At 40.5% G+C, this 118,482-nt stretch overlaps 3 protein-coding genes and 1 pseudogene across 5 annotated transcripts; 1 reads left to right on the top strand and 3 right to left on the bottom strand.

The window, feature by feature from the left end:
- Window positions 1–2,030: 2,030 nt before the first annotated feature.
- Window positions 2,031–45,953, bottom strand: RARS2 (arginyl-tRNA synthetase 2, mitochondrial). Its single transcript, XM_080938768.1, has 20 exons — window positions 45,899–45,953; window positions 40,313–40,386; window positions 36,133–36,235; window positions 34,207–34,290; window positions 29,051–29,148; window positions 26,918–26,973; window positions 25,783–25,866; window positions 22,162–22,238; window positions 16,652–16,810; window positions 15,931–16,037; window positions 14,660–14,755; window positions 12,278–12,338; window positions 10,458–10,534; window positions 7,520–7,644; window positions 6,479–6,546; window positions 6,293–6,402; window positions 5,857–5,952; window positions 5,474–5,548; window positions 3,344–3,407; window positions 2,031–2,905 (listed from the first exon to the last, which is right to left on the bottom strand). The coding sequence occupies exons 1-20, from the start codon at window positions 45,932–45,934 to the stop codon at window positions 2,819–2,821; spliced, it is 1,737 nt and encodes a 578-aa protein (XP_080794894.1). The 5' UTR covers window positions 45,935–45,953; the 3' UTR covers window positions 2,031–2,818.
- Window positions 45,954–46,016: 63 nt separating this feature from the next.
- ORC3 (origin recognition complex subunit 3) lies at window positions 46,017–97,445 on the top strand. Of its 2 annotated transcripts, none has more exons than XM_080938755.1 (20): window positions 46,017–46,060; window positions 48,029–48,083; window positions 58,169–58,266; window positions 60,356–60,500; window positions 65,925–66,029; window positions 66,953–67,101; window positions 67,802–67,932; window positions 69,618–69,777; window positions 71,292–71,405; window positions 75,142–75,275; window positions 75,714–75,777; window positions 79,932–80,048; window positions 81,026–81,105; window positions 88,079–88,212; window positions 88,871–88,947; window positions 90,404–90,504; window positions 92,514–92,655; window positions 95,085–95,201; window positions 95,865–95,944; window positions 96,603–97,445. In XM_080938755.1, exons 1-20 carry the CDS (start codon window positions 46,037–46,039, stop codon window positions 96,706–96,708), a joined length of 2,133 nt encoding a protein of 710 aa, XP_080794881.1. In that variant the 5' UTR covers window positions 46,017–46,036; the 3' UTR covers window positions 96,709–97,445. The 2 variants fall into 2 exon arrangements, with proteins under 2 accessions (XP_080794881.1, XP_080794880.1); XM_080938754.1 differs by having other exon boundaries at window positions 88,868–88,947.
- LOC308437381 (4-hydroxybenzoate polyprenyltransferase, mitochondrial-like) lies at window positions 57,073–58,104 on the bottom strand (annotated as a pseudogene). Its single transcript has 2 exons — window positions 58,083–58,104; window positions 57,073–57,838 (listed from the first exon to the last, which is right to left on the bottom strand). The product of its transcript is annotated as a 4-hydroxybenzoate polyprenyltransferase, mitochondrial-like (transcript).
- Window positions 97,446–100,284: 2,839 nt separating the features above from the next.
- AKIRIN2 (akirin 2) lies at window positions 100,285–114,378 on the bottom strand. Its single transcript, XM_080938590.1, has 5 exons — window positions 114,017–114,378; window positions 104,523–104,666; window positions 101,944–102,093; window positions 101,191–101,262; window positions 100,285–101,028 (listed from the first exon to the last, which is right to left on the bottom strand). The coding sequence occupies exons 1-5, from the start codon at window positions 114,243–114,245 to the stop codon at window positions 101,018–101,020; spliced, it is 606 nt and encodes a 201-aa protein (XP_080794716.1). The 5' UTR covers window positions 114,246–114,378; the 3' UTR covers window positions 100,285–101,017.
- Window positions 114,379–118,482: the final 4,104 nt, after the last annotated feature.

Here is a 118,482-nt window from a genome sequence, read left to right as displayed (position 1 = left end):
GCTTAAATCCCAGGATAATTCTACTCAAAGCTGAAGCATTCACTGGTCTAGGAGAGAGTTTCTCGGAGGAAATGCAGAGGAATAGACAGAGAACATGTCCCAACTGTACATGTTCATTCCATGGTTAGTCTGCTATCGGACATTTAATGGCACTGTAGGCAGAAAATTAGCAGATCACTTAGAGGTGTGACTATGTGGATGAATACTTTCTACTCTAAGAAGGTAGACTACATCTGTCAGTTTAAAACTGTTCCAACTGCAGATCTGGCTCATTCTAACTTCATTAGAATTGAATTACTAACATGCGGTTTAAATGTAGCAGGCCAAGTAGAAATGCTGGTAGAAGATGGTTATTAAACATGACACATGCTTAATCAAGCTCACATTATTGAATCAAGTCAGGAAAACTACCCTGTCTATGTGCAGATTTACACAGGAGCAAAACTCCATCTCAAATTATGGTTAATGCTGACACTTCACAAAAAATCCAAATAGATGTCTACAAGTAATTGTTCTCCCTTCCACACTGGTGGAGTTTAAGCACTAGGAGCCTTCAAAGCTCACCTACACAAAGATCCTCCGAGACCACACCTCCTAATTGTGCTACTTCCCACAGGCCAAGCACATTCAAACCACAAGGGCCTTGGTCCTGACCCGTACAGCACAGCAGAGCTGACTGGCAGGTGACCCAGCCCCAGGGCTAAAGTGTGGGAGGAGCTGCCTCCACCACGTGTCTGCTATGAGCTTGTGTGGGTGCAGGTGACTTGGCCCTTGCCACCTGCAGCAGCTGGGAAAGCTGGCCCTGCAACTCTCAGGAAACACAGGAGCTGGTAGAAGGGGCACAGGTGAGCCTCGCCTGAAGGCAAAGTGATTAGAACACTGATTAGTCCCACTGGGTGTGATGCCCCTCTCTCTCCCTTTGCCACCCACCTGTGGTGGTTGGTAAAGCTGACCCTGCCCCCTCCCTGGCTATAGCACTCGGGAGAGCACCCCTGCACATCACCTGGGTAAACCCTCACTGGCTGCAGCACTCGGGAGAGCACCTTGCACATCACCTGGGTAAACCAGGAATCGGTCCTGATGGCAAGGGGAAGGGTGAGAGCAGGAGAGCAGGCCCAGCCCCTTATAGGCTGCAGCACTCGGGAGACTGGGCCCCGGGCCTCAATGGACAGTGGAGCTGGCTGTGGGAGAGCTGACCGTGGCATTGGATGGTCTAGCTAGAGCAGCACTGGAGAGCATGCCCTGGTGGTGTGGATAAGGAAGAGCCAGCACACTGAGTATTACCACTCAGGCCCAGATCCAGGGCTCTGAAATGGCCCACTCCAAAAATCTAAACCATCTATAAACAGCTGGGACACATGAAAGGGCAGATCTTGCTGATCCAAAGCTGCAGGATGACTGTGACACAGGGCAACAAAAGGATAATAGTGAGAATGTGGGTCCATGTCTTGCCCCTCTGCTGGGCAGGCTGAAGGTATAGCACTAGACTGTTTACCCTGCACGGTTGTTGGATGTTGGACTCACACGAAGCAATACATGGCTCAGGGGGTGGGAAAACATAGCCTAAGATATGGGAGGCAGAGGCTGGGGCTCCTTGGCTCCTGGGAATCCAGTTGCCACTGGAAAAACCACACAGCAGAGTCGGGAAGAAGGGTTGGGGGTCCCTGTGATTAGGAGTTCAGGGCCCGAGGTTCCATTGGGTCTAGGGGAGTTGGGAATGGAGTTGGGAGCCTGAGGGTTGAGGACAAGGATGAGCCCAGGGCCAGGGCAAGAACTCTGGCTCAGTTCATTTGCAACTGTCCTTAGCTTAGCCACGGTTGTCCGGGAGCTCAGAGGGCCTTCTGTAGGGTACTTAGGCTGTGGGCTTTATAGGTGAAGGCCTTCTCCATGATCCCCCACAGTGGTTCTTGATGGAAGAGACAGTCCTTGGTTCCAAACTGTTTATTGATTATTCATCATGGAAAATGGGTACATACCACCTTCTCAGGGTGGACCAGAGATTAAATACCTTTTGATGAGGGAATGTCCAGGCACGGAAGCTTATTGGCTAAACTCTCGGGGCCTTTAGCTATCTCATTAGCATGGAGAACTGTTCTGGGCTAGGTCACCCACGTAGACGTGGGGTGTATGGCCATGTGTTCCGGGCCAGGAATCTAGTAGGGAGTAAGGAAGATACCCACTGCCTCAGGTGTGTCATCACTACTCAACCCTACCAAGGTTTCTGTCATGGTCCACTGTCCCACAGGAGAAGACCCACTGAGGATCCAACATCGATGGCCTCAAACTAGACCAATGACCCACTGCAACAGACGTGTGCAAGTGAAACTGTGTGGACAGAGGATACACTGTGGGACACACTGACACACTACAGCTTCCATGATTAGATGTTCTATGTGCTTTCTGTTGTGGTTGTTGTTTGTGTATTTTTATGTTGGAGAGGAGGCTGCAAGGGGATGGGGAGATGAAGGAGATTGGGGTGCATGATGTGAAACCCACAAAGAATAAAAAAATATAAAAAACATATTCTGGTCAGGTGATGACAACACCCTTTTAATCCCAGCACTCAGGTGGCAGAGGCAAGTGGGTCTCTGAGGGTCAGCTTGGTCTACAGTCAAGGTTGTCCTTGTGAAACTCTGTCTCAAAACATCCCCTCCCACCAAAACAACAACAACAACAACAACAAAAACCAAACAAAAACCCCAAATAAACACACTCTACTACATATATTCTGGGACAGAACAATAGTTTAAATTATATTCTAAATAGCAAGGCATCTGATAACTAACTCATTTGCATAAAAACATACTTTATCTAGAAATTACATTCTACATACAGGTGTAATTCCCAGAAGTTTCATTCCATTGGCTAAGACAGACCGGACAGCTTTGAAAAGGTGAAGTCTGGCCTGCAAAATAAAGAATGAGTAAAAGCTTAATAATATGACAGTGAAAGCAAAAAAGGAATTGTTTTAGAGGTAGTTCTGTCTTAACGGAGTGCTGTTGGACGGTCCCGTGCATACTCTAGGCAGGGGAGGTCCGTCTAGCATCTCTTCCTCAGAGATGAAGAATTCCCGGTGGGCGGGACAGAACTCCTCACTTGAGCAGCTGGGGGAAGATGTATTTGGTAGTCTACTGTTCTGGGAAATACTGATAAGAATTCTGATATTACATAATAATAACACTGATATTACAACCCCATTCTACTCATTACATAAGTCAGAAAGTATACTGTTGTAGTTAAACAGAAGATATGCCAGAAAAATCCCTGAGGCTTAGTACTAACATTTGATAATATCAGTTTCAGTTGCCAAGTGGTTACATAGAGGACATTCAATTTAACATACCGCAGCCACATCAGGAGGACTGTCTTTTACTTGGAGTGTTTTATGTGCCACAGCTGCAAGGTGACTGAAATAAGCAAGAGAGAACTCACAATGAGGACCAACCCTAATTCCTGTCCCATGAGTCATTCCCAATCTAACACTTAACTTTAAAGCCCAGAGTCACTAAAGCAATCTGAAGTTTGAATCAAACGATTTGCTTGTCTGTAATACAGCAAGATGCTAGAGCTTTAGACTTGAGTTCTGAATCTACCAAATGGCAAGTCTTTTAAATTGTGATTTCACTGTTTTATAGAAATAGAGAATGCTTTTCTAATAAGTAGTACTTCCTTATGTAGACAACTTGTAAAAGTATACGTGGTGGGATAGAAACTAGTTATCAATGCAGTGCACACACTGGATGCTCCTTGAAGCAATTTCTCTGTGAAGGCCTGGTAGCAATAGGGCAGGAAATGCACATGACTATCATTTAGTTATCAAGTGACATTTCACTAGACTTCTTGGCTTTGCCTTTATATGTAAGGAGAAAATAAACAAAATCAAACCTATTTAAATCTAAGGGAATAGCGGTAGGGCTGTAGTATTTAGGGAACAAAAGTAGGAAGATTAAATGCATCCCAGGTTAGCCTGGGCCATAGAGTGAGACCCGTTTTCAAGCAAAACAAAAACGTGGGAGGGAAGGTAAAAAGTATAATTATAAACACCGCAGTATTCACTCATTTCAGTAAACAGTGAGTAAAGGCAAAATGTCTCTTCTTTAGAAATGTTTCTTCAAGAAAAAGCATTCAAATCACCCTCAAATTTCAACCAGTGGCATTGATTGGCTCCCTAATTCATTCACTCCCTAAGCTCTGTGAGATCTGTTGTCTCTGCTTAGAACAATAATGTCGACCAATCACCCTGAAACTGTCTAAGGCCAAGGCTTGCACTCATCGTCTCCTTCCTTTCAGCCACTAGTTGTACGTTTTGCAACTCTGGACCTTCCCCTACTTCCCAGGCATTTGCTTCTCCTGATCGACACCTGCGCTTCCTCCCCAGAAGCCCAGATTCCCTCACAGTGGGCTGGGTATCTAGTGTTCATTTCTGAGAACACACGGCCCTTTGTTATAATGACCTATGACACTCTGAACTCCAATACCACCTATATCACTGCATACGTACCAGTTTCTATAACTTAAAGCAAGCAATTTTTAGGGCAGGGGATTTCCTGCATGCAGGAAGTCTTTCGATGAAACACAGAAAATAGAGGGGCTGGAGAGAGGGCTCAGCAGTTAGGAGCACATGCTGTCTCCCAGAGGAACCCAGGTCAGGCAGAACACAACTACCTGTATATCCGGTTTCATAGGATCTGATGGCCACCCAAGGACCCACACATATGTAGTGATACTATTCGTATGACAATATCTCCTATGCCCAAAGAGATTAGAACTCTGGCCAAGTTAAAACACCTGGAGGTCACTTAAAGCCTAGACAGATATCCAGTTGTGTATTTAGCCTGTTTATTTAACCCGCCTTTAAGAGAACAATTTCACAACCAACCTTATTTGTCTATGACTTCCCATGTAATTATTTTTTACCAATCTAAGCTAAACTTAAGTTATACATTCATCTTAAATTATGCATTCTTCCATGTCCCTGGCCCAGAGAGCAATGCAGGTTGGAGACAGCAGACAGGACAAAGGAGACCTTATAAAATAAACAATCACAGGAAACGCTGAAAAGAACGTATGGGCACTGTCGATAGCTATGTTCGCAGTGGTGCTTGCTATTCTGAGTGCCTCTGGAACACTCGGCTCAAGACTTCTGTTCAACAGAGAGCAAAGCCCTTTGCTAGGGATAGACAAGCCAGCCTTCCGACGGGCTCAGACAGACTCATGCAGGGGAAAAGTTTCTAGGTGGGCTGAGCTTACAGTAGCTCAGAAGCTCCAGAGGAGGCATGGTGAGAAAAGCTCTGGCTCACGCCTGGGAAAACCCTCCGAGGGGAAGGAAGGGCTTTGATTTCTTTCCTCACTGGAGCATGCATAGCTATGAGTGAGCATGTGCGCACACACACACACACACACACACACACACACACAAATAAAAGTAAGCCTTAAATATTTTAGAAAGAAAGCAGGGAGATTAAGACGTCACCTTAGAGTTAACAGGTAACTAACGATGTGCTTTGGCTGTAGGTCCTGAGATGACAGATAAAGTACCTCATCAAACCTAAAAGACGAAGGACACAGGCGGTCATTTGTTATGACAGGCTAACACGTTAGGATGTTCCATACCTTGGCTGTTAAGCCTGTGAAAAAGACAAGGGGAAAATGTGCATTTTCTCTCATATTGTGGCAATAGACTTTGTAATATTTTTAAGACAAAGATTAACCTTGAACATAGACATAATCTGGGCCCCCAATCTGTTCCCAAAGGCAGATTCCTTTTGAGCTTACCTAGTGGCAGGAGGTAGCCTGTGAACCGAGGACTGTCGGTTTAGTCAGGAGTTAAGACTGGGTAATAACAGGCCCTCCTACCTGAGAAGATGCTGGAGAATTGAGACAGACTGCGGCTCTTGCAAGCAAGCGACATTGAAGTCATTGAGATACCCACATCCGAAAGTCTCTTCCAAACTGTCACCAGAGTTTAAACAGACGGGAAAGGATCAGTTAGTTACCCAGGGGCTCATGGCTACATGTTCCTAGCTCTGGGAAATGTCGGGGAAGCCCTCTTATTTTTAGTGTCTCTTAAAATGTAGGCAACAGGATATTCTTTGGCAGAAGTACTGAGGATGAAGAAAGGCAATGTGAAATCATGTTTCTTACAATGGGTGTTTACACTATAAATGAATGAACAATCAGGGGGCTGCTGTGTTCTGCCCAGTTTTGAGTAAAGAGCTGCTGGACAAATCCAGAAAAGAGGACCAACTACCGGTCTTAGAACCACACCAGGCTCCCCACAGCCCTGTCTCACCTACAGAGGCGGGCATGGGTATACTGCAGGAAGACGCCAGTGTCCCCACGACTCTGGAAAACACGATCCCAACTGAACTGGTAGTCGGATAAGAGCAAGCCTCTGAAATCCTAGAATGAGAGTACACTGTTACCCTGGGTTTGCTACTCACTACCAAAGGTCTCAGAGGAAGGAGTCCTATCCCACCTGGATGATGAGAGCTGCAAGCCCCACCCTCTCTGCAGTCTCCTGAGGGTTTGCCATTGTTTTTGTTGCTGAAACAGATAAAGGCAGATATTTTAGACCTGCAACATACTGTTCAAGAATAATTCATCAATTCGAGGAAAAAAATCTGAAACATACAACCAAAAACTAAAGATAATAATGGTTGCTTTGCCTTCCTAATTTGGGCTGATTTACCTAAGTCAGTTCTCTAGCCAACAGCAAAGCGAAAAAACATGAACATATCTGTTTTTAAAAAAATCCCTCCTAAGGTGTGAGATACGGCACACAGGTATTTTTCCAATGAGGAAGATTAAACAGTTATATGAAGTTTAGTTACATGGATCCAATTTGCAAGGACTTGCCCAATACAGTGCTCTGATTGAGCATGGCCCCATTGGCTCATATTTGAATGTTTGGTCTCCAGTTGGTGGTACTACTTGGAGAGGATTAGGAGGTGTGGCCTTCTTGAAGGAATTGAGTCACTGAGGGGTGGACTCCGAGGCTTCAAGAGCCCAAGTCATTCTCAGCTAGCTTGCTCTCTGCTTTTGCTTGTGGATCTCAAGTTACTGTTCCATTGTCATGTGTGCCTGTCTGCTGCCATGTTCCCCACATGATGGTCATAAACTCTAACTGTCCGGAACCATTGTGAACCAGAACCTACGTGTAAACAGACCGAGTGCAGTGGAACATGCGTGTAACCCGAGCTAGGGAGGCTCAATGGCCTGCCAGCCAAGCCAATGAGAGGTCCTGTTTGTGCTTTATAAAAAGTGGACAGCATCTGAGAACTCCTCTTGCCTCCACATGAATGTATGTACAGGTACACTTGTATACATGCAGACATACAAAAATAATGCAAACAGTTCAAGGATGACCCTGACAGGAGATGACAGTGCTCAAGCTGTCCATGGGAAGAAGACTAAAGTTATATCAACAAACAACGGGCTACATCAAAGTCGTCAAAGGTAGTTCTGATCAGGTTTGGTGGAAGTCCGTGAAAGCATGCAACTGCTGAAGAGGATTTACTCTTAATGGAAGCCATGTTCTGTAGCATCCTTGATTGAACTTCATTTAAGACATCTTCCAGAAAAGTGACATCTCCTCTTCGAGTCTTCATTCCCTTTACTATCCCGAAGGGCACATGCTGGCACCTGAGAAGGACAGGCATTTATTAACCAGAAGCTAAAAACTTGCTAGTGATGTGACTATACCTTAGCACTTTTTCAGAAAATAATTCAGACTTTTAACCCTCATAGTCCAGGTTTAAAAACTTACCAAATAAGTAGGATATAACCAGAAATGGCAAACATGGTGGTAACTCAAGCATTTGGAAGACAGAAGCAGGAGGATTAGGAGTTCAAGGCTAGCCTCTGCAGGGGACCCCGTTTCAAACCAACATTTTATATGGATTTCAGGTACATTTTCATGGACAGCTAGACTGAATTCATTTCCTTGCTATTGTGAAAGAGCATCCACCAACATAGAAATGCAGGTCTTCACAGTAGGATATGGAGCCCTTGGTACATATCCACAGGCCAGTTTGGTAACTACCAGTCTGACTGCAGTGACAGAGTCTCAATACAGTTTAAATTTGCATGTTGTGATGGTTAGTGATGCTGAATACTTTAAAAATGATTTATTGGCGCACACAGAGCTTTGTTGCTGCTGTTTTGTTTTTTTTGGAGACAGGGTCTCACTATACAAGCTCTGGCTGTTCTGGAACTCACTCTATAGACCAGGTTGGCCTCAAATTCAGAGTTCCTCCTGAATCTGCCTCCTGAGTGCTGTGCCAGCACTTACTAACTTTTAGAGACTTCTCTGTTCAGTTTCACAATCATTTTTTGCTTTGGCTGTTTTCCTGATTATTTGTAAGGTCTTATACATACCTGACATTACTAGAGCTCTTCTATCATGTATGGCTTGCAAAATGTCCTCCCACTCTGCATGCTTTCTTTCATTTGACTGTTTCCTTTAACACACACATGCTTAATTTTACGAGGTTTCATTTGTTAAATGTTATCCTTATTTCCTGAGTGAAGTGCTTTTTAGGAAGTCCTTATATTTGCCTTAAGTTTAAATTTTAAATCTTAAATACTTTTCCCTAATTTTTCTTCTAACAATGTAAAATCTTACTTAAAGGCCTATGATCCATTTAGAATCGACTTCTGTGCACTCTGTGAGACATAACTACTTTCATTATCCTACCTGTGGAGACCCACAATATGTGAGGTAACCCAGGCTCAGAAAAACACTCGCTGCTATGTTGTCTCCTAACGTGTACTGTGGGCACTTATGTAGAAGTCAGTTATGTGTAGCGGTGTCCTGGGAAGGTGGGGCGGGGTAGTAAACACACCTGCTATGAAAGTGGAAAGAGTAACAGTAGGTTGGGGAATTTAAGTGGGGAGATGTATGAGAAAAATGATATGTAAGACAATTACTTTGTAAGCTAATTAAAAATAAAATCAGTTTTAAAAGTCTGAATGGCAGTACTCTAAGTGGATGCATAAAACTGTTCCCAGAGCCATAAGTTCACTAAAAACTCCCAGTGGCAGGATGATGCCGCCTTATGACTCCCTAGGCCCCCAGACCACAAGTTCCTCAGTTGCCCACCAGACTTATGTAAGATATGATATGCATCAGTTATAGGACACTGAGAAATCAAGCTGGCACTGGGCTGGAAGTTCCCGCCCTGCTAGCTAGCTTTCATAATGCCAGCTGATAGGACAGGCTGGAGGAGAGTAATCAATAATCTTACTCACCTGTGGACCTGGCCTGCCAGGCAAGATGTGCCCATTGGTGTACACTGGCATGACTGTTACCGGGGTACTGGGGTAACTAACTGCTTCCTGATTTGACTTGAGTCCTACTCCACAGAAGGGAATTTATACCTGCCAATGTACACATACCTAGAGCTAACAGCATGGGCGGGTTAAGCCTTAATGAAAAAACTACTAGTGTTGTTTTGATAAGTGGACCACTCATGAAAGTACCTTCTAAGTGTTGTCAGCTTTGGTCAGAGAAACTTCTTTATCCGGTGGGCAACAGTGAATTCAGAGTAACTACAGAGTGACTGCTGAGTACTGAGTCCTAAATGTGCATCTAAATCACCCTCCAAGGTTCAGTGAACATTTTGGAATGCGAGTGGGTGCTGTGAGTGGGCAGAAGAAATATGAATCAAAGGAAGTAGAGATGTGTGGAACATGTCTTTAGGTATGGCAGGGACGATATATTAATGAACTCATAGTAGCTGTGAACCCGCCCAAGTCTGCCTCCCCAATTAAAACACTCCCACTTGGAATAGAGATGGGCTTATGATGCCCCACGCCTTCCTGAGGACATATAGATAGTTGTGAGTTGGTGAAGGGAGAGTCATTTTTGTCAGTACTATTGCCCCAAAAAAGTCATCCATGCGTTGATCAATAACACCTCACCCATGAACTTTAAGCAACTCTAACAAACCATTGGCAATGAAATAAAAATAAATAAATAAATAAATAGAAAGACTCATTGGGAAGGTGGCCAATAGAAGTGAAGAAGAGGAGACCAGTGTGAATATGAAAAAATGCAATCTATCTTAATGTGTGTGTGTGTATGCCTATATATATGTATACACACATTAAGATATCATTATATATAATCACAAATTGTAAATTAAAAAACAAAAGACAAGATGTAGGTTTTTGTAGTATACCAAAGTTTTACTTTACTGAGATAACTGTTTGTGATTAGATTACAACTTGCCTTTATAAGGAAGATGAAATGGATATTAATAACTGAAAACCAACACTCACAGCAGACATCATATATAAAATGATTAAATACAGTTATCAGGATGTAAATTAATACAGACTCAATTTGTCTTTCTATACAACATCTTACATAAATCACTGTAGTTGTGCCCTGAGGTTTGGCTGACATACGGTGCTAGTGACCCTGATCAGATGAGAAAGAACAGGGATCCTACCTTTCTGCCCATTCATATCCCATGAGCCTCAGCATTTGGAACACTTGCTGAAAATGCCTTTTTTGCCCTTTGTCTGCCTTAGAAAAAAAATTCAATGTAAACAAAACAAAGACAAATTTATAAATAAAAATAGGCTGGCCCTAAATAAAGTTAACATTAGAGTTTTATTAGACTAAACTCATTGTCAATATGTTTTTAATAAACACACTAGGTGCTGGAGAAATGGCTTAGTGCTTGCTAGCTGCTCTTCCCAATTTTGGTTCCCAGCATCCACACTGGGCAGGTCACAACTCCAGCTAAAGAGGATGTGATACTCTTTTCTACCCTGGGGGTACACACATGCACCATGCACACCCATGCACACACATACAAGCACAAACTCTCATTCATTCCCTCTCTCACATGCATAAATAAAAACTAAAATAAGTCTTTAATAAGGGCGGCAACACCTTAAAACAGGAGGGCACACGGACTCTGACTTTCAGAGTGTTCTATTTCATTTTTTTTCTTCCTCACGTGTTGTGATTTCTATTTCTAGAAGACCAAAGCTAGGCTGGAACAAGATGGTGGTAACTTCTTAGTCCTCTAACTTAGGGAGGCAGCACACGCAAAGGAAGAAGATACTAGAACCCAGTCATCAAGGAACCAACTCGAGATACAATGGCTTGGTTGGATGTCAAGGGTAGTCAGTGTGCTACGTGAGACAACCTCAGACACTTACACACTGCACAGTTCCATTTACACATCACCCTCAAAGTGACAGTTTTTGTAGTGAAGATCAAAGTGAGGGTCGAGAGAAAGGTGATTAACTGGTGGGTCATCAGCGAGTCTGATGTGGTGGGGACAGAGATCTGTGCATGTTACACAGTTCCATAAACACAGCCTATACAGCAATGCATAGAAAACCTCATGAGACTTGCATGTTTCTACATATAACCATCTGATTTGATATGGCACTTCATGTGTGTAGTAGGGTGCTAGTGAAGGACACACACAAATACTGCTGGTCTGAAATTTCTTGTCTTTAAGGTATTACAAAATTTTTAATGTTCTTTTAAAAACCTAATTCTAACACTATGCTTTATTTTATATATACCAGTAAGGTTTACATGTTAAATAACACTATAATACAATGGACTGATACAGTGTTTGCATCTCATTTAAAAATTTGAGAAGATTTATTTACAGGATGAGTGTTTTGCCTGCATATATGTCTGTATACCACAGGAGTGCAGTGCCTGACCTAACACTGTGTTGAGCTGTTTTTCTATTCCCTGATGCAATTTTAAACAGAAGAGGAAATTTTCTGGGTTACAAACTCTTCCCCACAAAACAAATTAAAATAATAATTTTTCCAAGTGCATCAGCAGGGCAAGCACAATGGTCTTGCAATAACTCATATATTTGATCATTTTCTTGAGTTTGGTAAATCTTTTCACTATGAAGCAATGTAAACTTGATTTCAAGTCTTTTTAAGAATAAGTTTAGAAAGAAGGCACTGTCTTAATCAACTTAGTATTTAATTATTTTATGTAGTTAGACAAAACAGCTCTTTGTAATTTTTCAACATATTTTCCTTTTTTTCTGATTTATGTGTGGGCACACATGCGAGCGGGCATTATGCCAAAATTCACATGTAGGAGTCAGAGAAGTGGGTAATCCATTCTTTCTCTCATTACCTGGGTTTTAGGAATTGAACTGACATCATCAGGTGGACAAGGCAAACAAGCACCTTACCCACTAGGCTGTCTCCCTGACCCTGGTTTTCTGTCTATCTCTCTCTAGTTTCATGAGGTAGGTTTTGTATTGTGATTACTTACAACATAAATCATTGTGTCAAAATTGTACTTGTCCATGCGATGTATAGCAGCTGCAAGGTCCCTGGGGACAAGAGAGGATGGGGTTATAATTATTTACCTGAGATGATTCTACTTAAAGTCTGTATAATTCTATAGCCTGGAGCATAAAAATTATCCTTTAGAGTCCAAGTATACTTTGGTAAGAAATAATGACAAAATTAGGTTTGAAAAATAAATCCAATGCCTTGAAAGATGTAATTTAAAAATCAACTAAAAATATCAAAGGCTGTAGAACAAATAATCATTAAATCATATTCACAAAAAGAAAACTAAAATCGTATCTTACAGGTGTAAGCATTTAATTGTTACTTTTCTGCAACATACTCTCTCGAATAACAGTAATCATGTAGACGACAAAAAGCCAAAGAGGACCTGCTTTCTAGTTGGTATTATTAAAATTTTCAATCTCTCAAAAGTGGTGACTTCTGCACTGAGAAGGCTCTTCAGTTGGACGGCTCGTGGTAGAGACTGCACATTCTATTCTCCTAGAGGACCAAGGCCAGCTCTCAGCACAAGAAAGGCAGCTCACAGCTGATGGAACTACAGCTCCAACAAACTCTTCTAGAACCAGGACTCACCTATACATACCCAGATACAGATGTATACAGAACACAAACGTATTTCATATTCTTACTTTTAATTACATAAAATACTTAGTTTGTAATACTTAAAATAATGAAAAATCAAAGATTATTCAAGTACTGAATGAAAATACTGACAAGAAGAAAACGCTTTTATATCCTTTGCAGTGTTGTAAATGATCAAAATCACCTTCCTGTCTAACTCATGATCCAGGCACCCCATGAAGTATGTATTCACACCCAAGCAAAACAATCTGTCTGTCTGTCTGTCTGTCTTTGGCAGGCTCTCACTAAGTAGCACTGGCTGAACTGGGCTCTGTGTAAGCCAGGCAGTCCTTAAACTCAAGAACTGCCTGCTTCTGACTCCAAAGTGATGATATTAAAGGCATTTGCCACCATACCTTCCTGACAGGAACTTCTGTCCTGAATAGAAATGTCTGCACACTTGTACAGGGCTTGAATTCTTTAATTTGCCTAGCAATAATTAGTTTCCATAATGAAGTTATATGTGTGTGTGTGTGTGTGTGTGTGTGTGTGTGTGTATACACATCTTAGACATTCCAGTGTTTCTCATTAACCCAGCTAAAAAGAGATGAACTCTTTAGCTGGGGACCCCTGTGGTTGAATTAGGAAAAGGCTGGAAGAAGCTGAGGAGGAGGGTGACCTCACAGAAAGACCAGCAGTCTCAAGTAACCTAGACCCCTTAGATCTCTCAGACACTGAGTCACCAACCAGGCAGCATACGCCAGCTGGTATGAGGCTCCCGACACATATACAGCAGAGGACTGCCTGGTCTGGCCTCAGAGAGAGAGACTCACCTCACCCCCAAGAGACTTGAGGCTCCAGGGAGTGGGGAGGTAGGGTGGGGTGGGGGTGGGTAGGCACATCATCCTCTTGGAGACCTGGGTGGAGGAAAGGGATAAGGAACTGTCAGAAGGTAGACCAGGAAGGGGATACCAACTGGACTGTAAAAAAAAAGATTAAAGAATAATGTTTTTAAAAAGATGAATTCTTTAAGGATCACTAAGAAAATTCATTGGTTGCCTGAAGTTATTTATAATAATGATGGTATTCAATAGCAAAAATACCATTACATTATAAAAGTGCTTGTGTAAGGCTGTTGGCATAGGTCAGTGGTATAGTGCTTGCCTAACATACATATAATTTGGGTTTATTCTTAGTACCACAATGACAGCAAACAAAAGAAATGTATAGTGGTTTATGAACTGCTTGAAACTTGGGCCTGGAGACAGTGGATGGACAGCTACTTCACTGTCCTGCCTTCTCTCCCATGTGTGAGTAGAAAGTGCACCCCTTATATATGAGTAATGAGTGCTCACTCCTACAGTGTCAGGTGGAGCCTACCTCTGCCTCAGCCTATTTGTCCACAATACAATGAGGCCTGACATTTACATGCATGTAAAATGGTCTTTCATGTGTGAGATCACCTGACAATGTGCACTTACTGAAAACATATGATTATGAAGAAACATAGAATGATGTGCTCTGCTATAAACAGATCGTGATATTGACTAGAATTTAAATATAGAATCCCACTCTTCTGATACTGAATCTTTCTGGAAATTGCAGTTGTCAATAGCTAGAAACCCGGTAAATATTCTTAAAATATTCAAGTAATAGGTCTACATTTTGCAACTGGGATTTTTTATGGCTGTAAGGATAGGCTGATACCCTGCAGTGATCGTAGGACAGAGACTACGGAGTCACACAGGCAGTGCCCTCCTTCCCAGATGCTACGAACCTGGTTGCGTAGAGGGACGTCCCGTCACTTCGCATCACGGTGCACACAGAAGAGAGGTCGCCAGTCCCAGAGAGATCTACTACAACACTTCCCTTTCTAGAAAATGACAGAGAGAAACAAATCAACACACTAGTTCTACTTTGGAGGTAAAATATCTCTAACATTTTTGGTAAAGCAGAAGCTATTTTTATTGGTCACAGAATAGTAGGTAGTGTCAGTTCAAGCTATAAGCAACAATGGTGAAAACCACCAAGTTAGCTGGAGGTGGTGAAAATTAATCCTCCAGCGATAGTTTCTCGCGTGTGTTAGGATGCTCCCCTCATGGCTGAGAATGTGAGCTGAAATGCACACAGTTCATTCTCGACACAGCTATGTGCACATTTCACAACACACAAATGCACGAAACATCAAGATACAATATAAAAACACAAAATTGTCAAGTTTCTCAAAAAGGAAAAAATTCTACTATGTGCAAGGCAACAATGCCAACAAGGATATACTACCATTGTCTGACTTTGTACCATTTTCCCTGCTACTCCCTGATTTCTCTGCCTCGCTCACTGAAAGCCTGTTATAGCATACCTATTTTTATAAGTTGTCTTAAATACTTTTGAAAATGGTAGTTTTAAAAAAGGTAACATTAAGCCACAAAAGCTTTCTATTTCCTGTCTTCACATGATTAACAGATTTACGAACCCAAGGCAGGCGGCATCATTTTAAAACTTTATACTTATAATAGGTGCCTCCCTTCCTCTTATAAATCTGAGATTTGGCTATGAAGGTGCTATGTTCAGCATATGAGAAGGCATCTTATTACTTCATGTATGATTCAGACAAGCCTTGAATGAATCCCAAGCCTCCCGTCTCAGCCTCCTGCATACAGATTACAGGCATGTTTCCCCATGCACAGCCTGGAAAAGTGCTTTTTTGTCTACAGAGTCTCACCATGTGGCCCTGACTATCATGGCTCGCAGAGAGCCTCCTGATTCTGCTTCCCAAGTGCTGACATTAAACGTTTGTACCACCACAGCTGGCAAAGGAAAGGACAAATGGCAAAAAAAGCTGAGAGACAATATCACTGTTACTTTCAAACCCGACTAAAGGCAGTGTATACCGCACAGGGGGCTGAGAGTGGTGTCGCACGCCTTCAGTCTGAGCACTTGAGAGGCAGGAACAGGAAGATCTGAGTCTGAGGCCAGCTTGGTCACCAGGGCAGCTAGTGAGTCCTAGTCGTAAAGAAAAAGGAGGAAAGAGTAGTAACTTGATCATACTCTGTTTTCTGTAGAAGTCCTTTGCTATCAAGCAACTTTAAGACATCTTGAGATTTTTCACGATAAAATGATTCTCCTGAGTATTCATGAAAGTATATTCCAAGACGCTAAGATTTAGAAATACAAGAAAAAGTGTTAGTTAAATTGTTTCACACAAAGACAAAGTTGAAGATGTCTTAGCAACTGTCACAAAGATGGGAAAAATAAAATGTAAACTCTCTAATGATCCACACACAATGACCCTGCTGCAGTCACAGGCACGTACGGCTTCTAAGCGGAATGACAGCATCGGGCATTTGCTCTGCAGTTCCTTAGTCACACTAAAGGACTCATGCAGCCAGGGGCACCTGCGGGGGCCCGTGCAGGTGCGGAAGGCGACAAGACCAGAAGTCTGCACCACACAGTAGAGCCCTGAGAAGGGCGTCCGTCAAACTGCAGACAGCCCTCCTCGCTGTCCTTCCACACAGCCACTCACTGTGGCCCGTGCTCCAGAGCCTCCTTTCCACCATCTAGTGCTATCTCATAACTCAACCCCTTGACAGAGGAAGGGCTGGAGCAGGGCTAACCCAGCTCTGCTAGGTTGTTTGGTATTTTGGCTCTCTATCCTAAGAATTTTCAACTAACCTAGGATCCACTCGTGAGGAAGAGCTTGCGCAGCAGGCTGTAAGCAGCAGCACTAGCCAAGCGACCCAGGAAATGAAGGGAGCAGGGAGGCAGGTACCTTGTAAATCTGGGTGTACTCTTCAATGCTCAAGTCCCGGAACCTCTGCCACAGCGACAGTGCCTTTGTGTCACCCAGTTCCAGTCGGTGGAAGAACTCGTGTGCCAACTTTGTTACATTTTTATCATCCATTGCTTCTTTATTAACTTGTACATAAACCTAAAAGTCCAGCAAACACATTATTATAATATGCTGTTATCTCCACAGAAGCCAAACACAATCCTGAGTCCCCGTGGAAAGTTAACCAAGAGGCCACATGGCAAAGAGCCCTTTCCCTCTTTCATTAAGCTGACAGTTTGGGGTCTTTTTTTTGTTTGTTAAAGTCAACTTACCATTCTTGAAAGTTCACAAGAAAGGCTAATCAAAGTAGTATGGCTTAACCCGTAAATAAAAGACAAAGGGAAGATTTCACAGCTACGTAAAACGGGTTCTTTATTGCTTGCTCTTCTGTATATGTCAACTGCAGATTCCTCTCCCTCCCTCGTCCATCTGTCTCACCACTACCAGCCTCCATTTCTCTCTACATGTCCCAGATTTCATGACTCCAGCTTCAGTTTCGTGACTCATTTCAGCTAACCAAGGCCATCTGTGTGTCTGCTGGATTGGAACCATACTAAGCTCTGGTGGTCAGCAAGGACTCCCTGGGCCCTGAACTATCAGCTTCAGATGGCTGAGCAGTGGAGGGCAGGGTCCCAGATCCCACACTCCACCACCCCATAAGCCCCAGCCTATTCCTGTGCACATGGTGTTCAGGTGCTAGTAAAAGACCAGCAAAACAGGTAATGATGGCCAAAAGAAGTACTTCTTAGAAAGCTTATCTACACTCCAATTTCAACTCTTAAGCATTATGTGGAACAGCATTTTTAAAGGTTTTTGGCACACACATCTCATGCATACACACAATGTACAAACAAATATACATGAACTGTTGCTAATTTTTCAGACTATATTCATTTCAGGTCTGGCTTAATATAGCGATCTCCAGTTCCATTCTATTTTCTGCAAATGATGTAATTCATTATTTAGGACTGAATAATGTTCTATTGGGGATAAACACACACACACACACACACACACACACCCCTTTATTTATACATTAAATGATTGATCTACTAGGCATATCTGGTTAAATATAATACTATAAAGAAGTGGGATTATCTATGAGCAGAAAGGGATCTACTGAGAGGAGGGAACAAGAAGCGCCAGGAAAACAGGACAAATGGGTGCAGAATGGAAGCTGGGAAGCAGAAAGGGAGTCATGTTGGAGACAAAAGGATATGAGTGAGAAGCAATCACAGAACATGACGGGGGTGTGAGTGAAGTACATGCCCCCAAATGTCAATAAAAACTTTTATGTTAACATTTTAATAAAATAAGACATGTAATCTATTATACAGTTAATCTATTGATGTGAATGTTTCTAGAAAAAAATACTAGAAATATTTTCCTAAAAAATAAAAATCAAAATGAAACAAAAACTATTCCTATATTTTAAAGTATCTAGTAAGTGGTGATAATCAAATTACCATTTGTATAATATATACAAATACTTTATAAAAGCATTTAATATAGAAATATTAGTAAGTATTTTAAATTTGCCTATAAATAACTATAAAACTATGACTGTCAACAGTTTAGAATTAGTTTCCTTCCATACACACATGTAATTCTGAAATTATATCCACAATTTAAAATTACAATTAATATAAATCCTTTATTTTAGGAAGTATGAATTTTGGAGACAACCAGAGAATAAAAAGGGAAATTTAAACTGTGGCTGCTAGTAAGACACACAGCATGGCATAGTATCGTGTTTCTGTGAATGAAAGCACACTTTATTTCCATCATCGGAATGTAAAAACCAGTTGTTTATCTAGGAACGAACAAACTAAGCATATCCAGCTTCCTTAAGAGGGTATTAATCTTCCCCTTTTAAGAGCTGTGATGCTGGAATTGCCAAACACCCTATGACTTTTGTTTGAAATGTCACTATGATCATATTGCCTGCTCTTGGGATGACATGCTTTACTATAAAGTAGTACAAAATGAAGGGCAGTGGAAACACTTTTTCATCCCCATCCTTTAAAATATGTGGCTGGAACCATTAGTCAGTTGGGCACAGTTAACTTTTTGGTGTACAGTTTTCAATGCCACCCTCTGATCATTCTTAGTAGTACTGAATTGTCAAGTTGACAAATGCCACACATGATTAGCATAACAGTGGCACCACAGACCCATTAATCCATTGTGTCTTCTGTCCTTGAATGCACTTAAATTTTACCTCATTAGAAACTCAGGTATAGGGCTAGAGAGATGGCTCAGCAGTTAAGAGCACTCACTGGCTGCACTTCTAGAGGTTCTGAGTTCAAATCCCAGCAACCACATGGTGGCTCACAACCATCTGTAATGGGATCTGACGCCTTCTCCTAGTGTGTGTGAAGAAAGTCACAGTGTACTCATCATATATGTATGTATACACATATAAAGTAAAAATTTAAAAAAGAAACTCAGTTGTAATATGAACAAACAAGCTCACTGTTCAGTGGTGTGCCATGCCTCAGGATGATGTTGTTCTTTTAAATAGACGACAAGAAAACGTACACATCCAACTTGATGCTTCTGAGATGGGCCATGAGAAATCTGTGAGCTAACTCTGGGCACACTGGGCACCCTTGGCGTGTAGGGACTCTAGGTGAAGTGGTGGTGGAGAGGACGCAGCCCGCAGTAATGAATGAGCAGGTGGGCTCCGAGGGCTAGGGGAACATGTCCATAGGAACAGAACCGGCCATGCCGTGGGCTCCGAGGGCTAGGGGGACATGTCCGTTGGAACAGAACCGGCCATGCCGTGGGCTCTGAGGGCTAGGGGGACATGTCCGTTGGAACAGAACCGGCCATGCCGTGCGTCTCTTAGTTACCCTGTGGGCTGTGATAAAATGCCCTGACACAGCAGCGGAGGGAAGGAGGAGCTTGCTGTGGTCCATGGCAACAGGAGCTGCTCACATTGCCTCCACAGTCATGAAGCAGAAAGAGACTGACGGCTTGTGCTTAGGAAGAGCTCACCTTTTTCTGCAGACCCAATCCCACAGAGTAATGCTACATCCTTATAAGGTGGAAGTTCACACACTTAAATCTCTCACAGGAATGCCAGAGACTTTCCCTCGCAGGTGTGCCAGGAGGCCCCTCTCTTAGGTGATTCCAAATCCTGTCAAGCTGACAATCGGCATTAACCATCTTACCACACATGCAGAGGACACATATAAAGACAAGTGTCATGGCACATGTTTAGGGTGTTGGAGCAGGCAGATCTCTTGCTGGTTAGCCAGCCTATCCTAACTTGTGAGCTCTGAAATAAGGCTACCAGCTTGAGATGGCTTACTAGTGTGAAAATCTGCATTTCTCCTCTGTTAAAAAATTCAGATACATTATCATTTGAAAGTCGGATTAACCAGGCAGTGGTGGTGCACACCTTTAATCCCAGCACTCAAGAAGCAGAGGTAGAGGCAGGTGGATCTCTGTGAGTTATAACTCTAGCAACATTATGACAGGTTGCTGCTATATTCCACAAGAATTTTTCTATGAGTTTGAATAAGCAGTATGCAATGAAGTAAGTTTAAAATCTGTATCAAGCAAGATGGACTAGCTGGTAAACGCACTTGATATCCAAGGTTGATCACATGAGTTCAGTTGCCTGGACCTAAATAAGGGTGAGAGGGGAGTTAACTTCCAAAGGTTGTTCTGCAACTTCCATCCTCTCCACATGGCAAATATACAGCCAGATACACATCACACATGCCAGTGAAACAGCTTAATATCTGCAGAATAAAGATCAGATGCCATTGTGTATTCTTAAAGATGTCCTAGTGATGAGAACGGGTGACAGAAACAAACGAGGACAAGCGACTGACGCACTGTACTAGATGGTCTTTCGGAACTTAACAGAAGCCATGCTCGCTCACCCGAGAAGAGGACATCTCACTGGAGATACTCCGCTCATCACAGTAGCCCACAGGCAAGCCTGATGACTGACATGAGCAGGAAGCCCTCGGTATGTAAGAAAGCAGGTGAGCAAGCAAGCCATGAGGGGCACGCCAGGAAGCAGCATTCCTCTATAGACTCTGCATTCCTTCTTGCCTTGGCTTCCATCAATCATGAACCAGTTAAACAGCATTGAGTGGAAGAGTAAAACAAGAATGATTCAACTGGATGATTCCAGTCTCTTAATCCCAGCTGATTCCTCAAATCCACCGAGCAGAAACACAGACTGATAACTGAAAATATTACAATAAACAGTCCTCCTGATAGTCTTTGAGGAATTTCCAAACTTCCTTCTGCAGCTTCACATGCAGACCTCCATCAACAACACTTTTCTCAGCTTTACCTCCAAGTTTCCACAATAGCTGATTGGGCTCCAAGTAGTCAATGGCTTTTCTAGCTCAAATTTTCAAACACTTCCATGATCCTTCAGAGCACAGTCAGGTCTGTCACAGCAATACCCCACAGACATGCTACGTGGTGTGCACCTACTAATCTATCAATTTTTTTAAAATTATGCCTTCACATTACTAGTTGATGCAGAGATATTACTTTTATAGCAAAGAGAAAGTTGTTCCATGTGGCCCTTCCTACTGCTGAGAGACATACAATGTTTTTAATCGACCTATTCAGAGTCTGGAGGCAACCATTCCTCACTTGGGTATGGCACTCTGGCTCACATACCGAGTAACTTGGAAAGCTGTTAGCTTTGAGTGGAACCCGGATGGAGCAGGAGGCTCCTTAACAGCCCCAGACCGCTGTGCACACTGCTTTACCACAAGGACCATATGATCAAGTAGAGCTGCTAGCATCTGAAATGTCAGTGGCAGCTCCTGGTACCAATTTCTGTTCTAGTTAGGGTTCTGTGAATGTAATAAAACACCTTGACCAAAAACAACTTGGGAAGCAAAGGGTTTATTTGGTTTACTCATTCCAATCACAGCCCAGCACTAAGGGGAAGTCAGGGAAGGAACCTGAGACAGGAACTAAAGCAGAAACAATGGAGGAAGACTGCTTACTGGTTAGCTCCTTTTGGCCTGCTCACTTTGCTTTCTTATACATCCCAGAACCACTTGCCCAGGGTGGCCCTACCCATATGGACCATTAATCAGGAGAATACCCCACATACTTGCCTACAGACAATTTGGTAGAGGTATTTTCTTAGTTGAGATCTCTTTTCAGATGACTCTAGCTTGTGTCAAACTGACAAAAATCCAGAATCATAGTTTTACGTACACACTTCTCACTCAAAACAATGTAGCTTAGCCTCTCCTCTTCTCCCAACCTGAACTGGCTTTCACATTCACCTCTCTTGAAACAACGGTCTAAGCTTCCCTGCCCCTGACAACAGTCAAACAGTATATCCAAAAATGAAGAACAGAAAGGCTCATGTACCCTACGCTGGTTTAGGGTACAAGTGTAATGAGGGGAATTGTGGGGTGGGGGGAATCCCTACTGTGGTTATCTTACCAACTTACATCAAAAAGATGCTGCAAAGGATTGGTCTGCAGTTTCTCTTCATAGCCAAACAGCTGGAAACCAGTTCCCAGCAGACCTATCAAGACAATGAGTGAATAAAAAAATACAAGACAAAATAGTAGAGAATAGTCATGGTGAGAAACAAGTATAATTCTATAAAAAGATGAACTTCTCAACTATATATTCTGAACTATTGCAAATATATCACTGAGTTTAAAAGACTATGAGTTCATACAGCAAAATTCTAGGACACTTGTCTTTTCACTAATGGTTCCCAGTGACTCCTTGGCAGACAATATGAAAACAAACCTTGTGAGGTACTAGAAATTCAAAATTGTACTGATACACTAAAAACAACAACAACAACAAACCACTGATGAGAAGTGACTTTAAACGTTAAAAAAATAACTAAAAAACAACAAACGAAAGGCAAAAATCTGAAAGGTGCAATCACCGCTCCTATCCAAGGGAACAAGTGTGGCGCTGTGGGTCTTTGCCTTGTGGAGGTAGCCTTGCTAGAGGAAGGGGCTCCCGGGGATACAGGCCTTGCAGTTTGCTAGCCTGGCTCCCCTTCCTGTCTGCACTGTGCATCCCGACTGCAAACACCATGACCAGCCACCACCCCGTCCCTGTCCCTGCTTTAACACCCCCACCACTGACTATGTGCCTTCTTAAATCAGAAGCCAAAATTAACATCTCTTTACTTATGTTTCTTTTGCCGGATATGTATGAAAAGGATTGTTCCTACCCAAAGTAGTCAGCCCCAGGCTCATGCTGCCCCTTTATGCCAATTAGCTAATTATATTGGATTGTGAAACTGAACTCCCACCGGTGGGATAAGACACAGTAAGGGATGAAAGAGGACATCTGGGCAATGTGGTCGCTAGTCTAGTTTGGGTTCTGGTGCACCCTTTTTTCAAAATACTGTCTTCCTAGGTAGCTTTTGCTTTCAATGTGTGCTTTGTTGGGGAAACCAAGATTATTCTGTTTCTAACAAGGTGTTGGGTTCTAATAAAGGAAAACTAATATGACAGCCACCTAGTTTATCAGTCTGTGATGTTCAGACATAGTAGTAGTTTGAACTAAGTTTGGAAAAATTCCTAATTGAAGTTTTAAACTTTGAAGGATTGTGAATATTTATATTCTTAATATTAACACTGCTAAACGACGACTAAAAGGGCAAATACAATCTGACTAATGTTTATATAATGTCAATTAGAATTTCATATCAAAAACTTATCTAAAGTAGCTTACTGATGGCTGCTTCTCTTCTTTTGCTTTTTGATACAGAGTTTTGCGTGTGTGTGGGGGGGGCGGGGCTTGGCTGTCCTGGAACTAGATGGGTAGACCAGCTGGCCTCAAATTCAGAGATCTGCCTGTCTCTGCCTCCTAAGTGCTAGGACTACAGGTGTGCACCATACCCAGTCATTTTTATCAAAGATTTAAACATTTTTTGCTTTATTTACATGTGTTTGCCTGCAAGTGTGTGTAGCACATGTCTCCCCAATGCCGCAAAGGAGATCCTCTGAGACTAGTTAACAAGTGGCTATAAGCTGCCATGTAAATGCTGGGAACCTAACGTAGATCCTCTACGAGAGCTACAGTGTTTCAACTGCTTAGCCATCTCTTCAGCCCCAGTGCTCATTTTTCTAAGTGAGACTCAGCACAGAGCAGAATGCTATTGCACGCAGGGGTACGCAATATTCTAGATCCCAGAGAGCAGTGAGAAAGATGACAAACATTCTGTGTATTTTAAAAGAAAAACCAAAGTGTTTATGGCTCAGGGTAACAAGCAGAATGTGGGAAGATGCGAAGTGTGTCTAAAAAGATGGGAAGAGTAAAGACTGCTCCATTTAACATTCAGTCTGGTATATATGCTGAAAGCTAGGTCTGTGCACAGCAATCATGTGCCAACTCTTAAATGGGAGAGTTGAAAGAATGTTAACTCTTTTCATTGATTAGAGAATTCCTTTCAAGGAAATAGTACTGAAACCCTGCAGCCAGAATCTGATGATTACTCATCACACACCGATGTTGCTCTGACTCGTTTAGCCCAGTCAAAGGGATTCATAGTGATGTTACCTAGGAAGTCTTCACTGCTGTACCTTCAAGACTGTTTAAACCTTCACTACCCGCTGCTGTGAACTGACACTTTTTTTTTTTTTAATGGAGGGTGTGTTCTCTGTGTCTTCACTAGTGAGCAGACTATCAACAGGTTTAAGCTCTATTTCTATGATCTGGAGACATTTTTTAATAGCAGAAATAATACTACTCAGAAGAGAAGGTTATGATAAATCTCTTATGAAGAAGCTTCTTTGGAAATGTTACGTTTGGAGAAGGCCAACATCACATCTTCTTACTATTACTATCGTACTGAGCAGAGTGGATACAAGAACAGCTAAGGCACAGCCTATGCCCTCGGAAATTAGCAGCGTGTAGGGAAAACAGCACACAAGGCACTAAACAAAAATCCTAGTTGGGGAGTGTAGCGAGAATCTCTTAAGCATCGCCTTAGTAAAAGCTTATGGCCAATGAGCTGAGACAGAAGATGGGAGGTGGGACAGCTGGCAGGGATAGAGAGAAGAAGCGCAGGGATTCGCACAGGAACACAGGACAGAGGCATGGGGGCTGGGTAACCAGCCATGCGGCAGAATCAGAATAGAGGAATGCGATGATCAATATAGGAGCCAGACGGAGAACAGCCAAAGCTTATAGCCGAGGTATTTGAAAGCATAACTGCAATCTCTGAGTCCTTATTCTTGGAGCTCGAGCTCACGAGGGAAACCCACTTTTACAAAGAGCAGCCTTCTGGGAATGTGGTGATGTGCAAAGACCACATGTCTCTGTCACAGAATATGGCACTACAGTTCCACCTTAAAAACACTGTATTCAGTGTGCAAGCAGTCCCTCACAATGACAACTCCATCGGCCTTGCCCTCCTCATACCTACATGACTGGGTTAGATGAACCGCAGTGTTTCTGAATAAACAGCGAGTGACCTTAGACGTGATATGGCATGCAACTCTTTAGGTCTCTCCCTTTTTCTTTGTTTCCTTTTAACTATCTATTCCAATAGAGAGTTCAAGGGAAAGCTAAAGAATCACACTTTGTTTCACCTCTGGGCCACTCACTAATATAGTAACAGATCCTAAATTTCATAGGATGGTCTGGGTGTGGGGCTAGAGGGTTGAAATGAAGAGTGGGGAGGTGCTGGAACTAACATGAGATCTAAGAATGGCAGGCTGTGGACAAGACTGGAATACATAGTTAGAAACTTATTTCTTCTCTGTGTATTCATTTCTACATTTAATCAATAAAGATAAGTTACTCTTCTTTATTAACGGCTTAATATGTTAAGTATACTAATTTATTAGGTATATGCCAATGAATTATATGGTGAGTTTTATATAGAATATGTAAGTCGATAGGCAGGTATAGCTCAGTGGTAGGACATGTACCAGGTATACCCGAGACCCCGGGTTCAATTCCTAGCATAGCAGGTTCATTATATTGGTTAATCCAATAGGGACCGTCTACACGCCATAAAGATGACCAAGGGGCATGATACTTGAAACAATTACGCCATATAATAAAATGAAAAGCATGCCAAACATACTTACCAAACTGCATGCCCCAATCTCCAATGTAATTTATTCTTGTTACTTGATGTCCTAAAGCTTCATTTAGATTTGCTATAAAATTTCCTAGTCATAAATAAAATATAATCTTGTATTTATTTATTATTGGCTTTAAAACTTAGTACTTCTCTATTACCAAGTTATAAGACAGAAAAACCCTTTTAATAAAACTTTTATTTTAAATAGAATTTTAATATTTAATAAAACTCAGTTATTAAAGCATTCATAATATGTTTACTTGTATATGGATATGAAGTAAGGAATTACTTAGAGATGTTATTCCAAAGGTTCCTGTAATTCTCACAAGAAGAGAATTTTCTTCAGTATCACTATTGGCACTTGGAAACATGTTAATTACTATTCTTAGCTATTTCCAAGGACAAAAGAGAACAGAATCTTAGTAATGAAAGAATATGCCATCTAGGGGGCTAGAGAAACAGCCTAGCAGTTAAGATTATTTGGTTCTGAGCTCCCACATGAGGATGCTCACAGCTACCTGCAACTCTTAACTCCAAGGCATTTGATGCTTTGCATTCATGTACACCTGTCCTCTCTCTCTCTGTCTCTCTCTCTCTCTCACTCTCTCTCACTCTCACTCTCTCTTTCTCACTCTCTCTCTCTCTCTCTCTCTCTCTCTCTCTCTCTCTCTCACACACACACACACACACACACACATACTGAAGCTTTACAACTTGAAGTAGTTTTGGTATTCCTAATTCTAATATTCCTAAGGTTTCTTACAGAAATTTTTAGTCTTGAAAATTGTAATTAAGTGCTGAGAGTGAATTTATTTAAAATTATTTGAAGAAAAGAATCTGTAATATTTCTGCCAATCCCATAGAAATAACTTGTGACTTTTTAATTTTTTGCCTCTTTCGTGACTCTCTATGCATAACAATTAAAAATCACAACACACATACCATTGAAAACTGATTTCTATGTCTTTTTCTGTTGAAATAAACTTTGGTTTTTGAGCTGTAAACCTATTTTCCAATCTAGTCAAATTTACTTAGCTCTTCTTCGTTCATACCTTCCTTTTCATTTAAACCCGACCACTGCACTCATTCTAACCCATGTCACCAGGCTGTCTGGTGTTTTCTGTGGAAGGGACACTTACCTATGATGGTGGAGCGCAAATGTCCAACATGAAATTTTTTGGCAATATTAGGTGAGCTGCAAAAATTGCAAGAGTATTTTCTTATTCCAATAGAAACATTGGGAATAAACTAGATAATGTCCACAGGCTGGCATAATTAGGGAGCACGGCTTTGACAGTTCAAGAGCAGTGAGATAAATTAGAATTGAAAAGATTAACCTTATTATTGACCAACAATTATTGATCCTGTGATTCATAATGTAGTCTGATATTCAGAAATGGCGCACGTATGAAACAAATTATTTTAAGATTAGTGCTGGAGAGAAACTCTATGTTCTATAGTATCAAACAGTAAGCTAAGGTTTAATTCTTCATATAAAAATAATTTTTCATATAAATATATTAAAATGTCGAATTAGTATGCAAATTAGCAAATGGTAAACGTTTTTATGGGAATTATTGTTTTAAAATAAATTATGATGTTATCACTAAATGTTTAATTTATATTCCTGTTTTATATTTTATATACCTATATACCCAAGGTTTTATAAGAATTCTTAGGCACGGCCAGTAGGATGGCTGACAAGCCCGGTCACCTGAGCTCTCACATGTTCAGAGGAGAGAAGTGACTCCTCCGGGCTGTCCTCTGACCTCCATGCAGGTACCACAGCATACAAATACTCACACATACTAACACATATATGTACGTTAAAAAATTAAATTTCATGGGCAAACATAAGTTGGCGTAGAGGTTTAAGAAGGCCTCTTCGGGCTCACACACATGGGTCTGCGACGTTTGTGGCAATGCTCGCCTGCGCTGCACGGCGGACTTCCCACAGCCTTGGTTCTGTCCACGTGTGAACTCTGCGCACACAGCATGCCCACCGTGATGATGACTGCTCCTTAGTGTCCTTGTCCTGTTGAAGTCCTCTTTCTCTTTGTCAGACAAACACATCTTTAACCTCAGTCTTAACCGCTATGGTTACACTGCACAGACTGAACAAAGATCCTGTCCCATAGGCAGAGCACTGTCTCAGCAGTCAGCCTCAGTTACACACTGCTGTGAGTTTTCCAGAGTCTGCCTTTAGAATCTAAGCGCAGAGTACTTGTGCAATTTGGAAAAACCCTTCCTCCGACTGTCCAACTTGTAATCATAACTAAATTTTAAAAATTACCTAAGGAACAGAAACGAGGTGGCAGACACAAGACATTTCCCACAATACATATATTTTAATGTAGGAGAGACCTGGGGAGATAGCTCTGTCAGTACACCTGCTGGCTCAAAAGCATGTGGCCCTGAGCTTTATCTCCAGAACCCACGTACAAAGGTCAGGCCTGGTGGCACGCCGCTGTAATGTCAGTTATTTTTCTTTTAATAAAAAAATCTAATTACAATTACAAGGCTTTGTTCTTTAGTTATTCAGTTATGCTAACACCCTTGATAGAGTAGTGAACTATATTGTTCTGCCTTAAAAATTAACTAAAGTGAAAAACTAGTTTTTAAGAAAAAAAAATCAAACAAACCATAGTAATTGGGCTGGCAAGATAGTAAAATGGCTTGGCAAGCAAGCCTGAGATCTGGGTTCAATTCTCAGCACCCAAATAAAAGCCAAGGGAGAGAACAGACTCCACAGCGTATTCCCCTAACATATGTGCTGTAGCACACACACACAAAATAATGAATAAAAACATGAAAGCACTGAGTCTTTAATTTAGAAAAAAAAGCCATAATGTGAGTTGGAGAAATGTAGCTGAGTTGGTAAGAGTACTTCTCTTGCATGAAAGAGTTTCTGCGTTCCAGCCCTAGCTCTGCATAAAGGTACTCAGGGTACGAGCCCAGAAGTTCAAGGTCACATCTCTAGTTCAAGGCCAGCCTGGAACACAGAAGATCCCGTCACAAAATAAATAAATAAATAAATAAATAAATAAATAAATAAATAAATAAAATAAAATAAAATAAAAAGAAAAAAGGCAAAACCATCTTGGATTCATAAAATATTGATTTTTGTCATTTCTTTATTCATGGTTTAGTGATTGATCCACTGCAATCCTAACGAGATAATAATGTCGCTCACTGTTATTCAGTGAAAACTCAATCAGGGTATAATCTCCATGTTATCACTGGGCTCAGCACACAGATCAACAGTCACTTACCTGAATTCAACCACAATCCTCTTCTGGGGAAGACCCGAGAAAAGTTCACTTCTTAACCCGTATTTTGAGCCATCTTCGGTTACTTGTTGCAACACTGCCTGAAAAACAGTGTGATTTAGAGACAGCAACTAAGTAACTGTTTCTAACTGCTGTGTTACTGAGAAGGAAATGCTGCCAACCTGTCTCAGCACTGTACAGACCTGTGAGCAGCAGTAGGCTACTGTGAGCATCACTGGCTGCTCACTCCTCTGAGCACTTACAGTGTGAAATAAGGGTGATGGGCTATTCCTCACAGTAGGGCAGTCGATGGCCCTTAAACATCAGGAACTTGAAGCTTTGCGAGGTTAGGCTAACTGCCAAAAGTTCCACAGAAGAGCCAAAAAGCAGGATCAGATCAGTTACTGAGTGAAGACTGTTACGAAGACAAAGGAGGGCTTTATTTTGTTAACTCAACCCTCTCAGCGCTTCAGAGGTGAGCACTATGCTCACTACCGAGGGAAGAGCACAGGTTAATTTTCCTAAGGTCATAAAAGCCCGGCTGATAAGTTCTTAAGTGTAGGCCCATAAACCTAGCTCCCAGGGTGTGAAAGATCAGAAATTCAAGATCACCACTGGCCTCACCTCCAGTTCAAGGCCAGCCTGCCATATAGGAGATGAGAACTGAAAAGCAGAAATTCTCCCAGTCAAGAGAATGTGTTAATTAGTTACCGCATGCCAGCTACTGTTGCTTCTGTGCTAATTCAAGATACCAAGCAGAGCCAGTGAACACATAGGAATATGTAATTAACTGCCTGTTGGCTCTACAAATGATAGATAAAACCTGACAGAACACTGGTAACTGGATACTAACCCCAGAAAGCTCTGAATACCCAAGAAACAACTCACAGACCTTATGAAGCTCAAAAAGAAGGAAGGCCAAAATATGCAAGCCTCAGTCCTTCTTAGAAAAAAAAAGGAAAAAAAATGTGTACTCATCATATATTATTATGTAACAAATTTTGTGAGCTATAATATTTCATAAAATAACTTAATAAAAAAACCTGACAGAAACCCCCATAACATATTCTAAGTTAACTTCTATTTAGTAACATGGAGCTATAGTATAGGTCAGAGTTCATGTGTTGCTTTTGTGCAGGTTAGAACACATGGCTTTATGCAGGTTTTTATAAGATCTTCTTAGTCATGTGTAATTTTAGTTTTTCTTATGTGTATGAGTGTTTATGTATACTAGAGGACCACATGGTGCCTGCAGCGGCTGAAAGAGTAGGCAGAGCCCCTGGGAGCCAGTGCTGCAGACGGTGCTGGGAGCTGAATCTGGATCCTCTCAAAGAGCAAGTGCTCTTAGCCTTGGTGCCATCTCTCCAGGTCCCCAGTTGTTTGATTTGGAACTACTGCTAGAAAGTATTGCTTTTACTCTTGTTGGGTTTGCATTGCTAACTTTATCTGGGGCCTTAAAAATGTAGTGTATGGCAAGAACTGTATTAATTATCAAGAACTAGTTAATATAGTCAAGAAGTGAGATAAAGCATATGGTGCATGCTTGTAACCCCAGCAACTCAGAAGGTCAAGCCAGGAGGAACCTGAGTTATTGGCTAGGCTAGGCTACACGGTAAGGCCCTGACTCTGTTTTGTTTTTTGACCCACTGAGTCTAATTAATGCTGCCCGTACATTCTCTGGTACGTGGGCATCCAGTACAGCATGTTCAATCTACTAGGGGCCACACCTTTGAAGAAAACCAATTTACTCTTTTATAGAAGCTATCAAATATAAATGAACAGTTTTCAACTTTAAAATGTCTAGGAGGGGGGCTGGAGAGATGGCTCAGTGGTTAAGAGTATTGACTGCTCTTCCAGAGGTTCTGAGTTCAAATCCCAGCAACCACATGGTGGCTCACAACCATCTGTAATGGGATCCAATACCCTCTTCTGGTGTGTCTGAAGACAGATACAGTGTACATATATATAATAAATACATTAATAAAATTATAAAAAATGTCTAGGAGGCACTATTGTTCCGTCATGTTCTAATAGCTGAAAGCACTAGAATCTAACACATTTGCTGATATGCATGTGTGAATATAAGCTGTACTCATGTAAATATTCAGGCATAAAAGGTTTTAATCAGAAGTGAAGTCTTTGACATTTTCATTTTTGGAGCTTAAGGAACTCAATGGATACCCCAACTGGCTGTTACTCTGTCTAACATTGTCCTTCCTATGGAAGACTCCTATCCCCTTGCTTTTCTCATTCCAGGCTGACTGTTCCCTTTTGCCTGTCAGCAGGACTCTAAGTCATTCACCACTACTAACTTGTCTGGTCAATTCTTTAGTATTAAAATCATTATTTCTATGAGATCATAAAATAAATGTGGCTTGAATGTATTCACTACCTATCGGCAAAACTTATGTAGTGATATCACAAAACAGTTCCTCCTTTTGGTAGAGCATGCAAAGTTGGATTTGAAAAAAAATTGTGATTTTATTCACTGTGGATTTTTCAGATATACCTAAGAAAATAGGTTTTGTAAATTATCTTTTTCTTTTCTCCCCCTTAATTGAATTAAGCACCAGTAGATGTTATGGATTTTCCTACAAATGCCTTCAAGTTATTGGCAAGTGTTAAGTGTGGTACTCAAATAAGAGTTCTTTCTGCCATCACGGATATTCCACATCACTTAGCCATGGAAATATTTGTAACCAATACAGCTGGACATCTCTAATTTAGGAAAAAATCTACAGTTTCTTAATTGAAATAAAGTATAAAGTTCATGGCCATTGAAAATTTAAATTATTACATAAACATGAATTTTCCCTGGACATATATACCTTATCTCTTTTAGCTAAAGTAGCTTTAAAGGTAAAAGCCTACCCTCCCCACTCTAACATAAGGAAAAACAGAAGAAGAACAATATTGCTATTAAGGGCCAAAAGTATGGAAGGCATATTTGGCAAGATTTATTTCCACTTCCATAAATCAGAAAATAACAATAAAAGTATCATTTAAAAGTCATGAATAATAAACTCAGTGAACTGCCATGGAATGCTTTCAAAAGAATTCTGCGCTTGCGGCTGGCCATGGCTATACATTGAGACCCTGTAGGAAGTGGAGCCGGCCCTGGAAGATAAGCACACTAACAGGTTGGAAGCACTGCTTCAACAAACTCAAAATAAATGTCCTTATCTGCTGGGTGGATTTTTACTAGCTGACTTACTTCAGAATGAAAGATGACTGAAAAAATAAAATCCCAATGATCTAAGAAAACCCACTAACTCTGTTCAGAAGCATGAAGAGCTGAGGAGCAAAGGCATGAGATTAAAAGAAATCCTTAAGGGCTGTAGAGATGGCTCAGTGGTTAAGAACACAGAGTGCTCTTCCAGAGGTCCTGAGTTCAATTCCCAGCAACTACATGGTGGCTCATGACCATCTGTAATAGGATCTGATGCCCTCTTCTGAATAATAATCCTCGAAAGAGTCCACATGCAGAGATGCAGCAGAATTAAGTAAGCAGTGATTGTTACTGGAGATTATTCCTTGGAAATTTCAGAGCCTTTGTATGACTTTGATATTCTCGGAAAACTTGGAATTCTTCAGTAGTTGCTTAAGACAGCTCGTAGGGGATAAGAGGCTTTGGTGTGGAGCTTGTGTAGAGCTGCTCTCAGTCAGTCCAGCAGAGTCCTGCAGACCCCCTGCTGCTTTGCTAAGTCTGTTACATCCTGCAGTCTCTTCTCCAACTGTCCCTTGTAACTTACAACAGTGACTTCAGCTTAAGACTGCCACATTTACTAAGCCTCACCGACCTAACAGTGGGCTTTATTTCTTTTAAAACACAATAGGCTGAAGTATGCATAAAGGTTTCATGTAATCCGGGATCACATGTTCTCTGATGTATAATATTTAATTCCTTTTAGAGATTTCCCCAAACTTCCAGGTCATCCGGACTTTGGCATCTCTGATTATTTTTTTTTCTCACTGTGTTAACAACCTTTTTACTTTAATATTCACTGTTTTAGTAAAAGAAAAACCTACCTCATGGTTTCTCCAATTGATGCCTTATGCTTCCAATAAATTATAGACTACGAGGGAGTAGAAACCAAAGTACTTCTCTTAATACAGAGCACATTCACTCATTCAGCAGTTATTCATCGAGCATCTATGACGCATCAGCCACTATGTAAAAGCATGGAGACAGACTGACAAACAGTGGAGAGACAGACAGACAGACAGACAATGGAGAGACAGACAGACAGACAGAGGAGAGACAGACAGACAGTTAGACAGTGGAGAGACAGACAGACAGACAGTGGAGAGACAGACAGACAGTGGAGAGACAACAGACAGTGGAGAGACAGACAGACAGATAGACAGTGGAGAGACAGACAGACAGACAGTGGAGAGACAGATAGTGGAGAGACAACAGACAGTGGAGAGACAGACAGACAGACAGTGGAGAGACAGACAGACAGTGGAGAGACAGACAGATAGTGGAGAGACAGACAGATAGACAGTGGGGAGACAACAGATAGACAGCAGAGAGACAGACAGACAGACAGTGGAGAGGCAGACAGACAGACAGTGGAGAGACAGACAGACAGTGGAGAGACAACAGACAGTGGAGAGACAGACAGACAGATAGTGGAGAGACAGACAGACAGTGGGGAGACAACAGACAGACAGCGGAGAGACAGACAGACAGCGGAGAGACAGACAGACAGACAGTGGAGAGACAGACAGATGGTGGAGAGGCAGACAGACAGACAGTGGAGAGACAGACAGACAGTGGAGAGACAGACACTAGAGCCCCACAGTGAATCAGAGTTGAAAGGACTGTAAGACAGCAAAGGTCATTCCTGTAAGGAAGAGCCTAAGAGAGCTGCAGCATCACAAAGGTGAGCAGGTGACCGCTAGGGGCTAAGGAAGTGACCCACTTAAGCATATCAAAGGCTGTGGATTTGACCTTTGGCAGTTTAAAAACAAACCAATAACAAAAACCCACCGAGAACAGAATATAAAACTTGAAGCAGATTAACCTAAGGCTGCAGCCCAGACTAAGGAGTCAACTGCACGTAGTTTTGAGGAGTAGGAACTAGTTCCAGGGCTGGAAGACCAGTGTGGCTGACACAGCGAGAAAGCACAGACTAGACTATGTACCGTCTTACCTTTGTTAACACTGCTCTGTTTATTTTGAAATTTAGAGTCCTTGGACCAGCACTGATGGCCGTCACCACTGCATCACACGTAAGCTGAGGAATAAGAATCACGGAAAACCAGCGATTAGAGCCGATGTACAGTTGGCTCACGAGACAGCAGGTGAGTCAGTTCTCAGGCACTGGAGCCGAACCAGCGGCTTAGCCAATGCTTTCTGTCCACCATTCTGCTTATACAAACACATTCTTCTTTATTCCTCACTGCAACACTGCTCAGTCTCTCCCTCCCCTTTGCTGTTCCTCCACCTCAAATTTCATCCAGTAAACACTTTATATCTTTTTCACCTCTCATGAAAGCCACAAATAAGATGGTGTCAGGACCAACAGCTAAAGCACGTGCCCCAACACATACAATGAAGCTTTAGAGCCATTCAAACCCTCTTACAGTCTGTCACTGAAGAGCAACCAACCTTTATTTCTGAGAACTTAAAAGACACGGAGTGTTAAGTGTTGTGATTAGATTAATTTACTCCTGATAATACATCCTGACTTAAAACAAATCAAAACACAACAAAACAAAAAACCTCCGAACAGGTGATCTCATAATGAAATCCCTATTTACTCTGTTACCAAAGCTTCGTTAGCAGTTATTTTAAAATACACATATTTTTTCCAATAGTGATTTCACTGTTTCATTTTTTTAGAGTTGTTATAACCTTATTAATAAAAATTAAAAACAAACAAAAACCTTTTCCAACATGCTTTATGTCAGGGTCTGAAGCAAACAATTTAGATTTGGTCATTCACTCAATCTACTTGACCTGAGATAGAATGTAGAAATGCAGAAAGTTTACTAAATCATACAACTACATCTTCTCTGTGATCCTTCCACATACATCATTATTTCTCTCATAGTTTTAATGCTCTTCTCAAAAACTTATTTTACAAAACTGCAACCCACTGTTCTAATATATCATGCTTGTTTTCCAAATTCAAACCTTTCTTCAGGGATTTGGGGAGATGGTTCAGCTCTTAAGAGCATTCACTGGCTGATCTTCCAGAGGACCTGGGCTCTACTGCTAGTGTTCAAACTGTCTGTAACTCCAGCTGCAGGGGAGTAAGTAAATCTGTCTCTAAAAACTTATATGGTTGTGCCAGGTGATAGTCTTGTACGCCTTCAACTCCAGCAGTCAGGAGGCAGAGGGGGTGGATCTCTGAGTTCAAGGCCAGCCTGGTCTATAGGACAACAGTCCAGGCTACACAGAGAAACCTTGTCTTGGAAAAACAAAACAAAACCAACCAACCAAGCAAACAAAAAAAATTTTTTTAGTTTCAATCTATAAAATGTAATTAACATTTCAGTCCTGTGGCTAATAAAAAACAAAACACCAGCTAAACAATGTTAGTACATGAAGTGTGCTAATTATTTTTTATTGTATACCTGACATAAATCTAGTCACCTAGGAAAGGAACCTCACTGTCCAGACTGTCCCACGACACTGTGTGTGAGAAGCTTTCTTGATTGATGTGGGAGGGCCCAGCCCACTGTAGGTGCCACCATCCCTAGGTAAACAGGCAAGCTAAGCGAGGGCCTGCGGGCCGAGAGCAAGCATCCTTCAGGGTGTCTGCTTCAGTTACTGCTGAAGCTGTCTGGACGTCCTTCCCTGGTGAACTGTGACCTCAGCAAGTAAGCCCTTTCCCCTCTAAGGCATTTTTGGTCACATTTACCACAGCAACGGAAAGTAGAGTAAAACAAAAGGAATCCTTTACAACTACTCTGAAAGCCATTAACCCTCAGAGCATATAGTTAAAATTAACTGAAACATTTTCAAGATGTCTTGAACAAGAAACTGTATTTAGTTCATTATAACTGGGGTTGCCTGTAGAGCTCTGGTCTTCTTTAAATGCTAAGCTTATTATAATTTGGAGATGAAATACCTTCTCTGCCAGTCTCTTGGCTTGATCTTCAGTGTCTAGTTGTGACTTGTGATTGCTGTCTTCTAGTAAGGAGTCCACAGAAAGCTGGAAATCTGCCACTTCTCTAAAGACAAACATTAAAATGGAAAAGAGGTGTTAATAGAAGCATTGCCTGTGTATTCTTCATGAATACCTTTGAAATTAAAAGCTAGGAAATATAAACTTTTTATTTACTTATAACTTTTAAGTTTTTGGTTATTTTATAAAATTATTGTGTATTACCTAAGTGTAGATGTCTATCTTTGAAACAGACAAAGATATCTGACAAGTTAAATGCAACCACATGGTGGCTCACAACCATCTGTAATGGGATCTGATGCCCTCTTCTGGTGTGTCTGAGGACAGCTACAGTGTACTTATATATAATAGATAAAATTTTTTAAAAAAGTATTATATGCGGTCCCAACAAATACTTCTACAAAACTCTTCTACATGAAAGGCTCAGGGAACGTTGCAGAAGATGGGGTAAAAAGAGTGCAGGAGCTAGAGGGTCAGAGAGTTTGCTGTGAAATTGTCTCCAAATAATGTCAGAAGCTACACACATAAAGCATCACTGACATGGCTGACCAAACAGGAACTGAATAAGGATGACACTAACGGACATGACAAAGTAGACAGAGAAAAGCCTACAAGGTCTCAACCCTATTCAAAGGACTGCAGCCAACTAAGAAAAGCTGGGAACAGGAAAGGCGGCCTTTCAGAGGGAGATCCAACGGCACTAAACATGTAAAAACATCTATGTGTACATACATACTAGCATCATACGACCGAACAGGTCATATTTAGGAATAAATATGTTTTTTCCTGTACTTGTTTGTATGCTATGCAGTCACTAAAAAGTGTGACATGAGATGGAAGGAGAACAAGGAGAGAAAAAAGGCAAGATTTGGAAGGAGGAAAGAGAAGGATACGTATAATCAAATTACAAGAAATAAAAATGCATTATATAAAAAATTAAAAACCTAATAAAATTTTCTAGGTCTTTTTTTTTTTGGTTTTGTTTTGAGGGACAAGACTTTCCTATGTAGCCCTGGCTACTCTGGAACTCCCTCTGTAGACCAGGCTGGCCTTGAACTCAGAGATCTGCCTCCCTCTGTCCCTGGAGTGCTGAATTAAAGATATGCACTGCCATGCCTGACAATTTTCTGGGTCTTAATTCACCTGGCAATTTAGTACAACATCTACTTACCAATCCAAGATGATGTTTGAGTTATAACCACAAACCCAAGTTTACCTACCAAGTAATGTCTGCAATGCTGGACACTGCTCAATCTTTTGGTATCTCAGTAAAATGATGATAACAATGGCATCTACTTTATAGGGCTATTGAGAAACAACATCTCAGTTATATATTGTTAGTCACAGATCGGATGCTAAATAAAATATCAAATATGATCAATACTAGCGTCTTGAGTGAGGTTTTCTCTTTGTCCTTTATATGCTAAAATGGTTGGCAACTGTGCTCTTGTTATTTTCTAAGATTATTCCCTGCAGGGTCTGTGATGACTCACTGCATGTTCTGAAAACAACTCATTAATTGTAGAAATTCATTTAAGGCTTCGAAATTTAGTCAACTATTTGAACCAATCTATGGGCAACTAAAGAAATTTGTTTAGCAAAAAGAGGAATAAAGCATAAAGTAGTATAGAAGCAAAAAAATGGAGATTTTTTTAAAAAGTCAGAGAAAATAAAGAAAAAGTAAAAGTAATGTGCCGTAATGTTACTGTGATGACAGGGATCTGAGTGTATCAAGGACTGATTACACTTTCCTGACATAGAGCTCGGCTTCTTAATAAAACGTGTAATGTGACTTCAGTCTTACAAGCATGGCTCTCAAACATCCAGGAAGACTCAGGTTAAACCATAAGCTGTCAAAAAGCTTTTCTTTAATTATTAATAGAGAGGGGAGTGGTGGAGCATGCCTTTAATCCCAGTGCTATGAAGGCAGAGGCAGGAGGATCTCTGTATTTGACACTGAGTCCCAGGACAGTAAAGGCAGCAGAGAAACCCTGCTTTAAACAATTGAAATGACTAAGGTAAAGCCATCCTGTCCTGATGGTATTTTGTGTCTGCCTGGTCACTTCTCAGCCTTCCACCCCCAACAGCCACATTCATCTTACTACTGCTTCTGGGACTGTCCTTGACACTGGCTAAGCTCTAAGCATATTATACAATGCCTGGAAGGTACTGCTGGGTCTTGCAAAGAAATCAGGCATGGCTAGTACAACCCCCCCCCCCCCCTTGAACACTGATGGTTTTGTTTTGGAAAATGATGCACCCTGAGCTTAAGCACCAAGAATCCTTGCAGACCCACAAGCCATTCTTGGTTTGGCCATCAATAAGAAAGACTTAAATCTTTCAGTTGGGTTAACCAGAATGGTTGTCAATAACTACCTTGTGTGGATCATTTCAACACTAAGGGGAAAGTGTTCTGAATTGGTTTTAAAACAGTAAGTTAGTGGAAAAACAAGCCTTTTAAAGATGTGATAGCTATGCTTTGAAATCCAGAAGCTGTGAACATAATTCAATGCTGAGTATTGGCCCTATGCACACAGTGGTTGTGGTTACTCATTGACATACAGATTTCTTTTTCTCTTTTAAAGGAAGTCTCTATTTTACTTAATGTATATGAATGAGTACACTGTAGCTGTCTTCAGACACAGCAGCAGAGAGCATCAGATTCTATTACAGATGGTTGTGAGCCACCATGTAGTTGCTGGGAACTGAACTCAGGACCTCTGGAAGAGCAAGCAGTCAGTGCTCTTAAGTGCTGCCATTTCTCCATCCCGACATACAGCCCAGCATCCTAAAGGATGTAGGTCTATTTCTTTTTCTTTTCGAGACAGGTCTTGCACAGCCCTGGAATACACTGTATAGGCCAGGCTGGTACTGAACTCACAGAGACCAGTCTGCCTCTGACTGCTAAGTGCTGAGTTTAAAGGCATCTACCACAACACACTCAGCCCCATTTTCACTATAAAAACTAAAAATAGTAAGATTGTCAGTGGTCTCTAGTGTGTGCCTTTCCTTTCTATTTCTTTCTTTTCTTTATCATGAAAAGAGGAATACTCACCCCTCCCTATCACCCAAAAGTTCTAATAATATTCAGGGAACAAAGGATACTGATACTGAGAATTTCATACTCCATTGTTAAAACTGTAGAGCTAAGACTCTACTATGTAGCAAGCTTCTTATTAACAATGGATAGAGGACTCCTGCAGGACATCTTGGAAATCTACAGTCTGCAGAAGCTCAAGGACTCTTGCATATGTTTGGGTGCTATGCCTATTCATCCTCCATGCACCCCCAATACTGTAAATTATCTCTATATTGCTGTAATTCCGGTTACAATGCACATGCTTTATAAGTAGTTATCACTGGGGCTGGAGAGCTGGCTCAGTGGTTAAAGCACTGACTGCTCTTCCAGAGACCCTGAGTTTAAATCCCAGCAACCGCATGGTGGCTCACAACCATCTGTAATGAGTTCTGATGCCCTCTTCTGGTATGTCTGAGGACAGCGACAGTGTGCTCATATACATTCATAAATAAATCTTTAAAAAAATAAGTAGTTGTCATTAGTGTATTGTTTCAGAGATAATATGAAAATAGCTTTATTTATGTTTAGTGTAGATGCAATTTCTTTTCTTCGAACGTTTTGACCCTGTGGCCTGAGGTAATACATCCATGGGTAGACTATATTTTGTCCAAGCACTAATAATTTGCCAAAATGATAAATTAAATTAGGATGATGAGACTAATATAGAAGAAGATATTTTCCCCTGTACCTAAGAAGCCAATAAGGACTCTATATAGCCCTAAACAAAAATTCTCTATCACTTGGGAGTCTTCAAATGAAAAGTCAATCAAAACAACACAACCAAGTGGTGAAGTAAGTATAGTACAACAGTACTCAAGCTTCAGATATCACACCGTCTCCAGTGTTCCAGCCTAGGACACCCTTCCTACAGACTGACATGACCATTGCTAGCACAAACACGGGCATAATTAATAAAAGGACGTTACATTCACTACAGAACACTTAAAATAGAACTAGAATGTTAAGGACTACTCTGTAAACTGAAAAATAAAATTGGACTGCCCACAAATTCAATGATTTGAGATCACTGCGAGCATACTTAACTCTTTTTTTGAAACTGGAACAGCAGATATTGACTTAATCAAGCTTTCTGGTGGAAGAGCCAATACTCTGGAAAGCTGAAAGCAAAATAAATAAATAAATAAATAAATAAAATGGAATTAAATTGTTGCTACATCTATTCCAGAGTGAATGGAAAACTACTACCAATAAAGGAATGCCATCAATACACTTAATAAGAATGAACCTCACGTACATCATCATAAGTAAAACCTATATTAAAGAAGGAATTCAACACATCTGATATTCTAGAAAACACAAAACTATCAGACGAAAGTAAGGATTTGTGACTGCCAGGGTTTGAATATGACATGTTTTGGTGCCCGAGATCAGCTCAGGCAAACAACATGGGTCCCCCAGGGCTGGAGCGAGGATTGAAAGAAGAAAGACAAGTTAGTTAAAGTTGCAGCATGACTTCGGCCAGACATGAGGCCTAAGTCTCGTGGCCGAAGCAAAGCTTGGTTTAATCCGTCCTCTTTTTAAATAATTTTATCCCAAAATCCGCCCTGTCCTGAGCTGCATTCCTAAGGATGCCACCTGGAGCTTCAAATACCAATGTACTTCCCTTTGCCACATTCTTAAAAGCCCAGCCCGGAACTTCAGATGTGGATGTACTTCCTTATAGCCTTGTCCCAGGGGCTCTGCCTAGAGCTACAGATGCCAATGTGCTTAATGCAATGTCCTTACCGGGCATTGCACAGAAGCCAGATTCCTGCCTATGGTCAGCTTCAGTGTTCTGGTAAAATTAATATTATTACCCCGCCACCAACTGTCTGGAGGTGCCAAAAATGCTCTTCACATTTTGGTAATAAAGCAGCAAGCAGGACTGCTTGTCCTCCAATGGATTTTATATTTGTCAATTTAAACACATACATAAAAAAAAAAAAAAAAAGATACGAATCACTGAGAATCCAGAAATGATTTTCATTAAAAGAATATTTATCCAGTGTCTAGTCTGTACCAGGTAGTATTCTAGGCATTGTGGCTATAACAACAGACAAACAGATACAAAAATTATGGCATTTAATAGAAACAAGTAAATATTATGGAAAAAAACTAATCCCCAGGCTCAAACCCTGTTAAAGGTTTGCTTATCAGAAAAGCAGTAAAGAAACAAAACAAAATTAAGTAAAAAACCAAGCAAAGGCCACCAGATAACTAGTGGCAAAGTACTAGCCTCTTGCCCTGGTTTTGGTCCTTAGCACACAAATAAGGAAGCAGAAATGGGTACATGTCTACTTTCAGGAAGCTCCTTTCACGACTGTGTTAAATTTAGCAGTAGAGACATTTCCATGTTTTGAGTAATGTTTTGTTACAGGTACACATTTTAGGCTTTAGTTATTCCTTGGACACGTGACACATGAAAGAAAGAGAAAGAACTCTGTTAAGCGACCAGAGATCATTACAGAAAACCACAACTAGTTGAAATGTAGAGTTGTGAAGCCCAGTTTCAGAACTTTGGTTCAAGCTGGGACATGGCTCGATGGGTAAAGTGTTTGCCATGACTGAAGGAGGGTTCAGAACCTGGCACTCCTGCAAGAGAGAAATATGGTGACACATGGTTGTGACTTTCCAGTGCTGGTGCTCAGAGAGATGGAGTATTAGGGACGAGAAATTAAAAATGGCCCGAATCTGGGTATTCGAGGACTAGATAAGGAGGAGGAGGACAGGGTTGAACCAGCTTCAGCAGGCCATGGCTTCCTTGAAGAACATACATAAGACAATGCTGCCCAGTTAGACGGGACCAGAAAAGAAATTCTTCCTGTCACATGATAGTCAAAGCACCAAGTGCACACAACAAAGAAAGAATATTAAAAGCAGTAAGGGCAAAGATCAAATAACATACAAAGGCAGACCTATCAGAATTATACTAGACAGATGTCATTCAGATCCTAAGAGAACACAAATGCCAGCCCAGGTTACTATTCCATGACAAAAATAAATATACACACTATCTTTCTAAAAACCCAGCACTATAAAAGATAAATAGATGGAAATCCCCAACACAAGGAGAAAAACTACACCCTAGGAAAAGCAAGAAAAATCTTCTTGCAACAAACCCAAAAGAAGACAGACACAGAAACATAATTCCACCTCTAACAACAAAAATAACAAGAAACAATTATTATTCCTTAAATATTGCTTAACATCAATGGACTCAATTCCCCAATAAAAAGACATATACTATCAGACTGGATACATAAATAGGATCCAGGAGGATATATACTTCAGTGACAAAGACAGACACTATCTCAGAGTAAAAGGCTACAAAAATTTTTTTTCCAAGCAAACAGTCCCAAGAAACAACATGGAGTAGGCATTCTAATATTGAATAAAATTGACTTTAAACCAAAAGTTATCAAAAAGATTAGGAAGGGCACTTCATACTCATCAAAGGAGAAATCTACCAAGATGAAGTCTCAATTCTGCACATTTATGCTCCAAATGTAAGAGCATCACATTCATAAAAGAAACTTTACTAAAGCCCAAAGCATACATTGCACCTCACACAATAGTAGTGGAAGACTTCAACACCCCACTCTATTCAATGAACAGATCATGAAAACAGAACCCGAACAGGAATACAGTGAAACCAACAGAAGTTATGAACCAAATGGATTTAACAGACATCTATAGGACATTTCATCCTAAAACAAAAGAATATACCTTCTTCTCAGCACCTCATGGAACCTTCTCCAAATTTGACCATATAATAGGTCACAAAACAGGTCTCAAAGATACAAGAAGATTGAAATAATCTCATGTATCCAATCGAATCACCATGGACTATGGCTGGTCATCAATAACAACAAAAACAACAGGAAGGCCATATACGCACAGAAGCTAAACAATGCTCTACTCAATAACTTGGTCAATGAAGAAATAAAGAAAGACATTAAAGATGTTTTAGAATTTCATGAAAATAAAGGCACAACATACCCAAATTTATGGGATACAATAAAAACAGTGCTAAGAGGAAAACTCAAAGCTCTGAGTACCTCCAAATAGAAACTGGAGAGAGCATACGCTAGCAGCTTGACAGCACGCCTGAAATCTCTAGAACAAAAAGAATCAAGAGGAGTAGACGGTAGGAAATAAACTCAGAGCTGAAATCAACAAAGTAGAAACAAAAAGAACTATACAAAGAATTAACAAAACCAGAAACTGGTTCTTTGAAAAAAATCAACAAGATAGTCTGCCTAGCCAGACTAACCAGAAGGCATAGGGACAGTATGCAAATTAACAAAATCAGAAATGAAAGGGGAGACAAAACAGAAACAGAGGAAATTTTTAAAAAATCTTCAGATCCTACTACAAAAGCCTATACTCAACGAAACTGAAAAACCTGGATGAAATGGACAATTTTCTAGACAGATGTCAGGTACCAAAGTTAAATCAGGACCAGATAAACCACCTAAACAGTCCCATAACTCCTAAAGAAATAGAAGCAGTCATTAAAAGTCTTCCAATCAAAAAAAGCCAAGGACCAGATGGATTTAGTGTAGAATTCTATCAGACCTTCACAGAACTAAATTGTAAACAAAGAAGGGTTGTTTCTATTCTAGGAAGGAGACCACTCCGGATTGTCCCACAGATGTGGAATTCTGGTACAGGAAGCCAAGAAAAACGACAGCTGCGCCTTGGTAATGAGTGAGGGCCAAAACGAAGCTGTGTCTGTAGTTAACTGACTAAATCTTCAGTGACTGTGGAGAAGATGGATGTTGCAGATCTGGAGCCTAATTAATTTCATCTTGGGCACCTCCCACGTTTACCTAATATCCTGACAAACAGGTAAGAATCTTTCAGGAGTGTATTAACAACAAAACCTAGTGTTTCCCCAAGCAGAGGTTTCAGAGTGTTATCAGACAGCAGCTGGGGTGTATAGAAGAGTTACCTCCATCTTGCCGAAACCAACCTCTCTGATGGTTCCATAAATCTAATTTTTAAATGCTTTGATTTATTACTGTCTTTGTTCTGTTACTGTAAAACCTCCAAGGAACTGTTTCCATACTGGAACTACGGAAATTGGGGAAACATAAATCCACGTTGCTGGCCTAGTCAGCCATATCCGCTCCAGCAAATGCTATCCTCTTTGTTGTAGATCAGTATGGACAGTAGTTGTGGCAGGTGTTAATTTCCTGCCATGGTAAAACTAAAAGCTAGTCACATAAACACAAGAATAAAGGAAGCATAGGGTAATTAATGGTTTACAGATCGGCCAAGATCTTAAGAACAGCAACACCTGCAAGGTCTAAGGACGGACCTTGCCTTCATGGGATAAAGGTCAGCAGTGGGTGGAGGTTTATGGCTAGAAAGGCAAGTAAACATAGAAAAGGGTCTTCAAAGCATGAGCACTTCCTTAATTGAGCAAACAGTGCCCGTGCTCATCTCCCTGGGGTGCCAATGGGGCATGCACAGCCTATGAAGAAAATCTGAGGCACCTGCCCCCTTCTCATCCCCAACTAGCCACAAACTCCCCAAATGGAATTTCCTTCCCTTTCATTTCTGCAGATAAGCCTGCCTCTATAAAAATATTGCTTCATTCTCTTTGCCTCTCTGTCTTCTACACTTCTTGTATTTTGGTATGTTGTCTTGCCCAGACAGTCAATTGATTTTTGCTTGTCCTATGCAATAAACGCAGCTAATACCAGACTCACCATTACACCTGGAGTTCCCTGGCTAGCCAACCTAGCTAAACCGGCCAACAGGTTCAGAGAGATAATCTGTTTTAGAAAAAGTGGTGGGGGGGTGTGGGAGTGTGGAGAGAAGGCTCCACGATTAAGAGCACTGACTGCTCTTCCCAACAACCATCTGTAATGGGATCTGATGTCCTCTTCTGGGTGTGTCTGAAGACAGTAACAGTGTACTCGTAAAATAAATTAAAAAAAAAAAAAGGGGGGGGGTGTGACTGGGGGAAACACAGGCTGGCGGCGTCTTCTCATGGAGGAACTACAAACACAGACACACAGGTTATACATTAAAGTCATTGCTGGAGCCCGGGCTACCCTTTATAGTCTGTGCCAGCACTAGCAAACTCCAGGCAGGATGGGCTGCGGTGAACATGTAAAGAGTATAGTCAAGTGTCTTTCTCCATTTTATTGAAACCCCGAGGCAGGAGTTGGATCCGCCTGTTTCTGTTACCACCTCCCACAAGTGTGCTTTCAGACTTCCTCAGCCATCCGAGCACTCCGCAGCAGCCTTTAGCATGAACTTTTAAATCATCTGTTTTATCCAATGGTCTCCAAGACTGGATTTAGAGCTTTAATCAGCAGAACATGGTCTACAGGTTTTACTAAGCCACAAAGTTTCTTATTCGAGATATATACTACCAGGTTATTCGTGACAGCAAATAAAGAGTATAAACGAACGAGAAACATTAATTTCTACAGGGTCTAATCATGGCCCATGCACAGTCCTCCCAGGTTAAAGCATGAAGAACGGGAAATGAGAAGGCAGGGAGCACCCAGTGCTCTCGAGTCTTCCCACTCCGCAGCTCAGGGAGGAGGCAGAGCCGGCCTACGCTGCACCCTCCGGCCCCAGCTCCCGCCGGCTCGCCGCTCCGGACAGTACCTGACAGGCGATCGACCTACGAAAGCCGCACGCCATGCCTCCCTTTCCCGCACGCCCCGCCTCCGCGCCGGAAGTCGCCTCCGCTTCCGCAAGGGCGCGCGGAAGTGTGTAGTGCGCAGGCACACGGCGCCGCGGACCATGGCCACCTCCTCCGTGTCCAAGGTACGTGGGGGTGGCGCTCGCCGCGGATTCGCGGTGCCTGTTTAGCAAGTCCGGCGAGGTTTCATGGGCTCTGGCTCCGGGAAGAACAGGACTCAGGCGGCTTTGCCCAGGTCCGGGTTCGAGGCCAGCTTTGTTTTGGGCTACTAGGCCGTGTCGCCAAGGCTAGGAGACCGGTTGCACCGAGAATGTGCTGCGTTTTGCCTGCGGCTTTTTCCACTCTTTCCTCCGTATAAGTACACACTGTCCGTTAAGTTACCGAAATACAGACGTAAACAAAATAACTTTCTGCACTCAGAAATATTAGTAAGCAGTTGATCTTGAGTTGGCGTATTAGCAAGGGAGAAAGTTGCTAGGAGACCAGGGAAGCTCTTGGAGAAAGTGACAGTTTGACTAAGATTTGAAGAATAAGGATCTTGGAGGGAATAGAAAGCCTTAGTTTGGGAGAGCAGATAAGATGCTCATTGACTTGCAATGTAGAAAATAAAATAGCATATTAGGTAGTGAGTGGAGAAGGAGCATTAGGAAAAACTAGAACAAAAATGTAATTCAGGAGAGTGTTTTGGGGGATTGCGGACTGGATGGCACCGGAGTTCTAGTCAAAATGTCGTTTGTAAGAGGAGAAATCCTAGGTTTGTATTGCCCCCTAGCAGCCTGTGGCTACATTTGAATTAAGAGAACTTAAAATTGATTTGGAGAGATGGCTCAGCAGTTAAGAGCACTGGCTGCTCTTCCAGAGGTCCTGAGTTCAATTCCCAGCAACCACATGGTGGCTCACGACCATCTGTAATGAGATCTGATGCCCTCTTCTGGTGCGTCTGAGGAGAGCGACAGTGTACTCATATACTTTAAATAAATAAATAAATAAATAAATAAATAAATAAATAAAATCTTTTAAAAAAGATAACTTAAAATTAAGTTTACCATTGGCCTCAACTATATTTCAAGGACACCAAACAGTGCAGCTATTTGGCATTTAAGTTAACGGAAGTTCTACTGGATTGTGCTTCTGTTTCATGTAAAGTCTGTCTTATATCTGTTACAGGTAGTATTAACATCTGAGGCAGGCAGGCAGCAGAAGGGCAGAGCTAATGATGAGAGTTCTGGCCCACAGGGCAGAGTGAGCTCTTTCAGCACTTTTAACAGGATGAAAACTCTGGAGAGCATTGAAATTTTCTCCATGTTTGGCCCACAGTCCATGAGTTTACCAGGGAGAGAAAGCAGAGATGTTTGAATACTGAGATCTCAGGAGAAGCATTTGTGGCAAGCCCAGGAGGGTCTTCTGAGATGAGGGCTTGATTTATTTGACTTGGTTTGGTTGCATAGCTAGACTAGCCACAAACGTATGTACAGGATTTTCTGTCTCCCTGGGCACCGAGATTCCAAGTATCTAAACTGTGCAAGGTTTTCCTCTTGGATTTTGAACTATATCAACCAGGCTGCCCTCAATCATAACAGCTCTCTTGTCTCAACTGACTACAGATGCTAGCCACGAGTTTGGAGTCAAACTGTAATGGATAAATGGAAAGGAGCTTATTAACTGAGAAAAGATGTCAGATGAAACAAGAGCCAAAATTATCTACTTACATCTGGTTGTAGATACTTAGAGTTAATTAAGTTAAAAAAAATCCTCTTGAAATTAGTGTTTTTACCTTAATCTATTTTAATGTGCATCATTAATGTTGAATCCCTTCCAAGTTTTATGAAACTTGGTCTGTCTCTTAGAACAGGTCCTACAAGTGTGAGAACTTATTGGATTGAGGAGAAAGAAATGGATAAAATTTTCAAGACTTTTCCCCTTTTATATTCAAAGAAAAGTGATATGATTTCTTAGGAACTGAAAGATATACTCTCACCCCAATTCCTTTAAAGAACTTGCTTGTTGATAAAGTATTTGGGTAATTAGACTTGCCTGTTCTGTGCCTAATTTGACTTTATGCTTTATTCCTCCTTCCTTTCTCTTTTAAACAGGGCTGTTTTGTGTTTAAACCAGACTTCAAAAAAAGAAAGATCTCTGTGCCAATAGGTAAAGTATTGTAACTCCAATTTGTTTTGTTCCCCTAGATCTTCTAAAGCTTAAGTGATTATAAGCAAATTTCCTTAATTTGGAAATGATTCACTGTACCAGAAATAGTTTAAAGAAAATTAAAGACTTATCCATTCATTGTATACGAAAGACATATACAATACAGTGGCATCTGAAACCACTAGTGATATAATTATAAGAAATAAATTTGGTAGCATATTAAAGCATTTATTATGTGCTGGATTATTCTTAGCATTTTAGCTTGTTTAATCTGAGGAGTGTAATATTATCTCCATTAACATCTATGAGAATTTCTGACAATAGAAAGAACTCTGTCTTACAGGGCTGTAAACATCATAGAGCTGGGGTTTGAACCCATCCTCTGTGACTTTAGACCCCATGCTCTAACCATTGCCTTTTTTTTTTTGTTCTGAAGAGTTCTTATATAGTATTATTTATAATGCATCTTAGTCTTTAAGCTATCTTTTTTTAACTTTATTTTTAAAAAAACAAAGATAAAAGAACAAATTTTAAGCATTTTTGCATAAATGTATACGAATACATTTTTGTCAGTACTTGGCTTTTTTTTTTTTTTTTAAGGTTTGATACTCTGCATTAAGGTCTTACTAGTTACAGTGAGCAAAAAGTACATGTAAAATGGGATGTAACCTAGAAGTAGTCAAAGTATTCTTGGTGTGTAAAGATTGAGTATAATTTTTTTTCCTTGAACTTCACACAGTCTGTGAGTTGTTTCTGGGGTAGTCCGAGCTTTCTGTGGTCAGTATCCCATTATCAGTGATTGCATATTATGTCTGTTCTTATGTGACTGGGTTATCTCACTCAGGATGATATTCTCTGGATGCAACCATTTTCTTAAGAATTTTGTTAAGTCATTGTTTCTGATAGCTGAGTAGTACTCCATTGTGTAAATGTACCACAATTTTTGTATCCATTCATCTACTGAAGGACATCTGGGTTCTTTCCAGCTTCTGGCTATTATAAATAGAGCTGCTATGAACATTGTGGTGCATGCATCTTTGTTGTATATTGGAGTGTCTCTGGGATATATGCCCAGAAGTGGAATAGCTGGATCTTCAGGTAGTACTATGTCCAATTTTCTGAGGAATCGCCAGACTGATTTCCAGAGTGGTTGTATCAGTTTACAACCCCCACCAACAGTGGAGAAGTGTTCCTCTTTCTCCACAACCTGCCAGCATCTGCTGTCATCTGAGTTTTAGATCTTGGCCAATCTGACTGGTGTAAGGTGGAATCTCAGGGTTGTTTTGATTTGAATTTCTCTGATGGCTAAGGATGTCAAGCACTTCCTTAGATGTTTCTCAGCCATTCGATATTCCTCAATTGAAAACGTTTATTTTAGCTCTGTACCCCATTTTTAAATAGGGTTGTTTGATTCTCTGGTGTCTAGCTTTTTGAGTTCTTTGTATACCTTGGATATTAGGCCTCTATCTGATGTGGAGTTGGTAAAGATCTTTTCCCATTCTGTTGGCTGCTGTTTTGTTTTCTTGACAGTGTCCTTAGCCTTACAGAAACTTTGCAATCTCATTAAGTCCCATTTGTTAATCTTTGACCTTAGAGCTTGAGCCATTGGTGTTTTGTTCAGAAAATTTTCTCCTGTGCCTATGTGTTCTAAGGTTTTCCCTACTTTCTCATCTAATAGTTTCAGTGTATCTGATTTAATCTGGAGATCTTTGATCCACTTACACTTGAGCTTTGTACAAAGAGATAAGAAAGGGTCTATTTTCATTCTTCTGCATGCTGAGTGCCAGTTGGACCAACACCATTTGTTGAATAGGCTGTCCTTTTTCCATTGATGTTTACAGTTCCTTTGTCAAAAATCAGGTGACGATATACAAGGGCTCATTTCTGCTTCTTCTATTCTATTGCATTGATCCACGTGCCTATTTCTGTACCAGTACCATGCAGTTTTCAGCACAATTGCCTTGTAATATAGCTTGAGGTCAGGGATAGTGATTCCCGCAGATGTTTTCTTGTTGTTGAGGATGGATTTCGCTATTCTAGGTCTTTTGTTATTCCAGATGAAATCGCACATTGCTCTTTCCAACTCAATGAAGAACTGGGTTGGAATTTTGATGGAGATTGCATTGAATCTGTAGATTGCTTTTGGTAAGATGGCCATTTTTAAAATGTTGATCCTTCCAATCCATGAGCATGGGAGATCTTTCCATTTTCTGAGATCTTCCTCGATTTCCTTCTCTAGAGGTTTGAAGTTCTTGTCATACAGGTCCTTCACTTGCTTAGTTAGAGTCACACCAAGATATTTCATCGTTTTTGTGACTATTGTGAGTGGTATCTTTTCCCTAATCTCTTTCTCCACATGTTTGTCCTTTGAATATAGGAAGTCTACTGATTTGTTTGAGTTAATTTTATATCCAGCCACTTTGCTGAACTTGTAGGAGTTCTCTGGTGGAATTTGTGGGGTTACTTAAGTACACTATCATGTCATCTGCAAAGAGTGATGTTTTTACTTCTTCCTTTCCGATTTGTATCCCCTTGATCTCCTTTTGCTGTCTAATTGCTCCAGCCAGGACTTCCAGTACTATGTTGAATAGGTAGGGGGAGAGTGGGCAGCCTTGTCAAGTCCCTGATTTTAGTGGGATTGCTTCAAGTTTCCCACCGTTAAGTTTGATGTTGCTGTTGGTTTTATTTATATTGCTTTTATTATGTTTAAGTATGGACCTTGGATTCCTGTTCTTTCCAAGATTTTTAACATGAAGGGGTGTTGAATTTTGTCAAATGCTTTCTCAGCATCTAGTGAGATGACCATGTGATTTTGTTCCTTGAGTTTGTTTATATGGTGGATTACGTTGATGGATTTCTTTATATTAAACCATCCCTGCATTCCGGGGATGAAGCCTACTTGGTCATGGTGAATGATCGTTTTGATGTGTTCTTGGATTCGGTTTGCAAGGATTTTGTTGAGTATTTTTGCATCAATGTTAATAAGTGAGATTGGTCTGAAGTTCTCTTTCCTTGTAGGGTCTTTGTGTGGTTTAGGTACAAGGGTTATTGTAGCCTCAAAAAATGAGTTAGGTAGTATTCCATCTGATTCTATCTTGTGGAATAGTGTGGAGAGTATTGGTATTATTTCGGCAATAAATGTCTGATAAAATTCTACACTGAACCCATCTGGACCTGGGCTTTTTTTTTGTTTTGGAGGCTTTTGATGACTGCCTCTATTTCTTTAGGTGTTATGGGATTATTTAGATGGTTTACCTGGTCCTGGTTTAACTTTAGGATCTTGTATCTGCCTAGGAATTCATCCATTTTCTCCAGATTTTCCAGCTTTGTTGAGTATAGGCTTTTGTAGTAGGATCTGATGATTTCTTGAATTTCCTCAGTTTCAGTTGTTATGTTTCCACTTTCCTTTCTGATTTTGTTAATTTGGATACTCTCTCTTTGCCCTCTAGTTAGTCTGGCTAGGGTTTTATCAATCCTGTTAATTTTCTCAAAGAACCAACTCTTGGTTTTGTTGATTCTTTCAATGGTTCTTTTTGTTTCTATTTGGTCTGTTTCTGCCCTAAGTTTGATTATTTCTTGCCATCTACTCCTCTTGGGTGTATCTGCTTCCTTTTGTTTAGAGCTTTCAATTGTGCTGTCAGGTTGCTAGTGTATGCTCTCTCCAGTTTCTTTTTTGAAGCACTCAGAGCTATGAGTTTTCTTCTCAGTACTGCTTTCATTGCATCCCATAGGTTTGGGTATGTCATGTTTTCGTTTTCATTGAATTCTAGAAAATCCTTAATTTCTTTCTTTATTTCTTCTTTGACCCTGGTATCGTTTAATAGAGCATTGTTTAGTTTCCGTGTGTATATGGGCTTTTTGTTGTCTTTGTTGTTATGAAAGATCAGCCTTAGCCCATGGTGATCTGAAAGGATGCATGGGAGTCTTTCAATCTTCTTATATCGATTGAGGCTTGCTCTGTTTCCAATTATGTGGTCAATTTTCGAGACGGTGCCTTGAGGTGCTGAGAAGAAGGTGTACTCTTTTGTTTTAGGATGATATGTTCTGTAGATATCTATTAATTCCAGTTGGTGCATAGTCTCTGCTAGTTTTACAGTGTCTTTGTTCAGTTTCTGTTTCCATGATCTGTCCATTGGTGAGAGTGGGGTGTTAAAGTCTCCCACTATTATTGTGTGGGGTGAGATGTAGTTTTTAAGCTTCAGTAGGGTTTCTTTTATGAATGTGGTGCTTTTGTATTTGGTGCATATATGTTAAAGATTGAGAGTTCCTCCTGTCAGATTTCCCCTGTAATGAGTAAAAAGTGTCCTTCCTTATCTTTTTTGATAACTTTTGGTTGGAAATTCACTTTATTCAATATTAGAATCGCCACTCCAGCTTGCTTCTTGGGGCTGTTTGCTTGGAAGTTTTTTTCCCACCCTTTTACTCTGAGATAGTGTCTGTCTTTGTCTCTGAGATGAGTTTCCTGTATGCAGCAAAATGCTGGATTTTGCTTATGTATCCAGTCTGATAGCCTATGTCTTTTTTTGGGGGGAGTTGAGTCCATTTATGTTAATAGATATCAAGGAATAGTGGTTGCTGTTTCCTGCTATTATTGCTTTTGTAGGTTCAATTGTGTCTGTGTCTCTTTCTTCTTTTGGTTTTCTTGCTTAGGAGTTTTCTTGTTTTTACTAGGACGTAGTACCCCTCATTGTATTGGGTTTTCCACCTATAATTCGTTGTAGTGCTGGGTTTGTGGTCAGATATTGTGTAAATTTAGATTTGTCTTGGAGTAACTTCATCTCTCCATCTATGGTAATTGATAGTTTTGCTGGGTATAGCAGCTTGGGCTGGCACTTGTGCTCTCTTAGGGTGTGCATGATGTCTGTCCAGGCTCTTCTAGCTTTCATAGTCTCTGTTGAGAAATCGGGTGTGATTCTGATTGGTCTGCCTTTATATGTTACCTGACCTTTTTCCCTTACTGCTTTTAGTATTCTTTCTTTACTTTGGGCACTTGGTGTTTTGACTATTATGTGTTGGGAGGAATTTCTTTTCTGGTCCAACCTATTTGGAGTTCTGAAGGCTTCTTTTATGTTCGTGGTCATCTCATTCTTAAGGGTTGGAAAGTTTTCTTCTACGATTTTGTTGAAGATATTTACTGTGCCTCTTAGTTGATATTCTTCTCCTTCTCCTATTCCTATTATCCTTAGGTTTGGTCTTCTCATTGTGTCCTGGATCTCCTGGACATTTTGGGTTAGGAGCTTTTTGGTTTTTGCATCTGCTCTGACTGTTTTGTCTATGTTTTCATTGTTGTCTTCGGCTCCCGAGATTCTCTCTTCCATCTCTTGTAGTCTGTTGGAAATGCTTGCATCTGTAACTCCTGATTTCTTTTTTAAGATTTCTACTTCTAGGATTGTCTCTTTTAATGTTTTCTTTATTTTGTCCATTTCTGTTTTCAATTCCTTCTTCCATTCCTTCATCTCTTTGGTTCTCTTTTCTTCTTGTTCTTTGAGTGTTTTTCTTGTTTCTTCTTTAAAAGCTTCTAATTCTTTATTTTTTTCCTCCTGTACTTGTTTAAGGATCTCTATCATCATCTTGAGGCAGGATTTCATGTCTGAGTCTTCTTTTTCTGGAGTGTTTGGCGGGAGAACTGGGTTCTAGTGTTGCCAGGTTGTCTTGGTTTCCCTGGGGTATGCTCTTTCGCTTTCCTCTTGCCATCTTGTTGTCAGTGATATGTTCTTGCCTTTCCCTTGTACCTGGTCTGTGTCCCTGGATCTCCGCTGGTCCAGGTGGTGGTTGGTCTGAGCCCTGTTCTGCGCCCCAAAGCTGCCGGGTGGGAACAGAGGTCCCAATGCTGGGTTCCTGGTCCCTGGATCAGGCAGGGCAGGGGCGTGCTTTCCATGCACGCTCAGCAGAGATCTCTCTGCCCCCTGACTAGTCTGATCCCCTTCTCACCAGGCCTTTATTTCTGGGGCTCCGCTGGTCCAGGTGGCAGTTGGGCCGAGCCCTGTTCTGTGCCTAACCATTGCTTTACATGTGAGGCAAATAGAACTTTATGTTGGATATCAGTTATACCATAAGATTTATTTATAGTTTATAATATTAACATGTCATGTGTACAGCAGTATAATTTGAGCATTGTTTTAGAATTACTAATTTTCATTGTGGTAGCTTAAGACTAATGTTTTGATACAGTACAAAACTGTTTAAGGAATTGAGTGATTGTAGAGTTTTTTAGCAGTTACCTTCATTGGCTTCCATATTTGAAGCAGATTGATTGGAAAAGGGGTGTAGTTTATATTTTGCTCACCACATATCCCCTGACCTGAAGATATCTCCCTAAGCAAACAATGGTAAAGTCTTCCACTTGACAGTGTATTATGGGAGGCTGCACATGTAAGAAATAGTTGGTAGAACTAGGCAAAGGACCGAGACGGGAGACTGGCAGCCACATGGCAGGTCTGCTCACACACTGACGTGGAAGCTGAGGTGAGGGAAGCCTTGATAGCATCCGTCCGCACTTGTCCCAATGTTGCTCACTGTGGCCTGACTTGAGGGACTGAGGAGTGTTCTTCATAGACTGGTGTCCTGTGCTGCTCTTCCCGCTTCTGAGATCATCTTCACCATGTGCTTAGGCAGTAACTCAGCAAGCTCTGTAGCATTTTATCACCATCTACCCACCAATAGAACACAAAGAGTTTTTCTTTTCTGTTTAAGGCTACCTTTTGCTTATTTCTTAATAGACTGCTGTACCATCTCTTTGTTTTTCACATCTTAATACAATAACTTTGCCATCTTGATATTTTAAATACTTTATTGTAATGTAAAATGTTTGGCAAAAGACACTTGTAGAAAGTTAAGTCAGCTATTACAGCTATTACATATGTTCTACACTACCAACACAATGCTAGAGTGAAAGCTTCCCCTTCCGAGAGACGTGCTGGAGTCAGACAGAAAGCTAAAGACATGAAATGCTGATTGAAGGGAAGTAGCAAATTGTAAGGAACATAAGGTGTTTGAGTAAAGGAATAAGCCACTACTGCTTTAAAATGTGATTTTAAAATAAATATATCTAGTTATTTAGGGCCTAAGCTATCTTCAGACTTGAAATATTTTTGCTGAGTACTACTGGGCTTTATCTTTGGACTGGATATGAATTTTTATAACCAATTTTTTCCTTCATATAGCTCAGTGTATAAGTTTGACTTTATCCAGTTAGTATACAGTGTTGATTATTTTAGAGAAGTGCCAAGATCACTACTATTTCATAACACTTGTTTGGTTTCGGGATTATTGAATTTTTGTTTGTACTTTTGTTGTACATCCACTATGTGCATGTGCCTGGTGCATGCTGCAGAGGCTTTGGAAGTATCACTGCGGATGGTTGTTGAGGCACTGTGTGGGTGCTGGACCCAACCTAGATCCTCTGTCAGAGAAGCAAGGGTTTTAATTGTTGTCCCCTTTGCCCCATGCTTCTGTTTGAATCAAAGAGTAAAACTGTCTGGTGGCTGCAGGATGAGTGGTTTGGAGGTAGAAGTGCGTAATAGGACAAAGGTCACACACTGACGTTAAACTAAAAGAGCATCCTAGGGCAACAGGAGGAGGGCAGTCACCGTATAAGCAAATTTCTGCTGTGGCCAAATTGGAGGTCTCAACCCATTGCAAGTTATGAAATCACTTTAGTGAACTGTGAAATAGAGCACATTTGCTGTTACAGGATAAGAGTAATAGTTGTTTTATGGGACTTTTGTTTTTGTGGCTCCTGGAAATATATTAGTTAAATTTTCAAAATAATATATTCATTGATATACATTTTTCAAAGATATTGCAATAAAAATATTTTGACAAAAAGGCTGCCTGGAGAGAACAGTTTTAAAAGTATAAAATAATATACATTAGGGAAGAGATAATACTCAAATGTTAGAGGAGCATTCACTGCTCTTCTAGAGGAACTGGGGTTGATTCCCAGCCCCCATCTATTGTTAGCTCCAGTCAGGGGACTCAACACTCTTCTCTTTCTTGTCAGTGCATACACCTTTTAATAGAATTGAATTATAGAAAAGAAAAGAAGGGGCTGGTGAGATGGCTCAGCAATTAAGAGTACTGGCTTATCTTCTGGAGGTTCTGAGTTCAATTCCCAGCATCCACATGGTGCCTCATGACCTTCTATAAAGGACCCTGATGCCCTCTTCTGGCATTCAGGTGTTCATGCAGACAGAGCACTCATACATACAAAAATTAGATGGACAAAAAATAAAATAAAAAAATAAGGTGGATGGTGGTGGCTCATAACTTTAATCCCAATATTTGGGAGACAGAGGAAGACAGATCCCTGAGTTCAAGGCCAACCTCTACAAGGTCAGTTCCAGGATAGCCAGGATTACCTATGCAGAGAAACCTTGTCTTGAAAAGCTAGGGGGTGTGAGAGGGGAGAGGAGGGGAGGAAAGGGGAAAGAAGGAAAGAAAAGAAAGTAATGCTTATTAAATTAAAGGCTGGACTAAACTATGTGAATAGAGCAAAAAACAGTATGGAAAATTATTTAATAGAGAAAGTCAAAGAAGATGTGGATGAAAACATTAATCTGTATGTATACCTTGAACTGAAAATCAGTAATTAAAAGCTTAGAGATTCTTATTATTTTGGATGTAACAACTATATTTGCTACATTCTTGTAAGACAGGTAGGAGTAGGATCCAGTGGCCTCTTGACTTAGAGGTGAAAAAGACCACAGCAACGTCTCACAGGAGATTCTCATGAGAAATAAAGTAAAGCACATGCTGTTTGCATGAAACCGTTCGTTCAGATGACTTACACAGGTCTGTCTGAAGTCCCTGAAACTCCAGGTGAGAAGGAACAAGGACAGAAGGCTGCACAGTGTACCCAAGCCCAGGTCCCTGGGAAGGCTGGGACAGGGAGGCGGTGGAAACAGCCGCAGTGAGGTCTCCAGCACACTCGCTTCCGAGTGCTTCTTACTTCTGTACAAATTGCTCATCCAGATCTAACAGTGTGGTCTCAAGCCCTGAGAGTTTTACAGATGAGTCTGTTTGCTAGGAGAGAACCAGAGCATTGGGCATAGTGCATGGTGGCCACACACTCTTCCCACCAGCTACAACTCTGACCACTGTTGGCCCCCTCCTGGCTCAGGGCTCCCACCATGGCGACCCCAAAGCCACCGGGCCACTGCTTGGTGCTCTCCCTGGACAGCAATGCTCTGGATTCAGGTCGATCACAGTGTCATCCTTTTTGTCCTGGTGGCCATAAATAGTATCATCTATTAGTGTCCACATAACTCCAGGAAAATAAAGAGGCAGGCATACAGCTGGATCACAGGAGCCCCCAACAGCAGACCATCTGAGAAATGAACCCTAATTAAAAGTCAACCCCAAGGCTAACTGAGGCCAAAGCCTAATTCTTTTCAGAAGTGAGGGCACTGCTCCCATTGCTATGCTGTAGTAGCTCACACACAGGAGAACGCACATAGAACCTTGGGGTCAGCTGTCCCCCACTCAGGACTGGAAGGCTGAAATGTCTCCAGCAGCAGTTGGGTGATTTGCTGTCCCCATAACCTTTTTATTGAAGTCGGTCCCACGCGTCATTAATAGTATAGTCTGCTCCACGTATCAGAATAGCTTCAGTGCCAAAAAGTACATGTACCAGTCTGGAAAACAGCCTGGATCAGTGGCCAGACCAGTGCTCCAAGTGCATGGCAAATCCAGCAGCCAGGTTCCAGTGGGCTTGTGTGAGCTCCCGAGGTGCAGGTAGACAGCGGCCCGCAGTGCTGCTCCATGCGGGTCTCAGCCACACAAGCCCTGGCTAGCCCTGCGCTTCCCAAGCACAGCATGGCGCCAGGCTGGACGCCGAGATTCTGTAGTAAGGAATGGAACTTTAAAAATTTAAATGTCCTTTTTAATATGGCAGAAATTGAGCTGTAAAATTAAATACAAATGATAGAGTATATTGCTTTTCTCCAAATGTGACAGAGACAAATGTGTGTAGATACATGGTGTTTGGTTGCATAGAACATGTTTTGATCCCCTCCCCCATGCTGTGTGTCTGTGTATGATCTTTTGATTTTATTGAGTTAAAAAATTGACTTTCCTTTTTTTAGAGGACTATTTTAATAATGAAGAAATTAACTCTGAGGACAGTGAACTTCGATTTGAAACGTATCGCCTGCTGTGGCAACGGATAAAATCTGAAACAGAGGTGAACAATTTTCTGTTTTACGTTTCTGTAATAGAATCGTGTAAGTCTTGTATTTATTCTCTTATCTAACAATGTATGAGAGTATGTACAGAAAACGAGTAAAATAGGTGTCATGTTCTCCATTACTGCAACATTATTGTTTCTAAAAAACAGAGAACTTAAAAGTCACACAAGTCTGAAATGAAGCTATCTCAAAACTTGTGTTTTTGCTGTGTTCTGTTTTGGTTTCTTCTTGAGACATAGTCTCTGGTTGTGAATATCTTCGGTATAGCAAAGGGCAGTGGCTCCAGGGCCAAGGGCTCATTATTCTGTTGCTACAGTGTTTGGTTTTGAGTGAGATGTACACACGGCTTTCATGTGGGTGCTGGGAATCCAGCCTAGGTCCCTCTGCTTGCACAGCATCCACATTCACCCACTGAAGCGTTTTCCAGGGCACCCACTCCAGTCTCTTACTGTCTCCCATCTGCCTTTACTACTCTAACCTTCACAGGCGGCATTGGACTCACTGGAGTTGAGGCTGACAAGGTAGGAAGTCAGCTGTTGGGAACTGAGCTCCAGTCCTCTGCCAGAGACTTGTGTCTGCTGAAACACTACACAAGGGCTTGTCTGAACTTCTCAACCCTGATGACCATGACACTCCCTGAGCTGCATTCCTGACATCCTGACTTCCAACCTGCCACTAGCTTTGTTGGTTCAGGCAAACGCAGCTCTCTCTCAGACTTTGGGGTGGGATTCATAGAGCCCCTTACCAGCACCACGTCCTTTACCCGTGCCTTCACCGTGGTGCAGAGGCAGCCTGTTATGTCATCCCGTACAGCTCCCTGGGTGTCCTCTACGGTTCCAGTCCTTTCGTCTCATGCTGTTTCAGGGGAGAGCTTTACCTCTGATCGCACACGCGCCTCATGCTTCGCTGTGTCAGGGTCCTCCAAGTGCTTTCCTCTCATCTTCAGTGTGTTCCTGACACTTAAGTTTGCCTCCTGTCACCCCTGTATCAACAGACTGTGCCTTGGTTCAAATGAGTACAGTGGACAGTTCCACTTTTATCTCTTCACCTTCTCGGGGCAGAGACTGTCTTTGATAGCCACAAAATAATCAGTGCATGCTATGGAATGACTAATTAAGAGGTTTTTAAATGAAGTAGTTCAAAGCACTAATCTCTAGAAATTTAAAGAAAACCCTTTTTGAGTTTAATGAAGCTGTTATTCATCTTATATACAATCTGTAATACTTTTCTTTCTAAAACACCACAAAATATATTTCTCTTTAGAATTATTTTTGAATTTTTAATTATGTGTATGTGTTCCTGTGAGGGAGTATGCATACTTGTGTAGGTGTATTGAAGAGGCCAGAGGTGTCAGACCCCTGGAACTGGGGTCAAAGATGGTTACCAGCTACCATGTGGATGCGGAGGACTTAATGCAGGTCCTCTGCAAGAGCAGTACCTGATCTTAATGGCCAGGCCATGTCTTCAGACCATATATTTCAGTATATTTCCAAATGTAATGAGGAGTTGGAGTTGCAGTTGCAGAAATGGCTCCGAGAAGCTATCATTTGAAAAACGAGATTTAAGTTTATCCACATTAAAAAACAGTAGGTTCAAGAAGAGACTTTTTTATTCAGTATCCTTTATCTAAGGAGAAATAATTTCTTAGGAAGAGAAGCTGGATGTCTGCTTCCTAGCCCTGTCAGAGAGAACGTTGGCGGTCTAATGATGGTTGTCTGGGAGACGGTCCTTCACTCTCACAGTTCTGTAACTTGACTTCCTTATCCCTCCCACCTTACTCCCCAAACCTCAACCTTTTTCTGCATATCAAAATGCAGTTTCAGATTCAGCCATCTTGTTTCTGTTTATTGTGTGTTATATTTTCTCTATATATCTGTATATTCTATAGGCTCCCCCTTTTCCCCTCTCAGTATTTTGTGTAGCCCATTGGGTGCTGATATCTGTGGGATTCTTTTACCCTGTTGATCTATTGTCGTTTTATCTCATCAACTAAAATTACTGAACATTCAAAGGGAAAATTGAAACTCTCCTACACCAGGACAGAAAGGAAATACAATAACTCATGAAATTTTGTTTTCTTTGCAGCAATTACAGGAGAAATTAAATGAAAATCTGTTTGGTAACCTAGTTGACTTTCTGCAGAAGTCCCATTCTGAATTTCAGAAAACTTCAAGAAACTGGGGCTCTCAAATGAAACTCAGAGAAATCCCCACAGCTGCTCTGATTCTGGGTATGTACACATATCTGTGCATAACTTAAACTGGTTTGTTATTGATGCTCGTGGGAAAAACTTTGCTCAGATAAAACTCATGCAAATTAAAACAGCTATGATTTAACTTCATACTTTGGAAAGGTTGATTATATATTCAGATATCTGAAGAAGAAAGTAATCTAGCCCCTGCACTAGTAGGAGAACTGAGAAGAACTATTTTTGTTTTATTCTTCTTTCTGTGTTTTTAGAGTAATGACATTTGAATTCAATAAAATACCAGTTTTGTTAGTGGATTTAATTATTTCTACCTTTTTAAAAAATATCTTCAATGAAATTTGTTTCTGATATTTTATTTTTTACACTTGAAATCTTAATTCAGATTCTTTTAATATTAATTGCATAGAGAAGAATTTGGGTAAATTGTATATAAATTGTTTCCAGATTATAAGTTAAATTTTTTTAAAATACTCATCAATAATATCTAATTTAGAGCAAACATTTATATTTCAGGATAATACAAAAATATCTGATTTATTAACAATAGTTTTTTCAGATTAGCAACAAACCAGAATAAATAAGACAAAGAAAAAGCATACCACCTAGACACAAGTGTCAAAGCAGAACTCATAAACACAAAATCAAAAGCCAAAATATACACTCAAAAGACCAATAAAACCAGAAAATGCCCAAGCACAGCAATATGAGACAGAACATCTCAGAAATCCCCATTGAATTCATTTTGAGGAGGCCACTTACTTCTGAGTGTGGGGCCTGTCCTAAAGGGTGGTTAATATCCCCAATGAGATGCCACTGGAGAAGTCTAACCTTTGCTTTGTACTACTTGCCCATAGCTTCTTAGTTAGAGTTGGAAGCTTATGGCTCATGTCCACCTCCACCTCTCAGCACTGGGGTTCTGCCTGGTTTGAACCTGTGCAGGCCCTGTGTCTACTCCCACAGTCTCTGTCTTGTGTTAGAAAGGCATCTTTTCCTTGGTATCATTTATCCCTTCTGGCTCTCACAGTCCCTCTGCCTCCTCTTCTGCATACTCCCTGAGCCATTTAGTATTGAGTGTTCCCAAATCTCTCACAGTGCACATTGTCTACTTGTGGGTCTGGGTCTCTATTGTAGATCCCCTTTACGGAAGAAGAAGCTTCTTTGATGCAAGTGAGCAGGGCACTGATCTGTATATAAAGCAAGATGTCATTAGGAATTAATTTATTATTGCATTTAGCAGAACAGCAGTATTTGGTTTTCCTTTTGGTCTAAAGGCCTGTTTTCATGATGTTGGCCACTGAAGCAATGTCCAGCACAAGTCCCATCTCACAGAGTGGGCCTTAAATCCAGTTAGGTAGTAGTGAGTTACTCTCCTTTTTTGAGCCACCATTGGAACAACGTGTCTTGTAGGTAAGGCAACATGTAGATAGCAGGGTTTATAGCAGGACGTTTCTCTGGTAGCATATGGAGTGCCTTCCAGTACCGTGAACACTAATTGGGCAGGAGGAAGTCTCTGGTGAGATATCAGCTTGACGTCTCTGTGTTCAGTATGGTATGTAAGTATTCAGTAACAGAGCCTTACTGTCAGTCTGTAGAGAGCAGCCAGGAAATGGCCTTGGCCTGAGATGTTTGGGAGTCTCTGTCTTAGTTGCTGTTTCATTGTGACTAGAGAGCATTAGTTGAGAGCGTCCTCACAGTTTCGGAGAGTTAGTCCACACTCATGGCAGCGAGCATAGTGGCAGGCAGACATCTTGCTGGAACAGTAGCTAGCTGAGAGCTTAAATTCTGACTCAAGGAAGCGGCAGAGCGAGAGAGTCTGGGTCTGGTGTTAGATTTTGAAATGTCACAGCACACCCCATGACCAGTGACACATCTACTCCCCAAGGCCATACCCCCAAATCCTTCCTAAACAATCCACTAGTAGGGAATCAAACATCGAAACATATGCGTCTTTGAAGGCCATTTTTATTTAAGCCGTTACAGTTTCCATGGGGCCTCTTTGGCCAATGAGTCAAGTAGATTTAACCTATTCCTGGCACTGGAGGTCACTTGGTAGCAAGAGACATGTAGTTGGGCCTCTGGTCTTTCTCACTGTTTGGTAATTCCATTTAGACTTCTTTCAGATATGTATATATTATAAGAAGCTTCTACAGTAGTCGGTTTTCAGATGATTTCTCAACTGACACGTAATGTTGTCTGTCCCTCCCAATGTCCCCTTCTTCCTCCTTCTTCCCTTCACTCCACATCAGTTCCTCTCCATCAGTCACTCCTTAAGTATTTATCCTGTCTCTCCTTGGAGACTGACAAAAGAATGGGTGGGATGGGCTAGAAGGACGAGAAGTGGCCCAGGCATCAGAGTTTGGTGGAGTCCCTCCCTAGGAGGTAGCATGAAGAGAGGCATTGCAAGGAGGCTGCTACAGGGCTGGGCTGAGACTGGAGAGGATCTCATTAATTAAGGTCAGAAAGGAGAGTCTTTTCTTCTTTAAAGAGAAATGGTTTTTTAAAAAATGTTTGGTGTTGGAAATGAAACCAGGATCTTTATGCATACTCAGCATCTATTCTTCCATTTAAATATGCCTGTTTTAAAATTTTCTCATTCTGAAAATAAAATAGAATTTATTAGGGTTCCAAACATGTTTCATTAATTTTGCTTCCAATGTGTTATTTCTTTTTTGTTTGTATTTTTGTTTTTGTTTTAGACAAGGTCTCACTGTGTAGCCTTGACTGGCCCAGAATCCTCAGTGTAGACCATAATGGCCTTAAATTCATAGAGATCTGCCCTGCTCTGCCTCCTGAGTGCTGAGATGAAAGTACGCTGTCACACTTGGCCCTCAGCTTGTTACTTCTGTAGAGCTTTATAGCACTGTGCTCTGGTATTTCAATTTGTAATGCCATTTTATTATTTTTTAAAGATTTATTTTTCATTTATATGAGCACACTGTAGCTGTCTTCAGCAACACGAGAAGAGGGCATCAGATCCCATCACAGATGGTTGTGAGCCACCATGTGGTTGCTGGGAATTGAACTCAGGACCTCTGGAAGAGCAGCCAGTGCTCTTAACCACTGAGCCATCTTTCCAGCCCTTTAATGCCATTTTAATACTATTTTAATACTCTAATCCTATTACTGATATTTAGGACATATTTCAAAGTTTACTTGACAGTAGTGTATGTTTTGGGGTAGGGATGTATAGGACTCCACTGTCCAACAACTCAAAAAGCAGTTAATTCATGCCTACCACTTCATCTAGTGACTTAGAGTACCATTGTCATCTCCCCCATTCCATTATAAGATAACTCCATTGAAGCTCTTTTTATATCTGAATATAAGTACGTTTTAGGAATTTTCTGCAGTAGTAGAAACCATGGCCTTTCTCCATTGTCCTTATTTCCCTATCCCCACCCTCTTTCCTTCCTATTCCCACACCTTTTAACCCTTCTTCCGTTATTCCCCTCCCCCTTCATATCATCTCTGTCTGTCCCCTCTCTGAACCACTCCTTCCCATGTCCTCTTAACTAGTTTTCTGCCGTCTGTGGTCACTGCAGTTTAAATGTACATATCTAAGGGTTCAGAGCCAGCATCACATTTGGGAGAGAATACCAAACACTTGTCTGTCAGGGTCTGCGTGACCTCACTCAAAGTTATTACCTCCAGCTTCATTCACGTACCTGTGGATTTCATATATTAATTTTTAAGTACCTGGATAGTACTACATTGTGTATATGGACCTCGCTGTCATCACTCATTCATCAATAATGTGGACACCCAGGTTCTTTTCCTTTTGTTGTTTTGTGAGTGGAAAAACAGTGAACATGGATGAACAGGTTTCTCTGTAGTGTGATCCGTACAGAGTCCTTTAGGAGGAATATTGCTGAGTCATATGCTAACTCTGTTTCTAGGCTGTTGAGGACCCTCCACCACTGATTCACATTGGGGCTCCAGTGTGCTCTTCCACCAACAGAGCATAGCTGCTTCTCTGTCCCACACCCATTTGTGTTTCTGCTCTTAGTGACCCCATGACTGGGGACTTCAAAATCATTTTAATTTCATTTCTCCAATAGCTAAAAGTGTTGAACATTAAAAAAATACTTCTTGGTTATTGATATTTACTTTGAGAACTCTATATTTAGTTCTCCTATTTTTATTTTGGATTGGTTGTTTTAATGCCTAGTTCTTATATATTCTAGTTACTAACCCTCTGATAGATTTATAGCTGATGAAGATATTTTTCCATTCTGTAGGCTGCCTCTTCACTTCAGTGATGGTGTCCTTACTGTGTACAAGCTTTTTAGTATCTTGAGGTCCAATTTCTCAGGTGTTGGCCATAGTACTGGTCCTCCGGTCTTTTTGAGCAAGTCCTTGCCAGTTATAACTGCGTCCTTACTTCCTCTCCTGTCCTTCCCAGTCATAAGTGCATCCTTACTTCCTCTCCAGTCCTTCCCAGTCATAAGTGCATCCTTACTTCCTCTCCAGCCCTTCCCAGTCATAAGTGCATCCTTACTTCCTCTCCTGTCCTTCCCAGTCATAAGTGCATCCTTACTTCCTCTCCAGTCCTTCCCAGTCATAAGTGCATCCTTACTTCCTCTCCTGTCCTTCCCAGTCATAAGTGCATCCTTACTTCCTCTCCTGTCCTTCCCAGTCATAAGTGCATCCTTACTTCCTCTCCAGTCCTCCCCAGTCATAAGTGCATCCTTACTTCCTCTCCTGTCCTTCCCAGTCATAAGTGCATCCTTACTTCCTTTCCTGTCGGGTCTGTTTTATGTCCTTGGGCCAATTGGAATTCAATTTTGTGCAGGATGAACGATAAGAATCTAGTTTTACTACCAATAGGTTGCTTTTGGTAGAGTGGTCATTTTCACAGTATTATTGTAGGTCCTTCAATATAGGAGGTCTTTCTGTCTCTTGGTATCTTCTTCAGTTTCCTAAAATCTTCATTGTACAAGTCTTTCACTTTCTTGATTAAATTAATACTGAGATTGTTATTTAATTATTTTGAGTCAACTCTGAATGGGATTGTTTCTTCTGTGTTTTCTCAGTATGACTGTTGTTCATTTGTGGGAATGGTGCTGATTTGTGTGTGTTAAATTTGTATCCTGCTTCTTTGCTGAATACATTCATCAACTGTTGGAATTTCCTAGTCAGGTCCTTAGGGTTTTATATGTATAAAATCACATCATCAATAATATCTTGGGTTTTTCCTTTCCCGTTTATATCACGCTTATCACCTTCATTTGCCATTCTCAGCACGGGAATGGGCTGTGGGCTAGTGAGGGAGTTAGCTGTGTCGTGGTCCTTCAGGCCACAGACTGACAAGGAGGCAGCTGTGCTCAGTTTTCTTGATTTCTATTGCAAAGCCTGTTTTTAAATTGTTCTTACCTGCTTTACTTGTTCTTTAAAATACTCATTGCTATTGTTAAAGATGATAACATGATGTTTATTATCTTGTAGGTGTGAATGTCACAGATCATGATGTGATATTCAGAAGTCTAACAGAGACCCTTCACAGTAATGTCACACCGTACGTAGTCTCACTGCAAGCTAAGGACTGTCCAGGTAAAATGCTCACCTAACCCTTTCCCCCACACCATGTATGCCTCACACATTTTACTCATTTTTATAAATCAGTTTTTTCATTCTCATAAATCAGTTTTTCCCACTTGAAAAGGTCACTGATGGTTACAAAATAAATAGTCCATATGCAGAGCCAGACTTGAGAGTATAGAAGGGTAAGTCAGACTCAGACTTGTGCATTTAAAGCCATCATAAGATAAGCTGTGCACGCTGTCATACTCACGTGTGTGCTCACCTGGGCTGATAGTAGAGTTAATGTAGTACTTTTGTTGTGATGAATTACAGTTAATATCTCAACGATGTCTTTTTAAAAGGATTGCAAATGAAGATTTATAATTAGTAAAATTATTTATATAACTTGATTTTTAAGGACTGACATTCTTTTGTTTAAAATAATGTAAATACATGATATTCTAAAAATAATTTATAATTTTCTGCCTATATATTTTCTTAGATAATACTTGTACTTAATATACATACATTTTTATCTGATCTTAGTATGACCTAGTGAAATATACTCATTTACTTTATCTTATTCAGAAAGAGTCTTATGCAAACCGTGCAGGTGTTGATTGTGCCATGCTGCACAAGATCCTGCTGTCTTCAGGGATTTCGGGCATACTTGACCACATTGCTGTTTATTTAGTACTGGGTGCCAGCTTTAGGCCTTTGTGCATGCTAGGCAAGTACACAATGAATTGAATGTGTCCAACCCTAACAAAATTAAATATTAAGGATAGGGTACTAATGAGTAATGGTAGTATACTTAGCATATTTTAACTATATTGATGAAATATAGAAAAATATACTCCATATGAGTATTGCAATCTGCTGATCAAAGGTTTCACTGGCTTTAATTTTGTTTTAAAGATGAGGTAAGCTTCCTTGCTTTTTACATTGTACAGATGTGAAACATTTTTTACAAAAGTTGACCTCACAGTTGATGGACTGCTGTGTGGATAGAAATTCCAAGGAGGGGAAAAGTGATAAGACCCTGAAGAAGACAAATTATTCAATGGATGCGCTTTCTAGTTGGTATTCGACAGTCGCACAGGTAAAAGGAAACTGAATATTCAGTTGGTTGGCTCATAATTACTTATAATCATTCTTCTAATAAGGGCGTGTTTGTGAGGCAGTAATAGCAGTTGGATGGCAGCTATTTTTTTAAAGCCACTAGAGTTTGAAAGTATTCTAATGTGTAGACTAATTCCTGGTAAGTGCTTGGATTCCTATGAGGACATTGTATTTGTGGGAGAATTCTATAGAATCACAAAAGAAAACCTGTAGAGTTGATCCTGTTGCAGATTCTATTTCATTAACAATGGCTGTGACTTCTTTATATCACCCCTGATAGTCTTCAGGATTTCCTTACATCACCCCTGATAATCTTCAGGATTTCTTTACGTCACCCCTGACAGTCTTCGGGATTTCCTTACATCACCCCTGACAGTCTTCGGGATTTCCTTACATCACCCCTGACAGTCTTCAGGATTTCCTTACATCACCCCTGACAGTCTTCAGGATTTCCTTACATCACCCCTGACAGTCTTCGGGATTTCCTTACATCACCCCTGACAGTCTTCGGGATTTCCTTACATCACCCCTGACAGTCTTCGGGATTTCCTTACATCACCCCTGACACTCTTCAGGATTTCCTTATATCACCCCTGACAGAAACACTAACAAGTAGCATTGCAGTGTTGTTTGACTGGTAAGGCTTACTTTTAATTCCCCCATTTCACATTGGTTTAAAGACAGGCCCAAAAGTGACAAGCAAAAAGAGGACTAGTTGTAGCCAATGGCAGTGTCCTCCTGTGGTGCTAGTCCTGAAGGACATGGAGAGCTTCAGCACGAAAGTACTCCAAGACTTCATAATCATCAGCAGGTACTTTGATAAAAAACATTAAAAAACAAATTGTCTTCTCTTTTGTTTTCCTTTATTATTGTGTGTGTGTAAATAGGATGTGTATGCACTAGTATGTGTGCCATGGTGTATGTGTGGAGGTTACAGGTCAGCTTTGTAGAATGGGTTCCCTTCTCCAATAAAATTTAGGAGCAGGTTCCCAGAAGGCATTTCATACACTTGGCTCTGCTTGACCTTTGCCCTTTTCTCATCTCCCTCTCTTCAAGCTGCTTAAACTCTTCACAGCATGTGACTTTGCTTTTATGCAGAATTTCCTTTTTCTTAAGGCATTACTTTTAACTTAGAAAAAAAATAGTATTCATTTCAAGACCAACTTAATGAAATGCAGAATCATTTTTGTAACTGAATCTTCAAAGATCTAGCAAATTATTTTCTTGTTTTTTTGATATAATCTTGAAAATCCAAGACAGGTTAATCCTGTTTTTAGTTAACATGTTTAACTTAAGTAAATAGGTATTAAGCATCATTTATCTTTTAAGGATTGTCCCCTTACCTGCCTGTTAAATTGATATTTCTCTAAGTTGTAATATTCTATCATCCCTTTTTTTCTTTCTGATTTTTATCTTTAGAGGCTCTGTGTTCCATATAGCTTTACTGGCTAAAAGTGTTTTCTATATGAAGGCATCTTATTTTTATGCAATATTTCTAATGAGTATTAATTTAATATGAGCTTTTTATGACTTAAAATTGAAGTAATTGGGCCTGTGTTACATCCCTGTAGCATTTGTTCCCAATGTATATTTGTTTGGGTATAGTTAAGTTTCTTTTGCATATTCTATATATCAACTAACATACTAAGCATTCTTATCTTGAGTGGGGCTGTATGAGGATTTTTGCCCCATTGACTTATGAGTTATAGATACATTCACCACCACCACCCATACATACCCCAGTGTTGGGGACAGAACCCAGGACTGCAAGAACGCCTGAGCCAATCCTCTCCCATCGAAGACTGTTCTGAACTTCTTACCATCCTGTTATAGCGTGCTGCATGCTGTGTATGCTATTTATTTAACGTAGAGCAGCTGTTACAGTGTGTGGTGCTTTATTACTATGACTGTAGCCATACAGCCAATGCTGGAGAACAGTGAGACATGGGGAGAGCAGGTAAAACGACCGTTCGTGATACAGAGAGGTGTGCCTTGCAGAAGCCCTCACAGATGATGCCGGTCCACTCTGAAAGTAGATGCTGTTTGTTTCTGTTTGGTTGTATTGATATGAAATCATGTGCGGTATGTTTAGGGTAATAACGTAAGGAAGGAATATAATGCTTTTGAATGATGTTCATTAAAAAGACTTACATATAAGTGTGCAAAGGAAAGCAGAGATTTGGTGGGAAATCATAAAGACAAGTACATGAGGCTCAAAGTCAATGAGGTTATGTTCAATGCTAGTTGACTCACTGTTGTATGACTTTGTAATCTCAGGGCAACATTTGGTCTTTCTGGGTCTCTGTTATTTATAAAAGGATCCATTAATGGCTTGATTTCAGGATTAGAATCTGTGAAGTGTTTAATTTATTTCTTATTTTAAAAAGAAAATGAATAACCTAGAAATCTTAGTATCTTAAAATAAGCATTTTGAATGTAACATATTGAAATCCATTTGCTGAAGAAGCTCCTTTTGTACTTTTCTTTGGAAACTAGCCAGCATCTGCATGAGTTCCCTCTAATTCTTGTTTTCGGGATCGCCACATCTCCTGTCATTATCCACCGTCTGCTTCCTCACTCCGTGTCATCGCTGTTGTGTATAGAGCTGTTCCAGTCTCTGTCTTGCAAGGAGCACCTGACAGTAGTTCTTGATAAGGTAAAGGAAAGAATGTTTGCCAGTGACAGGGAGTGAAACTAAAGCTACCAGACACACATTATGTACGATAAATGGTTCCGATAAATGTCTGTATCTCACTTTAACTCATCTGCATTTTAATGGTCATGCTCAGCTGGGGTTATAGTTACATTTTCTTTTTGCATATAGTTGTCTTCTCAGATTAAAAAATCATTTGTATATGTTCATTCTAGTTTTTATTACTCAGTTGAGGAAATTAGGCTTTTAAAATGGATTTAGGGGACAGAATACAGCTCATTAATAGAGCACTTGTCTGCAGTGTAGACGAAGGCCTTGGAAAGTAATGAGTCATAAGGCACTGACAGAAATTAATGCAAATTTACCAAATTTACGTACTTCAGAGTGTTACCGGTATGTTTTGATCTCATATTTTACATAAAATGGTTTAAGCTTTAAGATTTATTTTGATTTGATATGTCTGAGTGTCCACCACATGCATGCAGTACCTGGGGAGGTCAGAAGAGGGTGTTGGATCTCTACAACTAGAGTTACAACTAGAGTCATGAGCCGTCATGTGGGGCTCTGTGGACAGTCCTCTGGAAAAGCAGCCAGTTAACCTCTGAGCCACCTCTCCAGCCCCAAAGGTTATGTGGACTTTGGCAACTGTCATGTTGCTCTTGACAACAGCTATAGTCTTAGACTGTAAGTGCCATAGTGTCTCTGCGTCGTAGCAGCATGGTTACTCCTGACTGCCGTACATATTCATTCTTAGTCCCATTAAGATATGTCTGTGACAGTTGTGTCGCTTAACCAGACAATTGCCTCTACACAACAATGATTTACTTGTTGTGTAGCAGTCTGATTTATTGATGTTAGGAAGAAGGTTTTCATTTTGAAATCAACTATAGTCAAATGCAGTTGTCTTGTACAACTATATTTGTGGTTCCAGAAGTCCGAGCATAGGTTTGCGTCTCAGACGTAAAGCACCAGTGTAATTGAACACTAAATAGTACAAAATTTCGCTATATTTTCAAAAAGAAAATCTTCATTTTGTGTCATTTAATAGTACATAGCTTGCTACTGTTTACTAATTTGGATTAGGAGGGAGAAAAAGAAGTTTTATCTGGTAAGAAAATGGTACATCTTGGGTAACTTCTGGTGGAAGGCAAAGGGATACATATTTAAAATGCATTGTTTGAAGATTAGGAATTACACAACTTTGGTTCAGAGTGTAGTTTGAGGAGGGAGTGGTGTGCTTGGGAAAGAAAGGTAGGCATAGCTCCGTGGTTCATTTTTATTTTTATATTTTTTGGCAGATAGCCAGTCAGGACCATCTGGTGAACTCTGTCTCAAACAAACAGGGATTGTAATAGGAATTGCTTTTTGGCATTTTCAATCTTAAATACATTGTAAGATTTGGTTGGCATCTGACTGTTCATGTGCTGTGTCACAGTACAATTCTTTGTCTAGTTATTTACATCATGTTCATGAAGAGGAGCAGATAAGACCCTGACTTCCATCCCTGTCTCTTTCAGCTGCTTCTTACACCGCAGGTCCCCTTTAAATTAAGTAAAAAGGCACTGCAGGTTCTGACCAACATCTTCCTGTATCACGATTTCTCAGTCCAAAACTTCATCAAAGGACTTCAGGTAAGAGAACCAGATGAATTTGAAAGCTCACTGTGTAATTATAATTAGTTTACATCATTTGGGTTGAGTAGTGAGGTAACTAAGGCATGTTAGTAGCAAGATCTAGGAAAGGGAAATTTCATGTTTTCCTAGGTTTTTACCTTTTCCTTTCTTATGCAAAGTCACTTACAGAAGACAGAATTAGGATATCAGTAATGGATCCATTCTAGCTAGTCTTAGCCATCGAGAGTTGGGCTAGAGTAGAAGGACTTGATGAGATCTTGTTGGCTTTCTACATAGGAAATGTCATTGACCTTTGATGGGCCAGAGTGTGAGCTCTTCAGCCTTGTTCCTGGGTGTGTTTGTGCTGTTTCACCAACACTTTTCAAGTTTCCAGTCGAATAAGTGATATGCTGAAGTTTGACATTCAGTGCACATGTGTGTTTGTTAATATTTGTTTTTATGGATTGGAAATGCATGTTCATTTGAGTTATATAAATTGCCGTAGGTAATTCTTGATTTTAACTTTATAACATTGGTTCTTTAACCTAAAAAGACCCGAATTTTTCAGTCTATTAAACGGTAATATTAATTACTTCCCTTGGGAACGCCCCAGGTTGTCCAAGTGAGTTCATCTGTGCCACTTGTCACTTTCATTGTCATTGTGAGTCCATGCCATTTGTCACTTTCATTAAGACCTGTATGTTGTGACCCTCACGCACCAGTCTAATATGACAGTTTTCATCTTTTTATAGTGTTTGAAACCTACAAGTTTCTGTTTTGTTTTGCCTTTTGAGATAAGGTTTCTCTGTCTAGCCTTAGCTGTCCTGGAAGTCTCTTTGTAAACTAGGCTGGCCTTGAACTTAGACACCCACCTGACTTTCCTCTTGAATGCTGGGGTTAAAGTCATGTGCTGCCACCTCCTGACCTAAGTTCTTCTCCCATATGTCTTCTTCCTGCACATACTGGTTGGATTCACTGACTTCTTTTTTAAAAGGACTTTAAATCAAGACAATTTACCTTAGCAATTTATGAAATTAAATGAGAAAATAGCCTCAAATTTTTTCTGCCATTCATTTTGTTTATTTATGGAATACTAGGCACTTACATTACGAAAGGCACTATGCCGAGCCTAGATATACAGAGGAAAAGAAATCTTCAAAGTGTCCATTGTTCAGCAAAGGAGGCGAGTAAGGAAACCACAGCTAAGATTCCGAGTAAGCAATGCCAGAAATAAAAAACATATTCAGAGATTTATGGACGAAAAAGCAAGAATAAGCCAAGTTTCAAATCAGTACACTTAAAGAGGTAGTGCAGAGCAGAGCAGAAACAAATGAAATGGAAATTAGAAACTCTAGGAAGAAGCAAAAGTTGTTTCTTTGAAAACATAAGCTCGATAAGCTCATAGCCAAACTAACCACCTCCAAAAAGACCCAAGTGAATCTGAGATGAAAAGGAAGTACTATAACTCATGCCACTGAAATAATTAAGAAAAAATTGTGAAAAGTTCATTTTAGTGAACTAGAAAATAGAAAAAAATGGATAAATTTCTAGAACCTATGAAGTGACAAAAGTAAGTGATGAATAATAACTTATCAGTGAAGGAAAGGCCTGAACCAGGTCGTTCTCCTGCCAGATATGCTGCAGTTTTTAAGAATAACTAATACTGCTCTTCCTTGGACTACTCCACACAAACACAAGAATTACTCAGCAAAGGTAGTATCACCGTGATACTGACACCAGGTAAATACTCATAACACCAAAATCCTACATATTCATTTCTGTGATTAGTGTACATTCAAAGATTGATCAACACAGATCACGCACTGACCAAACTGGCTAGATTTCAAGGATACAAGGCTGGTTGGTAATCCGCGGTTTAGTGCGCAGTGTAGCACATCACTGGGCTCAGGCAGAAGCCATGTGGCTGATAGACACAAAGGGGCCTTTGACAAGATGAGGTCATTTGGTGAAAAAGATCTAAGGAGTCTAGGAATGTATCACAGTAACCCTATAGCTTACCAAATGTTTTTAAATTTGTTTATAGAAGAACATGTTGAATTATTAATTTCCTGTGGGGAATTTTTTTTCTTTACTGAATAGAATATGTTGTCACTGTGTGCTAGTTAGCTTTTTGTCAATTTGAGGTAAAGTTACCTAATAAGAAAACCTCAATTGAGGAAATTCTTCCTTCACATTGGGTATGTCTTTGTGGCATTTTCTTGATAGTTACTTGTTGTGGGAAAGTCCGACCTTGAACGGGCAGCGGCATCTTTGGGAAGGGAGGTGGTAATGCATAACTGTACGCCAGTGAGTAAGCCCATTTCTCCACCATCCCTGCTTCTGCACATCAGAGAGCTGCTGCCCTGACTTCTCAAGGTAATGGTCTGGGGTTGAGCTATATAAGCCAAGTAAACCCTTTCTTTTCTCTCTTTTTTCCCTCAAAGATTTATTTATTTATTGTATATAAGTACACTGTGGCTGTCTTCGGACACACCAGAAGCAGGCATCAGATCTCATTACAGATGGTTGTGAGCCACCATGTGGTTGCTGGGAATTGAACTCAGGACCTCTGGAAGAGCAGTCAGTGCTCTTAACCACTGAGCCATCTCTCCAGCCCAACCCTTTCTTTTCTAAGTTGTTTTTGGTTATTATATTAGAACCATATGGGATACAGGTTATCTGAAAAAAAAAAAAGTCTTGAGAAACTTGCTTAGAATTATTAAAAAATTTTGATAATCTTATATTTCATCTCATAAGTTATACTAGAAATTTTAATAAATTACGTTAGACTTTGGAAAACTTTCTGTGGAGATGACAGTGATCTATTGCGTGAGTACTTTATAGTCTGTGTACCACTTTTTTCTCAAATGGGATGAAGCTGAATTTGAAGGTACAGATTTTTGTTGCTCTTATCAGTTGGTATAATACCGACCGCTGCAGCATTGTATGTATTTGAACAGACAGGTCTGGTAACATAGGAATTTGGGGTGAAGACATTAGATCTTTATGTCATATTCTAGTCCCATCCATACTACATTTGCAGTCCTTTCAAGTGGTTTCTGCAGTAATAGACCCGTTATGTTATTTTCTTTTAGTACATATTCCTGAGATTACCTTTTCTGACCTGATCCACAGAATTATAGCCTTGGAAATAGCAAAGTTGTCTAAGTACTGTTGCAATGTTATTGTTACATAATTATTTAAATGTTTATTTTTGTTCTATGTGTATGGCCATATTTCCTCAGTATGTTTGTTCCCTACATATGCAGTGCCTTAAAGTGCCTAAAAAACCTTAAACTACCTCTTAAAACAGAAGACAGTATTGGGTTCTGTGGAACTGAAATTACCAATGATTGGTAGCTGCCTTTTGTTGCTTGAACCAACCCTGGTCATCCTCAAAGGTCATAGGAGCTCCTCATTGTTGAACCATATCTTCAGCCCCAACCATAAATACTTTACCCCTCAAAAAATAGTTTAAGGACAAGCTGTGGTCCCTTTACTCCCAGCACTCAGGAGGTAGAGGCAGTCAGATCTCTGTGAGGTTAGGGCCAACTTGGTCTATACTCTGAATTCCAGGACAGCCAGAACTGTCTCTCAAAAAACAACTCTCCAATCAAACCCTCTCCAACCCTATCGCAAAAACCAACTAACCAGTCAGACAAACAAAACAACAACAAAAGGGTCTAAAATTCATCAGGTAATGGGTAAAACACTTTTGGCCATGCTATAATAAATATCTTCATATTTCTTTCAGCTTTCTCTACTAGAACATTTCTATTCCCAGCCCCTAAGTGTTCTGTGCTGCGATCTCTCAGAAGCCAAAAAGAGAATAAATGTTTTCTCAGTTAATCAGTGTGAAAACGTCCGGCGCCTTCCTTCATTTAGGAGGTAAAAGATGAGTATGTTCAATGTGTCTTGTCCTATAGACGAGGATGAAATGAACACTTTTGGCTTCAGTTGGTTTTGAAGATAGGCATGAAATAAGCCTTTATTTTGCAGCATAGGACCATGCTGCTTTTAATGATAGAATTTTTTTTGCTGAATTTAAAATTTGCTAGACGTAAATATTTTTACTAATATTTTATATGACTTGCAACTTCTCCAGAGTTATCTTTGAGAAAGAACTCTTCCTATTTCTAGGGTATATGGTCTTAATGAATTCACTGGTTATCATTAAGGTAATCAAGAACTGATATCTAGGATTTACTTTTGAAAAGAAATGAAAAAATATGGAAACCAGTCTACCTAATCAGTTTTTAACATGCTATTCAACTATATAAATTGCTTAGCATTCCTCTTTTCTTTATGAAATAATAAAAATTTTAGGTACGTGGAAAATCAACCTTTGGAAAAGCAAGTTGCACTGTTGACCAATGAGATCTTTTTAAAGGTAGGAATGTGTGTGTCTTACTGCCTTATACTTAACTCTATGTAAAAGAATATGCATTAATAAAGTATTCATTAATTTTGTAAAAAAATATCTGTATGTTGTAATATTTGGAGGATCTGGTATTTCTTCATGATGACTAACATGGCAAAGCTTAGTTTAAAAGGTAAGGCTTTTTTTTATCAAGAAAAAAATTTCTCTGATTCTTGGAAGCACTTTTATATCAACCAAGAGCTAAATTGATTATATATATACATACCCCCCCACACATACATACATATGTGATTGTTATAAATAAAAGCATGTAGAAGCCATGTAGCATAACCATTTATTTCTGAGTGGATGGAATTGATTTCATTTGCAGATTTATTGTATATTACTAACCTAACACCAAGAAAGAAACAATGTGCTTGCAAATTTATGAGTTGTGAAATGTTTTCTCTCATTTGTGGAATCTAGATTTCCAACAAACTTTGAAGTAGTAGAGAGGACCCTTTTGGAGCTGGGAGGGACGAGTTGTGGGAAGAGGCGTGTGCCTAGAGAGTTTGACAGTGCATACTAAAGTAATGTAGAGAAGCGAGTCGCTCTGTACCTTAGTGCTCACTGGCGCCTTGACAAGGCTGTGCTGAGATGCCCCTGAAAGCGAGGAGGGGAGGAAAGGGCTTGTTTTGCTTATGCTTCCACATCACAGTTCATACTGGAAACAAGGCAGGGCAGGAACCTGGAAGCAGGAGCTGATGCCAGCCAAGACCATGGTGGAGTGCTGTTTACTGGCTTGCTCAGCCTGCTTCCTTATAGAACCCAGGACCACCATCCTAGGCATGGCACCTGTCACAGTCAAGTGTGCCCTCCTACGTCAATGACTAATTAAGAAAATGGACTATAGGCTTGCCCACTTTTTCATATAAAAATATGAAGCAGTTTCCTCAGCTACCCATATGTTGGGCATGATTTCGGCTAAATACTGTTTGACTTTATTTTACATTTTTGTTGATTTTTTGATATAGGCTGTCCTCCCATTTCTGAATAGCAGAATAGGAAATTCCTGGAGCCAGTGCTAGTGATTTTACTAGAAGAAACTTAAGAACGAGTGTGTCTAAGGAATTTCACTTAGCACTGCATAATTTGTCTTGTAGGAAGATGGGCAAAGACCTTGGACTCTTGTCCTTAAAAATCATAGGCTACTTATTATAAGCATATAAATATTGTATTGCTATGTGTGCATTTTAATTTAGAGTAAAAATATCTGAAGATTTTATCTTCATTATGGCATTTCTCTTTTTGTTCTTTTTTGAAAATACAGTAGTTAGACATTACATGGCATTGGGAGAAATTCTACTCTTGATAATCTTGCATTTTACCTTGAACTCCAGCTACTCATTAGCTGTTTTTCTTTGAGAAAATGACTTATTAATTTAAGCTTTGATTTCCTTACCTATAAAAAGGGAATGATGATTCCTAGTGATTTTTGCTTAGCTTATTCAGCCATTAAAGAGTTGGTGTTAGGGCTGAGACTGTAGGTCAGTGTTTCCCTAGCATGCCCAGATCCTGGTCAATCTTATCACTACATAAACCACATGGTTCAAGGTCATCCTTGACCACATAGAGAACTTACAACCAGCCTGGGGTACATGAGACCCGCCTCAAGGACAGGCAGTCAGTAGTCACAATTAGTAAGTGACGGACCTGCCCTTCCTCTCTAGTGCTCACAGCAAAGCTCCTTGTCCTTGTGGAATACTTTATTGGGAATGCAAGAAAGCCAAGGTGCCCACTGTTCTCTCTTAGCGCTTGAGAAATTGGAAGTGGGCTTTTGAAAACTCTGGCAAGTTAATTCTGAAGGAAACTGCTTCATCAGAGGTAGCTACAGCCTTTATATTCAGGTATCCCTGTCAGCCTGCCTGGGTGTCCTGCCTAACTGTGCTGCCACTGTAACTGAAGAATATTTCCCCAAATGGATAGTTTTGTCATTATATATTATATAAATGTCATGTAGACATTTGCATACATACATTTTAAAAAATGATGTCCCATCATCATAGTAAAGATTAGATTCATTTTAATGCTGTGGTCTCTCTAACAGCTACATAGTTTGTATTAGATTCCTCCATGTCAAAACGAGTTTAACTTCGCCCCAACATAGTTTTTGAATTACTAACCTTATATACTTTACAGAAAATTAATGTGTTTGTATTGAAATCATATTTAAAGCTTTTGGCATAATAACTTAGAAATTATATTTGAGCTGTACAGAAAACACTTTAACATGGCAGTGTTTAAATATTTCTATGCCTATTTGTTTAACCAGACACATTCACAATAAGAAATAAATCTTAAACTTATTAAAGTTGTAGTAAATTACTGTTAGAAAGAAGGCTCTGCTAGCAACTTCATTTCACTACTTATGGTGGCTTGAATAAGAATGGTTCTCACAGGCTTATGGATTTGAATGACTGGTCCAGGGAGGGACACTATTTAAACGGATTAGGAGGTGTAGTCCTGTTGGAGGAAGCCTATCACTAGGGGTGGGCTTTGATGTTTTCACAAGCTCGTGCCAAGCCCAGTGGATGCAGAAATCAGCCCCTTTCTCCAGCACCATGTCTGCCTGTGTGCTGCCGTGCTCCCCCCAGGATGGAAATGGACTGACCCTCCCTCCCAGTTAAAAGCTTACTTTTATAAATAAGAGTTGTAGGGATGTGTTTCTTCACAGCAGTAGCACACTGACACAAACCACAGCTAAGCAAAAGGAAATGCAGTGTCTGAGGTCACAGAGCATGTTACTTTCTCCAGAGACGTTGGCGATAGGACACTCTTGTGTAAGCTCACAACCTAACAGGGGTGCAGTTGAGTGAACCACAGACAAGAAAAGACAGACTTATAAAGACATGTTACACACTAGGTAGTAGTTTATATCCTAATAGTAATGTACTTTTAAGTCTGTACCTTCTTAAAAATCAGATCCAGTGTTCACAATATGAAAAGTTTACATTCTAGGCTTTTATCCTTGTAGAAAATGAGGAAATCTAGGCCATATCTAACAACATACTAAAGTGCTGGCTCATATTTAAGATACTGAATAGAGCCTTCATTTATTACAGTTTTATTCAATAATTTGTTATTTGCCATTGATTAGTATAGATGCTAAGAATGTAGAGATGAACAAAATAGACAAAATTTCTGCTTCACAAGCTAACCATTTACTCAGCAGAGAGATAAGCAAGACAGTGACCTCTGCTGGTGGAAATGGTAGGAAGGAGTCGGTCTTTTAGACAAGGCCTTCAGTGTAAGATGAACTTATTGAAGACCAAATGCCACTTAGGATGTTAGAGGGAATGACTTGAAAACAGCAGATGCAGAAGGCCAAAGGTTGATGCATTTGTATCATATTTGGGCAAACGGCTTTTCTGTGCTCTCGGATATACTGTATAACTTACATATATAGGATGTAACTTTATCTTAAAGTTGAGCATGAATCCTAAGTGGACTTCATGTGTCAACAGCAGGGGATAAAAAGGACCTCTTCGGAGGAAACAGTAAATGTTCTTAGCCATGCTGGATTTTGTTGAAAAGAATCATCCTAAACACAATTGTGAAATCCACTGACAACTGTGATTAGAATACGGTAAAGAGGCCCACGTATAAAAAGGATGATTATAAGTATATTCAAAGAAATCAGAGGAGATACAAAATCCAAATAAACAGATAAGTGCAATGAATTTAAATTCAAGACATGAAGGAGGAATTCAGTAAAGAGATAAAAATACTAATGGACAAACAAACAAATATTTTTTTTTTTGAGAGGGAGAAGTCTAATTAAAAGGAGACGCACTGTGGGAAATCTCACCAATAAACTAGATTAAGAAGTTGACAGCATATTTGAACTTGAAGAAAAATGGAAGAGGATTTAAAACTTAACAACCGGACAAACTGTTCTGTTACAGTGTCGGTTCTGTGTGTAAAATATAGCCAGACTTAACACTAAACAGTTGTCTGGACCGTCCTAAATTTGAAGTGTCAAGTGTTCATGAATTAAGAAAAGTAACTTGTAGTTCTAAATACTCATCTGTTTTCTAGAAAGTATGTATCCATAAATTAATTTTTAAATTTTATTTTACTACTATGTATATTATTAATGTATTCTGTGATTTTTTTTATTTTAGAAGGAAACTCAATCATTGTTGGAAGACCTGCATGCTTATCATATCAAGTATTTCCTTGTTTTGAGATGTCTTCATAATTTTACCTCTTCTCTTCCCAAACACCCACTGGGTCGGCAGGTAAATAAGATTTCCTCATTAGGGGTCAACAAAGTAGGAATAATAGTACTTTCTTGTTTGATTTCTCCATTATATCAGGCATCAGACTTTGAAAGGAAGCAGCTCCTTTAATAAGAAAACAATCTATTCCAGCCATTGATGTTACTAATAATAGAAAACGGTTTTGTTCTGGACGTCAGAGCTAGAAAAGTGGATTGTGTCCTCTGTCCCTGTGCTGTGGTGTGCACCCTTGACCGCCTGGCACTCTGTCTGCTCTGTGCATGGGGAGAGCTGGTTCTCTACCCTGGGGAAGCGGGCGATGGAAACTGTCTGAAAGTATTTAGTGGTTACCTCTGCAATTGTACCAAGAATTAAAACAAACACAGTATCTCCGCTCTTTGCAAACTTATGCTGAGATGGATTTTATAATACCCCAAACCTATGAGCCCTGTGTAGGATGCCTGTGAATGGAAGGATATTAATTTTCAGATTTTAGATCGGTTTTAGAGATTGAGTAGAACAGTGGCCTGTGTGAGCTAATGCTGACTTAGCTGCTAAACCTTCAGTCTGCCGTTTGTCCCATCTGTAGTGATACTTTAAAGTGACTTACTGCTGGGCTGGAGAGACGGCTCAGTGGTTAGAGCACTGACTGCTCTTCCAGAGGTCCTGAGTTCAATTCCCAGCAACCACATGGTGGCTCACAACCACCTGTAAGTTGATCTGATGCCCTCTTCTGGTGTGTCTGACAGCTACAGTGTATTCATATATAATAACTAAATAAATCTTTTTTTTTAAAGTGACTTACTGCTGTCAGCCACTCTGACTTTTCTGTCAGTTCCACTTTTGTAGTGTCTGATCCAGTGTATGTCAAGAAGCCCCTTGTAATTTAATGAGGTTTTTTATTAATAGCATCAACATATGATGATTTTGTGTAACTAGTAAGCTATAAACTTGGTATGTGATTTTTATTCCTCATAAATCATTTCCTACATTTATAGATTAGGGAGCTGTACTGCACATGTTTGGAAGAGAAGATATGGGATTCGGAGGAGTATGCATCAGCCTTGCAGCTGCTGAGGTAACTTTTTGTTCTTTTTGTGTGTCTGCTTCAAGCCTGCCAGCAACACCTTCTCCAGAACTTCTGTCTGCCCACGGCTTGTAGCCTGTGTGTAATAAACACCTTTTGAGTGTATTGTGCGTTTTCTAGTGGTGTTCCTGCAGCCTGGGTGTCGGTGCACCTTTCAGCGTCTACAGCGCTCGGCAGCTGATCAGCATCGCATGCATTGCATTCGGCCCTCAAGCTGCTCATGTGAGGTTATTAGAAAACATTTTAATCTTGATTTTGGGCCAAATGTAACAAAAACTAGTTCACTGTAAAGACTTCATATTTTTAGAGCCTTGCTTTTTTCTCTTTTTCTTTTTAATTTGGCTATTTAGTTGTACCCAGCTCTGAGACTTTTTGTTTAACTTTATCACTTGAATGTATCCGATTTTCACACTTGTTTTTTTAACATTTTCTTCTCAGGGATCTAGGATCCGGATTTTTTTTTTTTTTTTTTGATATAGGGCAACAACTGGTCTTAGCTGCTTTGGCGTCAAATAGAGACAATGAAAGGACTATAGAGTCACGTAAGGGAAACTGGGGTGCATAGTGTTGAGGTAGCTCAACTGTGTGATAGGAGGCCTTGGTGGTTATGGGGTCAAGGGTTATCACCTCTTAGTTAGTTTTATAAAATTTTAGGGAATGGAATCTGGAAGACTTTAATCATGAATGAACAGGATGAAAGACATAAAACAGTCCCACCCAGCGTAGGGTGTGGGATTTCAGGAACAGTTTGTTGAATTTTGAAAGAAGCACTTATAAGTAGCCATTTAAAGAATTTGAGGGAGTGTTCAAGAAAGGCGTTGCTTGTTTGCATAGATTCCTATCTGAATTTAATTTGGAGGTGTCTGGTGAAGAAAAAGTGAAAGTACTCAACTGGTTTACTCTTTGAATAGGCCTTTCCTGGTTCTCGGTTCAGTATTTCCTGGAAAATAGAGACTATTCTTCAACAGGTGAACTCAGTAACATTCTGAAATTTCACATACACAGTAAACCCAGCAAAATTGTTTAATGGTTTTGGTTCTACTTTCCTGTTGCATCTTAAGACCCTGTAGGTATCCACATGTGTGCTCTTTATTTGTAAGGTTCCCAAGGCTCCTTCAGTTCTTCCTGTAGGTATGCGTCACTGATCATCTAGCTACTGTGGAAGCACCTGGGACATGTCCATTTCCGGTGACACTCCTCCCTAGGGATGTATACTGGCTGGAGCCCAGTCATTGAAGAGTTTATGGCCTCTGTTCAAGAGGACAAACAACTTACCAAAGGAGTCCCATCATTCCTGGACTGGAATGACCTTTAAGAGAAAGGGCCAGAGTATTTGCTGTAGTTTTTGGGCCCTCTTAGCTTTGTTGGTAGGCCTCCAAGTTTTGGGTGCTGAACTCAGAAGGAAGGTCTTGCCAGTCTCGTAATTTTTACTTTCCATACTGACTCAGTTTTCCCAAGTGATTAAAGCCTAAGAAAGTTAGGGAGTGGAGAGGGTGCCTCAGAGCTTGCTGTTCTTGTAGAGGACCTGGATTCAGACCTCGTTGTGGCTGGAAGTTCACTGGTGAGCTAGCCTAGCCCAAAACCTCAGGGTTTTGGTTCAGTGAGAGATCCTGTCTCTAAAACTAAGTGGAGGGCTGGCTTTTGACTTGGTTCCACGGACATCTGCGCTCGAGTAAGTCATTGTTACCACATAAAGGAGAGACCTGACATTCATACATTGTCCTGTGGCCTCCACATGTAACATTCAAGTGCACACACTTGTGCACAAACACAGACACCCGAGTAATGTAAGCTTAATAAAGGGCGTGGAGCAATAGGAGAGGACCCCTGTGTCCTCCCTTGGCTCCTGCATACATACATACACATAGTACTCTGCCCATACGCTCATGTGTATGTCTCAGTCACTGTGGTGCTGTGAAGAAATGCCAAGTCCATGGCAACTCAGGTGAAATACGGCATTTACACGTGCAGAGGTTAATTCATGGTGAGGGAGGGGAAGCGTAGCAGTAGGTGCTGCAGCACGAGCTGAGAGCCGCATGCTGGTCCCTAGGCAGAGGAGAGACAGAGACAGTGACAGAGCACACGGGAGCGTCAACCTGCTTGGCACACACAAGCAAGTGCCTTGGTTGGGCATGTGCTTTTGAAACTGAACCCCACCCCACCCCCAGTGACACACTTTCTCTGAGGAGGCCACACCTCCTAATCCTTATGATTGTTTCAGAATTCCACTTCCTGGCACTAAGCATTCAAATATATGAGCCACTGGTGGCCACTGGGCCACCTCTGTAGTGAGAAAGGGGAAGTAGGTTTCTATACAGGGCTTAAACTTTCCTCAGCAGGTACAAATGCAGATGTGAACATAGTATTTCTGTTTTCTTTCTTTTTTGAAATAATGTGTCTCTGTAGCTGAGGCTAGCCTTGAACTCAGAATCCCCCTGCTTCTGGTGGGGAACATGCCACATCCAGCAGCGTGAGCATGTTAGAAGGAAGCCTGTTAACTGGGTTTATTTTTAGTCTTAACTCCCTCCACGCCCAGAAGATCAGATGGGCACAGTAGGAAGTTACTGACATTTTTGTTGCTGTGATAAATCACCATGACCAAGGCTTGGTATAAGAAAGGGCTGCGTTGGGCGTAGGCTGCAGGGTTTAGGCTGTAGTGGTAGCCGGCCGCATGGCCGCAGGTGGCTTACAGACATGTGTTCTCTCCAGCAAGGCTGCATCTCCTCTACCTCAGATAGCACCACCACCTGATACCCAAGCATGTATTCACCATGCAAATACGTAAACATACAGGGGACGTTCGTATTCAAGCCGACCCAAAGCCTAAAAACTGTAATACAACTATTAGGTGCAGTGTAACTATGAAACTGAAATTTCTTAATATATGGAAAAGTAAATATACCCAAAGAAATTTGACTTTTACTGAAAAGTTTTGTCTTTGGGACAGGGTCTCACTTTGTATTCCTGGATGGTCTATCTAGGTAGACTAGGCTAGCCATGAAACACTGTGATTCCTCTCTCCCAAGTGTTGGGATTAAAGATGTATGACACCATGCCCAGTGATACTTTTGTCTTTTTTTATTAAAGATGTATTTATTTTATATATGTGAGCACACTGTCGCTGTCCTCAGACGCACCAGAAGAGGGCATCAGATCTCATTACAGATGGTTGTGAACTACCTACCATGTGGTTGCTGGGAATTGAACTCAGGACCTCTGGAAGAGCAGTCAGTGCTCTTAACCTCTAAGCCATTTCTCCAGCCCTTCATTTTTTTTTAATGTCATTAAATTGTTTTTGTGTGTTTATAAACTTTAAGATAGATTTCTGAAGCCTTGCTAGTCCAGATGGCATGTGTTGTCAGGGGGTAGGCACCTTTACCCATGAGCCATCCCTTCAGCACCACAGCCGATTGACCCTTGTTTTATAATTTTATTAGAATCTGTCATCCCTCTCTTCTTAGGTATTCCCAAATCCGTAAATGCATTTATCTGGAAAGAACTTACTCATAACATCCCTGGGTTTACTAAACTCAGAATCCAGTTAGGCTCATAACTGTCAGTCCAGTGGGGTGTAATGCCTAGATTCCAGAAGTAACGGGATAATAGCAACCTCTGTATTGAAGGCTTGCTGTGTGTCAGTACTGACTTAGGCTCCCGGAGCAGTCCAGTGCGGTGAACCTTTCTGGTAGGACAGTTAGCCACGCTTCCCCTGGGGACTCAGTGACTCGAGGAGATTGCTTCACTGCTGGTAGGATCATAATTCAGATCTCACTTAAAGGCTGTTTGTACCTTCATCTTTTATTTGTCAAGATCTAAAGTGGAAGTCAGGGGTTATCAATTAAGCAAAAACAATAAATAGCAAGCATAGTTTCCATCTTTTTATTAAGCTTATCGAAAGCACTAAGGATCAGACACAGCAGTTATGACAAGGACAGGTAAAAGTGCAGCCACCACCAAAGACAAGTGATGGCGAAGCTCACAGCTTCCCAGTGAGTGTCTCTCCTCCTGTTGACACATTAGGTATGAACAACATCAGAGACATCTTTAGTTGCTTGCATAAAGTCTGGAAAACATTTTTTCCTAGTTGGCAGAACAGGAGCTTAAATGTAAATCTTTAAAATCAAGCATATTTTCTTTTGTATTTCAAACAGAAAAGAAATGCATGTCATTTAGGTGTGTCTTCCATGTTCAGAGGCTCTAACAGTTCTGTGGACTCCAGCAGCTCCCTCACCCCGACTACTGTTCAAGCTCCGTGTCCCACGTGCGTCCTTAGCTTACTGCAAAATCAGACTCAGACATTGAAGCTGTCATGGATTCTACTCTCACTTTCGAAGTCTAGTTCTCAATTTGGTGCTTCATTTCTTATTTGCATTTGTTTACTTCAAGAGTGAGCACCTGGGCTGGAGAGAGGGCTCAGCAGTTACAAGCACTGGCTGCTCTTCCAGAAGTCCTGAGTTCAATTCCCAGCAACCACATGGTGGCTCACAACCATCTGTAGTGAAATTTGATGCCCTCTTCTGGTGTGTCTGAAACAGCTAGAGTATACTAATTTAAAAAAAGGGTGAGCACCTCGGGGTGGGGCATGTATGTACCCTCTGGGTAGTTTTCTCCTTCTACCATGTGCATTTCCAGGGATCAAGTGCCTTAACTGCTGAGCCCTGTCACTGGCTCTGGTGGAGGCTGTTAAGTAGTGTCTTGGTTAGGTTACTGTTGTTGAAAGGGTTTGCTTGACTTACATATTCCAGGTCACAGTCTACTGAGGGAAGACAAGGCAAGAAAAACTAGGTGAGTCTAGAAGCTGATGCCTTGGCCAAGAATGCTTATGGACTTGTTCCTCATGATTTGCTCAACCTGCTTTCTTGTAAAACCAAGGAAGGACCACCAGGCTAGGGTGGTACCACCTACAGTGGACTGGGTCCTTCCATATCAATCACTGATTAAGAAAATAGTGTACAGGCCTGCCTACTTGCAGATTTTATGGAGGCATTTTCTTAATTGAGGCTTCCTCACTTTAGATAACCGTGTATCAAGTTGACATAAAAGCTAGCCAACACACAAGCTCAGCTTTGACTGAGTTCTAAATAGTGACCTCATCAGTATTTTTAACCTCAAGTTAGTTCCTAGAGACTAGAATTTTGAAATCTAAATGTAGTTTCTTAATTCTACATTTAAATTTCAGATGACAGTCAAACGCATCCTAAAGAATAAACTAACCTACTGTGTGTTAAATTACTGATGTAGGAGCTGAGACTTCTACCAAAATGACATTTCTTACTTTTAATATAGAGACTGCTGCTCCTGAATTTGCATTGTGCTAGATTCTCTACAAGCATCTATAGGCTTAGCATGAAACCAGACAGAACGCTGTATTTAAAAGATTTTGAGGCTCACTATTTCTTGAGTAACGGCTTCAGGCACCATCTGAGGCGTACCAACCATAGGTTTCTGTCATCTCCTCAAAGACTGAATAAGACAGTTGAGCGTCCAAGTGCAGTAGAGCTTTATTGTAGATTTAGGTCAAAGAAACTTGGTCTTTACTATAGGCTTAATAAGCTATGATATTAAACTGTTAAAATGTAAGTTAATTAAGATATACCAAGTAATCAAACTGTTGGTCTCACAGGAAAAGTTAGTTGTTGTGAAAATAAGTTGTTACACAGTACAACCGCCCCCTCCCATTCTCTTGCTTCCCCTGTTGGTCATGTGATCTCTTCATCCCACTGCATTCCTTTCTGATCCAAGGCCTTCAGCAGATATGTAACCATGGGACTGTCCATCCAATTTTGGAATTTTATCCTCCAAAACTACAAACTAAATAAACCTATTTGCTTTAACAAGTACCTTGCTCCAGTATTTTGTTGTAGTAAAAGAATATAGGTACTTATAAAAATAGCATGATCAGACAAGAAATTGTATGATAAATACTATTTTAGAAAATAAAAAAGTTTTGTGAGAGGAAAAATGGGAAATAATTTTTATTTATGGAAAAGATGGATGGCTTTAGACATTGATCTCAAATTAATTCCAAAATAGAACTGAAGTCATCCATTTAACTAATGGTGAGCAATGACTTTTATCACTATAAACATAAAAAGATTTATTTGCTAGTGACAGGGACATGTAAGAAAGGAATTTTGTCTTAAGCACATTTACAATGAGGCTTTTGTCTCTGATCATCAAAACTGGTGTTATCTAAGTTACCCATGGCCTGCATGTTCCTAAACTTCACTATTGGCTCTATGTCTCTTCCTATGGCTTTTGACAGTTTATTAATCTTTGATGGCTTCCTAAGCCTTCTGTGGTTTCCCCTTCGTGCACACTCCTTCCAGGTTTCTCTGGTGCTTTCAGGGTCTTGTGAGATACACAGTGCATATCTTACAGTTGACACGTGAAACTGAAATCCTTCTGTTCCCCTTTTTGTCGTCTCTGTACCCTTATTGTCCCATCAGAAGGAAGTTGGACTGCCTTTGGGATTTATCGAGAACCAGATCACCTCTCTTGTCGGGTAGAGATGAAGTCATTGCCATTTCTCCTCATGGCTATTGCAGAGGTCTTCTGCTTGGTTTCTCTGAGTTTATGTGTGTTCCTTTACAAAGTAGCAGTTACAATAGTCTTTTGAAAATATGATTAGTAATTTTATTTTTTCTTAAAGCCATTAATAGGAAGTTTTGTCCCCACTAAGAGATAAGGATGCTAAGGACCAGAAATGAGCGATGGACTTGTTCTCTCTTGTACTATCAGAACCAAGTTGTGAACAAACCATTGGATACGTGTTAAACTAACTAAGCATTATTGTTGAAAAATCTATACTTTTAAATGTCACAAATGTTGAATAAAATCTTTTAAAAGATGAGATTACTCATTACTAATGATTTTATTTCATCTTCTGAACAAGAATATTAGATATGTTGAAGAAGCGTTAGATGTGCTTTCTTTCTAGTTCTAAATCTGTCACTTTTTCTAGAATGCTGGCGAAGGATGAACTGGTGAACATACTCCAGCAGTGTGTTAAGGTTGTCAGCTCCTCTACTGAAAAGCAGCTTGGCAATACAACACAGAAAATAAAGGATTTCCTGACCCAGTTTCAGAACCTTGATGGTAAGTGTGATATCCTGCCCATTGACAGTCCTTTAACCAGAATGGCATGAAAACTTTTCAGTATCAGTCAGAAAACCAGTATCCCAAAAGTAACATTTATTTATTCATTTAATGTATGTGAGTACACTGTTGCTGTCTTAACCACTGAGCCATCTCTCCAGCCCCCCTCCCCCCCAGAATATAACATCTAACAGATGCAAATAGGCAAAGTGTTTTTCTTCTGGATTTGTTTTAAACAATGTAGAAAATCAAATGGAAGAATATTCATTCTTCAGATGAAAATGGGTGATAGGCAGTCCCCACTCTCCAGATTGACAATTCTGTTCTCTCCTTATCTAGGGGTGCTGGTATGGGGCTGAAGAAAGAGACTTGACTCATAAGGAACAGTCAGACATGGCATCATGGGAATGCCTTCTGTGGAGTGTTTGTTTGAGTCCCTCCTGTGGCAGACAGTCCTTTGTCTTTAAACTCCTTTATTTCTAGGAAACTCTATGGAACTCTCTCCTCACAACTCTGTAGTCCTTATTCAGGGGAATCTCTGACAAGTGCTCAGTTATAGAAGATCAAGGCGGGTCAGCAGTGCTAGGAAGGCTTCCTCCAAATTATGTGTGGGAAGTGATCTATTTTCTGTTGTTTACTGGTTTTGCATTCAAAGCAGACAGCAAAGAGGAAGAGGATGCTTGTGGGTCACAGCCAAAGGGACTACAGAAGACAGACCTGTATCACCTTCAGAAGGTAGGAGTCTCTCTCTCCCTTCCAGCTGCACTGGGAGGGGTCCCTTGTCATTGGTGCTCTCAGTTCTCAGCTCCTTCTGCCAGTGTCATCACTTTCACATCTACATCACAACCAGGAACAACTCAAACAGACATACTGATGACATAGAAACTGCAGGGAGAGGTTGGTTTTCTGTGCTAGTTAAAGAATTAGAAGGCAGGAAAGAAATGTTACAGGAATCTAGAGGAAATCTTGGGTAACTCCTGTGGAGACAGTGTAGACGTTATATATAATACCAAGGAAATCGAAATCTCTTTTTGTGTCCTTAGTCCTGTTAATGAAGACAGTAACCAAGTGCCCAAACAAGCTGGACAGCAATTTACTAGGTTTTGTTGTTGTTTTGTTTTATTTTAAAGTCTCTGACCCCCAACAAGGCAGGCAGGCTGTAACTGTTGAAGCTGCCAAGAGGAAGATAGGCTGGCGTGGCCGCAGGCAGCCTTGGGCAGGGGGGGTAGTGGTAGAGGCTATGGAAGCGCAGAGGATAAGGGTATTTAAAAAGCACACTCAGACTCTGGCCAGCAAAAGAAAAAGGAGCAGTGATGCCCAAGTCTTGCAAACCCAGGCGTACTTCAGGGAGGCCCTTTACTAACTACACAAGATGTTGAACTTCAGGAAGAAGGTAAATGAACCAGCCTTACTAGGGGAGCCTCCCAGCCAGGCCTCCATTGAATGTCCACCTACAGGTAGGTTCCATTCTGTACCACAATTCTGCTTGTCTTACCGTCGTCCTAGATTGTACATGCACACAGTCTACAGTCTACTAGACAATACAGAAACAATTCTGAAGCCTTAAGGAAGAAAACAGAATTGACTGTAAAGGGAAAATAGGACTATGGTTTACAAAAGGTATATGAATATGATGTTATTTCCCTTTTTGACCAGAGTCAAGGGAGTCAAATTTACTCCTGTAGTGCTGAGAAGACTGCAAGCTTCAGCCTTTCCCTTCTTACCCAACACTCAGGGTAAAAAGTAGTTGTCAGATGATCCTTCTTATCCCATTTTTACCAAGGTAACGTGTACCACATAATTTCAGTCTGTGTAAAACAACACTCAAAACATACACATACTGTTTCTGTGGGCCAAAACTGTGGTGGGAATGGATGGGCATTTTCTTCCTCATGTTCCTAAATGAAAATTCATGGCTTCTAAACAGTGAGCACTCTTGATAACCGAGTAGTGAAGTAAACTGCTCTCCTCTGCCCTTGGACATTCACTTGGCTCATGTTTACAGCAAAGCTTAGAGGGGCAGAGTCATCTCAGATTCTTCACAGGAAATAAAGCACGGTTTGATCTGGTTCTTTGTCTGCACTCTGTAAAGAGCATCAGCTGCCTCTCCACACGAGTGACAGCTCAGAGTGTTTCTGTTCCAGAGTCAAAGGTGGTATATTTTTAACCCACTCCCCACTATGCCCTGTAGTCCTTACTGGAAATGAAAGAGCTAAGGAGAACAAGTAAGAAGCCAACCAAGTTTGAAATGCTCAGAGAAAACATCATTAACTTCATCGACAACCTGGTGAGGTGAGTCTAATGCTCCAGTGAGCTAAAAGTAATCCTGGTCTTCCAAATAGCACCAGCAAACTTGCTGCCCACGGCCAATCCAAGGTGTTTCTTCCATCTAATTAGAGTTAGTATTTTTCTTGATCTTCTGTTCTTATTGTCTAATCAAATGACTTAGTTTTTTGTTGTTGTTGTTGTTGTTGTTTTTAACTGTCAGTTAAGGGGGGCAGGTTTCATCTAGCCCATTAGGCTTGGCAAGAAAATGCAGGAAATTTCAGAGTATTTGCTCAAATTTGCATTGTCCCTACCGTTTTCCTGCCTGTGGTAGGATGGGGACCAGCCCAGAGACAGACAGTGTATACTAGCCATGTTCCTGTTTCGTTCTGAATGTTTTATCAGGACAACTAAGTATCAGTACCAAATCTATATTGCAGTATCTACTCAGCAACTATCAAAGGTTCCTATCTAGTTTGCTTATGAGGGTACATTTTACTGCAGTTAAGACTACAGACTGAGACCCTGCCAGAAAAGTAGGAAAAATGTTCTGAAATGAAGACAGTTCAAACTGGCCAGCATGAATAGGAAAGTTACTATTAGTTATTGAAGAAAAATAGTAATGCTAAGAAAGAGGTAAAATGAACAACAGAGTATATCAAAAGAAAGTTAAAAAGAAAATGTGTCATTAAAAAAAGCAATTTATTGAGAATTGGATTGAAGGCCTGGTGAGGCAAGACATCGGTGCTAATGGTCAGAACCCTTGCCGCCCAGCCCTGCACAGCCCTGTGAGCCGGTCCTGCTCCTCAGGCTCGCCCTTCGCCAGCATGGAAACCTTGGCATCAGTTTAACATGCTTCCAAGCCAATACCCATGAGTTCCAACAAGTCCCAGTGGGCCACCCTGAGTTGTCTATTATGTCTGGCTCTTTAACCTCTCATGAGCTGCTGCAATAATGCTGAGATGATTGAGATTTGTTGTGAAATCACAAAACTTCCCACAGTGAGTCTTGGTGTTGTTACCAAGAGTTCTCTCCTAGGAGGAAAGAGGTTAAGATTATAGTTTGTTAAAGGGGAAGGAAGCAGAAGGAATGGGGCTGCTGTGTCACAGGCCCCTCTCTGTCACAAAGCCTGTCCCCATTTTCCACAGATGTGGTCTGAACATTTAAAAATACAAGCAAAATGCCAATTCAAACTGTATGCTGGTTTCCAAGTGGGAAAAGACCAGCACCTGGAGGAAGAATGAGCAGGCTCAGGGACTCGAGAGGAGGAGGCAGAGAGGGATGGCGTTCATGTCCAGTGTCCTCTTCAGGTCACGGAGCCAGCAGCAGGACAGAAGTATATGGGGCTTTCTTAGGGAGCGGCATCCTCTGTATGAGGTGAAAAAGCAAACTCGGGAGTAGCAGTAATGTGCTTGGTGGCTACACTGAGATTGTGACCTGAGAGATATATATAGAAAGGGTATTAGAGTGGCTTACAGGCTGTGGTCCACCTAGTCCAACAATGACTGTCTCCTGACAAAACCAAGAACCCAGTCCAGTGGTCATTCAGTCCACAGCCCTGGCTGCTCAGCTTGTCTTCAGCACATGTCAGAGTCCTGAAGAGGTAAACTAGGTAAACTAATAACCAGTGAGGAATCCCTCAGCAAAAGGAACTTGTCAGTGAGAACGAGTTCAACGAGGCAAACAAATGCCTTTTTTCCCTGTCCTTTGTACAGGCTGCCATCAGAAGGCGTGGCCCAGATTTAGGGTCTGTCTTTTCACTTCAAACGATCCAGTTAAGAATGCCTCACAGATATGCCCTGCTGCCTGAGTAAACATTAAATCTAGACATCACAAATACACAGACATTTTTTAAAGTAGTATTGACATATAATTCTGGATGAAACTATATGGGATCTATTACTTAGCTTTTGTTTGGTTGCTGATTTCACTGTTTATTAAGCAGCAAATACTCAGTCATAAAGGATTGACCAAACTGTTGAACTGAAAACCAACCAGTACATATCAAAAGCTGGTACCTGATTTCACTGTTTCAGAGAATACCTTCTGCCTCCTGAGAGCCAGCCTCTGCATGAGGTGGTATACTTCAGTGCTGCCGACACACTCCGTGAGCACTTAAATGCTGCTCCAAGAATCGCCCTTCACACTGCACTCAACAACCCTTATTATTATCTAAAGGTAAGAAGGAAGCCAGACTTACAAGCTTAACTCATAACTCTCCCAGGTATGCTCAAGGCCTAAACATCAGCATCACACACTCTAAGCTTGAAGTTCTGTCTCAGTGAACACAACTTTTAGCAGCTCTGGGTGCCGCCACTCAAACTATCAGACTGCGATACTAGCAGTCAGTAATCAACTGGAGGCTCTGTGCATTTGCCTCCATTGCTGCCTTTCATGTGGTAAAACCAGTGAAAAGGCATTTTGCCACTGAGCCTTATGACCTGAGTTTATAAGGAGACAACCTACTCCAAAAAGTTGTCTCCTGATCTACATGTTCATGAGCACACACACAAGAAAATTGTGAACAAAGCATAGGTAGAAAGCTTCAGATTATAATGTCTTGGAAAAAAAAAAAATCTTTTTTTCCTCACATTGTTTCTCCCTGTATCTTTGGCTGTCCTGAAACTTGCTCTGTAGACCAGGCAGGCCTCAAACTCAGACCCACCTGCCTCTGCTCCCTGAGTTCTGAGATTAAAGGGCCCACACCCACCACTGTCCAGCAGGAAAGAATTCTTGTGTAGCTGGTCAGTGGTCAGATAATAAGGCTTACTGAATTCCAAGTGCATATATTTTTAATGGGAAAAAACACTGGGATTTCATCATGGACTTTTGAACCTAACAGCAGTCTCTTCTGGGAGGATCTGCAAGGTACTGCTGTCGAAATCCTAAGGCAGCATACAAGGGAAGAAACAGTTACTGATTTCAGTTTCAAATGTTCGAAACTACCTTTGGTTTGATAGGTAAAATTAACACTGATTATTATTAAGTAGGTACATGGATGAATGTGTCTGCTCAGGAAGTTGTAAGTTTTCCTTCCAGAAAAGATGCTTTAGAAGGCACTTTTGGATGGATGTAGTAGCACGTTTGTAATTCTAGCTCTGCAGAGAAGACCACCAAGCTCAGGGCCAGCATGAACTTACTGAGGCTCTGAGAAAAGTGAAGTGAACTGCCAGTATAGCTCAGTGGATGAAGGGCTACAGTGACTACCCAGTAAGAAGCTTACTAGCCTGTGCTGGGTCCCTTCTGACCTTAGCATGTACCACACAGGCCATGCACGCAAGCACGCACACACACAGTAATTATATTTTTAGTTTAAAAAGTGTCTCCAAAAGACACCATGAACTACTGTCTGTTCCTTGTAAAATAGCACACAAATCTCAAGTGTGGAGAGAATATTAAATAGGTTACAAGTCCGTGGTTTTCAATGATGGTGACAGTTTCATATTTAAAGACTTGTTTGAGGATGTGCTCATGTGAGTAAAGTACAGATGACAAGAGTCCAGAAGAAGGGATAAAATCCCCTGGACCTGAAATTAAAGGTATGAGCTGCATAGAGTGGGGAACCTGGAGCAAGCTCTGGTCCTACACATACAAGCAGATGTCCTTAACCCCAGCCATCTCTCCATTCTTAATAACAGTAGTGTCTGATTAGATAGCTCAGTCATTAGGCAAAAGCATTTGCCATAAAGCCTGACTGAGTTTAATCTCATAGACTCAAACCATAGAGGGAAGGAGCCTACAACAGTCTCTAACACACACATGGTCCACCCCTATACATATACACATACATACATACATACATACATATGTGTGTGTGTATGTATGTATGTATGTTCTACGTGTGTATGTGTAGAAACAGACCTGTTTTAATGTGTAAGCTACAAATTAAAACATTTAGTGGTAGAGTTGCAGTACCAAACTGATATGGTCTTACATGCATTTTGTGTGTGAGATTTTGTTTCTTGATAAAACTTGGATTTCAAATAAGCTAAACCAATACTGACAGTTTCTATAAGGCTTGTGGTGTCAGGGCTCAGTGACTGAGTACCTCCAGCTCTTTTGCTGGCGCCCTCTCCTGGTCTGTGCAGATGACTGTACTGAAACAGCATCTGTTCACAAGGACACACTCATGCACATAAACAAAAATAATTTTTCTTCTGGGGGAAAAAATCAGGTGTGCAGTGTTGATTAGGTCATGAAGATTAGGCTAGGCTATATGAGAACCTGTTTCCAAAGCAAGGGAAACGCAGTGCTGAGAGCAGGCTTCTCCTTGGGAGGTCACATCTGCTCTGCTCACTACCGCCACCTAATGGCTACAAGTGTGTATGACAAACGCTGGGAGTAGCATTTTATTGGGTAATTATTCCCAGAGGCTTCTAAACTTTTGCAGCAAACTGAAATGTATTGTTAAGAGTCTCACAAAAAATTTGCAAATGAGATTTCCAAAAGGAAAATGTCTTATGGGCAGAGTGTCTAGAGGGATATAAGGAAGACTTGAAGTATGAAGAAAGGAAATGACAAGATTCTGCTTTACTAAATTTAGGGGTCCACCTACCTTTTGTTTCTAATAATTTCTAAACGGTCGTAACTTTGAGTCTGTGTTTCAGAATGAAGCACTGAGAAGTGAGGAGGGCTGCATTCCTAACACCGCCCCTGACATCTGCATAGCACATAAACTGCACCTGGAGTGCAGCCGGCTCATCAACCTTGCTGACTGGTCAGAGGTGGGTCCCAGAGCAAGTTAGGTGTTCAGTCAGCTTGCCCAGAGTTTTGCTTTTTTTTTATTATTTGTTTTGAATTCAACTTCTATTCTTAATTTTTTGTTTGCAAAGCAAACAATGTTGTTATGCTTCAGAAGTTCCTAAGGTCTTAGTACAGTCTTAGCAATCTACCCATAGGCTCTTTTCTGAGCCTGTGTTTTTAAAGCAAAAGCCAAAGGTTTCACATCAGCTCAGTGCACTCCACAGAATATAGGATGTGGTGGAAATCTCTCACATAATGGGAACTCTCCAGAGTTCTCATTCTAGAACACACGGAAAAGCAGGGGACATGCCAAAGGTCCTATCTTTTATCTTCTGGACATTAAAGGACATGCTGAATTAGAATCTTCCAAGAGAAAGATTCATTTTCCTGGAGTAAGAAATTGGCAGAGGAAGTGGGGATTGACTAACTGTGCTTTAACCCTCTAACACAAACACAGTCAGTTTCACTATTTTTAATGAGTAACTGGTAAACTTAGTGTCATTAATCACCTCCATTTGAAACCTGATGTGAAAGATGTGCTGGGTATCTACAGCAAGTCCTAAAAGCTGATTAGTTCTAGAACTATCTCAAGGGTACAGAAAAGGATGCCTAACTATTTTTCTTATGTCTTGTCTACTCAAAAGGCTTTTGCAACAGTTGTGACAGCCGCTGAGAAAATGGATGCAAATTCTACAGTCTCAGAAGAAATGAGTGAAGTCATCCAGTATCCTTTTAAAACCAGTTCTACAGTGTCCTAGTAACAGTATTTTTAAGTTTCCTGGGTTTTTTTTCCCCTTTAAAAAAAAAAAAAAAAAAAAAAAAAAAAAGCTAGGTCATTTGCTTAAACAAAGGGCCTTGAATTTAAGCCTAAGCACAAAAAGTGAACAAAACCCCACATCTAAAAATTCATAAATATATATTGCTTCTCAACCATACCACCACCTTCATTTCTCTAAATATTCTGAATTTAGTTAGTTTGAGCTCAAACCTAAAATTATGTTCTCAATTTATATCCCAACTTTTACTAAGGAAATTAATTACCATTATTGAATTATCAACTTTTAAAATATACTTTTATTAGTTTGGGAAGGGAGTGATTCTAAACACAAATAGCCTCCAACAGTTTTCCGTTTGCTGGCTCATTTGATGTTTTTATGAGCCAGGGTATCATGTAGCCTCGCCTGTCTGTCAAACTGCCTCTGTCTCAAGCACTGGGATCACTATAGGCAGCTCCGTTCTGACTGCACTTAACATTTCTCCAATGGGATTATATAGTTTAGTAGTATTTATTTCAATTTATCAGTTACTATTTACACTTTGAAATTTCATTTTAGTCTTTTTGTCAAACAGATAAAACCCTAATTTTCCTTAGCATCCTCCAGTGCTCGGTTTATCAGAGCTGTTTCTGAACTAGAGCTTCTAGGCTTTGTAAAGCCTACGAAACAGAAGACTGACCATGTTGCAAGGCTCACGTGGGGAGGCTGCTAAAAAGCAAACACGCGAAGAAAAGAGTTCCACATCTAACTCAAGAAAAAAGGCAAATCTGGCCTATTTACACATTTGTATCAAAACGTGTTTGCAGTACTTCAAAATCTAACAAATGCATAGTCACTATACATCACTAAGTTTAAGCTAGCCATCCTGGCTTGTCTAGTGTGTAAGTGCTGGAACTTTACATGGTTACTTCTCAGCAGCACTTGAAGCACTCTGCACACCAGTACACTGTGTAAGAATCAATCTCCAGGTGTTTTTCTTGCTAGGAAGGTTCTAGAACTGCTCTGCCTTCCCATTTCTTGTAGTCTTGGCAACTTACCAGGCCCAAAGCTTTTTGGTTTTATACTTTAAGAACAGTCACGGAGACATACAACCAGTAAGGTCCTTCACAAACTGCTCCCCTAACTTACGAAACTCAGAAATGTAAAGGTCTAGTGAAATAATATCTCCACCACCTTAATGATAAGAACTCAAGGATCAGACACCTGGAGCTCCTTATTTAATACTGTACCCAAGAGAATCATACCAAAATTGTTTGCAGTTGATTCAGAGAACCCATGTCCATACTTTTAAAAAAGCTTTTGACTTGTATTGCAGGTTATATGCAAGCTATGATCCTTCCTCCATACGCCCATTAGGAATTTATTAATGCCCAGATGAGAAAATGTCTTCAAATAACACAACGTGTCATATGTTATGAATATAAAATAGAGGCATATTTTTGTCTTGTCTGAGGTGTGTGTTCTTGTGTTTTTCTTTTCCTAGGCACTTACCTGCATTTGTGCATGTATGCACACTGACCTTTCTCTCTGCCACCTAAGATTAACACATGAAAACCGCTCTCATACTATCAAAAGGACCTGTAAGAGGGAACCATCAAACTGATGTGATTACTTAGTATCCTACAGAATGCAATCCTTAGCTGAGGTGCCTGGCACTTATTAGATATTTTAGAAAATGAGATCGGTATTTTCCTTGTACTTTATTTAGCAAAGCAGAACACTTTATATACAAGTAACAGCAGGGCAAGAAGTAGGATCGTCATGTGGTTTAAGAATGGTCAAAGTAGACCTCACTCGAGAAAAGTACAAGGAGTGAATAAAAAACTACCCAGGAGGATTTATGGGCGAACCCACAGCAGTAACCAGTGCCCTACGGTGGGAGTACCCCAAGCATATCAAAGGAACAGAGACAGCTAGACTGGGTAAGGTGATCCAAACAATAGAAACTGAGTGAGCAGGGCCAGAGGGCAGGTAATGAAGCTTGTTTTCTTAGGTCAGAAGAGATGGTTTCAGTGACCCACACGTGAGAGCAGTGAGGACTGGCTGACCACTGAGATGGACCGTCTCAGTGGATTGGGCAAGGCAACTCTTACTCAGGGAACAGCAGGGTTGGTGTCGCTGCAGATAAACTACAAGTCAGATGCACATTTAGAGCCCTAAGACCCTTTCTGCCTATAAACTGGTATCGTTACCATTGGGCTTGCTATGGCCCCTATGGCGGCCCTGCTGCTTGGTGCTGGAATCTCTAGGAACTGAAGTCTAATGGGAACTTCCCCAGTCACTGGGAGCATGGCCTGGAGGAAAACTTGGGTCTTTATTCTTAAAGCTTAGCTCTACACTGGATTCCAGCCATGTTTGCTGCCTAATAAAGCAACAAGGACAACTGTTCATATACTAAAACCTTCGAAATGGAGTTAAACTTCCTGACTTTACAGATCAACCTGAGTATTTTATTGCAGTCATGGATGATTGAAAGAAACAGCAGCAAAGATGAGTTTGTTTGGATATAAAAATCAGTTACCTGTTAGACATCTCACAGTGAAACGCTACACAGTAAGATGGACAAAGTTATGTTACTACAGATCACTGAAAAGAGGCAAGGAGATCATACTCCAGCTCTAAGGTGTATGCTTATTTAGTTAAAGATTCGAGAGAACTCTAACAGTGAAAGAGAACAGGCAAGTATCTTAGAAGACAAGTAAAGACTTTGAAGCTCATATTCATAGATTAGGTAACTTGGTTAACTCAAGATAAATTTACCAGGTGACCTAAGCAAGTATCCAAACTGAACAGCATATGCTCTTACTCTATGTAACACTAAGAGTTGACCAGAATTTGGCTTGTACCGACCACATCAGGCTGTCCACAAGTGCCTGGATTCCAGCTCCAAGGGATCTACCACCCTCTCTTTGGCCTCTGGGGGCACTTACACACCTGTGTGGACAATCTCATATACAAGTATCAAAACGTGTAGATCTGCCTTCTAGTTTATAACATCAAAATGGACAGGTTATGTTAATGGTGGCACAAAGAAATACTCAAAGCGTAGTCTTTCCAGAAAGTTGGCGTCTTGGTTGAATTCTTACGGTGAGAGGAGTTGGAGTGCTAAAAGCACAAGATGGACAGCACTGAGGTTAGAGAAGCACACACAGCTTCCCAATACAGTTTAGCTGTTTATACTCGAAAAGCCAAGAAAGTAACGACACCATCCTTTCAACTTCCTTTTCAACTTCCGTGAATGTTCTCCTAACAAGCTGAGAGCTAAATTCGAAAGATAATGTAAAGATTTTGGTTGACACAATGGGGGTAAGTGAGAGATGCTATTTACACTCTAAAACACAGATACATCCCAGAGCGCCAATAGCACTGAGACCGGAAATCTAAGTGGGATTTGTTCACTTTACAGCCGGCTGCCCTGTACTAAGGGGCTTTTTGAATCTTGTGAAAGCCACAGAACACACTTGGGGGCTTATTTTTAAATGAGGTTATTAGTAAGTTAAGACTAGTCTAATGACTGGAAGTATGTTATTAAAAGTCAAAGGGGGCCAGAGAGATGTATACAAGTAAAATATCTTTGAAAAATTCAAAAGAATTCACTGAGCAATATTAAGGGGGTGGCCTTTAACTTAATCCTGACCCAACTATCAGGATTCCAAGTATGTGGCTAGCACCTCAGCTTTCTCAGCACTTTGTGTTTGGAAACCATGTGTGGAAAGTATGTTACATTTAATCCACTCACTCACTGTGATGTTAGTGTTGAATACTGAGCCCCTCTCCAGCTCGTATGATGTTGATTTTGTCTCAACAAGGCTTGTCTAAATCAGATTAGCCTGTGGCATGTCTGTAGGTGACTGAATTGCCTTAACCAATTAGGAAGAGCGCTAACCAGAAAGTGGGTGGAGCCATCCGCTCAACTCAGTAGTGCGCATTTATTGCTGCTCTGAGCTCCTGTGGCAGCAAGTTCCTGTTGTTCTGGTTTCCCCACAGTGATAGACCAGCAACCTGGAATTCTGAGTTAAAATAAACTCTTAATACCCTAGACTGCTTTTTGCAGGGTTATTTGATCACATCAACTTGAGCAACCATGCTTTCATAGATCACATCATTTGAAAACATCAAAACTGGATTCAAAGGCACAAGTTCTACAGCTGTTTTAGAACTTGTTATATAACATGCTGTTATACAGCAAGTTACAGAAGCAGCTTTGAATCAGAACTTAATTTCTGAAAACAGCATTTAAAAGGTAAATATTACCAGAAAATTAACTTCATTGATTCCTAGAAAATACTTAACGTTTAAAAACACTACTTTATTCCAATACTATCCATGTGTACAATTTGAAAACAGGCAGAATGGAAGTAAATGTTTTATTTTTCCAACTAAACTCCAGTGCTACAAGGGCAGTAAAACAATACACTGGGGGAGGGGGTGCAGCAATAAACATTTGTTAAAAAGACTGATAGAATAAATAAAACTACCAAAAAATAATAATAAAGGAAATCATATAAACCCATTCTGAAACCCCAATAAGTCCTGAAATACAGAAATGCCCTCCTCCTCCACTATCTCACAGAAGTACTGTAGACTAACTGCTTAAATGTCCTGGGATTACATTCTAAGTTATTAACTGGTTACAGCTTGGTTGTAGTGCACAATTAAAATCACACTAACTTCATCTGACGTGTCATTCTACAGTTTTATTTACATAACCAGTGAAGGGCATGTTCTAGAATGCCAGCTTTAATCCCTTTCAAACATTAATATAAAGAAGCCAAATTGTAATGATACAGCGAAACGAGGCCACTGGTATTAATACAAGTAGCAAAGGTCCACATCCGGGTGGTACTGACATCACGGAAATTTCCAAAACCAATTGCTGCTGCCTAAGAGTGGTTGCCACTGACGAAAGCTTGAAATAACCTGTATTCAGATGGGCACTGGCATTGCTGCATGTCATAGTTGGAACCTCCTGCAACAACTCAACAAGGAACAAGGCAGCCCACAAATGCAAAAGGCGTGATTCATGAAACATCTGGAGGAGAAAAGGAGCATTAGTATGGAGTCGGGCAAGATCACAACAAACAGTATCTTCCTAACACCACTCCTCACATTTTACTTCTGCTTCAAACTAAGTTTTTCTCCACACTTTTTATCTACTCACTTAAATATGAAAACATGAAAGTCAAATACTTACAACTAGCAGGCTGTTCTCCATATCGCCGCATTATCTGGTCATGCGTAAACTTCACAAATGCATCATATTGTTCTATAAGTAAAGGTATGTGTAAATTATGTGACTTACAAAATATGCTATCTAATGTATCGAAAAATATCAAGCAATGTGAAAGCACTCTTAACATCATAATGTTTTCCATAATCTGAATAGAAATTGTAAACAGTTCAAATAAGTGTTTTCCACAGGATACAAAATAAAAAATTTAATTAATACTGTAGCTGATCTGCATGGCTAACTCATCCCTGGGGCCATGAAGGTGAGGTATGGGCTTTAAGAATGTTAATTCTTTTTTTTACTGAAACACTCTGGTCCATAGACAAGACTATACCAATGTATATAAAGACTATATCAATGTAAAAACCCCTGTGGGAAGTAATTCTTACAGTGAGTTTCTAGGTGTGGTGATTTGAATAAGAATGGACCCCAGAGTTTCATAGATTTGAATGCCAGTCACCAGGGAGTGAAACTCTGAAAGAATTAGAAAGATTATGAGGTGTTGGCAGAAGTGTCACTGGGGGGAGGGTGTGGGATGTGAAATGAGAAAGTAACTCTCAAGTGTTGCTGTAGTACCATCTGTATGCCACCGCGCTAACCCTCTAATACTGGGAGCAAGCTCCCAAGTAAATGCTTTCTTTCCTAAGAGTTGCCTTGGTCATGTATCTGTCCAAAGAGATCTCCACTGGGATCTTCTAAAATAAACTCATTTGTTACCTGCAAGTTTTGTGTTCAGTATTTCTTCATATTCTTCTCGAACCTTCTCTTCCCGTTCTTTCAACAAACGTTCACAGATCATCCCAACCTGCCTTAGAGTAAATAAGGGCTGTTCTTTTTTTAATGGTGAGGATGTTGCAGATGAAGTCCCTATGTACAACATGAATAAAAGATCACCTGATTTAGAACCACAACAGAATACTTCCCAAATGAAGGTTTCATTGAGAACTTCCCCATGTTGTTTAACATCTATTATCTATGATGAACAGGTCCAACTAATAATTTGATTAGACTTCGACTCTGGAAAAAGGGATGTTATCTAGAGGAAAAGCCTAAAGATGAGTAGAGAAAACTTGAAAACAATCCTTGCAATGATGGTGCCCATCACAAGACTTTCAGTCTCCATTCCAGCGCACACATGCCTGTTCAGAACTTTCAGTGGCCGATTTTTTAAAATGTGCTAAACAAGAAATCTACCTCTGGTCTAAAGCTTTAGTTCATTATTAGAGTAACATGATTATACTATAAAGACCCTTACTTTATTGTTTAATATTTATTGTTTATATTTTAAGGCCATTTAGCTAATCACATCTGATTATTCTACCACTTTAATAATCTTCATTTTCCAAACCCCTTAGCTTCCTTTAAAAAGAGTTGCAGTAGGAGAAGTCTGCAATGCAGACACTTATCCCTTGCCAAGGGAACACAGTTGATTCTAAATTTGGAATAGTAACCATGATCCCCACTTTTGCTAAGAGAAGTTAATTCACCCAAGTTCAAACACTCAAAACCACGAAAACCAAAGTTCCAAAACCAGTCCCAATACCAGTGTCTGTCAATTTCAAATTAGCAAGAATCTTCCCTCTGTGTTTCTGTAACTAAAAGTTTTTAAGAGAAAACTTTCTTAATGGTAACTGTTAAGACAGTAAGTAAGCATGGATCTGCATTTAAAAACTTTAGGATATTAACAAGTGACTCATGAACCAAATTTCAGAAACACTAATTTCTATGACCTCCTAAAAGAAAGAGCTCTCTCATCATGCTTATTTCTTTGAGTTGTATGCTTTATTCTCCCTCAAAGAGTTTGTTTTTCGTTTATGATAACTGCTAGGATAGTCTGCAGAGGGACAAGAATTCACCTGCATTGTATGCTTTCGAATTCTGAAAGATTGATATAATAGCCATTGACATCATCAAGTAGTGACATACTTCATCAAAAGACTTCCTTAGACACTCATCCCCTATTTAAGGTACTTTAATCTAAAAACATTTTCAGCTTAAAGATAGCCAAGGACTATTCACTGTCTCCCTGCTGTTGAGTACTGCACACAATACAAGCACACTCTTGAGCTACAGCTGTTTTCTCATCCTGATGTGTGCTGCCTTTATCTGCACTGACTCACCCAAATGAACCACTTGTTAGATCCATCTCTCAATCAAAATAAAATGCATAGTATCTTTAGATGCCAACTACCAAGGCTATCCTAACTTACTTTGGAATTCCAAGTCTTGTTAAGACTGGCAAATCTCTAAGAAACTAATATTAGTAGAAAACTTAAAGATCATTATAACTTCAATAATCACACCTTTGGTACACCTAGTGCTCCCTTCCCCCAATTGGCAGCACTCCAATATTTAGCACTGAACAATTTCCATATCAAATTTTACTTGATTACCTTACATCTTTGATTCTTAATACCAGGCTTTCTAATCCCTAAGGAAAACAAGTGTCTCTGAAATAAAAATTTTGACAGGGTATTAACTAAAGGTAAGATGGTTCCTTTTTTGGCCAAGTAATTCAGCATTACTAAGTCAGCCCTTTCCTATTGTAAAAAAGAAAAAAAAAAAAATAGTAGACCATTTTCTCTAAAGGGTAAATAAATTTTAAAATGATACACAATTTAAAATTAAAAAACAGAAAGAAGAAACCCATACTTTAAGGAATGTAGCCCAATGTGACCTATGTACACAATGTCTGAGAGACTACATGGACAAACATTTCTATAATGGTTCTATCAGAAGATTTTTTTAAATATAACTGCTAGATCAATAATTATAGGAAATTCACAAAATGGCAGAGTTAGGGCACTATTGTCTAACAGAAAAGCATATGGTGAGGCTAGAGAGACAGTCTGAGTTAAAGGCACTTGTTTTACAGGACTCAGGCTTGGTTCTTACAGCTACATGGCAGAGCCTCACAACCATCTTAACTAGTTTCAGAGGATCTGACGTCCTCTTTTGTCCTCTATGAGCACCAAGCATATACATGGTATATGTTGTACATAAATGCAGACAAAGGCATAAAAATAAATGGGTATTTTTAAAGCATACAGTAAACACTTGTGAGTTTTTAAATGCAAGTTATAATGTCTACTTTAGGGGTTGTAAAGATGGCTGTCTGTGGTTGGTGGGAATATAGGTGGTGAATACTTTTAAAACACACATTACTTTGTGTAACTTTTTTAATCTTAGAAAAAACAGGTCCTTTAGGTCATTCTAGGCATTCTGCATTACATTTCCCCATCATTTCTCACATATACTTTATTGCATCCTCATGTAAAATTATTAAGGGTTATTACCTGGTGATGCTGGTCCACTGATGAGAAATGCATGTGGCTGTGAATCAGAACTACAGCCTGGATCTGTCTGCTGAAAACTAGCTTCTAAATGTCTTCTCTTCTGCATACGCTTATATTCCTGTTTTATGTTGTACAGAATTTGTTCTAAAAGGGAAAAAGTAAAAATTTGGTAAAATCAAAATTTTTATACTAAAGCAAAAAAAAAAAATCCAAAATATTTTTTTTTCAAATAACAAAAAACTGTTTTCCCCTATGGGGCACTTTTTCAGAAGTAGCATATCCAACCCTCTTGAGGCCTCTCTGGGCACAGCACGTGACATGTACTCCCAGATACACACATACACGTAAAATGAAATTAAAACAACACACAAACAAACCCATATACATAGGATCTGGAATTCAACAAAGTCAAATCCTGCTTGTAAAAACTAAATTTCAGCTTTTTACTCAAAAATAGCGGCCAGGTAATCTTTCTTCATTTTACTCAAGGCAAACTCAGGACCTACACAAGTAGTCTATAAGTATGGAACTACTTAAGTTAACCAGTACTTCCAGTAATGAGAAAGGTTGATGATGTACATTCAAGCATAAGTCTAAAATAACAACGTACAAGAGAATTAAAATTTTGTCATGCATCAAACTGGATTAATATGAAGCAAATGACACCCAAAACCATTCTAGCTTTAACAATAAGGCATTCTGCATGTTGGGGAGAAAGCCCATGTGAAATAACATGATCCAGCCAAGGGTAATACAGCAGTACATAAGAACCACTGCACGACATGCAGTTGTCTGTAACACAGCCACTGAAACAAAACTATACCCCGAATATTGTTTGTGAGTCAACAGAATTTACTCTACCACAATTTCTAACTGAAATAGGTACCATTTCATCTGTAGGAAATGCCTGCATGAGGTTTCCACTCCCCTTGTCACCCACACTTCCAGACAGATTTCCTCGCTAACTCAGCTAGCTCCATGTGAAACTAAATTCCAAGAAGTTTATTACTAATCCCAACTGAAAGCAAAAGTGACAACACGCAATAAAAACTGCACAAAGGGAAGAGTGAACTTCCACATTCAGCTCAAGACTCACAGAAACAATCCTGCTCAATATTTAATCACTGGTGCCTTTCACTGTTAAAATTGAGTAGTCTCTTTTCTTTCTCTAAATATTCAGAATTTTAAAGGATTATTGCTTTTAGGTTTTTATTTTAATATGTGTATGAGTCTTTTGCCTACATGTATGTAACTGCATCATATGCATACAGTGCAGGGCTTGGGCGTTAAGGACAGTTAAAGCTAACCTTCAAAGACTAGAACCCTGGACCTCCAAGAGTAGCAGGTGCTCTGAACCGCAAAGCCAACTTTCCAACCCTCCTTTGTGTGACTTTAGACGCTGTCAATTCCATTGTAACTAAAAGAAAAAGAAACTCAAGTGCTAAATGAATTCAGTCAAGTTATCATTAATTCTGTCAAAGGTTTGTGTGTCTGTGTACCCACACAGAATGCCTATGAATGCATAGTTCATAACATATGGTTAACTTCAGGATAGCTGTGTGGGTTTTAACGTTTAACCTTTTTCAAAATGCTAACTTTTTTTTTTAGTACAGCTGAGGGTCAATTTTAGTCATTTTCTACTTAAGGAACAGTTGTCAGTATGAAATAAAATTATGGTCATGTAGATTTACCTTGATATGAATAGTCTCTAGCATTCATCAGAGGTATCTTATCTGATAAAACTATGGACTATCCTGTTACCAACAAGCAAAGTATCTTCATTAAAAAAAAAACCAAAAAACTCTTCTTAGAACAATATTCTAAAAGGTTTTAAGCTAATGATATTTTGATCTCTAGTATCATCCAAATGTCATAAAAAATGTGGTAAAGTTTATTTACAGTCAGAAGCTTCAAAATGTACTATACTACCTCTTTGTGACTTTTACATAATCACTACAAAGCCATTGTTCCTCAAATTCATTAGTCTTCCTTTATGAGTGGTTTCTTATGTTCGAACCCTTTAAAACAGTGCTTCATATTCTGGTAGCCACCACCATGATACTATTGTTACCACTACATAACTTTAATTCTGCTAGTGTCATCAACTGTTATGTGAATGTAAAATATCTGATATGTGACCCCCTCCAAAATGGGTCACCACCCACAGGTTGGGAACCATGCATCTACTTCTAAACTTTACTCCCATATTAATAAAGGCCAAACAAAACTGTACCATAAAGAAAATGCTTGAAACAGCCAAGACTAAAATTCAGTAAAACTAGTACTTTGAGCCCTAGTCCAAAGGCAGTCTACCTAGTGAGTTCCAGACTACACAGTGAGCCACTCTCAAAAGGCAAACAAAAAATTTTAAGGTATAATTTAACATTATGATTTATCAATTTAAATGTAAGATAAAACCACAGCTTTCACTACTCTAAAAATTTCTTATGTCCTTTTACATCACACACACACACCCCTACCTGTCTCCAGTCTTCAACAAGCCAATACTCACACAGTATCACTACATTTGGCTTCCTGCATAAGTGGACTTCACAACTAAACAGTACAAACATTTTTAACTGCACCCATGCTATGACAAACACGTGTTTCCTGTAATCATTCCTAAGCAGTGTAGTATAGCGACTCTTCTTCACTGTACAGGCTTGGAATTCATGCACACTCCATCAACTGATTCCTTCCTATTCATCCAGTTTCCTGTTAATGGCCTTCTAGACCGTTTCCAATTAAACTCCTAAACTTAAGTTTCAGTCTGAGGATGTTTTCATCTGTTTGGTAATACCTAGGAATGGTATCACACTACCTTATCCCATGGCAAGTGAATAATGATTTTATTTTGTAAAGAAACAAACCAAGGGGAAGGGGCTGGAGAAATGGCTCAGCGGTTAAAAGCACGGACTGCTCTTCCAGAGGTCCTGAGTTCAAATTCCAGCAACCACATGGTGGCTCACAACCATCTGTAATGGGATCTGATGCCCTCTTCTGATATGTTTGAAGACAGCTACATTGGTGTGTGCGCATGTGTGTAATAAAATCTTAAAAACAAAACCAAACAAACAAGCCACCAGAGTATTACCATTCACATCATTACTAGCTACTACTAAGTTTCCAACACTTGATTCTGTCAACTAAAGAATTCAAAAATTCATTGCCTGTGCTGTTCTGTACATTGCTAGAATGCAACTACGTCAGCTAAGCTGTACTTGCCCCCAAATGCTCTCATACCGACAGCACATGATCAAGAATGTTATGCAGTCCGTGATGTAACACACAAGATCCTGGCAGCACAAGCTGAAAACCACTACATTGTTCTGATACATTTCAGTTCAGGAGTTAAACAGCTTTGAAGCTGATAAAGACCTTCTCCCAAATTTCCCACACTCAATATTCTACCATGTATACTTCTATCCAGACACTTGACTGACTTAACCAGCAGTGTGCATATATATATACACACCCGCCTCTTCTTAGAATGGGCATCTATGTTCAAGGGAGTGTTCTGTTGCTGTTTTAAGGTATTAATCTAAACCAGTAGATTGCTGCATATCACAATACCAGTAATGTACTTTTTCACACTAAGCCACTGAAGGTTGGTGGTACAGCCAACACCCATTTACTGTCCTGTCACAGCATATATTATGTATCGATACTTTAAAGGACACCACTTAGAAAAGTGATCACAGGTAATAACATCTCAGCACCAGATAGTCTCTTGGGGACCGGGATAATAATATTTGAGAGATTCGACTTCAGCTTATTCAGTTGCTAAGGTAGTTTGTTTTATGTTGCTCACAGTACTTATTTTTGAAGCAGGATCACAATATACATCCCAAGCTGTCCTCAAGCTCAGGTGATCACCCTGCTTAACCTGAGCTACCACACTCAGCACTATCTCATTTTAAAAACAAAAAGGTTGCGCACTGTGGCCTTTAACCCTGGCACAATTGGATCTACATAGTGAGTTCCAAGACACTAAGAGCTATGTAGAGACCCTGTCTCAATAAATAAATATACAAATAACGAGAGGGGGGGGAGAACAATTCTCCTAAACTCATCCCTAATCTATTTTCATCATTTTTTCAAGTGTTAACAAAAATGCTAAATGCCAGTGCACACATAAAGATAATGTCAAATGAGCAAATCTCTGACAATGGCAAAAATTCCCCAAATTAGACTAAAATATTATAATGCTGAAAGTCCTTACTTATCATCCAGTAGGAATATGAGGAAACATTAAGTAACATCCTGGAGCTGGAGAAATGGCTCTGCAGTTAAAAGCACTGTTGCTCCTGCAGAAGGACTGAGGTTCCATTCCCAGCACCTACTCACAAACATCCCTTAACTCCAGTCAATTCCCTCTTTAACTTCCATGGACACTGTTATGTGTGTGATGCACATTCACAAATACTCAAACACATAAAATAAGTACTTTGTTTAAAAAAAAAAAGCACCCAGAAACACTGCTTACATATTCACTGTGTAACTCAACTGAATTAATACTTTGCTCATAAAATATTGTAACTATAGGGTCACACAATGGTCTAAAACCGATATAGAACTGCGATTTCATTGTTTTCCTAATTGCAGCACTTCCAAGAGAAACCTGGGAAATGTCAAGCAAATAACCCAGCAAATAAATTCAACATTTTAAAGCTTAGTGGTAAGACATTAACCAATTTAATTTAATTTAATACTAACTCTGAAGCCATTTTCAAAGTTGGTATCAGTCTCATTTGACCCATAAATACCCTGAAAATTCAGGGACCTATTTTAGACTCTTAGTGGATCTCTCAGATATGTATAAAAGTTGGGGTAAACTGAGTTCTAGAATTGCTGTATTCAGCAATCAAAGCATAGAGCAGTCATCTGCAGATGCCAGACATGTTCAAATAGACTGGAGTATTTTCCTTCTCCATCTTCTTAAAGTTGACAGTCTTATCAGAGACATCAAATCAAAATGCATCAAATTTTCACATATGAACAGAAAAACTTTTTGTAGGTTAATAGTACTGGACAGTATTTAGGTCAACAGTATTGGACTCCACTAAAAACAAGGACTACAAAGCCTACAAAATTCTGATGAACTAATTCAGTTACAGGTACTTGAACATACCAATCTCCAATACCGTTATCTAGTGGAAAGCAATCTGCAAGGAGCCCAAACTCTGCCCTTAGTTTGTATTTTTAATGTTTCTTTTCAAATAGTAAAATACTGTCAATACTAGACTCTGAATTTTTCTTTCAGACTTCATTATTGAGACTCATTTATCTCATGTTTGTGCATTTGCTCACACATCCACAGTTATACACCTGCCACAATGCTAAGGTTAAAGTCACAGAACAGTTTTTTGGAGTTGTTTCCTCTCTTTCCACCACATAAGTCCCAATGATCAAACTCAAGGGCCCTTGGGCTTGGCAATAAGCACTTTCACTGACTGAGCCATCTTGTCATCCCTGAATCTGTTATTTTCAACCTTTAAAAAGTATTACTTCCCCCCTTTTTCCTGGCCTGTCTTAACAACAGGAATAACATACCCAAGTAACAAAAGAACAAAGCCATTCAAAAGCTGAAGACTTCTCTGTGGTAACTGACTGCTAGAAGCATCTCTCCATGAGGTTAGCGTGTGTTTCTGTACAGGCTTCGGGGGTTTTCGGCCCCCTACCTTAAAAAGTTAACATGAATAACTGGGCTGTTCTTTAGTGGCCACAAACTTAAGGGGTTTTTTTTTGTTTTTTGTTTTTTTGCCTTTTTTGTTGTTTTGTTTTGTTTCTACAAGTATTAGGATCAAATTTGGGGAGATTTGTGCTAGAAAGAATTTTACCACAAAGCCCACATGCCAATTTCAACTAACAGGATTCTTAAATGCACAATTTTAACTGGAGCTACACATTTCTAAATATCAGGTTTACAATCCATAGCACAGAAACCACTACTAAAGGCGTTTATTTGCCAAATCTACTGAAAAACTAGAAGTAATTTAACAGCTGTCTAAATAACCGCAAAGATTAAGAGACACTTCTGGCTGACTATGGCACCTGAAGGTAGACACTGCCTTCTCCAACACATTATCATTTGTTTGCCTAGAACCATTCCTATCTCCTTTAACCCAGCTGGTGTCTCCATTTGGAGGCATGTATCAATGTCTAGTGAACAATCTATTCTCCATTCACAAGCTGTAGTTTCCATTTTTTAATGGAAAGTTTCCAACAAATACAATGAGTTCTTACAATGGAATTTAACTCTTCATCCAACTCAGTTCTTAAACTACAGCAAGCTAGAACCAAGCAAGCTACAATGTACACATTAATATTAACTAGCCAACTCACAAAGAAGCCAGCATCCACAGAAGGCCATTCACGAGACCATTGATTCACAGTATAATTATAAAAACAATGTGTGAGATTATTTGACCGACAGCCTGACAACCCCTTAACAATGATACATAGTATCAAAACAGCTTCTTTCTTGAAAATGCCACTATAATTTTTTGGTTACATAATAAGACATAGATAGGTGGATGGATGGATAGACAGACAGAAATAAATAAGACATAGACAGACAGACAGACAGACAGGTAACTAAAAAAAAAACTTAGGTTACCAAATGAAAAGCCCAGTGCCAGTGCTGGGATACAGCCCCTTAAGCTGTTGGTCAGGGGTGTCCTAGAGACCTCCCAAAATGATGCTGACTATACTGTTAATGTTACTGACAAGTTCCCCTCTTTTTAGCTAGTTTCCACAGCCACAGGTGTTTTGCAGGCTACTATGAAAGAAAAGTCATCCAACAAGCCTTACCCAATTGTGACCACTCTCAAGCCACAAAAATGATCAGTTTGCCACGACAGGCCCATCAGTGCAACAGTGGCACAAATGTCACAGGGGTAAATGTCCTGCTTTCTGGTTGGGTTTATGATTTCTGCCTGACAACCCATGGCTGGAGCACTCATGAGCTCCAGGGATGAACATGCTATCAATCTACCCCCTAAATAACTAAGTGCAGAGATACAAATATACAAGATATCTTGAGGCAGAAGAAGTGTAAGAGCCAGTGTCACAGCCAGTGTCTCTGGACATGACATGCTGAAGCACTCATGAATTTACAGCAAGAATGGCTGCCTGGCCACATTTATACACAGACCCCATCCTTAGTCGAGGACCTATTAATGGCATCTGACAGAGAAAGTCAATTTTCTTAAAGCCCTTAGTAGGTCAGCCATGCTCCAATGAATGACCCCAAATCGTGAGTATATATAGGCAACACAAATTGGGACTTAAAGTTATTTTAGGAGGGAGGGAGAGGGAACATGAAATTGAGAAGCAGGAAAAGGTGGGTGAGATGGACCTTGGAAGAGTGAAAACAGGACTCCCTTCAACTAGCCCTCTTCTCAGTATGTTGCAAGTTTGAAAAATATTGACTTAAATAAGTCATATCAAAGTTTGGAATCACCTTCCTGGAATGTCTAAAATAACAGTGTTTAGAACAGTGCCCAAGTTCTTGAAGCTACCAAGATGCCACATCAAGACTTCACGAGCAGCATCAGAAGACGACAGAGGTTCCTGAACTAGAGCAGTGAGAAAGACAAACTGCATAAGCTTCCAGGTTCAGCCACACATTTACTGTGCCCTTAGAAGCTAATCATCTACGTTAATATTCAAATTAACTGAAATGCCAACTTAATATTTAGCAAACTCTAAAAAACACCAATTAACATGTGATTTTTAAGTTTCAAGATGTGGTCAAACTGTCAGCTGGCTAAAAGACTACCAAAATTCCTAATTATTTTACTGATGTCCTAGTTGGGATCTGAGAATGAGTGAAGAACATTAACCACGCTACAGACACAGCACAGACACAACAGACTGGAAGACGACCACTGTGGTTTCTGAACAAGTTCCCTTTAAATAAAGGAAGGTGTCATGGCTCCCTGCATAGGGATAGATCTTAACTCTCAAACCTAACACTGGCTCCAGTGAAATTTATTGCTAGTTGCAGCTATTTTGAAATGGCCTCATTAGTAGTAGATCGGACACCATTTCAATGTTTGAAGACAAAAATGTCTGCCCCAGGGAGTTCACTCTTCACTTTGCTCCCTTGTTTTTCAGTGATGTCTAAGGCACTGGGCTCTCAACCCTCCACAGGGGCCCAACTATAAAATTACTGCTGCTACGTCATAACTGTAAATTTGCTACTGTTATATTGGAACGTAAATATCTAATAGTTCCCCCTGGGGGGTCTTGACCCACAGATTGAGAATGAGAAGCACTCCTCTAACAAATCAGTCATTAGTGCCTTTAGGCATAGATAAGGCGGAGGGACAGTTTAGGTATGATTGCTAAATAAACTTTTGGAATTCCTATGAAAACTGACTCCAACTCTTAAAAAAGCATTAGGCTATGTTAGATCAAAATTTTAATAGCAACAGTAGGTAACTGAGGTTCACCAAGGATTTGGGTATAAATATTTAAATGTTAAATAAAACACAGTTCAGTCAATTTCATTTGAATGTTCCCATCTTTTTAAAAATGAGTTACTGAGAAAAAAATAAGCTGATCAAAGGCTTTAAGTATATCACTAAAGGCTTGCACACACAAAGGAAACAGACTTACTCCGAGTCCATTAAAGTCTACCGAAAGATGTGCCGGTGGCACACAAAGATTTCCAAATGCGGAGGGAAAAATCCCCAGGTACACACTTAGTGTACAAAAGCAATCAAAGGTACAACCCCGCAGACACTTTCAGAAAAGGTTTCAGGACCTCAAGTTCACTGGAATCTTGATTTATTCGTTACTCACGAGGCTAGGTTGTTTTCTTCCAACATACTTCGTTGGGATAACTAAAGCATTTCCAAACAAACTAGTCAGTCTCAATGTGAAGTACGCCTTCCTTTTCATTAAAAGTTCAAGATTTCTTAAGGACTAGACGCATAGTGAGATCACATTACAGTACTCGGGAAGAACATCTGCTTTGTTGTTGACCCTGCTAGGGAAACAGGTCTTGACTCAGCCAAAGTGGCGTTCTTGTGGGTGATTAATGACAGGCCTACAACTCGCCCCAGTGACATCCATCCCCCTCCAAACCCCACCCCTTCTATACTAAGACCAGCCAAGTCTAAAATGGAGGAGGGGCTGCCTTCTCGCCTCAAACCACTCAGTCACTGAGTTAATAGCTGCAACCAATCGATTCAGCCCAAGAGACCGGGAGATTAGGGTGAAATGTGACCCTTCTCTTGCCTGGCTTATGAATAATATCACCCTCTCTGATCATTTCCGCTGAGTCTCTACAGAAGGAAATGATTCTAGTGATCCTACCCCAAATGATCTGCCTCACAATGAGGTACCCCACAATGCCGGCCATCCCGACCCGTACCCACCCAACCTGCCGACACCACCGCCACCTTGGTTCGGGCCCTTCCCTTTGTGTCCCCACCCAAGCGCCCAGCCGCAGCCCACCCGGGCACCCCGGGGCCGAGGCGCACCTGTGGTGAGACGAGAGGAGACGTCGCCGAAGGGAGAAGGCTCCATCCGGAGATACTTCTGCGGCGAGGCGGCCGCGGCCGAGGCAGCGGCGGCGGCGGTGGCGGCGGCAGGGGAGGCGGCAGCCGAAGCCGGTGCCGACAAAGGCGCGCACCGCCTCCGCTTCGGAGATGCGGGGCTCAGCAGTGGGTCGAAATCCAGAGTCCTTTTCAGAGTGGCTCCGCACGCCATGGCGGCGGGCAGCCGAGGCCCGGCTCGGGCGGGGCCGGGAAGGACGAGGGCAAACGGGCCCTCCGAGGTGCCCGGTGGGTGTGGGGCCCGGGACAGCCGAGCCGCGGCAGGTCGGGAGGGCGAGGCGCGAGGGTCGCGCCGCCGGCTCGGGGCCGCTCCCGAGAGGCCGGGCCGCCCCCGCCGTGCGCTCCGGCAGAGCGCGCCGAGGCTCTAGCGCGGAGACCCGCTCCCTTCGGAAGTGGACCGGGCCAGAGGCGCGACCGAAACGCGATCTCCAACAAGCCGGTGCAGACAGACGCTCTTGAGCGACGGCAACGCGCGGGAGCGTCGAGGTAGCTCGGCCGCACAGAGCTAGGCAATGCACTCGACCCTCTCTTCTCCACGGACCAACTCTACCACCCGCCGCCGGCCCCAATATGGCGTCAATAACAACGCCGCCGATTCAAATCCTGCGGCCCCAGGGCGCCTGCGCACTGGGGGCGGGCCCGCCAGAGTGCATTCTGGGATTTGTGGGGTTTCGCTAAGGACAGGAATCGGCCTGAAAGGCGGTTACCCACAAGTCACAGAAACTACGACTCCCGTCATGCAAGGCGCGCGATCCCAAGTTCCGGGTTGGAATTTAAATACCCCCTCATAAGTAAAAGAGTTTTAAAAAAAGAGGTTAGGAAGAGAAAGGAGAGCCTCTGAGACAGAAGGGAAGAGAAAGAGAACTCGTAGGAAAAGCAAGCTAAGCAATTTAGAGACTCTGTTAAGATTCATCATAGTGACTTAAACAGAATATAACAAAGGGCCAATCTAATAGTCGGAGAGAGATTAATTTAGCTGTCAAGAGCGCCAAAACCCAAATCTGTCACCTGGAGGGGATAGGAAATAATGAAAATACCAATTTGGAACCTCAAGACAGAACAAGAGTAATAATATCAGATTACAGGATCTTTGAGGTCTATGCCTGGGGTTCCCAGATAGCTACTTGTTTGTGCTTATTAAATTCTACAAAGCTGAAAATTAGTAACATTTGAAAGAAACACAAAGTAATCTTACTATGAGCAAAGAGTTATCAACAGCAGAAATTTGTTGAGTTTGGAAGGCTGGGTGGGGTCTAGGAAAAGACAAGGAAACAAATGCCAAGGGAGCAGGTCCCACTTTTATAAGCAAAGTGGGAAGAAATGTTTCTAGAATTTGTTTTTTAAACGAATATCTAAAATAGGGATCGATTGCAGCATTGATGGAGTAATTTCTGAAGATACGTTATATCTTCTGCTTGTGGCTGCGAGCTCTCCACCAACATTCCATGACTATCATATGGTTATAAATAGTAAACTATATATAAATAGTAAACACAAGACCTAACCTTGGAACCTCATCCTCCTCACATTATTTTCAAACCATTTTTTAAGAGATTTATTTATTTAGTTTATGTATATGAGTACACTGTAGCTGTCTTCAGACACACCAGAAGAAGGCATCAGATCTCATTACAGATTTGAACTCAGAACCTCTGGAAGAGCAGTCAGTTCTCTTAACCACTGAGCCGTCTCTCTGGCCCAACAATTTTCTTACATGAAATAAAATAGTAAAAAATAAAATGTAGAAAGAGAGGAGAAATGTTTGCTACTTTTCATATTGTCTGAGTAGTTATAAGGCTAGCATCAGGAACAGCAATTCTAAATCAGAAGCTGCTTTAAGTCTATATACAGAGCAAGCATTGCCTAGGACAGAAAAAAACTGGTCATTCTGAAAATGAGTGCATTTAGGGGAGAATAGACTTTGTAACTCTTTCACCAAAGGCTCCCTAGGCTACTTGAGCCTCCTTTGAGCACTGTATTCGTAATGCACAGTATTTTGTGTTAAAAATATGAGTAATTTTTATTTTCTTTGATGGAATGTGGTAGTTACTTTTAGTTGATTGAATAGATTATAAAATAATTAGAACACAAAGAGCTGCTAGGACTACCCCAATACATTTGTAAGGTGAAAATGTAAGTCAAACTGTATTTAATGACTCTAACCCCCTACCTATCCAGCGGCTAGTTAGCACTGTATTATGTGAATCATTTGTTCTTGATCATATGGCTGACTAAGAATATTGTTCTAGAGGAAAGATTTTAGAAAGCAAATTTTCTACTGAATGTATAACATTTTTGCCCCATCATCCTAAAATCAAAAGCTCATATGCTGAACCATCCACTTCTGACAATAATTTCAAGAAGTCAACCCCCAGCCGTAAGGCAAAATCATCTGTCAGGATAGATCCACATCTTCCTCGTTCATCCGCAACCACAGATCTCTACATCCTGCTTTAATTTCTCCATCAGAGGCTGGTTTCTCTTTGTACAATGTCCTAAAGCACGCACATACATACATACATACATACATACATACATACACACACACACACACACACACACACACACACACACACACACAAATTTATTTAGCCAGTGGGACTCTTAAGCCACCGGCTATTCTCTGAGAAGTCAAACTAAGGTTTTGTGAAGCTCTTGTTTTAAATTTTGCATACTTCTGTCAAGTATGCATTCACAAACATCTTTCCCATTGCTCAGACACTGTTTACTCTTTGCCTAAATGGATTAGCAGAATTAACTAGGTGAGTGAAACTGAAAGTATACCACACTTGTTACAAGGATACAGTCCCTGGGCACCACAGAAAGAGCCTCTGCAAAACTAACTGCAGTCTCAGGAAGTACAATAGCCTAGAGATGCCTACCTGTCAGGACAATTAGTCTGGCTATATGTCAACTGCACTGGATCACGGCTGAATCATAACAGCACCATGTCATAGTGGAGCAAACAGGTTTCAGAGTTTGTTTTTTTTTTTTTAAGGCCAGTTAAATTTTAATTTCAGACAAGGAATAATTTGTTTAGACGACAAGTGTGACAAAATATTATGCATTTTGTTGAAAGCCGGATTTTACTTAATGTTTGTATTTTATCTGTCAGCCCTGGATAAAAAGCAAAAGATGGTGAACCCATGAGTCACCAAGAAAAGCCCAAACTAGGTTTTATATTCACTTAAAGAGGTATATAAAAATATATTAGAAAATATCCCATTGATACTATTTATGATTTAAAAAAATAATTTCAGTTGTTCTAAAAGTTAATTTGCACAAAGTAGTTTGGGCCAGGAATGTTCTATTAACAGCAATGGGCCAGACAATAAAAAACAGTAAGAGATTTATGACAAAAGGAAAGCCCGCCCTTTCACCTTGGTGGGCACCTCCACCCCTGGGGGTTGTTTCTACCTATGTTCAGAGCACCTCATAGCCACTGCAGATGTCATTTCAATTTCCCCCCATATCCAAACCTGAACCACTGTCCCTTTAGTCCTGGGATTCCATGATACCACTTGATGAGACTTTTAACATTAAGATGGTCCTTTCATTTCTCTCATAGTCCAGGCTTCTGATCATAAGGCCATCCAGTGGTGTGAAGACAAAAGGGATTACCCTTTCTCTCAGGGGTAGCTGTTCAACATATACTCACTAAAAAGAATTGTCTCTGGCCTTTGAAGTCTTTGTTAGGGCTAAGGCTTTATGGTATCCAAGAAATGATAGATAAAACTTAGGTCCTCAAATTTTCTTTTTCCCCAACTGGAAAATATTCACCAGCTACTATACTCCAATTAAAATTGGATAAAACTGGAGCTTTTTCCCTTTTCTTGGTTTGTTTTGATGATTTACACTTGTCAATCCAAACACTTTTTGAAATGAAGGCCACATTTATTATTGAAAAACTTATCCAGCAGTCAGAACTGAAGGTTCTCTGAGTCTTTTGGGGATAATGCGTGTCAGGCATACTGCCTGATTTCTAGCTCCTAAGATCCACCCTTTCTTTTGGGGCTCAAGAGATATTCATGATGAGATTAATTAAATGGCTGTCATGGCAACTTATTTTGGGATGTGAAGTGTGGGTGCACCTAAAAACTCTTTTAGGTGCAGAATAATCTTTGTTTTTATTATGCAGGAATAGCCAGTGTCTTAAACACTACTTGCAAACTCCGCGGCTGGTAAGCTGAAAAGTCACTGTTTTCCAGTGAAGGAAGTTGGCCCTTTAAACCACTGAGGCTGGGGAGCAGGATGTGCTTCTCTACTCTCCTTAAATATACGGCTCAGAACCTTTCTTAGCAACATCTGAAGGAAGTAAACAGTGCCCACTATGACTCAGGGGTGTTCCCCATCCGTCCTAATAAAATTCTACAAAGCACAAGTCTTTTAAT

The sequence above is a fragment of the Micromys minutus genome, assembly GCF_963924665.1.
Source record: "Micromys minutus genome assembly, chromosome: 26".
In the NCBI taxonomy this organism is placed as follows: domain Eukaryota; kingdom Metazoa; phylum Chordata; class Mammalia; order Rodentia; family Muridae; genus Micromys; species Micromys minutus.
The sequence above is the reverse complement of the archived record's forward strand: the minus strand, read 5'-3'. Positions and strand labels throughout refer to the sequence as shown.

Coding starts and splice junctions, on each gene's coding strand:
- AKIRIN2 (XM_080938590.1), bottom strand. CDS start 114,245: ATGGCGTGCGGAGCCACTCTGAAAAGGACTCTGGATTTCGACCCACTG. Junction 104,667..114,016: donor CTCCTCTCGTCTCACCACAG/GTGCGCCTCGGC, acceptor TTTCCCTTTTAG/AACAAATTCTGTACAACATA. Junction 101,263..101,943: donor ACTGAACACAAAACTTGCAG/GTAACAAATGAG, acceptor CTTTACTTATAG/AACAATATGATGCATTTGTG.
- ORC3 (XM_080938754.1), top strand. CDS start 46,037: ATGGCCACCTCCTCCGTGTCCAAG. Junction 67,933..69,617: donor GACTTCATAATCATCAGCAG/GTACTTTGATAA, acceptor TTTGGAAACTAG/CCAGCATCTGCATGAGTTCC. Junction 90,505..92,513: donor TTCATCGACAACCTGGTGAG/GTGAGTCTAATG, acceptor TCACTGTTTCAG/AGAATACCTTCTGCCTCCTG.
- RARS2 (XM_080938768.1), bottom strand. CDS start 45,934: ATGGCGTGCGGCTTTCGTAGGTCGATCGCCTGTCAG. Junction 36,236..40,312: donor GTTCCAGTTTCAAAAAAAGA/GTTAAGTATGCT, acceptor GTTTGTCTTTAG/AGAAGTGGCAGATTTCCAGC. Junction 2,906..3,343: donor GTCCTCCTGATGTGGCTGCG/GTATGTTAAATT, acceptor TTTATTTTGCAG/GCCAGACTTCACCTTTTCAA.